The 142,305-nt window shown below is 48.6% G+C and overlaps 1 protein-coding gene and 1 non-coding gene across 4 annotated transcripts; both read left to right on the forward strand.

Moving 5' to 3' along the window:
* Nucleotides 1-28,973: 28,973 nt before the first annotated feature.
* On the forward strand, nt 28,974-103,639 carry ACTR3B (actin related protein 3B). Of its 3 annotated transcripts, XM_059172336.1 has the most exons (12): nt 28,974-29,117; nt 46,570-46,625; nt 61,586-61,710; nt 62,357-62,467; nt 73,846-73,941; nt 75,455-75,562; nt 78,231-78,374; nt 81,436-81,609; nt 83,162-83,254; nt 100,944-101,069; nt 102,132-102,215; nt 102,745-103,639. In XM_059172336.1, the coding sequence occupies exons 1-12, from the start codon at nt 29,074-29,076 to the stop codon at nt 102,838-102,840; spliced, it is 1,257 nt and encodes a 418-aa protein (XP_059028319.1). In that variant the 5' UTR covers nt 28,974-29,073; the 3' UTR covers nt 102,841-103,639. The 3 variants fall into 3 exon arrangements, with proteins under 3 accessions (XP_059028319.1, XP_059028320.1, XP_059028321.1); XM_059172337.1 differs by lacking the exon at nt 78,231-78,374; XM_059172338.1 differs by lacking the exon at nt 46,570-46,625 and having other exon boundaries at nt 28,985-29,117.
* LOC131830957 (U6 spliceosomal RNA) lies at nt 65,809-65,916 on the forward strand. The gene has a single exon (XR_009353486.1). It is a non-coding gene; the product is annotated as a U6 spliceosomal RNA (small nuclear RNA).
* Nucleotides 103,640-142,305: the final 38,666 nt, after the last annotated feature.

Raw genomic sequence — 142,305 nt, forward strand, 5'->3', positions numbered from 1 at the left:
TGGCCTCATCTCTTGCCCCAAAGTAATCATATCATAAGTGAGCAACTGTCCAAATCAGGGGTTTTAGAATTGGCATCTGTAAGACCATCACTCAGTCCCTGTGTATGGTTGGACCATAAACCATAAATTCAGGAGCTAGCGGGTGGCCACAGTTGGCCTTGGTACTGGAAAAGAGAAATCCAGGCTTCACAAGGAGAACTGAATATATGCAGAATGTAGAGAGAAAAGGGGAGAGACAGTACTTCACAGGTTTCTAATAATTGTCTTCATTCTATTTGAATCCTTTCCTGTGGCCCTATTGTCCTTAAGTATCTTGTTATATGCCTGTGTCTTTAGAAAAAATCCCACCTGTTTTTCCTTAATTGACATAAAGTTGGGTTTTCACACTTGTAATCAAATACACAATATTTACTAAGCAGTTACTTAATATTGCAAGCATATATGGTGCCAAATATTTTGCATATACTCACTTAATCTTACAACAACAACACAGGCTATACAGTCTGATTTCACAGATCATGCTCATACTATTCAGCTTCCCAAAGAATATTAAGTCCTAAACTCTGTGCTGTAACTAATGATTTCTCTTGGCTGTCTCTCCCATGGACTATAAACATCTCGACTTCAGGAAATAGGACCTATTTATCTTTATACTCATAGCACAGTGTTCAAAATGATTGGGTAAATTAATTGGTTGTGGCTTTACCATATTACAGTGCAAATGTTTGTACCTTCTCTCCCAGCGCATCTCAAGTCCTTCAGGGGATTAGGGGAGAGGATGCTTTTAAAATGACACATACCTTCGAGTTCTGATCACCCTTGAACCCCACGTTCTTCAAGCAGTTCCGTAATGAACCCACCATTAATGATGGAAGTATGTCATACAGCTCGGGTGTGGAAAGCTGTTGAGTGAAGTGCCGAGGACCATTACTGAGCTTCTTGAGGTAAGGAATGTGCCTTTTCATTGCTATAAGCCCATTGTCCAACAGAGTGCCTGGCATACCATGGATTAACAATATGTACTGGTTAAATGAATTGATAAGGTTGCTTTTTATCAGGTAGTTTCTAATTCTTTTTTTTAACCACTTTAAAGATATTTCATATCTTTTGGATCCCATTGTTTCTTTTGAGAATTTTGCTGCCAGTCTCAGAGTTGTTCTTTGGAAAGCTTTTTTCCCTTGGGCGGCACTTAATTATTTTTTCCTTTGTTTTTGGTTTCCAAGAAGTTCTACTGTGATGTATCTAAGTGGGAGTTTTTCTCTGTATTTATCTTGCTTGGGGCTCAGCAATGATTGTATCTGTAGCTTCATATCTTTCATCAGTTTTGGAAAATTCTCTTCAAATATTGCTTCATCCCCATTCTCTCTATTCTCTCCTTGGTACTTCACTTACGTGCCTTTTAGTTCTTTCTATCTCTACCTCTTTCTTTCTCTTCTATGGTTTCTGTCTTTTTGTCTCTCAATGCTTCATGCTAGGTATTTTTTTTTTCTCTGACATATCTTCTGATTTATTCTCTTGTTAGCTGTGTGTAATATGAGGTTAAACCTGTATACTGAGTATTTAAATTTGGTTATTATTTTTCTAATCCTATAACTTTCATTTAGCTCTATCTTATGGTTTCCAATTCTCTTTTGAGTTGTCTTTATTCTCCTAGAACATATTCAGCAGAGTTATTTTAACACATTTGAGTAGGAAGAACTCCATTATTTTGATCCCTTATGGGTATGTTTTTGTTGTTCATTGTTTCTCTAGGTTCAGTGGATTTGACTCCTCACAAACCTATTTATTTTTTGTTGTGTACAAGACCTTGCATATTCATTATTACAGAAATAATTTGAATCTAATATAATGTTAGCTTTTGCTAGAGAAGATTTGTATTTGCTTTTGGCAGGTGGCTAGGGACACTAACAATTCCAGATCAGATTAATTCAATAGAGGCCTTAAGATAATTGGGAGCTGAGCTTCAGTTCATCCTGATTCCTAGGATCTGGCCCTTGAATTTCCCAACCCAGTGTGTGTGTGTGTGTGTGTGTGTGTGTGTGTGTTTCTCTAGAACTCCCCCTCACTGAGGTATCCCTCACAAGGCTATTAAAATATCTGCTCATCTTTTCAATATTTCAGTTACTTTTTTAGGAATTGGCAGAAGCCCCAGGAGAACAGTAGACCTAACACTGGATGCCACTCCTTAATTCTTCTCTAGATCCCAGCTCTGTAATTATTTACTGTGTTTTAGTTCCCCTAATGTCTTCAAACAAATTATTTTTATATTTTGGGCAGCTTTTCTAATTGTTTTTCTAATAGTTCTCCATTATCTAGTCTGCCATTTGCAGAAGGTATCTGATTCAATCCTTTAAAACTTTATCCTTACCAGATAAGCTAATAGTAAAAACAAAACAAACAAAAAAAGCTTTTATTTTTTTAAATGTCATTTACTGTTTACTCATTGGTGAAGATGCCATTAAGGTACTTTCTAAATAACTGAAAAGCAAGGCAGGCAGCCAAACAAGATAAAGGGAAAGATCTGGTTGATGCCCGAACAATGGAGATAAGAGAAACATTCCCCAAATTCGGTTGAGCAGACAGTCTTCTTTTTAAGAAGCAGTTCCATTCTCAGCTTTTCTGTGTTATGTGTTACCTGAAGCAAACTTCTCTTTATGCAAAGCATAAAGTAATCAGGTATCTCATCAAGTAGGACAGAACTTGTTCTTTCTTCTGTGATGACCTAGGGTTGTACGTACCATATGTCACACTGGGTTAAAGGCTCAAGCAAGGAAGTGATCTCTTAAGAAAGGTTATAGCTACGTTAGGGATCAATGCTAAGTATTCAGCCGAAGCCTGGGCCAGGCTGGGCCAGAGTGAACATTAGCAAAGGAGACAAGATGGCGCTGGCAGTCAGCGGACCACAGTGCCTGGGGGAGGTCAGCAGACGTGGATAGGGGAGTGACAGCTAGAAGGATCCAGTGAGACGTAGTAACTGGGGCAAATCTGCTTTCATTTCCTTCTTGTCCAGAGCCGCCTCAGCTTCATTCTCTATGGGACTGGCCCAGAGGAATGCAAGGGAAGAGAATTTCAGTCTGGTTTCTGTGGCAGAGGGAAGTGGAATTTTATACCTCTCCTGACAGAGGCAATTACAGGCTCTAGGAGCAAAGCCCAGGTGGCATTTCCCCAGAGTTGATCCTGTTTCTCTCCCGGGTTGACAACTACCTCGGGACAGGGATAATGGTTGTTGATACTATCCGCCACTGTGCTGATTTAAAACTAAAAGAGAGATTAAATATACAAGCAGAAAAGCATAAGGAAAGAGAAAAAATCAAGACTGGGTTGCAAGCTTCCCTCTGTGTCTGATAACCACAGTGGATTCTGCATTGGTGTGCACCTGGGAAGCTGGCATCCCTTCTCTCCTGGAACTTGGAAGGGAGGGTAGTGGGTGAGGACCTCTCCCCTTCCCTGGCTCTCCTGCCTCATTTGCGGCCCCCTGACCCCCACCACACTAACCTGCTCATAGATCTCTAAATCAAAAGGGAACTTGGGATTCTGTCATGAACTTGTCCTCACTCAAAGCAGGAATTCTTCTGAAAGCCATCTTAGGAACTGATCGACAAGACTGTGCTCGAGCGCCATCAATATCTGGAAAATCGCTGCGGCATTCATTTTATTTTCATCTTATTATATATGAAAACACATGCAGCACAAAAGAGTATGCTGAATGGGAGGATTCTCTGTCTGTTCAGTGCCCCTTCCTGTGGCAACCACTGTGACGTTTTTATATATATGATATGAAGGGTTTGGTTCACATGTTCATATGACCATAGTTCCCTTCCTTCAGCCAGGGCCATGCACAAACTTTTTATTTAAGATGAATGACAACATAATTTCACATTAAGTTCCATTTTGAGCACTCTAACTGACAGGACGTTGTGCCTAAAATTGAGCTGGATTTGTCTTTTCGAACAGTTTTGTCCTTGTCTTGGCTTCTAGAACTTCACAGAATGAGCAGAACTCTTCCATGCAGTGACGGTTCTGCAAGGGTTTCAAGACAGTGGCCTCCTCTCTCCCACCACCCTGCAAAATACTTTGAGTTTCCATAGTCCTCCTGTGGCATTATAGAATTGAAATAATCATGCATATTTCTTGCCAAAGAAAATCACTCAAAGCAGGAAGCTTGCTTTGAGTTAAATAAAACCAGTTACTCACTTCTGGTGAAAGGTTGGTTGGTTTGTTCTTGTTCTTATAGCATTATCCGGCTGTTACATGGCATGGATTATGGCTATTTAGCGTTTGTTTACATGTGGTTACATCCTGAAGACTTTGTGTATCTCAGTTATCTAAATTTTACTTGCGTAAATAAGATATTTATGTGATTTGGGTTTTTTCTTGCAGCTACAAAAGTGAACTTTAAAAATTAAGATAACAAAAAAATAAAATAAAAATTAAGATAACTTTTACAAAATGTACAAACAAGGGGTGTCTGGGTAGTTCAGTCAGTCAAACAACCGACTCTTGGTTTCAGCTCAGGTCATGATCTCAGGGTCCTAGGTTGGAGCCCCACATTGGGCTCCTGCTCATGGGGAAGTCTGCTTGAGATTCTCTCCGTCTGCCTCTCCCTTTCCCTCTAAAATAAATAAATCAAACTTCAAAAAAATAATAAAAATGTATAGATTAGGGGCGCCTGGTTGGCTCAGTGGGTTAAAGCCTCTGCCTTTGGCTCAGGTCATGATCCCAGGGTCTTGGGATCGAGCCCCGCATCGGACTCTGCTCAGCAGGGAGCCTGCTTCCTCCCCTCTCTCTCTGCCTGCCTCTCTGCCTACTTATGATCTCTGTCTGCCAAATAAATAAATAAATATGTATAGATTATGTCTCCTAAAGTGGAAAAAAATTTAAATACATTTTATTGTATAGCATGTTTGTAGATACTATCAAACTTACTTATTGTAATGAAAACAATGTATTCAGCTGAAAGGCATTGACATTCCCAGCTAAACAAAATCTTTATTGATTAGGAATCAGTTAACTGTGATCATAGAATTAGGCTTTCTTCCTTGGAGTCCTGAAAGTGGAGCTACTACAGAGGCTACCTTATTTATTTATGATTTTATTTATTTATTTGACAGACAGAGATCACAAGTAGGCAGAGAGGCAGGCAGAGAGAGAGGAGGAAGTAGGCTCCCTGCTGAACAGAGAGCCCGATGCGGGGCTCGATCCCAGGACCCTGAGATCATGACCTGAGTTTTAACCTACTAAGCCACCCAGGCACCCCTGAGGCTACTATATTTATGAAAGAATTTGTACCTTTTCTTTTTAAGATTTATTTATTTATTTATTTATCTGAGAGAGAGTAAGAGAGGTTGAGAGCACAAGCAGGGGGAGTGGCCGAGAGGGAGAAGCAGGCTCCCCGCTAAGCAGGCAGCCCGGATGGGGTACTCAATCCCAGGTCCCTGGGATCATGACCTGAGCTGAAGGCAGCTGCTTAACCCACTGAGCCACCCAGGGGCCCCAGAAGTATTTGTGCTTTAACACAAAGGTCAAAATATAAGATTGCAGGAGGTATTTCAGGATGGAAGGACTTTGGATTTTTAAGGTGTATGTGTAAGACAGAAGAGCTCTGGACCCGATTCAGACGACTCCCGTTTGTTCGGATTTGCCTCTGTTTAGTTTTGGATCTGGTTGAGCTCGGATTTCCTCCATCACTGACTCGTGTGCAGCGCTATGCCTGTACAGCGCCTTCTATACGTGATCTGTGCCATCTATATGTGGACCCTATGAGGTTCCTGCTCGCACTAGCCCGGTGTTACACACGACCAACAGGCTCAGGAGGGCTAACCAGCTTGCCCAAGGTCACAGAGCTCCAAGAGGGAGTGGAAATTCTCTGGCAAACAGCCTGGGTATCTTGTCCCCGGACTCAGCTGTATTTTGGGGATACTTTTTTTTTTTTTAAGTGCTGCTTTGCTCCTAGTTCATTCATTCTCTTCCATGGATCCTCCCACAAGACGCTTTTCAGCTCTTTTCTAAAAATCTTGGTGGGTTCTGTAACAGGCACCAGTCAAACTCCCCGTTTGCTAGCCAGTCCATCTCTCTAGACTGTCCTGTAGAGATTGATGGATGACCCGCCGCACCTTGAACCCAGGTTGTGCTTCTCTCCCTCTGCTCCATTTCCTCTGAGAAAGGCCTCTTTCAAGTGCCACCCTTGGGAAGCCAGACTATCCCTGACCCAAGGGATCTCTCCCTGTTCCACCTGGAAATCCTTTGCCGGGAGCCATACTGTTCGCACCACTTCCTTTAATACACCATCACATAGTTATTTGTTCTTATGGACGACTTCCTTTAAGATAGAAAATAACATATCTAAGCCCATCCTAGGAACTCAATGACCATTTCCAGAGGGCTTGGGTTGGGGGCTTTTTCTGGAGGTAGGAGCAGAGGGGTCTGTGGCCCTGGGGAGAGTGGAGTCGCCCACAAGGTCTGCTGTAAACTCCCGTGAAGAGCCTTGAAAGCCAAGACCATTGCTAGCTTCTGTCCCTCTCGCTTCTCCTTCATTTTGCTAACAAAGGAAAGCTGATATGCCTCAGGCCATCGGGATCCAATAGAAAATTCCCTCTGGTCCAAGGCAGTGCGGTGGGCATCATTGCACTGCAAGTTTACCCCCCCCCCCCCCCCACCATCTAAGCTTTTCTTCAGTTCTTACTTAGGAGAGTCTCTTTTGGATTCTGACCCTGCGGTTGTAGGCTGAGTGGTTTATGTAATCCCGTTAACACAGGCACCCTGCACTCAAAAGGACCTCTGCATTTTTCTTTTGTGGCTCCCCCCATAAATCTGATATAGTTCAACTGCTGTGAAGTAGACAATTAAGAGTGTCCCTTCAGTTAAGATACAGCTTCCAAGTCCCTTAGCATGTGGAACTAAGAGGAAAAAACCATTCTTGCCGCGCGGCCTTACCAACAGACGCCTAGACAACAGCACCTCCTAGTGTCGACTTCAGACACTGCGCGACGCGTGGACTCGCGGCCATGGTCAGGAGAGGGAGGTTTCCCAGCGGGAGTGAGCCTGCATCAACTGCCCAACGCGAACATGGTGACATAAAAGCTTAATCTGAAAATGGATCCCCAGCAAGGGATGCAAACCAGGCTCTAGCTCACCAGTGTGCCCCGAAAGGGCTCTAACTGGGAGAGAAGAGAATTTTTTCCTTTTCATTCTAAGACGTTGCCTGAGCTGTGCACTGAGCTGCAGAGTTTGCAAGTTCAGGCCGGCCACGCTGGTGCCCGACATGGCCCACGGGGCTCCACCCTGAGGATGGGCCCACGCTTGGTGCCACGCTGCTGACCCTTGCTTGACATTCTTAATACTTTTTGAACCGGGGCCCTGCGTTTTCGTGTTGCACTGGGGCCTGCAAATTAGGTAGCTGGTTTTGCCCTTCATAGAATTGGCTGCCTTGGTCTGGTTCCCAGTTCGGTGCTCTTGGCACCATGCGGTGCCCCAGCACCGGAGACCAGGAGGATGTATCTTCTTTAGAGGACGGTCTGCTGTGGTTACCAGTGGATAACCCACACCCCCCGGGGGGCAGGGCTCAGGTGTAAACATGCTTTGTTTTATCCATTACTGTATCCTGTCTAGTGACCATGTTCATTCTTGCTCCCCAGCTGTATTTTTAAAAAATATTTTATTGATTGATTTATTTGAGAGACAGAGAACGTGTATGAGAGTGGGGGGGGGAGGAGGGAGGGAGAGAGAAAGACTCTCACATAGACGCCCCGCTGAGCACGGAGCCCGCCTGGGCTTGGTCCCGAGACCCCAAGATCATGACCTGAGCGGACACCAGGAGCGGGACCCTTCACTGAACCCCCCAGGTGCCCCTCCCCAACTGTATCTTCAAACAGTTACCCCACCAGCAAAGCCAGGTACCGGGTACCAAAGCACCCGGGACTGACTGCTCTCCGGGCTAAGGAGCTACCTGCCCTGTCTTCTGTCGACCACAGGTTTCCTCGTGCTCCTTGTCATTTCTTCTCTCCCTTTGCACGTCTGGCAGGTTTCTGTTGGCCTCCGTGACTGTCTGCCTCCCTGCCTGTGGTCCTACCCCCCTACCGTAGGCCCCCACACTGAACGCCGGCTGCATGCCGGCTCCCTTAGGAGGCTCTGTACCCACGCACCCCCTCGTCCTGGAGGTACAGAGTTTATTTCTTCACTTTCCACTTGAGAAAATCGGAGCTTTCAGAGAAGTGAGGTGATGCGCTCACGCTCAGGTAGGAGACCTGCTGCTCCACACCGAGCCGCGCCCCATCCCAGCCTGCCTACCCCCTCTCTCCATCCTGGAACCGGCCACCCGATCTGGGGCCGTCGCAGTGTCCCTTGCTGCATCATGGCCTCTTTACTCCTGTTGCTCCGGGACATGTCCACTGTAGAGGGCGGATTGCCCCGGCCCCAGGTCCCTTCTGGTCTTCTTTCCCCACAGGAATTCACGAGGCTTCAGGGTAACACATTGCAAACCCAAGTCATCTTCCCCGCACCCCCCCCCCCCCAGGCCCTTCCCTCACTCCATCTTTCGGGCACATGTCTCCCTTCTTCCCCGCATAGTCAGACGGAGAGCCAACGCTCTCTTCCAGTCCCTTTGTGGTGCGGGTCTCTTTGGCCGTCCCTGCTCTGCGGGCCCTAACACACGACCTCTCAGATTCCCACCACCTCCAGCCTCCACTCGCGCCCTCTCTCGGCTCTTCTGTCCGCCCCACGAATGGCTGAAGAGTCATCTTTCTACGGAGGAGCTCCAGAGCCCACCAGTTGGATAGAAAAGATGTCATTGCTTTGGTCTTCCCCTCCCCCTTCCTCTGGGCCTTAAGGCTGCTTTCAGGGCCCCTTCTTTGGAATTGTAATAATTTGTATGTTCGTCTGACGTGATGGCACAGTAAGAACATGAGACTGGTCTCCAGAAGCCATCCAATATAATCAGCTTTAGTTTAGGTTTGGTTTTTTTTTTTTTTTTAGCCCCATCAACGGGCTGATTAGACATCTGCCAGTGGAAGAGAACTTGATGGGCATAACCAACATCGTTGCCGACCAATAACGAACATTCCCGGTGACCCAGAACAAACTCTCAGTAACCCAGAAACCACTTTTCAGTGACTTTCAATGAGAAAAGCTCTACGAGTTGAAAGCAGAAAGCTTTTTTTAATGACCATAGAATCACCTTTGGAAAACTTGCCTTAGGGCCAATATAAGAAGTAGACAGATTCTCAGCATTAAGGCCCTAATGACACCATTACCACCACACTCCTTGTTTTGTCTGATTCATTAGGCCCTTGGTTTCCATTAACTAAATCCAGACCTTTTGTTTCTGGTTGAGGTAATAAATGGTGAATGGCACCTCTCTCCAGCCACCCATTTGATTAGCTTAAAATGACCTCATACTAGTTTTACATACTAGCATGACTCAGACTGATGTCATGTAATCCCGCTAAATGACTGTTGATTCCCCACGGCAATCAGCACCTTCCCAAAAGCTTCAACCGAGAACCTTCTTAAAGGCCTGCTGTTCCAACCCTTTTTATTTGGATGTTGTACAATAGGCTTTCGCATTGAGTTCATTGTTTCTGTTGACATATTAAGTCTTTAATTTACAGTGTCTTACATGGAAACAACTTGTTGAGAATGAGCCACCCCCACACTTTGAGTTTTGGTCAAAGCTATGGTCTCCTAAGAGTAAATGGAATAATAATAATAAAAAAAAAATCCAAGAACTAATTTACTGGTTGGGGAGTATAAGTCAGTGTTTCAGTTCATGAATTATTAATAATAACACCTGACATGTGCATCACTCTTCTCCATTCATCAGAGCACCTGCATGTTTATGATCTCACCTCACCTTCCAACGGTCCTTTCAGGCAGCTTGGGAAGCCATTATTAGGCCCTCTTGTCACCACAGAGATGAGGGTGTTCATCGGGGTCAGTTAGCTAGTAAGTGGCCAAAGAATTTCAGTCTCGTGGTCTGCTTAAGAAAGAAGTGGGTATTAAGAAGTCTTTCCAGTTATCAGTAAGTAGCACCTTAACACTTTTATCGGGGGACAGGTGACCTCAGAAATAGAAGAGATAAGAGGACAGATGAGGGGGCGTGTGGGTGGCTCAGTTGGTTGGGCAACTGTCTTCGGCTCAGGTCATGATCCTGGAGTATCAGGATCGAGCCCCACATCGGGCTCCCAGCTCCACGGGGAGTCTGCTTCTCCTCTCTCATGCTCTCTCTCACTGTCTCTCTTTCAAATAAACAAATAAAATCTTAAAAAAAAGAAAAAGAAGACAGATGAGGAAAGAAAAGGAAAGGGAGAGAAAAATGTCTATTCGTGGACACCAAGTCTCAAGAGATACAGTAGTTTTACAAAATTAATGGGCATCAGTCGTTTCAAATTCACACCCTCTTATTACTGCCAACTTCTAGTATTCTCTAGATTTTTTTCTTTTTTCTTTTTTTTTTTTTTAGATTTTTAACTGATCTACACCCAACGTGGGGTTTGAACTCAAGACCCCAAGATCCAGCCTTGCACGCTGTACCGAATGAGCCCGCCCACTATCCCTCAAATCTGGACTTTTAAAAAATATTACCATAGAGAACAGCTAGAATTTAAACAGTGGGGATGTTTTAAAGGTTAAGAACTGTGAACTCATGCATGCACCTGGGGAAAGACTATCTGGGCAGCAGCCAGAGTCCAGCTGCCTTTAAGGGAAAAGACAGCCTCTGCTCTCTTAGACCCCATCAGAGCACTCTGTGGTACCCCCTGCGGCATCCAGCTCCTTCTCCTGGCTATGGAGCTGCTGTCAGGCAGTGAGAACGGCCTTCCACCCACGCACAGCTGCTGGGTCATTTCTCTGACTTCACCCTGCCCATCCTGGCCTGTTACCCCGTTGAATAGATCAATCGTGTGTTTGACCCTCCTGTAAATCCACTTTCTAAGGTTGATTTGGAAACCCAGCGAGATCAACAATTTGGTATTGGTGTGGACCACAAAGTGTTTTAAAATAATTCATACAGGGAGCGCCTGGCTGGCTCAGTTGGTAGAGCACGCCTCTCTTGATCTCGGGGTTGTGAATTCGAGCCCCACATGGGGCATGGAGACTACTTAAAAAATAAAAAAAAGAATTGTTCAGAGTTTTTCCCACAGGGAGAAGATTGAGTTTGTTGGAGAACATCGTAATTTATCTCTTTTTATGTGCTGAAATGGGAGGTGCCCTTGGGATCCCCAAACAGGAGAGGCTCCCCTGTTGGGGAGTGAGACTGTGGCAATTTGGGAAACTCAGAGTCTTGAAACAAGTGACTGATGCGGAGGCAGGAAGGACAAAACTATCACGCTTTGGAAACTTTTCCCGCCCGGAATGGTGTGCTCCTTAAGCTTCGTGCAACCGAGATGCAGACAATCTTCCAAGTAATTTTAAAGTCAGCTTATACAGCAGAGTAATCACTTTCCACCTCAGATCTTTGGGGAGTTGCCCCTGCCAACTTAATATAACCCTCCGCTGTAACTGCAACAATCAGACTACAGTAAGGAGACCAGCCTTTGCTTGTCATCAAGATAAATAATAGAAAAAATAACCTGCAGTACTATTTTTTAGCGGGGAGGGGACTTTTTAAGAGATTATCTGGGGTACCTGGGGGGCTCCGTCGATTGTCTGACTCTTGGTTTCGGGTCAGGTCGTGATCTCAGGGTCCCGAGATCAGCTCTGTGTAGGGCCCGGTGTGGAGCACAGAGGCTGTGAGATTCTCACTCTTGCAGACCCTCTCTCTCTCTCAAACAAATAAATCTTTTAAAAAATAAAAAATTATCCAAAACTTGAAAATAGCATCCAAAGGTGAGCGGCATGTCCTCTCAAAGGCACACAGGGGTGAAAGTTCACCCGGGGCTTATCCAGGGCGATGCTCTCTGGGGTTCTGGCTTCACTACTGTGTGCACTCAAGGACACGGCTCTAGAATAAATGCCCGGCACTTTGCAGGAATAGATGCTCGATAAATTTTTCTTCCGTCCTAAGGTGTTTTTTTTTTTTTTTTTCCCACTCATTAAGTTTTCTAAACTATTTAAGGCATTTTTCCCTCCACAAAAAGCTGTTGTAAATAGAGGGTGTGCCTTGTGATTAAGGAAATATTGTACTATTTAGGTTGAATTTTACTTATATCTTTGTAAGTAATCATATTAACAAATTCAATGTTCTAATTTTCCATTTATCCATCTAAGACATTGACCGACAGTAGAATGATATCAGTGGCTGACAGCGATCAATCAATCAATTATAAAGCACAATTATGAGAACAAGGCTTGTCAGTGGATTTTAATTTTCTTCTCCAATGGAGTGACTGTTTTGATTGCTAGATATCATGAAGCAAAAGATATGCAATATTTGATTTTGATGGAGCATTGAAGTTTCATATTTTGAATAGCACAGTACTAGCTATAAATTTTAAAAATATATATTAAATACCTTTGGGGACATGCTATTGTTCCAAATATAGTACCATAAAGTTAGAAGAGTAAATGGTCCCTTGCTAGTTACGTGTCTTGATTTTGAGGCTAATTCAGGCTTCTTGCTTCTCTTCCTCTCAAGAGGCAGTGGGATGAGATTTAAAACCGTGAGGGAGGTGCCTGGGTGTCTCAGTCAGTTAAGCATCCGCTTTCGGCTCAGGTCATGATGCCAGGGTCCTGGGATGGAGCCGCATGGGGCTCCTTGGTCAGAGGGGAGCCCGCTTCTCCCTCTGCCTGCCGCCCCTGTCTGCTGCTTCCTCCTGCTTGTGCTCACTCTCTTTCTCTCTGACAAAGAGGTAAATCTTAAAAACAAACAAATAAACCATTAGAACTTCCACTTGAAAGTGAGCTAAGAATAGACAATAAAAGTACCCGAAAACTGACCTTGCTGATTTCTAACATTTCTGAGAATAGGCGGTTATAATAAATGGTCAGTTAAAATACACGTTTCTCCCCCATTTCATGTTGATAATGGAAAGCAAACCGTAAGCTTATACACATGAACATATTGAGTAGAAGGGAATGTTTGAGCAAAGACCCACGATTCCTCGTTTACTATTTACAGGCAGTAACAAAACCTCTTTTCCTTTGAGAAAAGAGGCTAGGACACTTCTTGCGTATCTTTGTCCACGTTTTCTCCAGGTTATTTTTCATTTCATCGGAGATGCCCACGCTTGCTGTTGAGTGTCTGGTGACAGCTCTGGATTAACGCATACCAGAGTAGGATGTGAGACCCTGAAGGACATCGGTTATCGGGAATGCAAAGTGGGAAGAGTTGGTGCCGACAGACAAATGCAGCACCTGAGTTTAGGAAACGAGGAGAAAAAGTACAATTACAGGTTTCATCCAGTCCCTTGAATTCCAACTCCAAAAATGTTCAGAGAGCCACTTGCAAAAATCTCAAATGTCGAGAAACAGCAAGTGTTGGCCAGGATGCGGAGAAAGGGGAACCCTCGTGCACTGTTGCTGGGAATGCCAACTGGTGCGGCCACTCTGAAGAACAGTATGGAAGTTCCTCAAAAAGTGGAAAATAGAACTACCCTATGACCCAACAATTGCGCTACTGGTTATTTATCCAAAGGCTACAAAATGCTGATCAGAAGTGGCACGTGCACCCGAATGCTTACAGCAGCATTAGCAACAATAGCCCAATCATGGAGAGAGCCCAAGGCCCACTGGCGGATGAATGGATTAAGAAGATGTGGTGTATATATACAATGGAATACTATGCGGCCATCAAAAGGCATGAGATCTTGCCATTTCCAACAACATGGATGGAACTAGAGGGTGTTATGCCAAGTGAAATGAGTCAGTTGGAGAAAGACAATGCCACATGATTTCACTCATAGGTGGAATTGAAGAAACAAAATAGATGAACATAGGGGAAGGAAGGAAAAAGTTAGATAAAAACAGAGAGAGAGGCAAAACGTAAGAGACTCTTGACTACAGAGAACAAACTGAGGGTTGGTAGAGGGAGGTGGGGGGGAGCTGTGTTAAATGGTGACGGGCATTAAGGATGGTGCTTGTTGGGACGCGCACTGGGTTTTGTATGTATGCAGTGATGAATCATTAAATTCTACTCCGGAAATTAATACCACACTATATGTTAACTAACTTGAATTTAAATTAAAAAAATTTTTTTTTGAACTTGCATCACATATTTTTGTGTGTGTGTGTATGCCCTATATTTATAGGCATACATTGTTGCATATGTATGCTACTATGTTAATGCTATTGTACAACACACACAAAAAACAAAAATATGAAAGAATGAAATAATATTTTTAAATAATTCTCATTTAATTTCATCTATTAATGGAACAAAACGCATTTTACTTTGTGATCGATTATGTCTCACTATTGCACAAGATCTTTATTTAACACTATGATAATTATTCAAAGTCTGGTATCAAATTTGGTTTCCTTCTGTGCTTGTTTTCATTACTGAAACTTGCCTGCTTTGCTGAAAAAGATATTTTTCACAGAAATGGAGAAATGAATGGCTTGTCTTTCAACTCAAAGATTCTTTGAAGTTCTGTGCAAAGAAAATAACCCCTGGGCTTATGTGCCATAGAACGCATTTTCAGGGTCAATCTGCATCCCATTAAAAAACTTCTGGGATGATCACCGACTTTAAGACAGTGTTATCCATGACCCATGCGTGTAAGCGGGGGCTGCACGGGGGCCGTGGTCAGCCCCTGGAGTGCCTACCCTCTTCGCTTTCCGTCAGGGACACAGAGCAGCCAAGGCACTGACCCGTGTCCACCAAGCTCTTAGATATGAGCAAAATTGTATTTTGTCTCTGTTTATATAAAAAAATAGGTATTATAGGAATTTTCCCCGTCGCCTCATGGTTTGACTGATATATACTCCAGTTGGGAGATGGATGCTTCAGGAAACCGAGGTGTCAAACACTCTATGGGTTGTAAAGGGTGCATCACCAAGCCTCAGGCTTGTAACCCAGCATGACAGCGGTAAGGGTCACCCTCAGAGGGGGCCGCTCAGCAGGCTGCTAAGCCCCAAACCGTAACACGGTATGCCGGGTCCCACGAGTGAGGGCGAGTGGACAAATCCTCATGCCCCACCGGGGATGGATGGAATGTCCTTTAACAGCTTCAAAATGTGGGGCCTTACGCAAGGCACATAGCCTCCCTAGGTCTCGGCTTCCTTGTGTGTAAAGTGAAGGGGCTGGAAGAGGTGATCCTTCTCAAAAACAAAAAAAAAACCCCACAACCCTTAATTTTACAAAATAAAAAGATAGCCCATGTTCACTGCCTCGGAAAATTCAGTGCCATCGATAAATGGAACTGTCTTCTTAATTCTTTATTTCAGACAGAGCCAAGAGAAAAGATCTAATACTTTTCTACTGTCCTTTATCCAGACCCGGTGGTTGCAGCCGTGTTTCAGAAGTCTGCACCGTTTGGACATGGAAATGGTGCACGTGTCAAGAAACAGCAGCGGGGTACTCACTCATGCTGGTATTTCTGCAGTGAAACATGCGTGTTTTCACACTAAGTAGGAAAAAGATGAGAAAACAGTCTCACCTCCATTCAGGTCGAGTTTTACAGCCAAAAAGTTTGCCAGGGGCAGAGCAGAGCCTGGAAACCCAGCTTCGTCACGCTGGTGTTGGTGACTGCAGAAATCTCCCTTCTTTGTAAGACCCAACACCAGTTTCTAGAAATTTCATTTTCTTGTAGTTTTGCCCAGTATGTTCTAGCCCGTAGACAAAATAGCAAAGCCACGTAAACGAAGTGGCTGTTTTTCCACCTAGCAACGGATCCCTCGACCCACCCAGTTTGGCTTGGGAACTTGGACCGTGTTTGCCTTTCGCCAACTGTGGGTAATCCCAGGAGAGGCTGTAAATACAGCGACGTACTGTGAAGAAGGCTACTGCTGTCGGCTGGGTCTGCAGGCCTCCTGGGATCTGCCTGCTTGCAGGCTGCTTGTGTGGAAGCACAGGGAACGTCTCATGACCAACCTGTTGAGACCTGAGAGAACCAGAAGGCATTATCTGCCCCTACAGTTCGGCCGGAGTCCTTGGTCTGCATCTCTGACTTTAGCCTTCCGTCTCGGGAGGAGGTGTGGGAGACAGAGGGGTTATTGCGACTTACTGAACACTCACAAAGTGCGGGCATGCCTATCTCCTCCTTAGCTTCCCGCCTTTTTTGTACAGTCGGCATTATTTCCCTGTGCTCTGGGGGAAGGTGTTACGTTTCAGAGACAATGAGAAGCTTGCCCAGGAGGACTGGGAGTATAAGCGGCAGAGCCAGAACTTGAACCCGTGCCCCTCCTCTTGATCACCGCTCGCACCGCCCAGAATCGCTCTGTGGATTGACAATATCTTCTCCATCCCTGGGAGCACGCTGTTTGGACATTGGAACCCGGGACCCACCACTGCTTCTCGGTCTACAAAGTGAGCGTGAACTCCAGTGCGCCAGTCTCAGAGCTGCGGTGGGGATGGAACGCAATAACCCAGGCAAAGCCTTCAGTGCACTGATCTGTGTTTAAAAAAACGGTCGCTATTTTTATTATGAGACAGTTTCCAACTCACACAGGGATCAAGCTCCAAAAAAAGCTCATTTTACATTCAATTGATTGAATCTGAACATACTTGCCCACATGAAGAACATCGGGCATTTGATTCGATTCCCGGTAAATACTTCCTCGTGTTACTGACGGGGCAGGGACCCGGGTGTGCCTCGCAGGGGCGGGGGGCTCTGCGGCGTGGGAAGGGGGCAGGCTCCCACCCACCGCACCCCAGGGCCCTTCTCAGGACGCTGAGGGCAAGAGCCCCGCAAGCTGCCTTCAGCCCCCGTCCTACGACAGGTTTTCCTTCACATCATATGATTCCCTTCCCGCAGCGGTAATGAAATATTCAGGTTTTTTGGCAGTTGTCCAGACCTTAAAAAAAAAATAAACAGCCGTCTCCTCCCCCACCTCTGCCCTCCGCGCCCTGCATCCAATGTTCCCATGTCCTCGGTAGCGGGCTCAGGAAAGCAACCGCTACTTTATGACGATCTGCCGATGCCCTGAGCCCCTCGCTCCTTCTCCCGTTCCTGAAAGCAGTTTCTCCAAGAGCCGCAGCAGTGTTTCAGAGAGTCAGAGAGCCACACGGTGGAGGGACTCAGACGGACCCTGGGACCTCGGATGGGTCACGCGCTTGGTCAGTGTCGCTGTCGGGGACGGGGATTGGCCATGATCTGTGGGACACAAGGAGTAGGTCCAAGCCAGTGACGGAATGTGTGGTTTATGGGTAACTGATGGCTAAGGTACTCGTGTTGTCCAAGACAAAAACTGGGATGCACAGTCTGATACAAATACATTTACGGGGACCCAAATACGTTTATGGGGCCGAATCATTGAACCTGGCATGCAGGCCAGAGATAGGGCAGCTAAAAGAGCAAGCTGGTGGATGGCAAGGGGCGGGCGGCGGAGCAGTGGACAGGACTGACGTGTCTCTATCCCTCGGGCACAGACAGAGACAGGCATGGATGACCCCGCCATGTCCCCGCCCCTTCCAAACATAACAGAGAATCTGTTCTGACCTTTTCGCATACTGGAGCCCTGAACGGTGCCTGTCCTCTCTGTTTAGCTGCTGGCCAATCTTTCCAGCTGCCTCTGGAGCATTTTCCCTGGATACCCCAGAAGTGCCTCAAAATGCTCCTGCTGGTCCTTCTTCTGGCCCATGTCACAGCTTCGCCATGCAGACAGTCAAAAATAGCAATTACTTTTTCTTCCTCCCACCCCCATCCCAACCCGTCCCTGAGACCTTTTGTTTCTACCATGGAAATGTCTTACTTATCCCAAGTCCCACGAAGATCCATCTCTGTGGTCTCCTACATGATTTCCTCCCTTATGCACCTCCTCCAGGCACACACTGACGTATGCACGCACACACACACACACACACACACCCTACAACACGTCTGGATATTTATTGTCTAGAATAAAGTACCCATGTCCTGGATATAACAGAGAGAACACGTGCTACCTTGCACCGAGCCCAGAGCCATTTCCTGAAGTCCTCTGCCTCTGTCAATGCTGCTCTTCTTTTCCCACTTTTCATTATTTTATTTTTAATTGTTTGCCTCTCAATGGAGCTTGTCCTAGTTCTCCTAATCAGAATTAATTGTTCTCTCCTTGGTGCTCCCTAAAATGACCCCACTCTGTCCTAGCCACAGGTGGACTTGGACGCGTCTCCTCGATACAGCCTTGGAGGTCCTCCTCTGTAGACCCCAATCCCTTAGCCGACAGCCAGCATCTAAAAGGGCCTTAAGGGGCGCCTGGGTGGCTCAGTGGGTTAAGCCGCTGCCTTTGGCTCAGGTCATGATCTCAGAGTCCTGGGATCGAGTCCCGCATTGGGCTCTCTGCTCAGTGGAGAGCCTGCTTTCCTCTCTCTCTCTGCCTGCCTCTCCATCTACTTGTGATTTCTCTCTGTCAAATAAATAAATAAAATCTTAAAAAAAAAAATAAAAGGGCCTTAATAATTATGTGTATAAAATGTGCTGAAAATCTTTTATTCTGGCAGAGGGCAATTGCATCTTGGGGGCATCTTGTTTCCTATCTCTGAAGTTTGGACCAGAATATGCCACCCCCAAAGATGCCACTTTGGCATAGGATTATTTTGAACTGAAGGCAATTAAGCAGCAGATGCAGGAGGAACTCTGCCCTCTCCCTTTCTGCCTGAAAGCAGGACGTACAATTCCTTCAGCGCAGGTTCCCCCCACCCCCCACCGCCCTTCTCCTCAACCAGGGGGAAGGGAACATCCTGGTCCCAGGACACAGAAAGTCAGCAGTGAGGCAGGTCTGCCTAAACAAACCTTACTAAATAACCCTTGTTTTCCATTAATTTTTTCCATATATTTACCTTCCCATAATCGACTGCCACTAGAGGCCACACCTCGTTCATTTGTCTTGCCACTTTCTCCCATACATTGTCCTCTATTAATGCGGTATATAGAAGCCCAGGCCTCACTGCTTTTTAGAGTTCTCACTTTTTTTGGGGGGGGGGTGCTCCCTGTGTGTATATGAAATAGACCTTTCTCCTGTGAATCTATCTTCTGTCCCTTTAATTTGCATGTCCCAGTCGCTTACTTAAGAGGTTGGAGGAACTGTTTTTCTCCCCTCCCCTACACTGACAACTTGGCAAACAAATGTTGACATCAAGAGCTCTCGGGCGCCTGGGTGGCTCGGTGGGTTGGGCCGCTGCCTTCGGCTCGGGTCATGATCTCAGGGTTCTGGGATCGAGTCCCGCATCGGGCTCTCTGCCCTGCAGGGAGTCGGCTTCCTCCTCTCTCTCTCTCTTCCTGCTTCTCTGCCTACTTGTGATCTCTCTCTGTCAAATAAATAAATAAAATCTTTAAAAAAAAAAAAAAAAAAAAAAAAGAGCTCTCACCTCCTGCCTCAGGGTACAATCTTCCCTCCTCTCCACGTGGCCCATTTTAATGCCTGGGGGCGGCTCCTTGCCTTCTCCAAACTCCCTAGGATGCGGCCCCTCATTTTCTCACATGCCCGCTGTGTTTTGTCCATTTAGTCCCCAAAGCAATTCACTTTGTGTTAACTCCTACTCAGGATTCAAGAATACCAGGTTGGGAAGCTTCTGCAAGTGAGTCTTGAAGGCGGAAACTGGAGAAAGGCATTTGAAGCAGGAGCTCAGAATGCTGTGTGCAGCGGGTGGGAACACGTTCTGTTCAGTGTATGGTCCGTGGGGGTGACCTGTGTGGGGTGTGTGGTTGCCTTCAGACGGGGAGCTACGGAAGTCCATTACATGGCCGCCATTCCCATTGGCTTGTTAAGGGGACATTCACTCTGTGTATTACCCAAGTTGGAGTCAGGATTGTCAGGTTTGGTTCTGATTCTCAGGCAGAAGACCCATTCTCCTTCCTTGCTTCACACAACAAAAGGGACTCAGGGGAAGAGAAGTTAATTTCTTTGTGGGGACTGTTCAGTGGACATGGGGCTTGAGTGAGGGGCGCCTGGGTGGCTCAGTCGGTGAAGTGTCCAACTCTTGGTTTTGGCTCAGACCATGATGTGGGATGGAGCCCTGGATTCAGGACAGACTTCTTGAGATTCCTCCCCCCCCTTCCCTCCCCGGCTTCACTCTCTCTCTCTCAACTAACTAAACAAATAAAATCTAAAAAAAAAAAAAAAAAAAAAATTGGTGCTTAAGTGAATCCTATAGGCCTTCCCTTCTCTCCACCCCCCGCCCCAGTCTTCCCTCTCCCCTTCCCTCTCCTCCCCTCCCCTCCACAAAGAGCTGTAGATTTGCAGTGTGTGCCAGCCCCCTGCTGGGTGCTGGGGACTGATTCAGAGATGGGCAGGTAGGATCCCCGCGTCCAGCGGCCTGTCCTCGTCTCCTTTGTCAGCTAGGGATGTAAATCAGGGTGACGGTCCTGGAAGGTCACTGCTGTGAGACGGGCATGGGCGGCAGCCAGTGCAGGATGGAAATGCCAGGCCCTTAGTTAAAAAGATTATGAAGACTTTCCAGAAGGCCACTTCAGTGGAGCATTAAACCAGGCACGGGACCCTTCTCAGGCATGGGGCCCTTCTCGTGAGTGTGTGCAGAAGCCAACAAAGGCAGCCCTGCCACGCGCTGTGTTCCTGCCCAGTGATCCAGGCGCAGAAGGGAAGGGGCAGGCAAGAGAGAGGCTGTAAAACGAGAGGGGAGAAGAAGGTCGCTGAAACCATCCGAGGCTGACATTCCTCACAAAAGGCCTCTTGTCTGCTTTCTTGGAGTAAGCATCCTGACCCCACGATTATTTGCAGAATCACATCTCAAAGGGACCTTGGGTCCTCCTTCTAGGTTTTTCTTTTTCTTTTTTTTAAATCATTTTGGAGAGGGAAGGACACTGTCTTCTGATTTCTCTGCACCAAAGCTGGGCCAGGAGAACGGCTGTGAGGAGGAAGCATGTGAGGAAGGGTGTGCAGAAAGGGGAGACAGTTCTGATACTTTACTAACGATGCCATTTTCCGAAACTGGCCAGCAAGAATGCGACTGGCAGCAATTCTTTCAGTCAACTGAGTTCTGAATGGAGCTGTGTTCGGCGGTGAGGCGGCGGTCCACACAGAGCCAGCGGGGTTTACAGTTCCTAAACCACAGGTGACCAGCTCCCGTGGTCGGCAGGTCGGTGGGAACCGGGATCTCAAATACCCAGCCACCTCATAGGTGTGAAACTGTACTTACAGTGACTCCTGAGAGGTAGTGAACCCTGTGTCGTGATGGCATAAATATTCATCTTTATACACAAACTGTGGGGTAGAGAAAACATTAGCAACCTCCTCTTTGCCCAGGAGAGTGTCAGGAAGATCAGTCTAAGCTACTGCTGTCAAGAACTGTTTTCTTCTGGGAGCCAGACCTGCAGATGGGAACATAAAAGACACAACTCTTGTTACAGTCTTTGTTCTAAAGTCTATTTTATCTGGGGTGCCTGGCTGGCTCAGAAGGTAGAGCATGTCCCTCTTGAGCATCGGGTCTTGAGTTCAAGGCTCATGTTGGACGTAGGGTCTACTAATAAGAAGAGTCAATTCTATTTTGTCTGATGTAAGTATGACTACTCTGGTTTTCTTTTGGCATGTTTTTGCACGATTAGTGTTTCTCCATCCCCTTGCTTTCAATCTGCAGGTGTCTTTAGGTCTAAAATGAATCTCTTACAGGCAACATATAGATGGGTCTTATTTTTTTTTTTAATCCGTTCTGTTACCCTATGTCTTTTGATTGGAGGCTTTCATCCAGTTATATACAAAGTAATTATTTTTTAAGATTTTATTTATTTATTTGAGAGAGAGAGAGAGAGAGAGAGAGAGAAAGAATGAGCAAGGGAGAGAGGCAGAGGGAAAGGGAGAATGAGACTCGCTGCTGAGCAGAGAGCCCAATCCATCCCAGGACCCTGGGATCATGACCTGAGCTGAAGGCAGGCGCTTAATGACTGAGCCAGCCAGGCGCCCTAGAATTTGCTTTCTTATTCAAGGCAGATGAGGTACTCAGCTTGCAATCACTGGAAAATTTTCCAGTGGTTGTTTTTCGTTAGCTGGTTGGGTTAAAAACTAAGTAATTACCGGGGCATCTGGGTGGCTCAGTTGGTTAAGTGTCTGCCTCGATTTCAGTTCAGGTCATCATGATCTCAGGGTTGTGAGACTGAGCCCCGTGTCCCTGTCTATGCTGGGCATGGGGCCTGCTTCAGATTCTCTCTCCCACTCCCTGTGCACACATGTGCACATGCTCTCTGTCTCAAAAACCAAAAAAACCCCTAAGTACTAATGAGGTCAACCTTGAACACTTGATTCCCCTGTAGCAACAGTAATTATAACATTATAATGATGATAACTGTCGTTTCTTGAATGCCTGCTGGGTACCCGTCACCACTGTAAGTGTTTCACATAGATTATCTCTTTATTCTTTGCACCAGTCCTCATGAAGCAGGTCCTATTATTTCCTAAATTTTACCAAGATGGAAACTGAGGCACGGAGAGGTTAAAGAACTTGCCCAGGAGCACAAATTCATAAAGTCAGTGCTTCAAACTCAGACCATTTGAGTTCAAAGCTACGACTTTTACCAATATAAACTATTCAACTCTGAATCAGACAAGTTTTAGCGTCGTGAGAATTCAGGGGGCCTGGGCATCGGGAGAGCTGGTGAGAGGGTATGAGTGATTAGATGCAGCTCGTGTCCATGAGTGGAAAAATGTCTCAAATCTTAAGTAACAGTGAGGCTCAGTCTATTTTAACTCTTTCGGATACCTTGGTTATCATCCAAATAGCCAGAACAGAAGTCAGAGATTGTGGCTAAGAAATCCAAGAATATGAGAATTACTAATTAGAGGGAAAAGTAGCTGCTGGGAGCCAAGACAATGAGGACAGTGAACACTCTCTAACCTGGCATTTTTATAAACTCACCATGCAGCTCAGAAGACCCCTTCCTTACCAATAAGGACAGTAAAGCTCAGAGACTGTGAATAACTCACGCAGAAACACATTTAAGTTTCTGAGATGGCGTTTGTACACATCCACAAAGACTTCAAAATTTGGGCTCTTCCCATACTCTAATAAAGAAAATTAATTTTATACATTTTTATCATTATTAATATAACTAAAAATGTCTGGATTAAGAATACAGTATGATTTTTACGTTAACCAATGGCTATTTGTTATCGGCTACATTTATCGGGAACACAGTGACTCTTCTACAAATTGTCCTTGCTTAGAATTCATCTCGCACCTTGGTCAGTCAAACGAACACAAGAATAGTGATCTAAGACATGGTCCAGACATACATTGTTGCAACCAGAGTTTCCGCTGGATGAAAAGACGCAGACTTAGCTGGCCTGGTTATCGCTCCCTGCTCCTCCCCCCGCCACTGTTCAGGTGCTCCCCATCATTCACGCTGCCCTAAGTTTCCCTGCACCACTTCTCCAGCCCCAAAGGACCAAGTCAACATCTGGTGAAGCTATTTGGAAGTGGCACAGTCTTGCTTTGTTCATTCTAACAACCTAAGAGTTCCTGTTGTGTTGCTTTTAAAAGAATGTTCTAGAATGGACATTGGCAAGGAAAGGAGAGGCTCCTGGGCAGCCAATTCCTCCAGAACCTACTGCTTCTGAGACGGCACCCTGGCAAGAGACATTTGGACTTCGCTGTTGGCAGTACGCTCTGTCCAGAGTGCCTGGCGTCCAATTACACTACTCAGCGGTTTCATTCCTATTGGTAAAAGAATTAGATTTTTCTTGGATGCTGCTCAGTCTCTAGAACATATAGTGGTTGCCTAATGGAAGTTCATGGGCAGTTGTTACTGGAAATAGAAAACGTTCAAGGTGAAGAGCTCAAAATTTTCAAAGTGTCTTTGCAATGATCAAAGGACCAGGTTAGTCTGAAGGTCAGGCTGTCAGGATCCCTCCCAGCTCCGTACACACATTACCTCCGTGCTTCCAGATGCTGGGGTGCAACATGTTAGCACCAGATGCTGGGGTACGACATGCTAGCATTTCCCTGTTTTCTCAAGAGGGCCTAAAGAAGGGGCCCTGAATGACAATGAAGTTTTAATATATCCTAATTTGTAAAGTTTGAGTCCCAGTTTTCTTTTTTGATTAAAAAAGTTATTTATGATACCTACCTCATGGGATGTGATGGAGAGTCAATGTGACAATGTACTGAAAATGCTTTGTAAACCAAGACATTATTGTAATTCAGTTCTCCATCAGAGTTGGATAGGACTTCATTACAAATAAAATTATAATACTATTTGGTAGAACAGTTGGCCTCATTAATATGCACATCTATAGATTTGTTTCTAGATTCTGACTGACAGACATAGAACTGGTGATTGATCTGATTAGAGGTATAAAGAAACCTCACCCTATTTTGTTTGAGAAATGAAGGAAGTGGTTTTGAATTGAAATGGAAGGATAAGTGAACCTTGAATGGAATCTTGAAGGATGAAGACGATGGGTAGGTGACGAAGAATGTTCTAGACTGACTGGATAATACAGAATGTTTGGTGTGTGGACTGGGGGGCTGCCCTCATGTGTCAAGAACATAATGTGAGATGAGATTAGGAAAGTAACTCAGGAGAGGATCATGGAGGACCTTGAAGGCCACCATCAGGGTTTGGGTCAAATTCCATAGTAATTCATAGGGAATCATCAAAGACTATGGCGAAAGAGGCTGTTGGCATGATGTACAAAACCCCTGTATTTTGCCATGATGCCTCTTATAACAGTATAACTTCCCCAAAAGATGTCTTGGACAGGCAAAGCACGGAGACAGGGCAGCTAGTGGGAGACCACTGAATAGTTCAGCCAGAGCGACGGTGGGATAGAAAGCCAGGCTGCAGACGCAGGCGAAGTGGGCGGCCTGAATTAGCCGGACTTGGCTGCTGAGCGATTTGGGAGGAGGGCGGCAGACAAGGGCTTCCGGCCTGAGCAAGTGCCATGGGTGGAGGCAGGAACACACGGGAGCTGGAGTTGGTCTGAATATGTTCACGATCTCCGTGATTTCCTTACCCATGCTTTGGTTTGGGTCTGTTATCAACTCTCTGACACACTTAACACACTCTGGCCAATCAGCTCTGGTCTGGATCATTTTCTCCAGCGGTTGCCAAGACCTCCGGGAAGCCCATTGAGTGGCGTGACAGGCCCTTCCTCTTAAAGCAGAATGCCAGCTTCTTTCAAAGCAGTGGGTACTGAGTTTTCGGTGCTCTTCTCTGTTTGCAATCTCATGGCAACGGGGAACACACAGATCGTTCCTGCTTACAAGCTCCACGATTTAAGATTCACAGAGCTGCTGGGTGAGCAGTTTTTGAAGACAGCCTTTGGTTTTTGTGTTCTTTTTCCTTCTTGGCCCAGCACAACTAGGGAAACCCAGGAAACGAAGGTCACTTTGTCTGGGTGCTCACTGATTAAACTGCATGAGACTGGCAGTCTCTAAGCCTTGATTGTTTTGTTTTGAAGTTGTCTTCGTGTGGGTACATATGCATCATTCCCAGCATCAAAAGGTATTTCTTAAAAGTTCCTTTGAAAGTGGTCCTGGGGCGCCTGGGTGGCTCTGTCAGGTTGTGATCTCAGGGTCCTGAGATCGAGCCCTGCTGTGGGCTCTGCGCTCAGGGTGGAGTCCGCTTGGGATTCTTTCTCCCTTTCCCTTTGCCCCGTCTGCTTATGCTCTCTCTCTCTCAAATCAATAAACAAAACTTACAAAGAAAAAAGTCCTCCTGAGTTATTCAGTTGTCAGGAGAGCAGTTGGGGAAGCTTACAACATGGGCCCTGGAAGAGACGTCGACCTTTTGGGAAGTGTTCCGGCTTCCACATTTCTGCCTGTTGGGAGAAGGTGGAGTAGGAATCATGCTGGGGAGAAGCGCAATAAAAAGACGCCTCTTTCCGCTTAGGAAAACCAACTACAAATCGAATGAGTAGAAATCTGCAGAGTATCTTGGAACTAACATCTTTGGCAATATAATTCCTAGAGGTCGTACTTGAAGCGCTCCTTTTAGAACGAGGTTCATTTCTCTGTGGGTGTTTTGTCCTAACACTGTGAAAAGCTATGCCCTCAGTCTCTGATGTATAGTTTATAATCTAAGAAGAATGACACAGAAGCACATGTTGTAATATATAGAAAATGTGGCAAAAACAGGAATGTACAAGTTATGCCTAGTGTTTGCTCTCTTTTACTTTTGATGACAACAAAAAAGTAAATAAAAGCAAATGTCATGTGTAATTGAGAGCTTTACAAATTTCCTGATGGCTTTTATTTATTCAATAATCATTCATTGAGGGCACGTGGGTGGCTCAGTGGGTTAAGCCTCTGCCTTCAACTCAGGCCATGATCTCAGAGTCCTGGGATCGAGTCCTGCATCAGGCTCTCTGCTTGGCAGGGAGCCTGCTTCCTTCTCTCTCTCTGCCTGCCTCTCTGCCTACTTGTGATATCTCTGTCAAATAAATAAATCTTAAAAAAAAAAAATCATTCATTGAAAGTGGCTGCAGGGTGTTAGGTAGTATCCAGTGAACTGAAGACAGAAGTATATAAAAGACATGCTTCTACTATCAGCGAGCTCCTGTGTATGGGAATGACAGAAGTGTCACCATCACAATGCCATCAAATAAGGCAGAGGTGGGAGGGGGCACAAGGCTCTCTGGGACCACAGAGGAGAGAGTGATGAGGGGAAGGGAAAGCTTCACAGAGGTGGTGTATTATTCGGGAGAGAGAGAGAGAAAGAGGGAGCACAAGTTGGGGGGTGGGGGCAGAGGCGAAGGGAGAAGCAGGCTCCCTGCTGAGCAGGGAGCCGGACAGTGGGGCTCGATTCCAGGACCCCGAGATCATGACCTGAGCCGAAGGCAGATGCTTAACAACAGAGCCACCCAGGAGCCCTGCCCATATGCTTCATTACTAGCTAGTCCCAGTTCCACTGAGGCATCTTTGCTGTCAAAGCAAACTGGGCCATATACGAGCCTTGAGGGCCTGCTGGGCTTTGTACATATTTCTCATCCCAGAAATACTCTCTCACCCCAAATTCTCCACCATGCAGCTACTCTCCACCCCACCCTCTGGGTGTCAGCTTAGATACCATTGCTTTGAGAACACTTCATTGACTCCCAGGTTTGGGTTGGGTGCCCTGCTAATGGCGTTCTGGGCACCCTGGACTTCCCCCAACTTAGCATTTACCACCTGGGTTGTGGTTGCCCATTTGCTGTCTCTATCCCTCATTAGACTCTAAGGTGTGGAGGCAAAAACTGTGAGTCCTCTGATTCCTGTTTCATGTCCAATATAATACAAAGCCTACCTCACAGAAGGGACTTGATAAACATGTACTAAGTGAAAGAAAATAAGAGATAAGGCTGAGCCACCGTTTGCAATCCAGCGTATCCAGCGTTGACCTACAGCATTCTGACTAGGATCCTGAAAGAGCAGGAACCGGCAGGCCCTTGGCAACACCCAAAGCAGGCAGGTCACTGTTTGTCCCTGGCCTTGGGTCCTATTCTGGGATTTCTCCACCCTCCTGACCTGTCATTTCCCTCTCATCTTCTACTCCTCTCGCCAGTTCACTTTAGGGGGGAAAAAAGGAGTGAACATGGGTAACTAGAAAGACTCACTCATCTGCTACTTCTTCTAGAAAAAACACATTGCTTTAAATATTAGTCAAACTACATGGAACTAAGTCTCCAGAAAGCTCCTAAAAATTAATGCGAAGAATTTATGATAGGGCAGAGAGCTGGAGGCAAGTAGGGCTTTTGTGCCTTCATAATACAGTGGGTAGGCGCTTGCCTGCTTTGCCTCCCCTCCCCCCACTAACTCCTTCTAAAAGAAGTTTATTTATTTGGTTATTTCTACACCCCATGTGGGCCTTGAACTCAGGGCCCAGAGATCATAAGGCACATGCTCTACTGACTGAGCCAGCCAGGCACCCCTGGTCCCTGGTTTCCCTAAGCACTCTGGGAGAATCATCTCATGTTTGATGCTTGACAACATCTTCCCATGATGGTCTTGCTGTGGTGTTACTCCATCTAAGGTCATGGGCTCCATCACTTCTGATGGTAATTGCTTGTTTGTTTTTTAAAGATTTTATTTCACAGACAGAGATCGCAAGTAGGCAGAGAGGCAGGCAGAGAGAAAGGAAGGGAAGCAGGCTCCTTGCTGAACAGAGAGCGGGACATGGGGCTCGATCCCAGGGCCCTGGGATCATGACCCGAGCCAAAGGTAGAGGTTTTAACCCACTGAGCCACCCAGGCGCCCCTGACGGTAATTGTTTTATCTTTAAGGTGAAGTTTACTCATTCACTCAGCAAACACTTAAGTGCTTCCCTTGCACGCACCAGATACTGTGCTGAGCACCAGGTCGCCCGCGGTGAGACAGACACCAGCTCCATCCTGGTGGAGCACGCAGTCCAGTGGGGCGGCGCCGGGGAAAGCACAGATAAACTAGCATTAAAAATGTGCAGGAGGGCACTTGTGTGGCTCAGTGGGTTAAGCTGCTGCCTTCAGCCCAGGTCATGATCTCAGGGTCTTGGGATCGAGTCCTGCATCTGGCTCTCTGCTCGGCAGGGACCCTGCTTCCCTCTCTCTCTCTCTCTGCCTGCTGCTCTGCCTTCTTGTGATCTCTCTCTCTCTGTGTCAAATAAATAAATAAAATTAAAAAAAAAAAAAAAAAAAAAAAGGTGCTCCAGGCACTGTCGAGGGGAGCAATAGGTCTTGCGATGGAGAGAGGTGCAGGGAGGGGACCTAGTTAGGATGATTCGGGACAACTTCCTGAGAAGGTGACATTCCAGCCGAGATTTAAAGCAGGAGAAGGAGCCAGGCCCCGGAAACGAGGTCAGGTTCACGGTAAGTCAGTTAAAAATAGCCCCCAACCTCTCCAGCGGCGGCACTGAACGTCCACGCGAGGCGGCCTCGCCGCCAGTAGTAAAGATGGCGGGCGGGCGGCTGGGCGGGGCGGGGCGTGCCCGCCGCCTGATTGGCCGGCGGCGCAGCGTCACGTGGGCGGCCGCCGAGCATCCGGGCCCCCGGCGGCGGCGCTGCGGAGGCTCCCGGGAGCGGGCGGCGCGGCGAGCGGACGGCGGCGGCGGCGCCTCCCCGGCCGCCCGCGTGGGCCAAGCGGCACGCGCGCCGAGCATGGCGGGCTCCCTGCCTCCCTGCGTGGTGGACTGCGGCACCGGGTAAGAGCCGCCGGCGCCCGCCCCGCTCCCGCGCGGCCCGCCCCTGCCCCGGCGCCGCGCACCTGCTCCGCGGCCCGCCCCGGCTCACCTGGCGGCCGCACGACGCCCCGCCGCGGGCCCCGGCCCGGCTCGCGGCCGCCACCGGTGCGCCCCGCCCCCGCCTCCGGGCCCCGGGGCCACGCGCGGCGGCCGCTCACCGTGAAGGGCGCCGGTCGCGGCCGCCGCGCGCGCCTCGCCTCCCTCGCACCCCTGCCGACGCTCCGGGCCTCGCACCTGCGGCCGCGCCCCTACCTGGGACCCCCGCTGCACGTCACCGGTTGTCGCGGTCCCGGGCCGCTGGCCGGGACGGGTTCCCGTCGCTCCGCCCGCGCTCACCGGCGCGCGGCCGCTCCGCGCTGGGGGCGCCGGTGGCTCGCGGGGGCCGGGCTCGCCCCGGTGCGCGCCCCTCGCCGTCTCGCTGGAGAACCGACGTGGCAGAGGCTCCATTTTGAGAAACAAAGTCCGGATTTGGGGCGGCCTCTGCGCGGCAGTTTGTTTTCTCCCGTCCCCTCTGCGTTTTGGTCGAGGGTTTCTTCCGAGGTGGCTGGGACGCGCGGAGGGGACCTCGCGGAGCCTCCCGCCCTGGGCGGCGCGGGCCTGGCGGGCGGGGCAGCGCGTCCCCGGCCGCGGGCCGCGAGTTCGGGCGCCGCCGGGGCGCGGAGTCGAGGCGCGTCCGGACGTCCCGACCCGGGCTGTTCGCTGTGTTGGTCCGTGTCCGCGCGCGCCCTGGCCGTGATGCTCGCGGGCGGGAGCGCGCCGGGCTTGGTGGCCCTGGCAGCCGGGCGGGGGCGTCGCCTCCAGCGGGTGACAGCCCCTCTCCCGCGGATCCGCTTTCCTTTCGCTGCTGAAGCCCCTGGCCCCGCTTCCAGGCTGGCGGCAGCGGCCTCTCGGCTTGGGCCGATTCTTTCTGAAATAAGTACCCGAAGTTTCGCGGCCCCTGATGGTGGGAGCGGCTCTGCGACCCCGAACGCGAGCCCGCGTCAGACTGGCCGTGACCCGCCCCCGGTTGCTGGACGCGCACGGGTTCATCGCAGGCCCCCGAGGTCTGGCTGTGTCAGGATGAAGGCAGCGGGTCGGTGGAGCTTTCCCACCTGTGCGCGTGAAATTTCGGCTTTTGTGTTTTTGGTCTTGTCAACCTGCGGAAATGGAGAGCATCTCTTGGTAATGGCCTTAACGTAATGCCCCCGAGCTTGTCCTACCTCCAATATTGGGCAGCGGGGCCTCCCTCCTCATTCTTGCTCTAAATGTCTAAGCCGCGGTGCTGACCGTCTGAGGTAAGCGGTGAACGCAGCTCGGCACGGAACTCCAGTATATCACCGCGTCATGACCCCAGATCAGGGCCGTTGTCTTTTGTCTGTTGCAGGTTGGGCAGTCTGGTGTAGACAGGGGCAGGGGCTCGTCCTTCTAGGTTTCACGCGGACACACTCTGTCCTGGAAGCGACTGTGACTTACCGTGGATTCCCAGGGTCCGGAATACGGGCAGGAGGATCGGCCTCGGAGGGCTTAAATTCACCGGAGCGTATCAGTAGTTCTTATATTCCCCAGACAGCGGAAATTGTTCTGGACTTTTACGTCAAAATAGGACCCAAAAAAGGGTAAAATGCCCGTAAAAATAAGGACAAAGGAAAAAGACCTAGGTAGTCATCCTAAACTGTAGACCAGTGGCCACTGTGCTTGGGCCTCACATTTGACCTTAGTCTGCCTGTCTGACAAAACTATGACTCATTGTCAGTTACTGCAATTCTTGTCATCAAGAAGGAAGAGAAATACCCTTCTAGGGTGAAAAAGCTTTTTTCTAGTACGAAATTCTAAAAGAAAAATTCATGTGGAGCTACACATAATGAACAGTAGTGATTTAGTAGACAGTGTACCAAATACTACTTTTTATGGTAAATAAAATTCATCCTGGTAGCCATGCATTCTCTTCTCATAATTCCTGAGACCAGCTCAGCACCAGTGTGTATGGGGGGGATGGGTAATGCCGACCTAGGTACCTCTTTCATCCAAAGATAAAGCTTATTTTATATAAAGGGATTACAGCATTGCCTTGTTTTCGGAGAATATTCTACAAATTCTAGTCTCACTTCTCCTGCCCTTTTTTTTTTTTTTTTTTTTTTTTAAAGATTTTATATATTTATTTGACAGAGATCACAAGTAGGCAGAGAGGAGGAAGCAGGCTCCATGCTGAGCTGAGAGCTGGATTCGAGGCTTGATCTCAGGACCCGGAGATCATGACCTGAGCTGAAGACAGGGGCCTAACCCACTTAGCCACCCAGGCGTGCCCCCTCTTTTGGTTTAAAGTTATCTTTATACCCAGTACAGGGCTTGAACCCACAATCCCGAGATCAAGAGTTGCACGCTGCACTGACTGAGCCAGCCAGGTGCCCCTTTTCTTGCATTTTAAAACTTACTTCGAAAAAATTTCAGATCAACTGAAAAACTGCAAGCAGAGTACCAAAAAACATTACCCCCCCTTATTTTTTTTTTTTTAAATTTTGTGAGGGAGGGAGGGAGAGAGGAGCAGGTGTGGAGGGAGTGCAGAGTGAGAATCTTAAGCAGACTCCACACCCAACGTGGAGCCCAGCGTGGCACTGATCTCACAAGCCTGAGATCATGAAGTCAGCTGAAATCAAGAGCCGGATGCTTACCTGATGAGCACCCAGTCACCCTTCCCTCTACTGTGTATTTTTCATCCATTTTCACCAACTATTAACATTTGCTTTATCATTCTCTGTATAACCTATACATATTTTTCTGCACTGTTTGAGAGTGAGTTGCAGATATTGTGCCCTTATATACCAAAATAATTCATTGCATACTAAGAGGGACTTCTGTATAATCAGAGACCAATGATCTAAAGTAAAAAGGCCTGACTTTGATGCAGTGGCGTTCTCTAATGTGCTGTCTGGATTCCCACGAGCGGGCCCGTGTGTGCCGTGGACTCTTCTTCCTCTCCCTCGTCCAGCACTGCACCTGTCTTTCAAGTCTCATCCAACGGGACCAGGTCCTTAGCCTTGTTCTGATTTTCAGGACATTGAGATTTTTGGGAGCCAGTTGCTATGTATATTGTCCCCCGTGTTTCCCCATGACAGATTCGGGGTATGCATTTTTGTCAGGAATATTGCAGAAGCAACACCAGTCCTTTTCAGTGTATCGCACCAGAATCTCCCCAGCCCCAGCATTCCTGAGATCTAACCGACATGTGACATTGTATGAATTTAAAGTATATGGCATTCTGATCTGATCTATTTATGTATTGCAAAATGATTACCACCATAGACTTAGCTCACACCTCCCTCCCATCACATAGTTGACATTTCTTTTCCATGGTGAGAATGATTAAATTCTAGTCTCTTAGCAACTTTCAGGTTTATAATACAGTGTTACTGACTATAGTCGCTGCACTGTACATGAGAGCCCTCCAGTCGGATGGCTTCAAGTAGTGATGCCTCCTTAAGTTCGCTGGGCTATTTGGATAGGCAGATGTCCCCTAAATTCCCCCATTGCATCGTTGGTTTTTTCCTGTGTAATTAGTGTCATTTATGGAGAGAGATTTTGAGATTATGTAAATACCTGTTCTTCCTTAAACTTTCACCCATTAGTCTTCATATCTGTTGGTGATTTTTGCCTCATTGATAATTGTACTGATGATGACCTGATTGTGATTACTAATACTCGGTGTTATGTCTACATTTATTAGTGAATGTTTTACTATGAGGGCACACTTTCCCATAGTTTTCATCTACTTATCATTTGTGTGGATTATTTTATTCAAAAGGTCATTCTTATGATATTAAATGGGTTATTATCTGTTGTTGGCATTATTTGTTTTGATGCTTAAATTGTTTGAGATTTGACCAATAAAAGCCCATTCAAACTGTTTTCTGGTGTTCTTTAGACATGTCCCTATCTTTTTTTTTTTTTTTTTTTTTTTTTTTGAGCCTGTTGCTATTACCAATAGAGACTGCAATGATCGTCTTGCCTGTGCATGCCTCTTTTTGTATTTTTTGCTGGGTATCTCTGGGATAGATTTCTAGGAGTGGGATTTCTGGGTTAGAGAGTAACTGTATATGTAGTTTTGCTAGTCGGTGTGAAATCCCACTCAGCAGTGTGTATCCTCACCAGCAATGTATGAAACTGCCTGTGTCTTCTTACAGACTCACTAACAGAATATATTGTCAATTTTTTTTTTTATTTTTACCAACCTAGAGGGTAAGAAATGATAATATAGTTTTAATTTGCATTTCTTATGTGGGAATAAGGGCATCTTTTCATTTGGTTAAGAGACATTTACATTTCTGTATTGTGTCTCATCGTTTCTCTAGCCCATTTTTCTGTGTGTTTTTGGTCTTGTGTTTCTTTGATTTTGGAAATATTAGGGTGTGTTGGAGGTCCACAGACTGCTCCCGGCTTCAGCGATCTGCTAGGAGCAATTCCAGGACTGTAGTGAAAAAGTACAAAGCAGAATCAGCCAAGGTTTGAAAAGGCACATGAAGCAGAGTCGGGAGGAAACCAGGAGCAAGCTTCCAGAGTCCTCTCTCCCTGGAGCTACACAGACGTGCTCCGGCAGCCTCCGGTTCTGACAGCACACCAAAGAGGCTCGTTAAAGACTCGGTGGCCAGCGTTGTTGAGGCTGGCCACGGCACCCCTGCCGTACACATACCAAATTGCAGAGCCCCAGAGGGAAGGCAGATAGGGGTTCAGTGTAAACTACTGTTAGCGTGGTTGAGGTCCAGTGAATGCCGTTGAGGGAATGGCAAGAGCCCTCCTGAGCCCACAGTTCCCAGATGCCAGCTGAGTGGCCAAGCCTACAAGCAGGGCTTCTAGAGAGCAGTCTTGGGCCGATGAACTCTTCTGCACTTTGGGGCGTTAGCTCTTTAGGGTGGAAGTCACAAATACATGTTTCCTGTTAAAGAACTGAGATATTTTGCTGATTTTTTTCTTATTAATTTAATTGACAGAGACACAGCGAGAGAGGGAACACAGCAGGGGGAGTGGGAGAGGGAGAAGCAAGCTTCCTGCTGAGCAGGGAGCCCGATGTAGAACTCGATGCCAGGACCCCCGGGATCATGACCTGAGTCGGGGGCAGATGCTCAATGACTCAGCCACCCAGGTGCCCTCAAAGGTTTCTTAAAGTAATCAAATTTATTTATTTTTTCCTTATTGTTTCTAGATTTTGAGTTAGAGTTAAGAAAGTCCCCCCACCGCCCCATTTCTAGGTTATATGGTGATTTTTTTCTAATGGTTTCATTCCTTCCCTCCCCTCCCCATTTAAATCTTACTCCATTTGGAATGTGTCCTGGGATCTGGTATGAGGAAAGGACCCAGTTGGAACTACTACTGTCCTTCTTCCTTCTGCCTATCCCATTTGTTGCAGCATCATTTACGGAAAAAAAAAACCAAAAACCAAAACCCCGTGCTTGGAGATTCTGTCTTTATCATGTACTAAATCTGTCAGTGCAATTGTGTTTATTTCTAGACCTTGTTTCGAGTTGCCTCAATCTATTTATGCATAAGCCACCGCCACCACAGAGTTTTAATTACTGAGGCTCTAGAATGATTTCATACCTGGTGGGGCTGGCCTCGCCTGCACATCCTTTCTGTTTTTAGGGCTTTCTGCTAAGTTTTTGCTTCTTGTTCCTCCAAATGAACTTGCAGTCAGCTTCTCTAGTTCCACAGGGAGAATGCCTGATGGCATTTTGATTTTGATTCTATTAAATTTATAAGTTAATTTAATGAGGACCATCATCTTTGTGATGGTGAGTCCCCCCATGGAAGAACAGGGCATCTCTTTCCATTCGATCAAGTCTGTTTTGTGCCTTTTAGGAACACTGTGTTTCCCCCAGGTAGATTTCTTGTTAATTTTATACCTCAGTATGTGATTTCTGTTTTGCTCTCATAAATGGTGTCTTCTTGTTCTTTATGTTTTCTGTTTTTCTTCAATACATTAAGGCTCTTAGTTTTTTTTTTTTTTTTAAGATTTATTTTTATTTGTTTGACAGAAAGAGATCACAAGTGGGCAGAGCAGCAGGCAGAGAGAGAGGAAGGGAAGCAGGCTCCCCACCAAGCAGAGAGCCCAATGTGGGGCTCGATCCCAAGACCCTGGGATCCTGACCTGACCTGAAGGCAGAGGCTTAACCCACTGAATCACCCAGCTGCCCCAAGGCTCTTAGTTTTTTTGCGCCAATATTGTAAACTGCTACTTTGCAAAATAGGTTGTATTTATTTAGGTTGTATAAATTTTTTTACTCTTAGGTTGTATAAATTTTTTCCCTTGATCTTAAGGGTTTTCCAGATACAAAATCTTTGGCAATTAGACAGGGTTTACCCCTTCTTTTCTATTGGTAGGGACTCTATTTGCCCTTTTTTTTTGGACACACTGCAGTGACCATTACCTCCAAAATAATGTTAAATAGGAATGGAGTTAGTGGGCATTATTCTTTTGTTCTTACTTTAGTGGGGGAGCTTCTGGTGTTTTTAAAATAAGATGCTGACCTATGGAATGGGAGAAGATATTCACAAATAACAGATTGGATAAAAATCTACGAAGAACTTACCAAATTCAACACCCAAAAAACGAAAATTCAGTCAGGAAATGGTTAGAGGACATGAACAGACATTTCTCCAAAGACGACAAACTTACGGGCTTACAGACATGAAAAAATGCTCTACATCACTCAGCATCAGGGAAATACAGACCAAACCCACAATGAGGTACCAACTCTCACCAGTCAGAACAGCTAAAAATTAACGAGTCAGGAAATAACAGGTGTTGGTGAGGATGTGGAGAAAGAGGAACCCTCCTCCACTGTTGGTGGGAACGCAAGCTGGTGCAGCCACTCTGGAAAACAGCATGGAAGTTCCTCACAAAGTAAAAAATAGAGCTACCCTATGACCCAGCAATTGCACTACTAGATATTTAATACGAAGGATACAAAAATAGTGATCCCAAGGAACACATGCACCCCAATGTTTATAACAGCAGTGTCCACACTGTGGAGAAAGCCGAGATGTCCATCAACAGATGAAAAAGGAGATGTGATGTATATCTACAATGGGACATTCCTCAGCCATCAAAAAAGAACGAACTCTTGCCATTTGTAACTATATGGATAGAAGTAGAGGGTATTATGCTAAGTGAAATAAGTCAGGAAAGACAACCATATGATTTCGCTCATGTGGAATTTAAGAAACAAAACAGATGAGCATAGGCGAAGGGAAGGAAAAATAAAATTAACTCAGAGAGGCAGACAAAACCATGAGAGACTCTTAACTCTAGGAAACAAACTGAGGGCTGCTGGAGGGGAGGGGGGTGGGGGGCGGGGTCACTGGGTGACAGCATGAAGAAGGGCACGTGATGTGATGAGCACGGGGTGTTACATGCTACCGATGCATCACGGACCTCTACCTCTGAAGCTCATGATACACTGTATGTTAACAAAGTTGAATTTTTTTTTTAAGATTTTTATTTGTTTATTAATTATTTATTTGACAGACAGAGATCACAAGTGGGCAGAGAGGCAGGCAGAGAGAGAGGAAGGCAAGCAGGCTGGCTATTGAGCAGAGAGCCCGATGCGGGGCTTGATCCCAGGACCCTGTTATTTTTCTGTTTTTTTGACTCGTTTATGTTGCTTTTATCTTTATTTTTTTTCCTGGCTTTCCTTTGTTCTTGTCTTTTTGTTTTTGAATTAGATGTTAAATTCATTTTTATTTTTTCCTTTAATTGAGGGGAATGAATACTACAGAATTTTGGTTGTCATGTCCTAAGCTGTATGTATCCCTTAGATTTAGATACTTTTTTTTCCTTATAATTTTAAAGAAATTTCTGTATTTTTCTTTTGAGTTCCCCCATAACTAGTATTTCTATACTAGCATGTTTTAAAATTTTCAGGTATACGGGCCTGTTTATTTTTTGGTTTTTGTTTTTAATTTCTAGTGTTGTTGCAGTATTGCTCAGAGAATGCTGTTAGCTTTATTTCTCTTATTTGGGCTTCATGGCGTCTTAGACGTGGTCCGTTTTGTGCAGGTCCTACTTGTATGTGAAGATCTGTTCTCTGTCTTTGGGTTCAGAGTTCGACATGAGCTGCTTTACTCATGACGGTATTTCGGTCTTCCCGTTTTTTATCTCCACTTACTCCACGTTGGACTGAGCGTGCAGTGTTGAGTCTTCTGTCATTATTTCCCGCTGCTTTGTGGAAGGCACTGCTGCCTCATGGAGCGCCTCCCCCAGCTGTTGCTGTCCCATGGTGCCGGCGTCCTGTTTCTAGTCTCCCGAAAGCCGAGATCTGCTTTGTCAGAAAGTAAAAGAATGGTCAAAAATGTACCGAACAAAGGCAGACCAGCAGAATGCAAGAGTATGATTTAAACGTGATGTTACAAGTTTTGATAAAAATTTTGATTTCATAAGAGTAATCTGCACACTAATGAAAAGAGTCAAGTAGTGCTCAGAGGCCAATGTGCAAACATGAGGGGTGCTGTCCTGCCTGCTGTTCTCTGTCTTTGCCCAGAAGTAACTACTTTCAGCTTTAATCTGTGTCTTCCAGCATTTATGGATGTCCATGTTTCTAAGTAATAGGCACATGGATCTATTTTTTGATTACCAATTTTTCACATTATCTGTTAATTTACTGGTGTTAGATGATGGTGTCTCTCATTCTGCCTTTGCCCTGTTTCTCCTTCCCTGTTCTCCCAATAGAGAGATATTATTACATTTTCCACTTAATTTGTGATCAGCATTTATACTGTTAGGCCTATGCAGGTATATGTCCTCATTTATGAAAGTATACTACAAGTATTTTTGTCTCTTACATTTTGTTTTTATGGAAGTTAATGATTGCCTTTTTTGTTTTCTTGGTATCCACTGCTAATTATTTTCCATATTTTTTTTTTAAGATTTTATTTATTTGTCAGAGAGAGAGGGAGAGAGAGCGAGCACAGGCAGACAGAATGGCAGGCAGAGGCAGAGGGAGAAGCAGGCTCCCCGCCGAGCAAGGAGCCCGATGTGGGACTCGACCCCAGGACGCTGGGATCATCACCTGAGCCAAAGGCGGCTGCTTAACCAACTGAGCCACCCAGGCATCCCAGTTATCCATATTTTTAAGTAGCCAGCTTCTCAGTACAGCTTTCCACAAGGCTAATCACATTACAGATCCTACCAGAGTCTGTTTGTTTGTGGGAGGTGAATTTTTAAAATGTCTTGCTTTTCTGAAATGTTTTTTCTCTAATCCCTCACTTGGTTGATTGTTAGGGTGTAGTATTCGGTGTTGGAAATAATTTACCTTCAGAATTTTTAAGACACTGATTCTTTGTTTTCTTGCTTCTGGTTTTGCTGCTGAGAAGTCTGAAGACTTTGTGCCTTGACTCCCCATTCTCCTTTTTGGGAGATTTTAGGATTTCTACTTGGTCACTGGTTTCTGAAATTTCACAATGATGTGCCTTGAAGTAGGTTTGTTTTCCTCTGTGCTGGGCATTTTGTGAGTTCCTGCAGTCTGGAAATAAGCATCTTTGAATTCTGGGTAATACTTTTAGATTCTTTCTTCCTCCACTGTGTGTGCATCTTTCTATCTGTCTGTCCTGTGCTCACGTGCATGCCCTGTCTGAGACTCCTGTGGTTTCTGTGTAGAATTCTTGCGCTGACTCTCTGATTTTCTTGTCTCTCTCGTTTTCCATCATCCAGTCCTGGTTCCTTGCTTCTAGGATACACCTTGCCTTGTCTTCTTACCCTTCTCTTCAGTGTTTTCAATTCTGCTCTTATTTTCAATTTCCAAAATTCTTTGTGTTTTCTAAATGTTCTTTTACTAATAGCCTCTCATTTTGTTTTTTGGATGTGGTGTCTTCTCATAGGGTATTGAGGATCGTGGTTTTCTTGGTGGTTGTGCAGGTTTCTCCCCGAGTAGGTTTTGTTTCTTCTGAGTTGGTTTTTGATTTGCATGCTCTCACTCTATTTGGTGATGGAGGCTTTCCTCAGATGTTGGTAATTCCTGGCTGCCTGCTCATGATGAGAAGTCAAAAAAATAAAATGAGCATTGGACTCTCAATGTGTAGATTTGCTTATTGATTTTGAGCTTCTCAAAGGGTGATACTGGCAGGTTGTTTTTTGGGGAGTCTCCTGGGATTTAGGGTCTATTGATCTTTCTTTTTGAACTGTTCATCTCCCCAGAGATTCTGCTTGGGATCCTCTGTTTGGTGGGCCGGGCCTGGGTGCTGGTGTTCTGCGAGAGGACAGGAAGAGAGAGGAGGGCGTGGGAGAGGGTGCCTGAGCATCCGTGTTTACTGTGGATGCAGGCCAGAGGGCCTTTGGTGTCGGGATGGTGCTGGCTTCACCTGTGCCCAGTGACTCCGGGGCCAGAGACCTTTAGCTTTACCACCTCCAAAGAGTCAGCTTCTGGAGAATGCTGGGGTCAGGGGGGAGCTGTGGCCCCCAGCATGTGGGTGGGGAATCTAACCCGGGCTGCCTGGTTTAGGCCCTTCGGTCTTACTTCCAGAGGCTCCTCTGCAGCTGTCTATTTCTGGAGCCTTTAAGGATGCAGGCGTGTTTGCTGGGCTGGTTCTCAGCTTTGGCCTCTGCCTGTTTTCCTCTCCCAAAGCCGGTTACCCCGATCCTCAGCTCCTCTGAACCAAACCTTTGTTACTGGCGCCTCTTCTTTTCTTCCTGTGGTTGTGGTTTAACACAGCTTTAAAGAAACCATTTTGCTTTGATTTTAGTGGGGCTTTGGGACAGAGTAAAATAATTATATTATATATTTAGTCTACCATTTTAACCTAGAAGTTAGAGTTCACTTTATAGTGATCAAAATTCACAAAAAGACCATACCTCATGGTCTTATATTTACCAAACACAGATCAAAAAATGCTGCTTATAGAAGGACAAATGGAGAAGTATATTCAGTAAAGGCAAATTCACAGATCACATAGACAAAGAAAAAAAGGTATTGGATTTAGAGAAAATAACGAGTAAATGTGAAGTTATATATTAAACTCTTCGTCCTGGAAACAGAGACTACCCTTTTCTATTCAGTAGCCCAAGGAATGTTTGAAGCACTCGATCGTGTTATTAGTTTATAGTATACAATGCAGAGAGGGTGTGTATTATTTAGAAATGGTAACTGAGATCTGGGGATAGTTTTAGTTTTATCAGAACCATAGTCTAAGGCCGTTGCAATCACTTTTTTTTTTTTTTTTTTTTTTTTTTTTTAACTGAAAACCTCAGGAAGGAGTAGAGCTGTTTTGGCTGAAGTTTGGGGTATAAGACTGGACCTCATAAGGGGTCTCAGTGGAAAGAACCTCCCTACAGGGTACAGTTTGAAAAACACTGTTCTAGGATGTGAAATTTCCACTTTTAAACATAGATTAATTGAGCTTAAGTTGTCACCTTCTGCTCTAGACACATGGTTGTAGGAGGAATTTTAACTATATATAAATATGTTGAGTTGACAGTAGTCAGATTAATTCTCTTGACGGCAGAATTGAAAAGTCTGTGTGTTACTGCTGTGGAAAAATAGTGGCGTTTACCAGAAGAGTGAAAGAATCTTTGCACCAGGGCTGTTTAAAATGTTTGGGGCAAATGAGGATATATTGTATTTACAGGAGGAGACTTTGGAAGGACACGTAAGAATAGGAAGCGGTGGAAGGCAGAAGTGGGGTGCACGGGGCAGGATGGGGAGTGAGACTTCTTCATGGATACCTTTTTATGGTGTTTTGAAGTCTGGACAATGAGGACAGACTTGGGTACAAGGCTGAGTGGTAACTATGGGTATTGCCTTATACAGCTCCTCGTTCTATTGCTGTGTGAGAAGGGGTCTCAAGCCAGGGGACGTATGGAAGTAGCCTTGAGTTTGAGAATGTGGCGTAGTTTACATTTTCTTGAGAATGATGCCTACCTTTACTACGCTGGCTATCCTTTTGGAAGAGAATGTTCAAACAAACAAAAAATCAAGGGCTTTTAACATCAGAATTGTTGGTCTTGATTCCTTATGTACACACCTGGGAAAATTTGATTGACATAGCTCTTCCCATTTGGATGAAAAGATATACATAGACCTGGAAGAGAAATAATACGAAATTTTAATACAGCGAGGGACTTTCAAAATTGAAATGAGACAGGAAGTTATTTAGGAAGATAATTGGTAGATATGATTATCTCAACTGTCAACGGTTGTCTGCCAGGAAATGTATAACTGGGAAAAATTGGTGATGTGTATAGGAGCAAGGATTCATATCCTTGGAACGTAAGGATTTGCACAAATTGGTAAAGTACTAAAACTCTAGTAGAACATTTTCTAAGGGTATTATGTGGAAAAATAAAGATAGCTCAAATGCTCAAATAACATTTAAAAAAAGATGATTTATTAGAGATGTGCGTGTGTGTGCAGGAGGGGCAGAGGGAGAGAAATTCAAGCGGACTCTGCCTGGAGTGTGGGCTGTTGCAGGGAATCGATCTTACAACCCTGAAATCATGATCTGAGTTGAAATCAAGAGTCAGGTACTCAACCAACTGGGCTGCCCAGGAGCGCCTCAAAATGTTCAAATAATGGATCCTTTTACTTTTTGAATTAGGAAATATTTCCTGGAAATGGTAATATTTAATATTTCCTGGAAATCAAACTGGTTAACATTAGGTAGGGATTATTGTTATTTATCTTTTACAGATGAAGCAGCTGATGTACGCGGGATTCATTTACTTGCCCGAAGTCCTAGTGCTGTGTTTTGGACCCAGTGTTGCAAGTCCCATTAAACTCCCTCACATCACAAACATGGGCTGTTTCAGAGTGCATATTGCCTATCTGTGTATGGCAGTAACGTCAATCTCCATTTTCGATGGCTGTAGAGCACTTTATGGAATTATTATGATTTATATAGTACATCCTGTGTTGATGCATTTGGGTGTTTCCAGTTTTTTGTTGTTGTTTTGCTATTATAATGCTGCAGTGAACATTTTTTGTTCTTTTCTTTGCCTATGTCTTAAAGTGCTTCTGTGGGGTAGATTCCCAGAAATGTGCTGTGTGGAGAATAGGGGATACGCATTTAAAATTCTGATAGAGAATGTGTATAATGACTCCCCGGCCTTTCACTGCCGCCCATGTGTACTCCCTGCCACCTTCGTCAGTACTGGCTGAGGCTGAATGGTCTTGGGATCAATTTGTAGGTGAATTTAATGCCATTTGACATTTCTTAAAAAACCCAGTACTCTTCCTGTGTAAGAGTAAGGCCTGGCTCAGTTTATTTGCCGGCTTGTGTATGGAGAGTTCCTCACACACGCCTCTCCCCATCTCTGCATCGCTCTGTGTGTCGGTGTAGCGTAGTCTTGAAGGCAGTGTGACCCCGTGTTGTTGCCATTGCGATCGGGATCTTTTCAGCCAGTGCGGATTCTCACTTCTCGTCAGGTTTTTGTCTGTGTATTTAGTAACTGGCCATTTCACTGAATTTCTCATTTCGTTTACTTTTCTACTTGGTTTCCTTAGGAAGTCTGGGTCTGCAATTCTCATTTACAAATACATTTTGTCTCCTCCTTCCCAATGTTACTCGTTTTATTTAGTCATTTGTGATTCGTGTTATCTAATGATTTCTAAGCATACTATCAGAACCCTGGGGTTGGGACGGAAGATGCTAAAGTTACAGGAATCTGGGGATTCCCGCCAGTGATTCTGGGACGGTACTGAGAGTATATATTTTTGATGTTTCCGTGGTGATCTGTTCAGAAGGTTTGGTGCAGATTTTCTGGAAGCCTACCCAGGTGATCTTCAACCTGCCTTTCAGAGAAAGTAGGCCATGTTGCAATTAAAAAAATCAATTTGAAATCCCGTTTCTAATAGGTAAACGGGTGGAGCAGTATTTTGAGGACTGGGGCCGTGCTTTTCTCCTTCCTGTCTTAGGATCCTCGTGGTACGCCTGCTCCATGCTGCTAGCTGGGAAACTGACTGGGAGAGAAAAAAAAATGCCTCTTTGTTTTCATAAATGGTGTCTTGAACACAGTCCTTATTTAATAGTTGTGTTTTATGTGTTGATTTTTTTTTTTTTTTGGTTTTGCTCTTTATATAGTTGTAAAATTGCCTCTAAGGGGGCTTCCAGGCTAGCACTGGATTGTCGTCCTGGGAGAGGCTTATAGGGTGAGTGCTTGTTAGGCCACATTTACGCTGTTACATTTAATATGTTCTCATTGAAGTTTGGTATGAGCCTCAGTTGATGAAGATGTTATTAAAATAAATCTTGTTAAACATTCATTACATTGTGATTATTCAAAGAACAAAACCTCAAGTGTATTTGATGCTCTGTAAGGAGTAGCAAAATCTAAAGATACTGAGTTACCTTAAGTAATCTGAGTAATTTGTACTTTTGCTACTGTTTTTAATGGATTCAGTTTGGGTAGGGGAGCTCATTGTAATTTGTTTATACATAAAAACATTCATATGTCTTTTTTTTTTTTTAAAGATTTTATTTATTTAGTTGACAGAGATCACAAGGAGGCAGAGAGGCAGGCAGAGAGAGAGAGGGAAGCAGGCTCCCCGCTGAGCAGAGAGCCCGATGCGGGGCTCGATCTGAGGACCCTGGGATCATGACCTGAGCCGAAGGCATAGGCTTAACCCACTGAGCCACCCAGGTGCCCCAAAACATTCATGTGTCTTAATATTAGTTTGCCTCAGTGATGAAAATCGTTGTTTGCTTAATGTTATTGATGCTCCATTACCCGTGTGACGGATGACGGAAGGCCACCCTTGAGGGCTGTCTGTCCAAGAGAGTGCTTGCGGGATCCCAGCATTCCAGCAGCTGCTGGCTAGTGGCCCGTGGTGGTGGCATCATCAGTTGAATTTTGGAGCTGTGGATTTAAGCGTGCCCCAGCCCATTTCTGCAGGCACATTTTGCTGCTCTGGGCTGTAGTTCATGACCGCAAGGTATAGGACACAGTTGCGGAAGAGAGCTGATATCTGCAGGGTTTTACCATTTGCATTTTATTTCTCCCACCGCGCAAGGTGTTTTTCTTTGGCCTATAGAGTCACGTACAGCAGAAAGACTGAACACAGCCACAGACCATACTATGTGTGTGTTTTCTGAGATTTTTGAAATTTTAAATTAGGAAATTTTTCAAATGTACAGAAAAATAACAATAGTGAAAAAGTAAAACCTATAGATAGCATGTTCTAGCGCTTTCTCTGTTTCCCTATTTATATATAAAACGCACCCTAGGAAATAGGTTGTATTATTATCTCCATTTTACAGATGGAGAAACTGAGGTACAGATAGGTATGGTAACTTGCCCAAAGCCACACATTTGGCGAATAACGGAGCTGGGACTTGAACCCAAGCAGTCTCGTGCCTGAGTGCGTGGTCATAACCAGCACAACACACGCTTCACTTTCAGAAATAACACAGAATAGTAGATAGAAATGATACTTAGCACCTAATCTTAATAAATGTTAATATTTTACTGTATTTATTTCAGGTTTTTCTTTTTTTGAAAATAATCTCATCACAGAGACAAGTGCTTTCTCACCTATAAATGAAGGATTTTGCTAGATGGCGGGTCTGGCTTTTTGTGGCCCATCACCTTGCATTTCTGACTTTCAGCATCCCCCTTTCCAACACTGCTCCTTTGCCCAGCAGTTGGACAGCAATGACCTTTCCTTACATGGCTAAGAACGCACCGGGCAGATCTTGCTGGAGTGCTTGCTGCCTCCCAGGCAGCGCAGTGCCGGGGCGGGGCTGCAGTCAGGAAGGACTACGTTCCGTCATCGTGTGGCTTGGAATCCATCAGTGTGGACAGGCAGAGATTCTCGAAGCTCGAGATGCCTATTTTTTGGGGTGGGTGGGTGGGTGATGTGGCCTTTTAAATAACACAATCTTAAATTTGAGGATTTTAGTGATTTCTGACCTGCTTGCTAGGCTTCTTGAGCCTTGGGTCAGAAATTCAGTTCGTTTGTATTGATTGTCTGAAGTATACTTCCAGAATGGTGGTTGAATTGGGAATTTTTAGTAGTTCAGGATATGTTGTCTTTCTTCTGGAAAGTCCCTGGCTCGCTCTGGGTTGACTTTGAAACCTTCCTCTGGGTCTAGTGAGCCCTGGCATGGGGTCCACTTTGTTTGTGTGTCTGGTTATTTGTGGAACTTGGGGGGCCCTCAGGTGGGTCTTGGAAACTTCTTTTGGGGCCTGGTGGCTTTCAGAGCCCAGCCTCACCTGGGTCCTTGTGGCACCAAGACGTCAGATCCCTGGAGACAGTAAGCAGTAAGGCGTGATTTAAAGGGAGCTCACTTGCCGTTTTTGGCTCACCAAAGCTTATTCATTCACGGTGTGTTCAGAAATAGTAAAATTAGCATATGGTAAAATACATTGAAAAATCATAAAATTAATTTATTAGAATTTGGAATGTACTACTACATCAAAAAATTTTAGTATCGAGCGTCTTAAAATAATTTATAAAAAGGAATGAATTAATAAAGTCACTTTCAACACTGTTGGGGAGTTTTTTTCTTCATTACGAGCCTTACTGTAGAACGTTGGCTCACTTGTCCAGACTTTACTGTTCATTACCGTAGGCCTAATAAGAAAGGAAGAGCTGATGAGTCTTTTTGGTTTTCAATTTTTTATTTCCAGCAGATGGTTCTCAGTGGTGGTCCCCCCCACCATTTTTTTTTTTTTTTTTTTTAAATTTAAGGGATTAGCAAATGCTTTTGGAACAGATAGTAGTATTTTGGCATTTGTTTTAGTTAAGACTTTTGGAATCCATCACACAGAGGATCTTGACAGAAAATGGGCTCCTTCTGAAATGAGATGATAAAGAGATGCTCCTGTCAGATAGTCTCAGGAGGTGGCAGTAGCTGTTTCTAGACATATGCCATGACATTTTAAGAAAATTATATAATCATTTTTACCCCCCCCCCCCAAAGTTCATGAAGTTTGAGAAGTAAGTACACTTCTTATGAGCGCCAGCTCTGGAATTTAGCCTGTATATTCAGATTGGATTTTACCCACCACTGCCCCCCCACCCCCCACTTCACCAGCTGCTTGGCTTTGGGCAGCGGAATTAGCTCCCCAGCGCCTCAGTGTTCTCATCTGCTAAATAGGGATAATATTTACTTTCTCTACGGGGTTTTTTTAAAAAGCGAAAGAGTGTAAGGGCTCTTATACGTTGGTGGGGATGCAGAAATGTGGTTTACGTGTGATTGCACGTGTGCAAGCTTGTCCCCGGTAGAAATGAGCACAACGTGTTCTGTTCTAATAACAGCTTGCTTATCTGAAACTAGGGTTTGCTTCTCAGTCATCAGAAGCTTTTTATTTATTTATTTATTTATTTATTTAATTCAAGTGGCCGCTCTGAGGCTTGCTATTTTTGGACTTGGAGAGCTTATAATAGAAGACGCTAGTGGGATCCAAGGGAGAGTATTATTGTCTAAACCTGTGTTGATGACTTTGTGCTTTTAGGTACACCAAGCTTGGCTACGCAGGCAACACTGAGCCCCAGTTCATTATTCCTTCATGTAAGTACAGCCCACCCTCGCGTTTCTAAAGGATTGGGGTTCTCAACAGTCTGTTTTTCAAGGCGTATTGTTTGACCTGTCATCTGCTTTCAGAAGGCTGTTCTGGGGACTGGGGAGGGTTGTAATATTGACACACCTAGTGGCTGAACATTGCTGTGGACTGTCACTGCGGCCTGAGAAACCCCAGCCTTCCGACCCTCAGCTTGTCTCCTGATGAGCCCCTCGTCACTGTCACTGGTGTTTCCCCCTGGCTGGTGGGCGGGGGCTTTTCCTTCAATCAAGAATGTCAGAGCTTCTTTGAAGAAGCAGATCTGGTCCTATAAGGTTAATTCGTATCTTAAATGAGTATAGTTTCGTTAACTTGGCAGCTCTGTGGACTAAATATCCATTGTGCTGCACTATTCACTCTACTGAAAGACCTTTTTTAATTTTTTCTTTTTTTCTTTTTTTTAAATGAGAGGCCTGATGACTGTTTCATTGTGTTCAGAGTGTCTGCTTTTGTTTAAATTTTAGTCCATAGAGGATGATCAACTTCAAAGAAGAAATGTTCTCACATTTTGGCAACAGTGTATCCTCCCCACTCTTTGTTCCCCACAGCGTCCCAGGTCGGGTCAGTTGTTTATAGGGAAAAATTCTCCTCTGGAAGTATTCAAATTCTGCGTTGTTACTTGGGGACGGTTTACCAGAGTAATGTCTGTCCTTCCAGAGTAAAGGAAACGCTGCCTCCTAACTGTAGCTCTTGTAAGATGAGTTGTGATCTTAGAAATTCTGAGTGGTCCGAGGCCAGTGACGTTTTTGTAATGACTGGCTCTTGTGAGCAGTATGGAACAGGGAAAGCTTAGGAGAGCTGGGGACAAGGAGCTTAGCATTTATTCAAGGGAAGACGGAAGCCCCTTTGGGTGCATATGTGTGTCCTCAGGTTCCTTGAGCACAGTTCAGTCACCTCATTCTGTTTCCTGGCCGGCAGGATGAAGTTGATCAGGAATTTGACTTCTAGGTTTGAAGTACCATGGTGGGGTGTCTTCAATGAGAGGCGTGATTTGTCTGCTGTATCTTTAGTTAAAATTCATAATCTGGTGTCACAGTTTGCTAGGGCTGCCCTTACAAAATACCACAGACTGAATGTCTTAAACAACAGAATGTATTTGATCCCAGAATGGAGTCCAAGATCAAGGTGCGGTCACTGCTGGATTTTGGAGTGGCCGCCCTCCTTGGTCTGCAGATGGCACCTTCTCACCCTGTTCTCACTTGGCCTTTTCCCTGCGCTCAGTCCCTGTTGTCTCTTCCTCTTCTTAGAAGGCAACAGTTCAATTAGATTAAGACTCCACCGGGGCACCTGGGTGGCTCAGTGGGATAAGCCGCTGCCTTCGGCTCAGGTCATGATCTCGGGGTCCCGGGATCGAGTCCCGCATCGGGCTCTCTGCTCAGCAGGGAGCCTGCTTCCTCCTCTCTCTCTGCCTGCCTCTCTGCCTACTTGTGATCTCTCTCTGTCAAATAAATAAATAAAATCTTTAAAAAAAAAAAAAAAGACTCCACCTTATGACCTCATTTAACTTTTATTACGTCCTCCTAGTCCCCATCTCCGAATGCACTAACACTGGGGGCAGGGGGTCCAGTGTAGGAATTTTGAAGGGACACAGTGAAGTCCGTCACAGTTGGCACTTTGTAGGCCAGATGAGTCTTTTGTGAATTTTATCATCACGAGTGCTCCAGAACTTGATTGTTCCATGCTGGACTGATAAATTGGACTTTCTGACTTCTCAGAGCACATTGGATTTAACCTGTTAAGTGCCACAGCTCTAAAAGGCTGACCTTGCACCTTTTACTTGAACGCGTTGCCATTTAAAACTGCCCGCAGCGTTCAGCGGGCTGGCCCATTTAACCTGTCATCATTAACAGGGTGGGGAACTGAAGTCACTTATTAGCAGGATTTCATTCGCTGTCAGACTGCAAGGCGGCTCTCAGATGGGTGCTGTCAGAACCTTCACAGTAGCAGAAGCTAGAAAGAGCACAGAAATGTTAAAGAGGTGGGAGTAAAAGAACAGGTACATTGTTGGCTGAGTTTGCTGCAAGAGATGGAGAACCCCGCGGGGCGAGGTAGGAAGGTGTTTGGGCAGAAGCAGGGCTGTTGGGGTAGGTAGAGGCCTCGGTTCCCTTGGGCTGTTGGCTTCACTGCTCGTCTTGGTTCTGGGAGTGGAATCATTTTTCTGGCTAGAGAGGCTCCATTCACAAGGTGAAGTTCAAGCCCCGGGCTGAAGTGGCACCTGCCGAGAAAAGGTGGCGTTTGTGTGGACGTGTGGTCAGGCTCGCGGATGCTAGTAGACATGGCGGTGGACACAGGGGCGATGCACACTGGGCCTGTGGAGAACGGACGTGCTCTGATGGTGTAAGAGATCCCAGCCCTGAGCGGAGCGGTGGGGAGCGTGGTTGGAAATGTGCAGGAGGACCGGGCCATGGGAGACTTGGTTCTCTTAAGGAATTTTAGTTTTATTTTGCATCCAGGAATTTTCAGATTGTTCCTTGAGGGGCTCCCTCAGGCCTGCCCCCTGGACTGGCGAGGTGCCCAGCCCTGAGCCCCGTCCCACTCTACCAGAGCAGCTCCCCGGGTATCCAGTTTGTTTGTGCTTGTGTGCGCGGGATTTTCCTGATTGTTTGAGCAAAGGTTTTCCCTACCTTTCTTTTGCTTTAAGTTGTTGGAGTATATGAAAGTCACTGAAAAGTTTCCAGCAGAGGAGTGAGTGTGTGTGTGGAGATCACGTCTCTGGACAGAGGACGTGGGAGGTGCAGGGAGGGGTCAGGACAAAGGAAGTACATTTCAGACATTCTGCGTTTGCAGAGTTGGGGTGTGAAAGTCCTGTGGGCATCGGGTGGTAGGCGTCGTGCTCAGGGGAAGGTCTAGACTGGAGATACAGACTGAGCCCAGAGATTCTTTTTTTAAAGATTATTTATTATTTTTTGACAGACAGATCACAAGTAGGCAGAGAGGCGGGCAGAGAGAGAGGAACAGGCAGGCTCCCTGCTGAGCAGAGAGCCCGATGCGGGGCTTGATCCCAGGACCCTGGGATCATGACCTGAGCTGGCGGCAGAAGCTTTAACCCACTGAGCCACCCAGGTACCCCTGTTTTTGTTTTTCTTTTAAATGAATTTTTATCTCAGCCAGTAATTTTTAGAAGATAATATGGCATAGGCCCATGTGCCCACCACCTGGCATGAACAGATGCTGCCGTGATTGCATCTGGTGCGTGCGTAGTAAACACACGCATCAGAGTGGTGCAGCCCTCTCCCTTTTCCCCCAGCCCGCCCCCTTCCCTAGGACTCCCTCCCCTGCCAGGTACTTCCTGTGGCCAGTGTGTTCTACCCTGACCTTCTAGGCACAGAGCTCTTCAGCTGGATGTCGCATTGGTCTGTCCTTTACATGTTTGCAAATGACACCGTGCTATGAATTACTTCTGCATTGTCCTTAAAAAAAAAAATCCCTCAATAATGTGTTTTTAAGATTTATTGATGTTGATGTAAGAAGTTCTCGGTCAGAGTTCTAGCATTTGAATTTCAACAGTTCTTCTTTTCATTTGGACATTTTCCAGTTTTCTCTAATACGCAGAATGGTGCTGTAAATCTCTCTTCACCCACACATGCTAGCTTCCCAAGAGAAAGTAGCGCACACATCCTGCAGGTGTGCACCTCTTCAGCCTTGTGGCTGTTGCCAGGTGGCTCCTTGGAGTGCTTGTGTTGGTTTAAACTCTCATCACCGGGGCGGAGGGTTTCTGTTTCTGTGCAGCCTTGACAGTAGGTGATGTTGGTAGACTTAAATTTTTGCTGGTCTAATGAATGTGCTTTTTCTCTGATGACTAGTATGGTTGAGCACCTTTCATTGCCTGTTCATCATATCTTTGCCCACTTTTCTTTCTTTCTTTTTTTAAAGATTTTATTTATCTATTTAACAGACAGAGATCACAAGTAGGCAGAGAGGCAGGCAGAGAGAGGAGGAAGCAGGCTCCCTGCTGAGCAGAGAGCCCGATGCGGGGCTCGATCCCAGGACCCTGCGATCATGACCTGAGCCGAAGGCAGAGGCTTAACCCACTGAGTCACCTAGGTGCCCGCATTTTTTAGTCTTTTTTATGGAGTTTTATATACTCTGAATATTAATTTTTTTGCAAATATTGTCTCCTATTTTATGATACCTGTTTAAATGATTTTTTTAAATGGAGAAATTTAAAATTTTGATATGGTTAAAATTTCATTATTTTCCATATAAAATTTGTTTCCATCTTGAAAAATACATTCCTGTTCCAAAGCCATAAAGACTTTCTAAATCTGAATTTTCATCTGAAAAAATTTTGAGTTTGTTTTTTGAATATGCTGTGAGGTAGTTACTTACTTTCCAAAAGGAAGGATGCTTGTCCCAGGGGCATTTATTAAAGAGTGCATTTTAATTTGTCGTGCCTTTTTAATCATATTGAGGTACCATATATGCTTGGGAATATTTTTAGTGTTTTTATTTTGTTTCATTTTCAAGCTGTCTAAATACTATTAATTTAGCAAGTGTCTCGATTTCTGGTAGGTGCGGTTTTTCCTCCTTTGTATTTTTCAGAATAACCTTGGCTATTCTTAGGACCTTACTCTTTTTTTTTTTTTAAAGACTTTATTTATTTAATTGAGAGAGAGTGAGTGAGAAAGAGAAATTGCGCGTGGGCCAGGGGAGAGGCAGAGAAGCAGATCCTCTGCTGAGCTGGGAGCTCAATGTGGGACTCAATCCCAGGACTCCAGGATCATGATCTGAGCTGAAGACAGATGCTCAACCCACTGAGCCACCCAGCACCCTTAGGCCCTTACTCTTTATTATAGATTTTAAAACCAGTTTAAGCTTTATGAAAAATTGTAATGGGATTTGGTTAGAGACACACCTATTTTATAGATTAATTTGGGAAAAATTTGACATCTTTATGAATTGAGTATTTCTGTCAATGAATATGGTATATATTTTTTGTTGTTTATTGATGACTCTCATATTTTCAGTAATGTTTCCTAATAGTCTTCATAAAACTCATACACCTTTTTTGAAAAAAAGATTTATTTATTTTAGAGAGAAAAAATGTGCAAGAGCAGGGGAGGGTCAGAGGGAGAGGGAAAGAGAATCCCAAGCAGACCCCCTGCTGAGCATAGGACTCCCCCCCCCCACCCCCCGCCACAAGGAGGCCTGATGCCAGGTCCCTGAGATCATGACCTGAGCTGAAACCAAGAATTGGCCATTTAACTGAGCCATCTTGGTGCCCCAGGCTCATACACCTTTTGCTAGATTTAACTTTAAATATCTTTATGTGTTTGTTGCTGTTGTGAATTTTCTAAAATTATATTTTCTGATTAGTAATTGCTAGCATATAGGAATGCTATTGAGTTTTTTGTTTTTTAGTCCAACAGTCTTACTTTTCTTATTTCTTCTATTAGCTTGCAGATTCTTGTAAGTTTTCTATGCCGACCGTTAACTGCAAATACTAGTTATTTTGTCTCTTTCAATCCCAATATTTCGTATTTTTTTCTTGGTCTTTTGTACTGGCTAGAACTTCTTCCTTGCCACAGTGACTAGACTGGGTGTTTCTGTCTTTCTGATTTTATTTTTAAAAGGCTTTAAGGCCTTTTAAAAAAGATTTATTCTTTAAAGGGAGAAAGAGAGCACGTGCACATGTGTGAGTGCGGGGTGGGTGGGTGGTGGTGGTAGCAGGGTGGGGGGAAGAGGCAGAGGGAGAGGGAGAGAATCGTAAGCAGACTCCCTGCTGAACTGAATGCAAAGCGCAATATGGGGCTGGATCTCAGGACCCTGAGATCAAGAGTTGGATGTTAAACCAACTGAGCCACCCAGGCGCCCCTGTCTTTCTGACTTTAAACAGTGATATTAGTGCTCCACTAGTGATTACTCTTGGTTTTTGTGGAAATGCTTTTTTCAAGTTAATGCAGTGCCCTTTCTAGCCCTTTCTATTTCTGGTTTACTAAGAGGATTTTTTAAAAAAAATTGTGGATGGATATTAACATTTAAGGCCTTTTGTCTCTCTGTTGAGATGATTATATGGTTTTAGACAGTTGAGCTCCTAATATGATGAATTATATTAATATATTTTCAAATATTGAACTGTCATTTATTTCATTCATGAGATAAGCCCTACTTTTATGAAATACCAACTACCTGCTGAATTGTATTTGGCAATATTTATTTGGATTTTTGCATCAATGTTCAAAAGTGAGATTGGTCTGTAATTTTCCTTTCTTGTACTCTTTTTGTCTGGTTTGAAAATCAAAATTATAGTGGCTTTTAAAAATGAGTTTTTCAGCTTTCTTTTCTGTTCTTTGGAACAGTTTATATAAGATTAGAATTACTATTCCTTGAAGGCTTAGTCAAATATGTGACATTCTTTTGGGAAATGTACTAGATATATTAATTAAAACATTACTATTGTCTGGTAACTACTGTGGCAAGTGTTTCTGAGATACAGAATTTATATCCAAGTAGATGTGCTCGCCTCAGATACACTCTTCTGATAATCTCCTTAGATTACCCTCAGATGGGGCGCCTGGGTGGCTCAGTGGGTTAAGCCGCTGCCTTCGGCTCGGGTCATGATCTCAGGGTCCTGGGATCAAGCCCCGCATCGGGCTCTCTGCTTGGTGGGGAGCCTGCTTCCTCCTCTCTCTCTGCCTTTCTGCCTACGTGTGATCCCCGTCAAATAAATAAATAAAACCTTTAAAAAAAAAAAAAAAGAAGATTACCCTCAGATGACTTTTTGGCATTAGGAAAATAATCTGTCTCTTCTGGATACTCTTATTTATTTTTAAAGATTTTATTTTTTAACAGAGAGAGGCAGTGAGAGAGGGAACACAAGCAGGGGTAAAGGGAGAGGAAGAAGCAGGCTTCCCACCTAGCATGAAGCCCGTTGTGGGGCTTGATCCTAGGACCTTGGGATCACAACCTGAGCTAAAGGCAGAAGCTTAACGACTGAGCCACCCAGGCGCCTCTCTTCTAGTTTCTCTTATTCTGTACCCATGTAATTTTTTTCTTTTTTACCTGCAGAACTTTTATATTTTTCTTTATTAAGTTTAATCTTGTAAGTTTTGTTAACTTACAGGTAACTGAGGGGTTTTATTTTTTAATTTGTTTAAATGATTTGCAAACTATATTTTATTTGTCTTCAAATATGTTATTTTGAATAATTTAAAATAATTATAGATTCACAAGCAGTGTAAACTATAGTGTGGATAGGTCTTGTGTCCCCTTCTCTGTGTTTCATCATAGACTATAGCTTATGTGGTTATAGCACGGCATTAAGTCCAGGAGCTGGACACGGGTGCAATGTGTGTGGATTTCTGTTCATTTACCCCATTTGTAGATTCCTGTAATCATCCCTGCAGTCGGGCTGCACAGCTGTCACCACCGCAGCAGTCTCTCCTGGGCTGTCTCTTTATGATTTTTATGTTTACCTCCCTTCCCGGCATCATTCCTAACCTTTGGCATCTACTACTGTTTCTAGCTCCGTGATTTTGTTTTTTTGATAATTTTTTGAAAAGATTTTATTTATTTATTTAACACACAGAGATCAGGCAAAGGGGCAGGCGGGGCGGGGGGGAAGCAGGCTCCCTGCTCAGCAGAGAGCCTGATGCGGGGCTCGATTCCAGGACACTGGGATCATGGCCTTAGCTGAAGGCAGAGGCTTAACCCATTGAGCCACCTAGGCGCCCCTTTGAGAAGGTTTTATAGCTGGAATCATATGGTATATGTCCTTTTGAGATTGGCTTTTTCACTTGGCATAATGCCTTGAGATCCATGTATCAATAGATTGTGTCTTTTTTTATCTGAGTAGTATTCCGGAGCATGGATATACCACAGTTTGTTTAAACATTCATCTACTGAGGGACATCTTGGTTATTTCTACTTTTTAGCTATTACAAATAAAGCTGCTCTGAAAGTTGTGTGCAAAAAAAAAAAAAAACAAAAAACGTGTACAGGTTTTTATGTGGACATAAATTTTCATTTCTCTAGATAAATACCATGTAGAGCAGTTGGTGCATTGTATGGCAAATTTATGTTTAGTATTATTAAGAAACTGCCAATGTTTTTCCCAGAGTGGCTGTATCATTCTTCATTTCCACCAGCTGTGTGTGAGAGAGCCAGCTTCACTGCATCCTTGCCAGCCTTTGGTTTTGTCACAGTTTTTTATTTCAGCTGTTATCATCAGTATATGGTGAGATCTCATCATGGTCTTAATCTTCATTTCCCTAATGACCAGTGGTGTCGAACATCTTTTCATGTACTTATTTTCTGAGTATCCTGTTCCATTAAATGTCTCTTCATGTCTTTTGCCCATTTTCTAATTGGATTGCTTATAATTTTACTGTGAGGTTTTGAGAGATCTCTGTATGTACCAGATATGAGTCCTTTGTTGGATATATGGTTTGCAAATAATTTCTCCCATTGTGTAGTTTCTCTTTCTGTCTTCTTCCCAAGGTCTTCTGCAAAGCAAAAGGCTTTTCATACACCAGCTTTTGGATTTATTGGGTTTTCTCTGTTTTTCTACTTTAAATTTTATTGATTTTTGCTTTTATCCATGTATCTTTCCTTTTTTTTGGTTTTGGATTTATTTTGCTCTTCTTTTTCTGGGTTCTTAAGGTGCAAACTTACATGATTGATTTGAGACTTTTTCTCTTTTCTGTTGTAAGCATTTAGTGTTTAAATTTTCCCATTTAGCACTGCTTTTGCTGTGGCAATATCAAAATATCAAAAACACATTTTGATATTTTATATTTTCACTTCCATGTCTTTCATGTAGTTTTTGGTTTCCCTGAGATTTTCTCTTTGACTCATTTAAAACTATGTGGTTTAATTTCTAGTTGTTCTGGGGATTTTCTATGTTTTTGTTACTGATTTTTGAGTTTATTCCATTATAGTCAGAAACCATACTCTGTGTGACTTAATTTTTAAAAATTAAAAAAAAGGCTTAATTTATTTATTTGGCAGAGAGAGAGAGAAAACAGGCAGGGGGAATGGTAGGCAGATGGAGAAGTAGAAGCAGACTCTCCACTGAGCAGGGAGCCTGACATGGGGCTTGACTCCAGGGCTCTGGGGTCATGACCTGAACTGAAGGCAGACACTCAAACAACTGAGCCACCCAGGCATCCCTGTATGACTTTAATTCTTGAAAAATTATTAAGGTTTCTTTTTGGTCCAGTATAAGGTTTATTTTGGTTTGATGGGCACTTGTAAACAGTGTATATTCTGTTCTCATTGGGGGAAGTGTTCTTGTGTATGTTGCTTAGTTCCTGTAGGTTGATGGTGTTGTTGAGTTCTTCTGTCCTTGTTCTGTCAGTTGTTCAGAGAGAGGTGTTGAGATCTCTAACTATAATTGTGGGTTCGTCTGTTTATCCTGTCAGGTTTTGTCTCATGTATTTTACATTTCTGTTTCTGTTAAGTGCACATTTAAGATTGCCATGTCTTCTTGATGGACTGACCCTTTATTTTTTTAATGTTCTCTATATTCTCTTTCTTTGCTATAAAATTTACTTTATCTGATCACAGTATAGTCACTCATGCTTTTTTTGATTAACATTTGTGTGGATATCTTTTTCTGTCCTTCTGCTTTTAACCTACATATATCTTTATATTTGAAGAGAGTTTTTTGTAGACAGCATAGAATGAAGTTGGGTTTTTTAAATATACTCAGCCAATATCTGTCTTTTAATTGATGTAGTTAGACCACTTATATTTATTGTAATTATTGATCAGTCTTTTTCTGTTTGTTCTGTTTTTTTGTTTCACCTAGGTTTGGGGATTATTTAAACATTTTTATAATTTTATTTTGATTTATATGTTGTTGTTTTTTTTTGAGTGCATCTCTTTGTGTAACTTTTTAAGTGGTTGGTGTAGCTATTACATCATCTATACCTAACTTTTCTTATTCTATTGATGGCAACACCTTACTAGTCTGAGTGCAAGGTCTCTTTACCTTCCTGCCTCTCTAGTAGAACATACATTGAGAAGGACATCAGTGTTATAATTTTTGCTTCAACTGCCAAACATAATTTAGAAAAACTCAAGAAGGAAAGTAATTATGCTTATTTTTGTTCTTTCCATTTTTCTTCCCTCCTGATGTTTCAAGATTCCTTTTACCATTTCCTCCCTGTGTAGAGAACTTTCTCGAGCCATTCTTTTAGAGTAGGTATGCTGTTAGGTTTTGTTTATCTAAGAAGGTCTTGATTTGCTCTGCTTTTAAAAAAATATACATATATTTTTAAAGAATTTATTTATTTATTTGACACAGAGAGAGAGAGATCACAAGGAGGCAGAGAGCCAGACAGAGACGGGGGGGGGGGGGTGGAGCAGGCTCCCACCTGAGCAGAGAGCCTGATGTGGGGCTCGATCCCAGGACCCTAAGATCATGACCTGAGCTGAAGGCAGAGGCTTTAACCCACTGAGCCACCCAGGGCACCCCTGCTCTGCTTTTTTGAGGGATTTTTTTCTGAAAGAATTCTGAGTGGACAGTTCTCTTAGTACTTGAAAAATACACCATTTCTTTCTGGGTGCCCTGATTTCTGATGAAAATTTGTTGGAGGCTTTCAGAATTTTTTCTTTGGTCTTCATTTTTTAGAATTTTGGCTGGATTATGTCTTGGCATGGATTTCTTTGGGTTTATTCTGTTTGGGGTTTGTTCAGTGTTGAATCTGTAGGCTTATTTCTTTTTTAGTCAAATTTGGCAGATTTTTAGCCATTATTTCTTTGAATACTTTTCTAGCCCCACCTCCTCTCTGCTCTCCTTCTGGGACTTGGAATGCAGGCATGTTAGTGCTTTTATTATATATCCTTTGTGTCCCTGAAGCCCAGTTCATTTGCTTTGTAGTCTGTTTTCTTTGTTGTTCAGATTGGGTAATTGCTATTGTTATATCTTCAAGATCAGTGATTCTTTCCTCTGTCCTTTTCTGCTGAATTCATCCACTGAGGTTTTTATTACAGGTATGGTGTTTCTTAGTTCCAAAATTCCATGTGGTTTTGTCTGTATTCAATCTTTGCTTTCCTTTTGTGTTTCTTTGCTGAGACTTTCTTGTATCTTCCATTGTTTCAGGTGTGTTTGTAATTGCTCACTGAGGTATTGTAAGCTGGCTCCTAAAGTCTTGTTTAATAATTCTGTTATCCATGTCTTCTTGGTGTTGGCATCTGTTGGTTGTCTTTTCTCATTTCGTTTGAGATGTTTCTGGTTTTTGCTATGGTGAGAGATTATTTTTACTGAAACCTGGACATTTTAGATACTATATTCTGAGATTCTGGATCTTGTTTAAATCTGATGTTTTGGCAGGTTACTTCTGATATTGCTCCAGCAAAGAAAGGGAGAATGCCCCCTTGTTAATGCCAGTTTGGGGTTGAAATTTAGTGTCTCCTCTTGGCCTTTGTTGACATTTGGTTGGGTGTTCCTGCTCATGAGGATGGGAGTTCAGCCTTCATACTAGGTCTCAGCAGGTGATATCCTGGCTGAGAGGGACAGGGGCACCTTGTTACTGCTGGTGATGGTGGAAGTCCTGATTTTCTACTAGGCCTCCTCTGATGAAACCCCAGCATTGGAAGCAGATGGATGGATTGATTCTGCTGGGTGGGGTGGAAGGCCAGCTTCCCCACCTTGGGCGTCTGCACTGTGGTGGTGGTGGTGGTGGTGGTTTCCCATGCCTTTTGACTGGAGTCAAACAGGTGTTGTTTAGAAGTTTCTTTTGTTTGTTTTTTGTTTTTGTTTGTTTTGTTTTTTCATTATCTTTTCAGACTGCCCCTTTTATCTTCTTAGGCTGGAGATAGCAGACATTTTTTTGGAGATACCTTTTTTGTTTTGAGCTCATTGGTGTTTCTGGGTTGCCAGCTTCTCTAGCACCCAATCTGGGTTATAGGAGACGAAAAGAAGACTCAGAAAGTCACTGGTGTGTTGTTCCTGGGATCCGGCGGTCCCAGCCAGTCTGCCCGCTCTTTAGCTTTTGGCTCGTTTCTTTGGTCTGGAAGGTCCAGGGGTCCTGGCTGTACTCAGTAAGAGCAACAGGAAATTCCAAGTTTAATTAGTTTTGTAGATAATATATTCATATGCTATGGAAATTAAATGGTATAAGGAGATACATGGTGAAAAGTAACATCTCCCACTAACTTCCCCTCTTAGAGGACAGATGTCATTTCTGGTTTCTTATAAGTCCTTCCTGAGGTATCCTGCACATACCAGCAAACACACGCGGCATCTATTTTCAAACCCCTGGTGGCATTTTGCCATGTCCACTCTTTAACATCTCGTGTTTTTTTTCTTTTTTCAAGATTTTATTTATTTGACAGAGATCATGAGTAGGCAGAGAGGGAAGCAGAGAGAGGGGGAAGCAGGCTCCCTGCTGAGCAGAGAGCCGAATATGGGGCTCCATCCCGGGACCCTGGGATCATGACCTGAGCCGAAGGCAGAGGCTTTAACTCACTGAGCCACCCAGGGTCCCCCCACCTCATGTTTTTTCTCATGACGCTACATCTTAGTGATCCTTTTAGATTCGTATGTGAAGACCTGCTTTATTTTTTTTCATGGCTTCATGATGCTCCATGGTGTAGAGATGCCTCCTCCCTGTAAGCAGTTGGAGTGTGTCAGTGTGGACACCATTACCAGTTATATTTGTTCTTCTTTCCTTGTCTGGGTCTTCTCTGCTTACACCCAAGTCAGGGTCTGAGACTGTGTGTTGCGGGGGCTTGGAGATCACGGTCGGGATGACACGGATCCTTACTCGGGGATATGTCATATGATCTGTGGATACTCATAGACAGTCTTGGATAGCGACTCTCAGACACATTTCTTTGTCATGTTCCTAAGGACTGTGTGGACCACATCTTAAAACTCTTCACAGGCACAAACAAAAGATTTTGACTATAAGCTTTATATACCTTTAATCTGTTTCATGGATTCGGTTGCTTCTTCTTATAATAATGGTTAATAATAGTTAAAAGAAGTATACTTTATGGTTTAAAAATTTTTTTTCTTATTTCTAATGGCCACAAAAACATAGATCTGCTATGATTTGGGGTCTGAGTATTTTGATTACCTTCTTGGGAGGGCTAAGATTTACTTTGTTTTCGTTAAGATTTTTGAGTGTGGAAATGTCACCTCAGTAAGTTTCACATTTTTCTCTGTGCAAGGTGGTGATTTTTCTTTTGCATAATATGTTGCCCCCAAATTCTTGGTAAACTTGAAGGATGTCGCGATGCCGAATCTTTTCGCCCTTGTCTCTTCACAGTGTTTCATTTTAACTTGGCAGTTTAATTCTAAATTCATGCGTGATTAAGTTTGATCTTGCCCAGAGGGTAGACTCTGTCACTGTGGCACGCACTGTGAGGACCCGTGGGGTCTGTGGCGAGCTGTCTTGCCAGGGGCCCTTCCTGTCCATGACGTGCGCGTCAGGTGATCCAGTGGGAGTCTGTCTGTGTGTGGTGTGGTCAGTCTTCAGAGGTGGTTTTATTTGTTTCTACAGATCTTCTCAGCCAGTTAGGGCCCACCAGACCTTTCTGCCCTGTTATCAGACTTAGGGCTCTGGGCGTGCGCAGAGTCCGCCTCGGACTTGGACACCCTCCTTAGGCTCTGTCCCTGGCGTGTCCTCACCACACCTGCTTGTTCAGTCCCGCAGAAATCCTGTTGCTTGGATTTGTGCCACGTTTTGTAACTTGAAAGCTTTGAGTCTAAACGTGGCGGTGAGTTGGAGTGAGGAAAGGAGGTGGGCAGAGTGGCTTCTGTCCTGGACGGTTCCCTTTTCACCTCTTCCCCTGTGATTGCAAAAGACGCCTTTCTGAAAAAAATTCAAATTCACTTGTGTAGTTTTATTGCCGTTCTTCATTTGTAATAAGTTGGGGATTTCAGATAATCTGCTTTAAAAATAATTTTATATGTTTACTAATTTGTTTTGGAGTAAATTCGATGAAGATGAATTAATGGGAGCTCAGAGTGTGACCAAGGCTTAGTTCACCCTAATAATAATAATAGATTATTATAAAAATAATTTATTTATTTATTTAAAGATTGTATTTATTTATTCATGAGAAACAGAGAGAAAGAGAGGCAGTGGGGGCAGAGGGAGAAGCAGCCTCCCCGAGGAGCAGGGAGTGATGCGGGACTCGATCGCAGGACCGCAGAATCATGACGTGAGCTAAAGGTAGACACTTAACCATCTGAGCCACCCAGGCGCCCGAGACTTAGGAGTTTAAATGGGGAATTGAAACTTTGGGAAGCTTCCACATTTCATTAGCTGTTAGATTTTGGAGTGAAGTCCTGTTTGATTATTTACTTCTAAGTATACTCCCAAATACCAAGGTTAACCTCTTTTTAAAATAATAGATCATGAAGCCATTGATATTTTTTTACATAAAATACCTATTTGATTATTGTACTTTTCATGATGGATTTAGCCAGCAATTTCCTTATTTTTCCTTTAAGTGAAGTCAGTTGTTTTTCTATAATAAGATTAAAAATACACGTTTTAAATCTGATGCAGAGTTTTAGTAAGATGACTTGAGAGTGTATAGGTATTATTTTTTAGTTTTCTCTTTTGTATCGTATTAGTAACTTTGTCTACTTCTATATTGTATTTTAAAATTTGGAACCTATTGATATATACTGTACTCCATGGGCATTTCATTTACTCTCTCGAAGGATTTTTTCCAGATGAAACTGAGAGATTTAGTGATGTAGTTTCTGTCTGATGAGCAGCAGATCAGTGAAGTTCCTTTATGCCCTTCTGGAAAGAATGCTGCGACAGAAAACTTGTTTCTGTATTTTAGGTGCTCATCGGTGGTGCCTTTTCGGGAACGTCTCAAAGCCCTAACATTGAAAATGTACTTGTACATATATGGGGATTATTGTAGCCTTTCTTGGTCTTTCAAATAAATGTGAATCATGATGGACATCTTCGTGCTTTTTTTTTCTTTTCTTTTTAAGGTATTGCCATCAGAGAGTCAGCAAAGGTAGTTGACCAAGCCCAAAGGAGGGTGTTGAGGGGAGTCGATGACCTGGACTTTTTCATAGGAGACGAGGCCATAGATAAGCCCACGTATGCCACGAAGGTGAGCTCCCGAGAGGAATTTGCTGCTTTCATTGTGTAGCCAAGAGCGGAGCAGTGGAATGATAACACAAAATGAGATTATCTGGAAATTGTATTTAGGAGTTATGGGTCTATTTTTATTCTTATGTTTAAAAAGAAGGTTTTTTTTTTGTTGTTCTTGCATGGGGTATTTTTGATGTGAGAAATCAAGTGAATTCAGAAAACTCTGGAAGGCAGAACTGCCACAGCCTCGCTGGGTACCCACGGGAGCGGGGTCTGCTGCTGTGCCATTGATTGATTAGCCTGTCCGGGATGGGCAGTTACAGATTGATTACTTAAAAAAAAAGGACGAAAATTAAGTAGACATTTGTTCTAGGAAAAAAAAATGCTCCAGACTGAATGGTACTGGGGCTCGTCTGCACTTTTCTGTCCTTGCCCATTGTTGAGACGGTTCTTCGTGCTTAGCCGTGGGTGGGGGGCGCGTGAACACAGTGGGAGCCTCTCCGGGGGGTGGGAGGGTGCGTGTCGTTTCCAGGCCCAAGTCAGTGCCAGGCCCATGCAGGAGGCCCTACCCCCACTCACCCGGCCCGCCCTGGGCCAGCGTCGTGGGGCTCTTGGTGTCACTGCTGTGAACTGAAGCTGGCGTGTTTCGGTCTCTCTTGCCGCAGTGGCCGATAAGACACGGGATAATCGAAGACTGGGATCTCATGGAAAGGTTCATGGAGCAAGTGATTTTTAAGTATCTTCGAGCCGAGCCTGAAGATCACTACTTTCTGATGGTGAGTACCTGCCGCCAGGAGCACTGCGTCCCTCAAAATTCCCAGTTACGTGGGTTGTGGATTTTTTTCCCCAGATTACTTAGACTTTAAAATCAAGATATTCTCCTCTGGAGAGTTTTTAATTCCTGTTAATCTATTTGTATGAATCGGGGTGCTTTTTGGGCAAGTAACAGGAGGCTCCACAAAAATGTCTCAAATCAAAGGGGTTCATTCTCTCTCAGAACAGGAAGGCCAGAACTGGGCGGTTCCCGGGCCGCTCACCTCAGGCTCTAATGTGGCCTCCTGTGCTGGTTCCCTGCTGGCCCCAGGGTGGCCGCCCATTCCCCCGCGCCCCCCCCCCCACCACGCCCCCGCCACCGGTGCCACCTCAGAGGTAGAAGGGCTTTGTAAGAATGAAGAGTCCCTTTCCCCGGAGCCTTCCCAGCAGACGTGTCCCATCTGTCCCTCTCTCCAGCAAGGGGGATGGAATTACCCTGATGGGTGCAGATTAATCACATTTCTTCCCTGGGGCTGGGCAGGGGACCATCGCTGATCACCCGCCCCAGGAGGGCGAATACCTGAATTACCAAATAGGCCTCGATTTGTAAGGAAGGCAGAGGGAGGAATGCACTGGGATAGGAAACCGACTATGTACATTGATAGCCCCCTGAGGTAACTTGATGACTGATTTTTCTTTTTCTTCTTTTTTCTTTTTTTTATTATATTTATTTATTTGACAGAGAGAGATCACAAGTAGGCAGAGAACAGGCAGAGAAAGGGGAGAAGCCTGATATGGGGCTCGATCCCAGGACCCTGAGATCAAGACCCAAGCCGAAGGCAGAGGCCCAACCCACTGAGCCATTCAGGCGCCTCTGTGATTTTTCTTTATAGCAGAGTCAAAATATTATTTTGCCAGGGTTTAAATTTTTTTCTTTTTTTTTTAGCTTATTGTTTAAGTAATCTCTATACCCAACATGGGGCTTGAACTCATGACCCCTGAGATCAAGCGTCTCCTGCTCTTCCGGCTGAGCCAGCCAGGTGCCCCAGGGCTTGGATCTCGTTATAAAATAAAATTGAGCTGAGTTATGGGCCCTGATTATGGTATTTAATTGATCTTGTTCAGATAAAATAAAACATTACAAAGAAATGAGGAGAAATGTCTCTTGGTTATGGGATCTTTTCTAGTTGTTCTACTCAACGTTATGTGTTTCCTTCCCTGAAATGTTCTTTTTAAGTTAAAATTAATTACATGTTCACAACACTTGCTTTAGAGAGAGCGATTGCATGTAACATAAGATGCATATTAAAACGTACATAATTTAGCTTTGGATTGTTTCCACCCAAGTATATTGTCAAATGGTCCCAGATCCGATTATATAATTCTTCCTAATGTTAAATATGGAGTGTTCTTTAGAATTATCTGACTTAAAGTGTGCTAACTCTAAGGCTAGTATGGTAGTTAGGGGAATCTATATATTTAATGTCTGTTAAAGCAAGTCCTCGAAAGTGCTCTGATCTTCCTTCTGGTCGTATCTTCGCAATTGGGAACAGCCGAGGATGGGTCCTGTGTTTTACAGGCCCCCCAGGACGTGTCTACGCTGCGGATCTGCAGAAGCCAGGAGACTGACCGCGTGTGTCTGCACGGCTTTGTCTTGAGAGCCAAAACAAGCTCCCACCTGCCACACTTGGCATTTTTCCTCCTCTAGCCCACCACGTAACTACCTGTTGGATAGGATTTTAGGAGCAGGCACTGTGGCCAGCTGCTTGCTTCTGTCTGCCGCAGCTTGCTGGGTCAGGACTTCTCCCCTTCACTCCACATGCGGGAGGCCCCCAGGACATCGCCACCCAGGAAGTTTCTCCTGAAAGAAATTTTTTTTCCAGTTTAGCTGGCATATATGGGCCGGTGAGGCAAAACCACTTGCCAGGAAGGAATCAGACATGTTTGAATATGGAAAAGCTTAAGTCCATTGGCCCAAAACGAGTCTTTGTAATGATTGTTGAGAAAAAAAATCAAGTTTATTAAAGATAAGACAATATTATGTTAATGCACATTATGCTTTGAACTCTGCATGTCTGTTCATTGCAGGAGGGGCTTGAGGAAGTGGTGAGAATGGTAAATTTCTTTCAGGTTTATACCCTTAATCATCAGTTAATGGAACAGTTAAAGGGGAATACAGCAAGTATGGAGATTTATGGCCAAGTCATAGAAGTTAATTGAAGACATGTACTGAACTGCTCCATCAGTAAGAGCTCATTGGTGTTCGAGAGTCTCAGAGGCCTAAACCGTAGGCCCTCGGGGGCTCACAGAATTGTTCCTTCTGACTGCTGTGAGCAGTCGCCCAGACATGCAGGCGAGGAGACTCTGCACAGCTCGTATTTTTCGAGAAGTTTCAGAGACTCCCATCGTATTGGTCATGTGGACTGAGCAGACAGCAAACCGGAATTGTACTCTTTCCTTCAATACGGAGTTGCTCGCAGTTCAAAATAGAATCATGTATTTTAAGGAATGGCAGTGCTTTCGAGTAGAAATTGAGTTATAACTTCCGAAGAGATTTGCAGATTTTTTGACTATGAATCAAGCGAGAACAAGTGAGTAGCATGTGCTGTCCTAGAAGGCCTGAGGATGTGGAGCTTGCGTCCAAGAGCAGGGCAGGTGGCCGGCCCCGCTTGAGGGAGGGGGCGAGGGGAGAATCTCCCGTCCTCTGCCTTTTTGTTCTGTTCTGGTCCCACGCACACTGCTGAGAGCAGATCTCTTTACTCAGTCTACTGAATGCTAATCTCCTCCAGAAGCAGCCTCACAACACACCCAGAAATCATGTGTAACCCGCTCTCTGGGCATCCCTTAGACCAGTAAAGTTGACACGTAAAACTAACGATCGCACGTGGTATGCCCCTATTGGCGAATGATGTAGGCTGTCTCTGCATGGTCCTGTAGCCACCAGCCAGGGCAAGGGCAGAGCTGCACGTCCTCAGGTTCCCTCTGTTCCCACTGGCCATGTGCTTCCATACTCTGGTGTATTGTCCTCTCCACCCCCCCTTCCTTGAGGATTTATATTTTTGAAAAGGTTTCTTTATTGCTGTTATAGAGGCATATGGGAGTAGAGCAGTATTAGGTACATGTGTTCATTTTGCTGTCTTTGTCCAGAAATATGGATTGGTTTTTATGGTACAGATTAATTATTCATTTCTGAATCAATACCAGATGATATTTTACCATTGTTATGAACAAAAATGTTTATGCTGCTTGCATTCCTGAGATATTTTAATCATATGCTTCAGTATTTAAAAAAATAAAAACTCGATACTTTACCTTAGGTCTTCTTATACATAATGGTTTGGGAAAGTTTTATTTAAATCGATGTGTGTTCGCTTTGGCAGCACAGACAGTAATTGTGGGAATGACACAGAGAAGATTAGCATGGCCCCTGTAGAAGGATGACATGCAAATTTGTGGAGGGTTCCATATTTAGAAAAAAAAATAAATTTGATCTCCTAAAGGAACAGCTACTGGTAGGAAGCATAGAAGAAATGGAGGATTGAGGAAGAAATGGGTTTTTGATTCTGTTGCTTAGAACCTTTGGAGATATTGCCCTTAATAATGCTGAATTTGATTCAGGAATCAGGAGAACCTAATTATATTATAAATGTTCCCTTAAGTGTAAATATATAGATTTTACTGTAACTTCTTTACAGGTGGTGAATTGTTTGGCAGCAAGTAATAAAAGTGTAGAAAATAGTCAATTAAACAAGTTAGGGGTTTTATTTTTCTTCAATAGAAATAGTAGGGAGGGGCGCCTGAGTGGATCAGTGGGTTAGGCCGCTGCCTTCGGCTCGGGTCATGATCTCAGGGTCCTGGGATCGAGTCCCACATCGGGCTCTCTGCTCAGCAGGGAGCCTGCTTCCTCCTCTCTCTGCCTGCCTCTCTGCCTACTTGTAATCTCTCTCTGTCAAATAAATAAATAAAATCTTAAAAAAAAAAAAAAAAAAAAAAAAAAAAAAAAAAAAGAAATAGTAGGGAGGCCAGTGCTGTTAATGACAGTTCTCTGGCATCATTGGAGATCTCTGGGCTCTAGTATCTTTAGCATATGACTACTACTCTAAGGATGCCTCATGACCACAGTTTGGCTGCTGCAGCTCCAGTCATCACATCTGCATTCCAGGAGAGAAGAGAATTCTCCTCCGCAAATCCTAACCTTATAATGAGCTTTCCTAGGAGCCATAATCTATCAGCTTTTGCTTCTTATTGGCCTGAACTTACTCACTTGGTCATCTCTGTCCACAAGGAAGTGTGGGAAATGCTTTTTCTCAGGGCTCGCTCCCACCTCCTGTGAGTGATGGATGCTCTGTCAATATGGCAGAAGGGAGAGTGCATGCTGCATATGATGTGACCACAGGTGTGAGGACAGTGGCAAAACAAGAACTGAGCTGTTTGCAGAATGCTGGCCGGATCCTAGCTGTGTGGAGACTGCCGTGGGCTCTGGGGAGCCCGCGGGCGAGGGAAGGGCCCAGTTGGGGTGTGCTGCTGCTCCTGTGCTATGGCTCTTCTGCTCCTGGTGAGTCTCTCCGGGTGTGGACTAGGGAGACAGGGCCTTGTCTTTGGCGTTTCTGTGGCCCTTCGCCCACAGGCTGTGACCCAGGGCTTCGCCCCTCTGGGGAAGGTTTTCTTCCCGTTCCAGAACTGTGAGTGTGATAGAACATTTGGAGACTGCCTCTGGGACTCAGCTCAGTCCTGTCACAGTAAGCGGACTGATTAACATCTGCTGTCTTCTCATGTGTTTCGGTGACGCACACTGAGTACCGTGTCCCTGGCCTTCCCCTGGCCCTTCTCTTGTGGTGTCCGTCGCTCCTATCCTAATGGCCCTGCACTCAGCTGTCCAGTGGACGCTTCCTGTCTGTTGAGCTGTTCTGGTCTCTTTAGATGTTAACTGTGTTTCCAATTTCTTGATTTTATTAGAAACAAAACAGTCTTCGCATACAGTTTCTTTCTACATTTAGAACATTTTTCCTCTAAAAAGAACTTACTAGTGTTTGATATCGGGGTCCAGAAGTGTTAATATCAAGTCTTGTGGTACCTGGGTGGCTCAGTTGGTTAGGCGTCTGCCTTCAGCTCAGGTCATGATCCCGGGGTCCTGGGATCAAGCCCTGTGTCGGGCTCCCTGCTCAGCGGGGAGTCTGCTTCTCCCTCTCCCTCTGCGTTCTCTCTCTGTCAGATAAACAAATAAAAACCACCGCAATCATCTTTAGCTTACCATCTCAGGCTCTGTCCATAGCAAACAGAGGCCACTCTGTCTGTACTCCTGTCAGCATTGGTTGATACCTTTTTTGATTATTTGATGAAGTAAAAATTCAGCTTGTTTTTCATTTGCATTTTTCGAGAGCTTGGACCGTGCACATTCTCTCACAGGTATACTGGCTGTATTTCCTCCTGTGAACTGCTGGTTCGTGTGCTCCGCTCTTGTGCATTTCAGTGTTTTGTTGCTTCTCTTATTGCTATGATCTCCCAGATTTTTTGTGATAAAATGTACACACTATAAAATTGATCATCTTAGTTATTTTTGAATGTATGATTTGGGGGCACGATGTACATTCACCCTGTTTTGCAGCCATCAGCACTGTCACGTCCAGAACTTTTCATCTTCCCAAACTGAAACAGTGTCCCCACTAAACACGCATCCCTGTGTCCTCCTGCAGCCCTGGCGCCCACCCTTTTACTCCCTGTGTCTGTGACTCTGACCTCTCCAGGGCCCTCATGCGCGGGGCTCCACACGGGATTTGTCCTTCTGTGACTGGCGTATATCTCTTAGCATGATGTCCGGGGTCATCCACTGTAGCAGGTGGCAGGACGTTCTTCCTTTTTAGGGCGGAGGAAGATCCCGTTGTATGCACGTCCTGTGTTGTGTTTGTTCTGTGAGCTCTCGTGCAGAACAGGAAGCTTTTGTTGGCATCAGAGTGTTTTGTGTTTTTTTTTTTGTTTGTTTGTTTGTTAAAGATTGTATTTATTTATTTGACAGAAAGAGAGAGATCACAAGTAGACAGAGAGGCAGGCAGAGACAGAGAGGAGGAAGCAGGCTCCCCACTGAGCAGAGAGCCCGATGCGGGGCTCGATCCCAGGACCCTGAGATCATGACCTGAGCCGAAGGCAGAGGCTTTAACCCACTGAGCCACCCAGGCGCCCCCAGAGTGTGTTTTTCTCAGTTGATTTTTTTCCTTTTGTAGGCTATGTTTTTTGAGCATCTATAACTTTAAATTTTCATGTAGTAAATCTATTTCCCTTTGATGTTTATACCCTGTCTTTATCCATTTGGGGTTATTTGGAATGTGATTTGACACTGAACTTGAACCCAGGGAAGATCTGGGGAGCCAGGGTTAATCTACTCCCTGCTCCCTGCTGGCAGTGCCTTCCTGGAGGCTCACCTTTTGCTGTAGGTCACGTAGGGAACTCCTTTCGCATGGGCAGGAAACACCCCCTGATCTGTGTGACCTATGCCCGTGCTCTCCAGACCTTCTCAACCTTTCTCTCTTGATGCTGTTCCCCTTCTATGCAGTTTAAGTGCCCCCCCTTTTATTTTTTTTATTTTTTATTTTTTATTTTTTTAAAGATTTTATTTATTTATTTGACAGAGAGAGATCACAAGTAGGCAGAGAGGCAGGCAGAGAGAGAGAGGAGGAAGCAGGTTCCCTGCTGAGCAGAGAGCCCGATGCGGGACTCGATCCCAGGACCCCGAGATCATGACCTGAGCCGAAGGCAGTGGCCCAACACACTGAGCCACCCAGGCACCCCAAGTGCCCCCCCTTTTAAAATTTTTTTTAAATGTATTTTGACAGAGCGAAATCACAAGTAGGCAGAGAGGCAGGCAGAGAGAGAGGGGGAAGCAGGCTCCCCGCTGAGCAGAGAGCCCGATGCGGGGCTTGATCCCAGGACCCTGAGATCATGACCCGAGCGGAAGGCAGAGGCTTTGACCCACTGAGCCGCTCAGGCACCCCTGGCTTCCCGCTTTTTAAAAATAAACTTATTATTGAAGTGCTTGGATTCCTGTTCAAGGTGAGAAGACAGGGTAGCTTTCTTTAGTTTATGTTATTTCTGCTGGTCTGAATAGCATATATGGATAATCACAGCTGCATTTCTTGACTACGTGCCCTATGCCCAGGCTCCCCGCCTCCCAACTATTTATGTGTATTAACTTCTTCATCTCATTCCATGACAACCTTGAAGTGGGTAGGTAGTTCCTAGGCCCATTCTTCAGACTGGTGGGAGGTTCCGGGAGAGAGAGGCCCTGCAGCCGACACGCTGGACTCTGCAGCCGCCGACCCTGTGCGGTCAAGAAGAGAAGTCTGTCGCAGTAGACACTACCGTTTGCAGTGTGAAGTGTGTGTCGGGCACTTCACGGGTCCAACAGTCCGGTGCGGGGGCACGTTAACATAAGTCAGATATTGTTGAGTGATTTTTTTAGGTCCCTAAGTACGACCTGCTTTTGTGGATGACTTCCTTATTTCTCTCCTGTGTTTTAAGATTGCCATCTCCGCCCATCCAGGGAATGTATTGCTTCTAATTATGGCGATAAAACTTTCTGGTGACGCTATGTTTGAGCTTTGTTCTCTTGCGGTGCTGGAGTCGAAACCGAAGGGGGCAGCTGGCGGGTCGCTAGGCTGGTTTGTTTGACGAGGTGACATGCACGCAGCACAGAAGGCGGAAGGTGCTGGAGTCTGTTGCCTTCTCCCCTCTGCTCGGATCCCCAGACCCTCCTCCAAGAGGAAACCGCCCTCCTCAGTTTTTTTAAAAAATTTATTTTTTATTTATTTTCAGCATAACAGTATTCATTATTTTTGCACCACACCCAGTGCTCCATGCAATCCGTGCCCTCCCCAATACCCACCACCTGGTTCCCCGACCTCCTGCCCCCCGCCCCTTCAAACCCCTCAGATTGTCTCTCCGAGTCCACAGTCTCTCATGGGTCACCTCCCCTTCCAGTTTCCCCCAGTTCCCTTCTCTCCATCTCCCCATAGGAGGAGGCGCCTTTTAAACCCTCCTCAGTTCTTGTCGTTCTCTTTCCAGAGGGAACTGTGAGCAGGCAGATGGATTGTGTGTGAACTTCTGTTTTAATACAAACGGTAACCAAGTCTACCTCTTGTACACCTTATTTTCTTTTTATTGAAGAAAATAAAGATGTGGCGACAGACGTGTGATGTGAGATCCGCCCTCCCAGTGGTTTGTGAATGTCTCGGTTCACGTCGCTGCGGGTGGGGCTCCTATCCTGTCCTTGTCGGCGCTTGCCCGTGGAGCAGCTCCCCATCTCTCCCCACGCTCCGCATTCTAGAAGGTTTTCATTACAAATCATGGACCCCGAAGATCCGTTGAGCATGTGTATGACTCGGAGACGCCTCTCTCTTTCCGGGGGCAGCTTCTCCCGGCTTGTGTCCCTGCGGCTCAGAGCCCGCTCGCTCCTCCTGACGCCCGCGGCGTGTTCTGGTCCGTGGACACGGCGTGACTTCGGTCCTCGTGGCCTTCATGACGGCGCGGGGGCTTCTCGTCCCCTCCCGCGAGCGCTGCGGACGCTCGCCCTTCTGGAGCATCTTGGTTGGGTGGCGCTCTTGCCTACGGGGTGTGACTGGATGTTGTCTCCTGGTCCTACAGACAGACTTTACTTTTCAGTAGCGGAGTTTCTCACTTGGGTTTGCGGAAGCTTTTAGCAAAAATAACTCACTTTCATGGAGCCCATTGCGCGTGGCAGGCGCTGCCGTGCCGTTTACTTACAGCCCGTCCATCTCCCGCCTCTGGTTCCCGCAGACAGAGGGGCTCCCTCTGCAGACAGCGAAAGCGAAGGCTGGGGTCTAGCCCCGCGGCGAGGACTCAGAACCCTCGTGCGAACTCCGCGGGTCGCTGCTGCTGCTGCTGCTGCTGCTGCTGCTGCCGCCGCTGCTGCTACGGCAGACCATCCTGCTTGTTCTCTGATGAACTCTTTTACACTATGTTAAGCTTTCTCTGTTTAGTGTATCCTATTTATGTGTTAATTTTTCTTAAAACTCTGGCTCGGTGGGGCACCTGGGTAGCTCAGTTGGTTAGGCGTCTGCCTTCGGCCCAGGTCACAATCCCAGGCCCCGGAATGGACCCGGGCAGGGAGCCTGCTCCTTCCTCTTCTCCCTGCTCGTGCTGTCTCTTGCTATCTCTGTCACTGTCTCTGTCTCTCTCTCTCAACTAAAGAAATAAAATGTTAAAAAAAAAAAGCAACTCGGCTTGGTTTTCTCTTTGCTTTGTAACAAGTGTGTATTCTTCCTAATAATTGGGTATTTTTAAAACATTTTTTAGTGTAACTATACATATATAGTTATTTCCTTACAACTCTAGCTGTATATATTTACCTGGTATTTGTTTAGGGGTGAATTACTGTGGTTAGTGAGCACGTAGGTACACTTCCACGTTTTCTTACCTCCTCTTCTGCTCTTCTACCCCCTGCTCCGGATGGGTGGTTACCGATCACGCTCCACTGTCGACATGCATAACATTGTGTGTGCCAGTGCTTCCCGTGCCTGATCAGTCTAAAACAGTGTGTTTGATTCCATGACAAGAGGATATCACTGTCTTTATATTCTCTCAGCTTGATACTATTTCTGCTGTTTTAATTTACAACATTTGCATGCTGTTCTGTACGTCCCAGGGAAGAGCCATCTTTCCTTCTACCTCCTGCATGGATTAATGGCGCCTGTAAGTCTTCGGCTGTATTTGGTGCGTTCTTCTTGTTTGGCTGAACTTTATCTTCTAGTAGAGTTAATTCCCGAAGGACTTCTCCAAGTTCTTGTACGTTTAAAGATAATTTCATTTTTGTAACAGGCTTGACCAGCAGTGTGACCAGACGTAGAATTCTTAGGTCACACCTTCCTGCGCAGAGGACTGTATGCATGGCCCCCTGTGTCCCAGTGTTAAAAGCTCTGTGTCTGCCCAGGGTGGCTGTACTTTCCCCGCTTGACAGATAGCAGAGTGTGTGCAAACTGCCGTGACAAAGTACCACAGGCTGGGCGTCTTACACAACAGGCATTTGTGCTGTCACAGTGTTTGAGGCTTTAGGTGTGAGATCCCGGCGCTGTCCGGGTCGTGTGTGGTGAGGGCTCTCTTCCTGGCTGGCAGGCGGCCACCTTCTCGCTGTGTGCTCACGTGGCCTTTCCTCTGTTGGCGTGTGGAGAGAGCTCTCGGGTGTCTCCTTTCTCAAAAAGGCATCAGTGCTAGCGGATTAAGGCCCCACTCTTAGGCCCTCATTTAACTGTGACCACCGCCTTAGAGGCGCCATCTCCAGATACAGTCACTGGGGTTGGGCTTCAGCATAAGAACTTCAGGACACAGTTCGGTCTGTAATGAAGGGTAGTGTGGACTTTTTTTTTTTTTTTTTTTTTTTGGCCAAAATGCCCAAAGAATTTTTATTTATTCTTTTTTTTTTCTTTTTGCAGCATTAGATATGGGATGTATGTCCGTATTTATTGACATGGAAAATGTTCACAGCATACTGCTGAGTGACAAAAAGCAGGTCTATTTATTCTTTTTATGTTTCTATAATCTTCCTATTTGATAATGATGATTGTTTTAAAATGGATACTTGAATTTTTCGAGCTGTTCTTGGTCTTGATTTGTGTCTGCTTTGTTTTTGTGTCTCCCTGGGCATGTGTGTTTTGTCTGCTGTTTGTTTTTCCTATTTTCTCTCTTTCCCCTCTTGTTTTCTTTTAGTGTTTCCATATGGCATCTGGCTGGTTTCCGTGCGCTCTTTCCTTACCTCCGACCTCCGAGTAGTTATTCCTCCACTTGCTGTGTGCCTGACCTCAGTCTGGGCTGGGGGGCCGGGCGGAGTCTAGGTGAGGCTGCCTCTCGCCTGTGCTTTCCTGGCAGCAAAGATGTTTCCTGACCTTGGCTCCTGCACTCTGAGGGCAGGTGGGGCTCGGGGCTTGGGAGGCATCTCCAGCTCTTCTGCTCAAATGGACACTCGGGTTCCGAGCCAGGGCTGACGCTTCTGCTCCTCTGGGGAGAGCTCTGCTCTTTGCCTGGGATCAGAGTCCCTGGTGTTCCCTTTTGGTGTCCATCTTCACGTGTCTCGGTTGAGTTTTTACTGCCCTTGGCAGCTTGCAATAGGTCTTTCCAGTTTCAGGGTATTTTAGGTATTACATCCTTCTCTGTAACTTGTTCTTGTTTTGGTGTGGTTAATAAAAGCAGAGATGTTTTGGGAGGTCTTTGCCATCTTCAAGCTTTTAGGACCCACGCCCGATTTCTTTAATTAATCACTGTAAGTGTACTCTATCTGTAAAATTAGGGAATGGTACAGCACCCTAATTAATATGCTTTCAGGTTAATTTTTTTATGGCTGTGATGTAATTACAGGAAATTTTGGCAAAGGCTAAATATAGTCGGTGTTTTCTTACAGACAGAACCTCCACTGAATACGCCAGAAAACAGAGAATATCTTGCAGAAATTATGTTTGAATCATTTAACGTACCAGGACTCTACATTGCGGTTCAGGTAAAAACAAAGTTATTTTTACAGTTCCCAACAGAGCTTAGCTGTCCACTAGTGGACGGAACGGTGATTCCAGAGGCTGTGGGAAGACCGTGCGGTGTGTCCTTGCCTTTCCCGCTCCCTTAGCGCACACCCTGGCCCCACTCGGGTTTGAACTCAAACATTGTAGAGAACGTGCATTAAAATCTGTTGTATTTCTCTTCGGATGACAAGATCAGGAAGTAGGTGTGGGGTTTTTTTTGTTTGTTTGGGTTTTTTTGGTTTTTTTTTTTTGGTTCTTTCACTCTTGATCATAATAGAGGAAAGATGCTGTAGAGTCTGTTAAAAAAGAAAATAAATAGCTTGAGAGGGTCCCCCTTATGGATTTCAGGCTCCTGTGGTTCCCTGAACCGACAACTTCCTCTGAAGCTTCTTGCTCGTAGCGCGGGGGTATTTGTTGGTTTGGGTGGTTTTTTCTCTGCCATCCTATATAAAGGAATTGGTTGAAATTTGGGGGAATAATGGGGCAGGTGTTTCCCAAAATATTTTCTGCATCATACTAGTCCCTTTTAAGGAAAAGGAGGAGGAGTTGTATAGGAAAATAACTTGGGAGATCCCACACGCTGTAGCCTGCTGGTGGTGATTCACAGTGAGTAGCAGAGTAAAGGCCCTGAGAATGCCTGCGTTGAAGAAATCTGTTCATTCCAACACTTCCAAATTTATTTAACCAGAAATCTCCTCTTCCCCAAGTTATTTACATCCCATGGAGTAGGGAGACACTTTAGGAAACACTGAACCCCAGCCAAGTGCTTTGAGGCTGCCTGGAGAGGGTTTTATGTAAGAACAGATTCTCAAGCTTCGTCTCAGACCAAGGTTTTCCAACCTTAGTGGTTCAGAATGCGCAGTTCTCTGTGGTGGGGGCTGACCTGTGTGTTGCAGGGCGGTCGGCATTTCTGGCCTCTCCCCACTGGAAGAAACACCACCACCGGCTTCCTCTTCTCCAAGGGACAACCCAGAATGGTTCTAGACATTGCAGAGATTTCCTGGGGGGCAACCTTGCCCCGTCTGAGCACAGCTGCCCTAGTCCTACCAGATCAGAGTGTCTGGGTGTGAGGCCTAGTAATCTGGATTTTTTTTTTTTTTTTTAACTCCACAAGTGATCTTATCATATCTGTGGACCACACTGAGAACTAGGGGCTTAGAGATTAAAATCTTCTTCCTCCATAGTGAAGTTCCTCTCTCACGGGCTTTCCTTTGTAAACGTCGATTTATTGTATTGAAAACTTGACCCATCCAGCTTAAGTGTACTAAATTTGTGTGTTATACAATTTGGAATTTGAATTTTGGAGCAGTGGGGGCTTTGGTTGCCTGCCAAAGGTGGGGGGGAGGTGGGGGTGGGGGGAGGGGGGAGGATGGGGCAGGTTGAGATTTGCTTGGAGCAGCCAAGGAAGAGCTTATCGATGAGCCTGAGAACATGCAGGCAGAACACTCGAGAAACAGTTCCCGTGTGCTCATGCTCTCTGCGTCTTTTATGCAGGCAGTGCTGGCCTTGGCTGCATCTTGGACATCTCGACAAGTTGGTGAACGTACGTTAACAGGGATCGTCATTGACAGCGGGGACGGGGTCACTCATGCCATCCCAGTGGTAAGCAGGATAGTCAATGCTTCACTCTCTGTAGGCCTCACCTAATTTTGAGGTAAGGGAAGAAATGAAAGAGAAAACCCCTTCTGTAATTAAAATATCACATTAAAAGTCATGGCTGTACTTAGAAAAGGTAACAAGAGGTTTTTAACCCAGGTATATGGGAAGGACAGATGTCCCCTTGCCATGGCATTGGTGGTTTTCACTTTGTAGCGGCAGATGTCCGCAGTTGGGGCATGAGCGGCGGTTCGGACTCCCTGGCCTCCGCGTGCTCCTCCCGGGGTGGCGTCACCCGTGGACTTTCCCCGGCTTGCGTGAGGAGCTGCTGGGTAGATGCCTTCGTGGAGACGGGTTGTTGGCCTGGGGCGCAACCCCGTGGAGGGTTACTGCTGTGTTCTGGGACCGGGTGTGTATGGCTTTGAGCCTCTCATGCTTTAGAGGAATCATTCGAGGAATTGCGTCTTGTTTTTTAAAAAACGGATTCAAGAACGAAGAAGGAGAGATTGCACATTTTGACTTGCGGAGTGCTCTGCAGTGCCGTTTTCTGGTTTTGATTTTTAAAACCTTAGAGAAGTGATTCCTAATTCAGGCTTCAAGAGACATCTGCAGTCAGGAATTAGAAACGCCAGATTTGTCCCGTGCTCCATCAGGGGGTCCCTGCTGGAGAGGGGGAAGGAGGCATCAGCCAGGCCTGCCTGGGCTGGGAGCACCAGGGCCCCCTCAGCATGCTTACTCCTCTTCTGGGTCATCGTGAAGTGTTAGTGCCACTCGATGTGTAACACTGACGGGGAGATTCTGGCATTGGGCTTGTCTCTGAGGTCGTGCCCTCCAAGTTCAGTGCAGCCAAGCCCCGGGGGCAGGGGTACCAGAGGGGCTGCTGCTCAGTCCATCCGGTCTCCAATGAGGAGAAGTAGAGAGAGCAGATTCCACAGAGTGTACAGGTCCACAGAGGAAGTGGTTTTAGACGTTTTATCTATGCTTTTTAATCAGTTTTTTTCCTGATTATAGAAATTACCTTTGTTGTACAAAATTTCTGTAAAACAGAAAGTAACATGACCCACAAACCTGCCCAGAGAACCACATCATACTTTTGTTGGGAGAACCTTCCCAGTTCTTTTTCTTAGGTGCACAAGGATGCATGTTTTAGGCAAAACTGGGATATTCTGTGTCTGGTTATGTATTCTAATTGTATAATTGATCTTGAAGTTATGTTTTGCATATTGGCTTGTTCCTAATATTTTTTCTCATGGTTAAATATTCTGTGAAGAAATATTTAATAGTTGCATTGTAGCCCATCGTGTGGGTACGGGATAAGCCATTCATTTATTTTCCTGTGGTTGGACACGTAGGGTTTTTTTTTTTTTTTTAGCCAATACTTACTTAATGCTGGTCAACTTCATTTTAGAAAATGTTACATGTAATGCATAGAATATGATAATTTAGTTTGTGAGTTGTTTATGTTAGCTAATATTCTTGTGAGCTTGGGTCAATCTTCATTACTTTAATAATTTGTACCATCTTTTATTTCCATCTCAAAATATTTCACAAAGAGCTCGGACACTGTGGAGAGGCCACGTCTTTTACTTCTAGAGTTCAGGCCCATCAGAAAGCACACGAGAGGGATTTGGGCACCTGTCCTTGCAGCTTAACTGCCAGTGTGTCTGGTGCTGGTAACCCTTAGCTCCAACCCACCCATAAGGTGAGGTCGGCTGTCACCGCTGTCCCCCGCCTCCCGTGGGCATGTGGCATAGAAGCCGGTGCTGGAATGTGGAGTCTGGAGCGTCTCCTGTCTTCGGCTGGAACTGTGGTAGGAAGCCGTCCACTCTGGCCACCAGCCATCGGAGAACCATGGCTTCTGGGGCAACTTGTGCCCCCAGGACAGCTGGTGAGGGGCTGGGGCTGCCTGGGTGCGGCCGGCATGTGAACTCCTGGCTTGCTCCCTGTCCGGGCCCCATAGACGTACTTTGCCGACCAGGCACACAGCCTGCCTTGCCAGAGCGGCCCCGCTCCTGACCAGCACTGCTCTCCAGCTGCACAGGGTTAACTGACCAGAATTAGTCCTCTAACACGTGCAGCTCTTGGTACCATAAATGGGACCGTTTATCAAGTACCAAGTACGTGCCCCAAAACAGTGCTATGTGCTTGACTTACTGTGTTTCACCAAGTCTCTGTTGTAAACTACGTGTGGGTTTTGTTTGCCCATATTGTGGAGGAAGGTTTTGGGGCTGACATGCATTGACAGGCTTGTGCGTGGTCACTCAGCGGACTGTCTCGGAGCCGGGATTTGCATCCAGGTTGTCTGAGTCTAATCCCCGTGTACTTAGCCAGATTGTTGACTCCTAAATGTCAGTAGGTTCATAGCTGGTTTCCCACTTTATAGGTAAAAGCTTTTCCCTTGTTCCTGTTCTCACAGGTGGCACAACGTTTTGGAAATGCACTGGTTTTTCTCTTCACTTTTCTGATGTAATCATTTTGGTTGTTTGCAGAGAGTCTCAAGTTCTATTAATGGGCTTGTGCATGCAGTCATTTTCAGAGGCCTCCTGTCCTGAGCTTTGCCTGGACTGGGGGTCCAGGACATGCTGGGCTCCGAGGGGGCAGGACATACAGCGTCCGGGAGCTCTGCCCGCTGGGGTCACTCACTCCAGTCGTTCTGCCTCCTCTTCCTCCCCAGGCAGAGGGTTACGTCATCGGAAGCTGCATCAAACACATCCCGATTGCAGGTAGAGACATTACGTATTTCATTCAGCAGCTGCTAAGGGAGAGGGAGGTGGGAATCCCTCCTGAGCAGTCACTGGAGACCGCAAAAGCCATTAAGGTAAAAACAGACGGGGAATGGGCCGGGGAATGGGCCGGTTTGGGGGGAGAGAGAAACGGTGTTTGGACACTTCCCCTTGCCGCAATCACCCCTGCTCCCTCCCTCCTTCCTCTCCCCTCCAGAGAATGTGGGGAGACTGTGGGTCTTGTTCGTTGACCACCTGAGCTAAGGGACTGAAAGCCTGGAAGCTTGGCCTTCTCCGAGCGCAAATGCTGTGGAGGCTCCGCTGTAAGCGCAAACAGCTTGATCACTGGTACTGAGCACAGGCGCACGTAGTACAGCATCATTTAATTGGAGCCTAATTAGATGGAACCTTCAATTAACTGAATGTGTCTTCTGCATCTGCCTCTGTGCTTCCTTTCTGCAAAGAGGCGCAAGCACCAGCACAGCAGAGCTGGGCATCCCGAGCAGCGGGCCAGTCCTCAGACCGACGGCTGGTGCTCGGCTGAGCTTCTGTGCCCTGGGAACGACGGCTGAGAATGACGCCGTTCTGGGGTCTCAGACCATGAAACAACATCCTCCTGCATCTACTAGGCTCTGGGTACCGTGCGGGAGAAGTCGCAGGAGGTTTGACCGTGTAAATCAGTAGGATTAGAAGAAAAATAGCTCACTGGTCCTTAAACTGTCCACGGGACCTGGCCCATCAGTTTCAGCTTTGTATTACTCTGTGTGTAGCAGCTGACAGACCCTTTCTGAAGGGACTTCACTTTTTAGGTTTCAAAATCAGGGCAGATTATTTTTTTAGCCAAAAGGCAAGAAGATTTTTAGTAGTGCAAGGAGAACTGTCATATAGTTGAAGAGGGAAGGGTTTTGTCTGTTTTTGGAGAGGAGTGTGATTGTGCCATGCGACATGTGACCACGAGCATCTCCTGTTTCATGGAACATGGGCTGGGTAAGGGGAGGGGAGCCTAAGCCCCCGCTCCCATCTGAGCACCCAGCAGTGGGCTGATCGAAGGAGCGTCATCAGAGAGGACCCACATTTTGTGTGCCGCTCTTGGTAAAAACTGGCGTTGTCCGGACAGAGTGCACTGGTGGAGGCCAGGGCTCCTGCTGGGAGGATGGCCAGCTGCCCCAGCGTCCCGGGGACGGGCGTGTCAGGGGTTGGGTACTCCCAGGGCTAGAATAGTTTGCCCTGGGTGAACCTGGGGGCAGAGTTTACGGAAGTAGTCTAAGACTTTCTTTTAGATTACAATATTTCCCAAGATTTTCCTTTTTTCCTTGCCTTTCTTCAATGAAAGAAATTTGGATATTTGATCCATGTTCCCTCGTCACCCCGCATCTGTTACTAATGTGATTCAGGATTGAACTACTTGTCCCTGACACTCAGGGCTCTTTCTGGCGAGTGTGAGAGTTCCATTTGTAGTGAAGGTTTCTGAGTGTGCTGTCTTGGTCCTTGCAGTGGGGTCCACTTTGCTCACAGTCTGTCTGGGGACCGGTTGTCACCCGGCAGCTGGGGCCTGCCATTCAGGCTGTGACCACGTCCTGCTCGGCGGTGAACGCCCCGAGTCCTCCGTGCCCCCCGGATGAGCTGTGCGGGCCCCGTTGTGTGGCGTAGCCTGCTGTTGGTTGTCTCCTCTCTGCTTTCTGTGAAGGAGGAGGTTCTGGAAAGAGTGGTTGAGAGGCACCCCAGTGTCGTGGTGGCCCTGTGGCTGTCCCCCGTGGCCACGAGCAGGCACACAGCATCAGTGCGGCAGGAGTCCAGAGTGTAAGACTCACAGCGCCGCCCTCCAGCCAGGTCTGTGGAGGCGTTTCCGGTATGAGCGAGGCTGCAGGGAGCTGACCAGGCCTCTGACTGCTTACCGCCCCTGTCCGGCCTGGGAGCTTTCAAGTCGCGTGGCCCCACTCACCCCCTCTAGCGTCAGGGCACACGTGGTGGTAACAACCGTGGCTTGTCAGTCTTGTTAATTTGTGAGTGTGTTAAGGATGCTATTAGAATAGGTTTCGGGGATCCTAAAAAACGTAGAACTCGGTATTAGGAAAACACCTGCAGAGGTCCTTCGGGACTGGGTACACCCCCTGTGCACCCGACAGTGCCAGACCAACAGAGCCCACCAGGCCTTCGCCCACGGGAAGCTTACTTTCGGGAGCTGGTACCCCAGTGCCACCTGCCGGCTAGCTGAGGTCAGCTGTGGGGACAGAGGGGCCACCCACAGATTGCCTGTCACACGCTACCAGATGCTGAGGGAATGCCGGGCACATCTCAGGTTGGCTGCTGACGCCAGGGCGAAGAGCGTCCTGGCGGCAGCAGCTGGGGCCCTCAGTGCTCCCGTCTACACTGCCTTTTCTGTTTGTTCACAGCATCTCCCTCCTCGAAGCACACTGTCGTTTACTTGTGTGTTATGGCCATCGGTTACTGTCCAGCTCTCAGCCAGAGCGTATGTTCCAGTGGGCAGGGGTCTCTGTGTGTTTGTTCCTTTGCACAGCCCATGTGCCTAGGCCCTCAGTGCGTACTTGTCACAGAGCCCGTGACCATGCCGTGTCACACTGCACAGCAGGCTCACGGCTGAATTATTGATCATGGTAGGCGTGAGGGTCTGCTGGTCCAGTGCCTGGGCCAGTGCTGTCTGGGGACCTCAGAGAAGTAAGGGAAGATGAGACAGGACACTTAAAGATCTTTATTTATTTGAGAGAGAGCGAGAGAGATCAAGGGAGAGGAAGAAGCAGGCCCCCCACTAAACAGGGAGCCTGACGTGGGGCTGGATCCCAGGACCCCGGGATTATGACCTGAGCTGAAGGCAGACACTTAACCGATTGAGCCACCCAGGCACCCCGAGACAGGACACTTAGTAGACACATTTGGACATTGTTTCAGGTAATAGGGCAACAAAATCTGAGAGAGTAAGGCTGAGATTTACAGCTGAGCTGCAGAGAAAGCTGGCTGCCGTATCCAGAATCCAAGCACAGTGCTGTCTGCTGTGAGGGCGGAGAGCAGGAGGCCCGACGGCACGTCCACATTGGAGTTCTGGCGTGTTTCGTGCAGGGGGTCACTGGGTACTTCTGTTGGAGAGAACAGACTCTGCCTAGTTAATGCCTGGTGCCGTCTTTGTGTTCGCGTCTGCAGGAGAAATACTGTTATATTTGCCCCGACATAGTCAAGGAATTTGCCAAATACGACGTGGATCCCCGGAAGTGGATCAAGCAGTACACGGGTATCAACGCCATCAACCAGAGGAAGTTCGTCATTGATGTGGGCTACGAAAGATTCCTGGGGCCCGAGATTTTCTTTCACCCGGAGGTGAGAGGTCTGCTTTGGACTGTGCCAGAGTGAGGCGTCCGTGGAGCGACGCTGCCACCTAGTGTGCCTGGAGAGCAGTGCGGGAGGACTGGAGTCCCCGGCGGCTCTGCCCGGCACTGGGCCCCTGCCGTCTGTCAGGGTGGCTGTTCAGTGTGTCTCCGCGCACATCCGCTTGTTAGATGGTTAATGACTGATCACGGGGTGGCTGGGGAGAGCAGGGGAAGGTAAGGGGATTAAAGTCAGTCTCACACTGCTAGGAAAGCTAGTTTGCCTCAGGGACCAAATGAAAGTTCCTTCTTTTTAAAAGTGGGGTAACACAGGGTCTCTCCGTCTTTGGAGGCCATCCTTCCTGCTCCCAGTGTTTAACCCAGGACGTTGTTCTGCAGAGCAGTTGAAGCTTCGGTTGGAGGAGGACTAGCCTTTCCATCAGTTACGTAGTCTAAGAATTACAGATGTCACCATTTTAACTATTAGTCACAAAGAATTACTACTTTTGCAGGAGGAGTAATTGTGAGGCAAAATTTTAAGGTTTCAATAAAAGGCATTTCATTTGTATTTTGGTATATATTTCTGCCCAATTCCGTTTATACTCACTAGGTCACAAACTGCGGCCTATCCTGGATGCGTCTATGCCCCTTTCGTCCAGGAAGTGGCGCCGATGTCCGAGTTACTGTCCTCTAACAGCATCGAGCTCATTCACGCAGGCCTTTACTGATACCTAAAACAGACGTGAAACGGGCAGGGTCTGGTGAACAGCTTAGAGAATTGGATGTTACCTTCTTCTTCCTTGAGACTAGTGTACATTAAAGCTTCTCTTGATTTTTAAAATCTGCTTACGATGTAATTGAATTATTTATACTTTAGCGTATTTAACTCAGAGAATGAAGTATAAGATTGGTCACTCGGTAGCTTGATCAACACCGTCTCGGTTTTGTCATTTTAAAGACCCCGTCTTCAGTTTGGGGCACAGGGGGCTCAGTCCGTAAAGCGTCCGACTCTTGATCTCAGCTCAGGTCTTGAGCTCAGGGTGGTGAGTTCTGAGCTCAGGGTCATAGATGTGCTGGGCGTGGAGACTGCTTAAAAAACATAAACCACCATCATCAGATCGCGCAGCCTTCCACCCGTCTTCTAGCCCGCTCCCATGATCTTTCATTGTCCTTGGGGTATTTTTGGTTATGTCTTGCCTAATTTCTTTCATAACGTGAATATTTGTAAGTGTTATGCTTGTTATGTTCTCATGGTGTTTCTGGTTAGGTGTCATAGTCTCTTACCCGCCCGATGCATCGCATATTCCTGACACAGGACTGGTCTCCTTGATCAGTTTGCTCGTTTTCCCTCACTAGACACAGCCCTCTCCTCTCTTGAGGGGACATAGGTCTTCGTCGCTGCCCAAGTCACGTGGGGTTCATTTGGCAAATTACACCGATATGAGTGTGAAGTTTTGAAATGTACGGTAAATCCCGTATCTGTCAAAGCTACTTTTTAAAAAGAGTTTTTTTTGTTGTATTGAGAGAAATGTATAATGTTTCTTTTATATTTCTGTAAAATATAGTTTGCCAACCCAGACTTTATGGAATCCATCTCCGATGTCGTTGACGAAGTGATCCAGAACTGCCCCATCGATGTGCGCCGTCCGCTATATAAGGTATGATTAGGTGCTTCGATTTCGTTTCAGCATTAAAGAATTCACAGACATTCCCGTTCCACTCTTGTTTGATAGGCTTTGTTAAAGGCTGGTGTGAAGGTAAAATATTTTTCTTAGACTGGGGGTGACTTAAATATGGAAATAATGACTCAGTTAGCTGGAAATACTGAATTTAAATACGCTAGGATTTTCTGTTCTTATCTGGCAAGCTATATTTTAAGTTGGACCTCAACCATGTTTATTGGTTGAAAGAAGATACTTCCCCTTTTGCTTTCCATGAGATCCGCTGGTCTTGTTTCATACATGTCTGGGGTTTGGTGCCAAATGTGGTGTAGCCAGAAGAAGTTAGAGCCTGAGATGAAACAGTCAACGAGAAAATGGTCATATAACATTTTCTCCAGAATTCTTTGATTGCGAGGTATTTTGGACCTCGAAATGAGGAAAAGCTAGCCATGTCACTGTAGGATAAAGGAAATACTGCTGACAGCCCCATGTCGAGAGCAGAAGGTAGAGGTCTGCTGGCGTTTACGGTAAAGTGGCTTCTGCCTGAGCACGTCACAGTGTCAGCCATGGCCCGTGGCTCCGGCCTGCCTCTCCTGGACGCAGGTGGCGCGTGTGGCAGAGAATCGGGCTCAGGGAGGACAGCTGCTGAGTCCTGTAGCATCTGTGCGGCGGGATACTATGCAGTTGTGTAAGGAGAGTGAGGTAAATCCACGTGAGTTCAAATGAAAAGATGTGAGAAAGCAAGTCATACCACTTCCACACACTGTCACGGCGTTTCATGTAGAAATAGAGCTCGCGTGGGCGTAGAAGAGGACTTGAAGGTGCGGTGTCCTCGGGGGTGGGGAATGGACAGGTTTTACTTTCTACTTTTTGTGTTTTAAAATTATGGGAGATTCCATAGTTAACAAATGTTATTTTTATTATTGGAAAAAATTCATATGTAGATAACTTCTTATGGGTGGAAACAAATTATAATTCTATTTTTAAAAAAATATTATTTATTTATTTATTTGACAGAGAGAGATCACAAGTAGGCAGAGAGGCAGGCAGAAAGAGAGAGAGGAGGAAGCAGGCTCCCTGCTGAGCAGAGAGCCCGATGTGGGGCTCGATCCCAGGACCCTGAGATCATGACCTGAGCCGAAGGCAGCGGCTTTACCCACTGAACCACCCAGGCGCCCTTAAAATTCTATTTTTATTTGTTGCGTATCTTTCTTCTCAAGTAAAATGTGCAAGAGCGAAACTGACGACCGACGGTTGGGGGGGGGTTTCCTCACTTCTTACTGAGTGAAAGAGTCGCACGTGCCCTTCCCCCTTCCTAACCCTCACTAGCCACGGGCTGTGTCTCCTGGTCCCCGAGGGTGAGAGCAGGTGTGCACAGCTCCCACCAGCGGCGCAGATTGCTCCAGGGGGGGTTCTTTCTGGTGACACTAGTTCACGCTCAGTGGATTTCTAGGATTCTCGAAGAAGAGATGGTCTTGGAGACTGTGTGGACCGAGCCCAGAGATGGGTAGAGGAGGCCAAGCTAGGGGTGCTGGGCCACGTGGAGCCGCTGCCCGTCAGGCTGTCTTTGGTCCTGCTTCACATCTCTCGTCACGGGACGGGTTCCTTAACCCTGGTGACGGGAGCTGGTAAGGCTGGGTGGGGAGGACAGTCTCTGCTGCTTCCAAGAGGAGAGTGTCTTTCCTTCCACCGTGTTCTGCCCCGGGTTCGCTGGAGGAGTGGGGCCTCCTGTCTCTCCCCTTGTGGGGGGGCCTGCTCCTTCCTGTCTGGCCAGTAATCGCACTGGGACGCCATTTCCAGCGCAGTCTGAGTTGCTAACAGCAGTGTGCTCGGAGCACAGTCATCAGAAGGATTGCAGGTGGGAGAGGATATGGCTTGTGACGCGGGGGAGGGAAGATGAGTTCTGGGGGCTGGGGAGGAGAAAGTCTCCTGCAGCAGCCGCTGAGATCGGGTTCTCTGCCCCCTCATCACTTGGGAGGTCCAGCCTCCAATTCTGTCCGCTTTCTAGACGCTCCTAGGTGACTCCGTAGCCACCACAGAAGCGATATGTGCACAGGCGGGGCTGACAGTTTGTCTCCCTGTGGTCGTCACCCGATTGGAAGAGTGGGCCGGGTTCAGCCACAGCCCCAGGCAGGTCACACCGGTGATGCTCCTGCAGTGAGAGTGAAGAGGTACCAGCAGGTCACTTGGCCTCAGAGTCCTCCTCCTGATGGGTGTGGGGTGAAGGCGGGTGAGACAGGTGGGGAGACCTTCCCTCGGTGCTGGTGGCTGTGCACATGCTCCCTGGGCCACAGGCTGGGAGAGGTCAGTGCAGAGCTGGTGTAGAGGGTTGGGTTCTGGGACGGGGAGGTGGGGGTGGGTTAGGACTGAGGATGGGACTAAAGCCCCAATGCAAGGGCTTTAACCCAATTACTTGCATTTCCCAATGTTATTTATTTTTAAAGGTTTAATTAATTGATTTATTCAGAGAGAGTGAGTGGGGGGAGGGGCAGAAGGAGAGAAGGAATCTGAAGCCGGCTCTGCTGAGCGTGGAGCCCGACTCGGGGCTGGCTCCCATGACCCTGAGATCATGACCTGAGCCAGAACAAAGAGGCGGCGTTTAACCAACTGAACCCCTCAGGTACCCCATCCCAGCACATTTTTAAAGTCTCAGATTTCTATCAGTCCTGTGCTCAGGAAGTTGGAGGAAGTGGTTGAGCTTCTAAATGTAATTTTTTAAATGATAGGAAATTTCAGATTTCCTTTTTGTGGTTAATTGCTATCCGGATGCCCCTGACCTTGTTCAGAAACAACCTTAAGTGTCTCCATCTCTGAACAGATTTCTCTTGAACAAATCACGTTATTCACAGACTTTAACAGATCGCTTCGTAAATGGTGACAGCTCATTGACTGGGTGCTGATTTGTGTCAAGAACAGATGAAACACGTCCCGCACAGTGCTGTCGTGAGGGGGCTGCTGGCTCCCGGTGGCCCTGCTGTGTCCGCGGAGGCCTGTCGTGGGCAGGGACATGGTCCTTCAGGCCTCACACCCTTCTGTTGAGGAAACCGGTCCTGTTTGCAGATCGGAGGAGCGAAGTGCGGGGGAGGTCACGTAGCTGCGGAGCCAGGCAGCTGGGTTCCCACGTCTGTCGACACATGACACATGCGGAAGGAAGATGATTCTGCAACGAGGGAAGGCCTGTCCCTGACCACCTCATCCCGAGGGCCGTCGTCTCTCCCGGCGGTGGGGAAGGTGCTGGCTGGGCCGCAGTTGTCGGTGCCAAGGTGGTCTTGGCTCCGTCGCGTCACCGCCGGTGTTCCTGGGGTGGCCTCTGTGTGGCGATGGCAGCCTTGCAGGCGGCTAGACCTTCAGTTGGGTTAATGGGGCAGTTGATGGGGCTTTTCTGCTTTGTTGTGGGGCCAGGCTCTGTGCGCTGTGGGGAGACAGGGACACAGAGGGGACCGCACCCCGTGCCCCCTTTGTGAGCTATCGAGGCTCTGCTGAAAATACCCGAGGCGCTCCCGGCCCTTGAGTAACCCCTGGTCAGGCCTGTGGACAGGTAAGCAGGGATGGTGGGCGGACAAGCACTTAGAATCTTTATAGAAGCAGAACAGCTTTTCATTTTTATTTTTATTTATTTATCTTTAAAAAAAGGTATTTATTCTTAAGTAACCTGCACACCCAGTGTGGGGCTTGAGCTCAAAACCCCGAGATCGAGAGTCGCACGCTCCACATCAGGCGCCCCATAATTTTTTAGATGAAAGTAGTTCTCATCTAATTTTTATTTCTTTCTGGTATGTAGATAGAAGGATAGGTGTTTACATGCCTCCTCCTCTGTTCAGCTGCTACATTGTGGAAGTGGGGCCTGGAGGGGGGGGACTCGAGTGAGACCCCGGTTTTGGTTAGGCCAGTGATTTCCCCAGAAGGCCAAGTTGTTACAAGGAGCAGGTGCTTCCGGAAACGGGAAATTTTTGGCCCTGGGGGCTTAAAAATAGCCACACCTCTGGCAGAGCCCTGGTCTCACCCTGGAGATTCTGATGGAATTAGGCTGGGCCTGGGCATGTGGACATTAAAAGCTTCCCCGGGGGGATTCTAACGCACAGCTGAATGGAGAACCGTGTTACCCTGTCAGCAACTAGTCTGCTCCAGGATTAGTCAGTGTTTAGTAACTTTATGCTCTACTTGAGGGCAAGACCAAGCTTGCATTGCTCTGTGATGTAGCTAGGTGTCTTCTGCTCCTGAGTTCCCTTGGTCACACCAGTGCCCCACTAACTGCAGCCCTCTCTTGCTGCTAAATTAGACGATGTGTGTGTGAGAGGTGGTTCTCATCTTTAAGAGCTCCTACGAAAGCTACAGATAATCAGTAATTCTGGTGGAGCCACCACAAGCTGAGTGTCATGAAAGCGAGTTGTGCAAATCACGGTCATTGAGAGAAGGGGCAGACTGCGCTTCGTGGAGGGGGTCCTGAAAGGCTGCAGAAGGGGGTGGTTGAGCAGAGTCCTGAGGGCTTGGCCGGGTGGGGGGGCTGCGGTGAGCGGGAGGACAGAGTTTCACAGGTGGCGGTGGGGGAGTGGGACAGGCGTCTCAGAGGTCTGTTTGGGGTGGATTCCAAGATGGCACTGAGGGTCATCAGCAGCAAGTCTGGGACGGAGGGCAGGGCCAGAAATAAAATACTGTTAAACGTGCTTTAGCACACAGTGGGTTGGGAGTTGTTAAAAAGTCTTATTCATTATGTTTGTCATATGTGAACACATCTTGATATAGTTCAAGGAATGATTTTTCTGTAACAAATGGCTTGAATTGGGTGTACGTATTTTAATTATGGTAATGTCTTTTATTTATTTTTTAAAAGATTTTATTTATTTATTTGACAGAGAGATCACAAGTAAGCAGAGAGGCAGGCAGAGAGAGAGGGGGAAGCAGAGTCCCGGCTGAGCAGAGAACCCGATGCGGGCTTGATCCCAGGACCCTGAGATCATGACCTGAGCCAAAGGCAGAGGCTTAACCCACTGAGCCACCCAGGTGCCCCAGGATCGCCTTTTAAATCAGAGAAGCATGTTGCAGAGTAAATGAATTATATTTATTATTTTTATTTTTAATATTGAGTAAGTTAAAATATCTTTAGTATTTAAGAGAGAAAAATACACATGTTAAGATATTTTTTTCCACCCCCTTTTTTTTAAAGGTGAGTAGTGATTTTTTTTTTTTTAAGATTTTATTTTTTTATTTGACAGAGAGAGAGATCACAACTAGGCAGAGAGGCAGGCAGAGAGAGAGGAGGAAGCAGGTTCCCCACTGAGCAGAGAGCCCGATGCGGGGCTCGATCCCAGGACCCTGAGATCGTGACCTGAGCTGATGGCAGAAGGCTTAACCCATTGAGCCACCCAGGCGCCCCTCCACCCGTTTTCTAAATAAGCGTTTTATTCAGATGAAATCCTGATTCAGGTCTGACATGTGAACAGTTGGGAGGGAAGCTGCTCTATTTGGGGCAGGGCAGTGGGCAGAGAAGGTTCCAGAACTGTGCTGGTTCAGCCTGACTTTATGCCTGGATCTCCTGTAACTCTCCGTGGCACATCCTGCTGATGTGTCTGGCACTACACGGTTCTCGGGTCAGTTGGGAGAAGCAGAGATGTTTGCCAGGGGAGGCCCAGCACAGGACGTTGACTTGCCGAGCCGAGGGCTTTCAGAAGCTCGTTGTAACCTGAGCGGTGAAGGCGTCAGTGGCGCGTCCTCTGTGTTGACAACGCCGAGCAGATGTGCACGGAGCACCTGCAGGAGGCCAGGCGTCACTGCAGGGCCCCAGGTCACAGATGGGCAGTGAGCTGGGGGGGCACGGAGGGGACGCTCACTCCGACAGGGCTGTGAGGGAGAGCGCCTAGTGAGGGGGGTCTGGCCCGTGTTTTTCATTCTTGATGCACTTTTCTGTCATGGCGAACGCGGTCTGTGTGTGGTTTAATACGGCTGCCACGAGGCAGGTGTGGCCGCAGAGCCCTTGGGGTGTGAATAGTGTAGCCAAGGAATAGCGTTTAGAATTTTGTTGACCTTAATTTGAAACATAAGTGGCCACATGTGGCTCATGGCTGTCACATGGGACTACTGAGACCCGCTCTGTGTCCTGAAGGCTGGGGACTTCCGGTCAGAGCAGGGCGTGCAGCACCAGGAGGGGAAGGTTTGCTGGTTCGCGGAAAGGGCAGGGCTGGGGTGCAGGATGGCATGTGTAGGTCTGGAAGGCACTCAGCGTCTCCAGACCTGACACGGGTGAATGGGAGTCGCGGGCGTGGAGCCTGGGGTGTGCACGGGCCCACGGCAGGGGCGGTGTGAGCTGCCGGGTACTAAACGGGGCTCGGGGGTGGTGTGGTCTGTCCGCCTGGAGGGACCTTGCATGAAATTAGTTTTCCTCCCAAGGATGCTGAGTGTTCTGTGCAGGGAGGTGACACAATCCAATTTAAGTTTGAGAAGCGCAGCACCGGAGGAGGTCATTGGGGCCGGGAAGGCTGCAGGCCGGGTGGGAGGTGCCCGGGCTGGGGAGGTGGCGGGAGACACAGAGCGAGATGAGAGACGGGCTCTGCGGTGTCTGGTGGCATTTTGATGAAGCGGGGAAGAGGTCCGGGTTTCTTACTTGCACGTCGGGGAGGTGGGGATGTCATTGACTAGGATCGGGACTGCAGGGGAAGGAGAGCCCGCTCAGGAGTCAGAGGAGTCCCAGCTTTGGGGATGCTCAGTTGGATACACAGGCTGGAGGGTCAGGAATATCTGAGACTTTCTAGGATCATCGAGGTGACTGTCACCGAGGGAGAGTATACAGGTGACGAGATGATAAGGCTTCGGGTCGAGCGCACAGGAAGGTCCGATTGTAAGGGTTGTGCAGAGAAAGGAGGCCACGGAGGGTCAGGGTCTCCTGAAGAAGACTCAATAGGCTCTTCCCCCGCTAATTCTGTGTCTCTGTATCTACCTGTCTTCTCCGTATCTCTGTATTTTTATCTTCTGTCTTCCTTCCTCTCTACGCGTCTGTCTGATCTTGCTCTCCCTCTCCATGTTTTTAAAGAATTGGCCTGCTTGCAGTCTGGCCAGCCCAGAAGGTTGCGGGCAGGCTGGCAGGCTAGAATCCCAGGCGGGGTGGGCACTGCAGCCTCAGGGCAGGATTCCTTCTACATGGGAGCCTCAGGTTTTCTCTTCAGCCTGGCCTTCTCTTCACTCACAGCCCCGAGGGTCCTCGGTACTTAACCACATCTGCCAGATGCCCTCACAGTGACGTCTAGGTTAACGTTGATCAGATCACTGGGTGTGACGGCCAGGCCAGGCCAGGTAGATGCATAACGTCAGCCATCACAGAAGCTACGGGGGGGTAGTGGAAGAAAGAAGAAAGAAAACCCCGGAGGCCAAGGGGAGACAGCTGTCCTCCGCCCTGACCGGTGATGCAGAGAGGCCCCGCGGGGTGAGGGCGGAGAAGTGGCTGTTGGGAGGAGGCGCTCGAGCGGCCTGGGGGAGTTGGGCGGGGACCGATCACAGCAGCTGCAGGAAGAAGAGGGGTCACGAGGGAAAGGGGGTGTGCAGACATTCTTGTGAGACGTTTGTCATTAGTCGTTTCATCCCCCAAATTGGGCAGCTGTTTACCGTCGGCCCTGGAGGTTCACCTGCATTTTCTGTGCGGCCCGGGGCTGTGCGTCCTGCGGCCCACCTTTCAGAGATCGGCTTGTACAGGCTTGGCTGGGTTTGCTGTCTCTGGGGCCTGCCTGAGAGGCGAGAAGCTCTTGTCCCTAAAAAGGGACAGCCTTTCAGGACTGCAGTGTGGGGGGAGAGGGGTCCCAGGACTTTCTGATGGGGCTGTCAGCCTGGCCTAGGGGGGACATTCTCCCACAAGCACTTTGCACCACAGGGAACCTGGGCAGCGCGTTAAAGTTACACAGCACGGTGGGCAGGGGGCAGTGTATGTCTGTCAAAGGCGATTAAAAGTAAGCAGAGTCTCTCGCCCAGAATCTGCTTGGCGTCCAGGAGTTCCAGGAATGGGAGTTGTTGCCATTTCTCGTGCCGTGTTAGGTGTCCGCTGAATGAACGTACTGGCTGTGACATACTTTATTTCAAGTCTTTCTGACTTGGGCTTCGGGTGGCCAACAGGCTGCGGGTGGTGTCGACAGCGGCATGTGCCGCCCTCGTCTTTCCTGGTATAAAGAAAGGACCTTTCTGTTTGTGAGGGGCTCTGTAACGGAGACTTCTGTTGGCCACCACGAAACAAACATTTGTGCAGCCAGGTGAGGCGTTAGCGGTGGTTGCTGAGGCCAGTGAGAATTCCAGCCAGCCCGGTGGCCCGAGGAAGCAGGTGGAACAGCCTTGCAGAGCGAGCGGAGCACCGCGCCGTTAGCATTCATGGCCATTCAGCAAGTCAGGGCTCCGCATCGTAAGGTGCAGCTTTAGTCTAGAAAACATCGACTCTGTAGGTGAGCAAAGATGATTATCTCCAACTTGAAATGCATTTAGAAAATTTGAGAAATCCCAAAATCTTTTATAAAACCGAGGTCGCTCCTCTGTGATCGTTGCGTATCATCACTGTGACCACCGTTCTTTGTCATGGTTTTGAGACAGGAGTGGTGGCTCCGTCTGCTGCGCGTCTGTTTTGCATCCTGTGTGTTCACTTGGCATTAGGATTGTGAACATTTTCTTGAGTAATCCGCATTCTTCAAAAACCTGATTTTTAATGGGATCTAATGCTCTGTCCTGTGTCTGTTTTAGTATCCAACTCTTTTCTTACAATTAGGGTTTTGGTATTTTGTAGCTGGGGTCAAGCTCTCTTTCTTCCCCGGACCTCATCTGACACTCACGGCAGCATGTCCTCAGTGATGCTGTCTGAGGCGGCCAGTTCTGATGGGAGCATTTGCCGACAGGAGCCCAGCAGCTGCCTCTTGGCCGCATTGCTCGCCTGGGTTTACAGTCTGTGATCCCTCGTGGATGTGTCCCTGCCAGCTGTGGTGCTCAGAAGCCTAGGCTGTGGCTGGGCCCTGCAGACCTTCCCCTGGGGCTGCTGCATCGTGTGTCGGTGTGAAGGAAGCTGCTTGCTTGGGGGGGCGGGTGCCATCAGAGTGGGGGTCCGGGAAGACGGCCTGAGTTCAGAGGCTGAAGAGCAGAGTGAACAGTTCCTGTGGGCGAGCGGGTGGAGGTCAGGGTTGGTCCTCTGTAAGTCTGACGAGATTACCGGGTCACTTTAGCATTTCTCTGCTCTGAGCGAGGCTTGAAATGGGGGTGAGGACTGGAGCTCCCTCTCAGGGAGGGCCCGGGCCGCAGGGCCTGCTCCTCCGTTGTGCGCAGCAGCGGCACCTGGGAGCCCAGCGCTGAATGCTCGTGGATCTGGCCGTGTGCTCGCTTCCTCGCACGGGCGGAGCGCGGCAAGGCAGGGAAGACCCCGACCCCCAGAGTGCGGGTCCCTCGGGCTTCCTCCCGCCGCGCCGCTCGGTGCAGAGCCTGCCCCTTCGGCGGGTCCTCGTTCATCCCAGCCTTCTGTTGCGTCGCCCTGGTCACAAATTTACTTGCAATAAAACAAACCCACTTTAAGGACAGTTGAAGGAGATTGGACGAGTCTACACGGCCGCGGAACCGCTGCCACAGTGCAGGCAGAGAACGGCCACCGCCCGCACACGGTCCCCGTTCTCTGCTGACCGTCCCTGTCCCTCAGCTCAGCTGCTGGAGGGTGCGGACCTCTCTCTGTCGCTACTCGTCAGACCTGACCTTCTGGGCCTGCACGCACGTGGGGTCATACGCGGCGTGCTCTGTCCCCTGTCCTCAGCTCGTGCTTCGGAGCGGCAGGCTGGCACGGGCTGTCCCTGTCTGTGCCAGTCAGCACTGCTGGATGCGACCCCCCAGGGGGCTTCCCCCACCCATACAGAATTCGGCTTGTTTCTAGGTTTTGGCTACGACAAAAACCTGCTGTGAACATCTCGGTGCAAGTCTGTGTGGATACGTGTGTAGTTCCCCTCGGGCAAATAGCCAGGGTGCCATGGTCGTGTGTCTGCGTGTGCTTAACTTGACAGAGACCCGCAGACTTTCCCCAGAGCGGTTGTGCCGTCTGTTCCTCTCGTAACCTGAACTTGCTGTGTGATGGGTTTAATTGGTGCGGCCCGCGTCACAGGCCCTGTCCGCCGTCTGTCCGTGTGCTTGTTGGTCACCTGTGCACCTTCTCTTGTGAAGTGTCTAAACTTTCTGCCTGTTTTTTCATTGGTTTGTTTTACTGAGGTGTAAGGGTTGTTTTCTTTATTCTGGACACAAGTCCTTTGTTAGATACGTATATTCCAAATATTTTTTCCTAGTCTGTGGCTCGTCTTTTCATTTTCTTAGTGGTATATTTTGTTTGTTTGTTTGTTTGTTCTTAAGCAGTCTCTACCGAGCGTGGGCTGGCTCTCATGGCCCGAGATCAGGAGTCCCGCGCTCCACTCCCTGAGCCGCCAGGCACCCCTCTTAGTGGTCTCTTCCGAGGAACAGAAGTTTTTCATTTTATGAAGTCGAGTTTACCCATTTTCATCCTTTATGGTTAATACTTTTCTAGTGTGCCATCAAAGAAATTTTTTTGCCAACATCAAATTCATGAAGATTAAAACAATTTTCTTCTAGAGGTTCTCTAGTTCTAGCTTTGCATTGACGTCGGACCCATGTTGAGTCACACCGTGTGTATGAAGGTTGGTAGTGGGTGCCCACACCCTCCCGTGGCATCCGTTCCTCTAGCTTCATTTGTGTTCCCTCCCCTATTGAAGTACTTGGCCACTATGTCTAACGTCATTTGGCTGCATATATACCGTGGCACTTTTATTGCTCGAATGGATTTTACGTGTTAGTTCTCTGAAGGCGACCCGAGATCTTGCAGTGCTCTGACGTTCACGGTGAACGTTCATGTGCGTACCTGGCTGAATTATTTCTTAATTAAAAAATCCATTATAGGTGCCTGGGTGGTTCAGTGGGTGAAGCGTCTGCTTAGGGCTCAGGCCATGATCTCAGGGTCCTGGGATCGAGCCCCACATCAGGCTCTGCTCAGCAGGGAGCCTGCTTCCCACCCACCCCCGCCTGCCTCTCTGCCTACTTGTGATCTGCCTGTCAAATAAATAAATCTAAAAAAAAAAAAAAATCCATGACAGAGATATGACAAATAATTGTAATAACCCGGACCAGACCCTGGGCTGGAGGGATAAAAATGCCGTAAAGACGATTACTAGGTCAAGTGACAAAACTGGAGCAGGGGTGACAGGTTGGATGAAAGTTTTGTGTTCATGTAAGTTCACGGAGTTGACAGTTGTGCTGTGACAACATAAGAGAATGTCCCTGTTCTTAGTTAGACACACTGAAGTGTTTACGAATGAAGGACCTTGACGCATATGATTTACTCTCAGATGATTAAAGAAGGGTGTGTGTGTGTGTGTGCACGCGCACGTGTGTGTGTGTGTGTGTGTGTGTGTGTGTGTGTAGAAAGTGTGAACCATGGAGCAGGTGTGGTTAGGTGTTCACAGCAGCTAAGTCTGAATAAAGGGGGGTACCGCTTTTGCTACCTTGAAATTACTTATTTCCAAATGGTAACTTCTTTCTTTTCAAATAAAAAGTTTAAAAAAATCCATTACATCAACTTGTTAATATTTGCGTTTTCCAAAAAAGTAGGATTAAATGTATTAAAGGAGCCATTAGTGGTGATTTTTTAAAAACTAGGTTACAGTGCTTATCTCGTTTGAAATGTAAATAGAAATTTACTTGAAAAATAAATGGCCATTTTAGATGTAATCTACTCAATTTTTAAAATATTTTATGATGTTGGCTTATGTTGCAAATTCTCTGTCTCTGAAATCCAGCTATGAGTTCTGTTGGGTAAATGGGCCTATTTGAAATTTTTCTGTTGGTATTTTCTATTTCTTACAATATCTTTAAGTGCCAAGTTTGATGTGAGTAATTTAAGATTATTAAGAGCCCCATGCACAAGATCCCTGTGTATGTCTTAGTCAAGAAGACAGGGTCACTATTAAGTTCTGGCATCCCTCCAGGGACTTAATGTCAACACAGCTGTGTTTCACCAAGTACTGTTTTATATTTGATCCACTTCTGCCACAACAAAATGAATAGAAGAAGCCTTATAATCTGCCAGACACAGATGATCTGTTCTAGGGCAGAAACGGGAAAGGATTTAGAGTGAAATCAGTGCAGCCAGTAGGTTCTTGAAAAGTGATGCTTGCTTGATCTGGTCAATGAGAGCCATCCTGTCCATTTACCATGGTCCGTGAGAGCCATTTTGTCTCCTCACAACGGACAGTAAGAGCCATCTTGTCCACAGGCCATGATCTGTGAGAGTCATCTCGTTTACTTGCCGCGGTCAGTGAGAGCCATTTTGCCCACTTGCCGGGGTCATGAGAGCCATCTTGTCCACTTGCCTTGGTCAGTGAGAGCCTTTTTGTTCACTAGCTGTGGTCAGTGAGAGCCATTTTGTCCACTTGCCATGGTCATGAGAGCCATCTTGTCCACTTGCCTTGGTCAGAACCATCTCGTCCACTTGCCATGGTCAGTGAGAGCCATGTTGTCCACTAGCTGTGGTCATGAGCGGCATCTTGTCCACTTGCCATGGTCAGAGCCGTCTCGTCCACTTGCCGTGGTCAGTGAGGGTCATCTTGTCCACTTGCTGTGCTCAGTGAGGGCCATCTTGTCCACAAGGGGGACCCATTGATGTTTTATCTCACCACTTGTCCCTCTGAGCATCTTGACTTATTCACTGCCATGGTCAGTTCTTCATCTCTACTCACACAGTGAAGTTTGTACATTTGCTCACAGTGTATTCTGTGTAAGTAAATCTTATTACAACCTGGATTCAGACCACATCTAATTTAGTCTTTTCAGTTCTGCTGTTCTATCTGTCCTGTTCCATGTTCCTATCATTTGCTGAGTACGATCTAAGCTTATGACATTGTTTTCTAAGCTTTCTGATCTCTCCAGAATCTTCTTGGTGGGTAGGGCCATCTTGAATCTTGCCAGGATTCATGCTGGTGTTTTCGTCAGGTTTCCCTGTGTTGCATTGTGTCCGAGTTCATTGTCTTTGACCATATTAACTGTGCTGACCTCGACAGAGTGTAGTAACAGTGTGGATGGAGCTCCAGCCTGTGGTTTAAAGCTCACACTCATTTCACAATGAGGACAAAATAGTTCTGGGTAAAAAGCAAAGCAATGGAAAAGAGGGTTATTTGTCTCTTACCTGTCATTGGGTGTGACCTTGCCTAATGGATTCTCCTGAGATGCACCTGCTCCCCAGATGCCTCCTTTCTTTCTCAGGGGCCAGTGGAGTGGGTGCATGTACGTAGCTCTCATTAATGGTGGTAAACAGGCACTTGGGTCGAGTCCTGCCACCTGTGCAGGGACTCTCCTTCCCAAGCCCAGTAATTACCAGTTCAAGGACCCTTGCACTGACCTTCCTGGGCACCTCTCAAGAGAATCAAGATTCAGGCACAGAGCAATTTCTTCTGCAGGAAACAAGCAGTTTCTTTTTAGAGAAAAATCTGAAATGAGCAGCTCTAAAATGCTTTTAGGAGATTTCAAATACTAACATTTTAAAATGTAAATCTTCACAGTGATAGAAAGTTGTGTTTTAAAGTTTCATTTTTCATTTTATATTTTCTAACTTTTTTGAGATCTCTAGGCCCCTTTGGGAATCTCTAGATTCCTGGAATTTGGACATATTCCTCCAGCCTGTGAGTGAACTTGCAGCATCCAGACAGTCTTTGCTCTTAGGGGCTCCAGAGGTTTTTCTGTTGGCACCAGTGACAACAGCGTGGAGGGGACTAGGAGGTTGTCTGGCAATCAGGCCAACTCCAGGCTGTGGAGGTTTGTTGTGCAGGGAAGGAAGGACAGAAAGAAGGAATTCAGAATGAAGATGAAGCATTCTTGCATAAACTCCAGTTCAGCCTTTTGCCCTATTTTGTCAGAAGCCAGTTCTTTTTTTTTTTTTTTTTTTTTAAAGATTTTACTTATTTATTTGACAGATCACAAGTAGGCAGAGAGGCAGGCAGAGAGAGAGAGAGAGGGAAGCAGGCTCCCCGCTGAGCAGAGAGCCCAATGTGGGGCTTGACCCCAGGACCCCGGGATCATGACCTGAGCCAAAGGCAGAGGCCTCAACCCACTGAGCCAGCCAGGTGCCCCAGAAGCCAGTTCTAATGTGTTTCAGCTTTCCTATTTGTCTGCCCCTAGAAACTTGCCCCTGTCTACCTGCCCATCCTTAAGTGTACAGAGTTTGAGGCAGTTGGGAAAATACGTGCCATGTAAGAGCGGTCTGGGCGAGGGAGAACAGGGGTAGCAGAGTGACTCCGGCAAGACGAGGACAGCGGAGCACAGCACGGTTCTATCCAGCCATTCAGGAAGGACCGGGCGCCAGAGAGAGAGGGATGGCGTAATCTGTGATGGGCGTCACAGGGCCTCCGAGATGTGATCGAAGCCAGTGAGTTTGCCTGAGAGGCCCGGCTTTTCCTGACACTGAGACCTAGGACAAGCTGCTGCTTTTGACCTTCACTGAGAGTGAAGGTCACTTCTCCACTTATCTCTGCAAGAGGCAGTGAACTTCTCACTGCTCTGTCTGGAGCCATGCTGAGGGCGGGGAGCCTAGGTTCATGTTCCTTCGGGTGGGTACCGAGAGGCAAAGTGCGCAGGTAGCTCTCCGATGGCCTGTGTTGCTGTAGTAGTGACACTGATGCCTTCACCGCGTCCTTCAGAATAACCGCACGCAGTTTGCGGATGCGGCAGTGGACGACTCTTGGTTCATGGTTTTGGGTATCCAGCTAAAAGCAGCTCCACATCTGTGGACAGTCATTTCAGGGGGGGATGACTCAGTCTTGCTGTGACTTTGAGAGATGACCACTGTGGCCCTCTGCCCCACCCTGTGAGGGGCCATCCGGGGGCTTCCTCAGGAACCCACGGGGCGCTGCCCGACAGGTGGCTGCTTTGAGTTCAGGCCACGGAGCAAGGTCATGGTCATCTTAGCCTGGAAAGGTTTCAGAGGAGTTGTCTGTGGTGGGGTTTGAGAAATCAAAGTGAGTGAAAAACAGCAGCAAAAAACTGAAAATAAAAGCACACTTAGGGATGTGAGATGGCAGCCGGGTGCTGTCTTTCCCCCCGCCAGCCCCCCGGCTCCTGCTGGATTCTTTCCTTCCAGAAGGTAGTTGGCTGGTCTGACCAGCATTTAGAAAACAGGACCAGTTGCCAGTGGGGCTTGTTCAAGGGTATGATGACCAACACATCAAGAATGCCTTTAAGTTGTGATTCTTACCAGCAAACAGATGCACAGTTTGTGTCCGCAGGTGACAGCACCTCTCTGGGCGGAGGTGGGTTTGACTTCATCTGGTCCGTCTGGCACTCGGTCCTGCAGCTCTCGCCTCTTGGTGGTGTCCTGCTCGAGTGTCAGCTCCCAGGGTGACCCCCAGTTCCGTGTGTTGCCCCCTTGACTCCGACGGGAACCGGACCCTCTCCTCTTGTTCCCCAGAGAGTTCTCCCCAAGGAGACCGAGCGCGGGAGTGATTATTCACGACGTTGATCCGGGGATAGGATGCGGCTTGAAAGATCTGGGTTCGCAGTTTGTCAGGGACAGACAGACGACGGGTGTCTGATGGTCTCTGTGTTGGGGGCGGCTGTCAGTAGAAGTTTGCCCCCAGGAAATGGAAGTGGCCGCTGGCTGGGCTTCCCGGGGACTGAGCCTACACTGTTCCGAGAGCAGTCAGGCCTGCGCCCAATCAAGTACGCCGGTGAGGACTGGCCGAGTGTGAGGTCTGCTGGTGGAGAGACTTCAGGGATGCTCTGTCTGCTGTGGTCATTCCTGGATGCCCTCCGAGGGGGGCCTCCCTGCTCAGGTCTGCGGTGCGCAGTGCTGCTTCCTTTCAGTAGGAGAGTGGAAGGCGGGGGGCGAGGACAGCCCTGTGGCATAGGTCAGGGCTCTGGGTTCTCGCAGTGCTGCTCCCGCCATAAATCAGAATCCTCCCCATCCTGGCCTTGAAGGCCAAGTTCAGATTCTCTCTCTCTCTTTAAGATTTTATTTATTTATTCGACAGAGAAAGGTCACAAGTAGGCGGAGAGGCAGAGAGAGAGAGAGAGGAGGAAGCAGGCTCCCCGCTGAGCAGAGAGCCCGATGCAGGCCTCGATCTACCTGAGCCGAAGGCAGAGACTTAACCCACTGAGGCACCCAGGCGGCCTCTCTCTCTCTTTTTAAAGATTGACCTATTTATTTGAGAGAGAGAGAGAGAGCACATGCGCAAGTGGCTGAGGGAGACAGTGGACAGTGGCAGAGGGGGAGGGGAGAGAAAATCTCAAGCAGACTCATGGCTGAGCATGGAGCCTGGTGTGGGGCTTGATCTCACGACCCTGAGATCATAACCTGAGCTGAAATCAGGAGTCGGATGCTCCACCCACTGGGCCACCAGGGCGCCCACAGATCCTCTCTTAGAAGTGGGTTGTACACGAGACTTCTGAAGGTGATAGAAAATGTCGGTTCAGTTTGGTGGCCGCTTGTAGCCAGGTGCTGTCCTGGCCCGTCCCCAGCTAAGGTCCGGCGAAAGCCTCCATCTCTGGCGTTTCTCTTCAGCCAGCCACTGGAGGGTGCGTCTGGTTGACGGGCAGTCTGCTGGTAGGTCATGAGGGTGGCATTTCTCCGGGCAGACACTCAGGGGTGGAACTGGCGTGGATCCCAGGTAGGAGGGAGGGTCACCAGCGGCCTCGCCCAGCCCCTGCTCCTTTTCCTCCCGGCTCTGAGCTCGCCTGCCTCGCCCCAAGTCTGCGTGGGTGCTGGGGCGCCTATTCTGGGAGTTAACAAGAAAGAACAGTCGGTTGTTGCTCCGTGCTGGCCGCCTGGAAAGGAGTATTGTAATATCCTGTCAGGTCGCCGGTGCCCTGGGTGAGCCGGGACAGGGAGGTGCACTTCCCCTTCTGTGCCGTGTGGGGAGGGTTGGCTGTTGGGGCTTACCGGTCCTGCTCCGCCACTCCCGGGGTTGGGAAGAGCAGGGGCCGGCCCCGCACGTGTCATGTCGCTACAGGGCCTTGAAGTAGGGCTTCCTGGCTCTGGGGTGGGTACTTTATTTTCCTTGTCTACAGTTTTCTCAGGTGATGTTTTCTGTAAAAAAAAAAATTGTCAGGATATACCTACTTTTGCTTTCATTGTCCTAATTAATGTCCTGTAGCCTGAAAGAATGACATCTGCCTCCTCGGAATCCGATAAGAGATTTAGTAAAGCTCCCTCCTCCCCCTTCTCTTGGCCGCTGAGCAGGACGTGCGTGGTGGAGGCCCGTGGGCAGCGCGGTGGCTCTCCCCGGAACCCCCAAAGCCATGCTTCCTCCCTGGCCTCACCCTTTGAAAAAGGTTCAAGTATTAATTGAAAGGACGCCCCCCCCCCCCCGTGATTATTAAGGCAAAACAGCTGCAGACCTCCTGTTGCTTTGGCCTTGGGTCATTCTAGCAAGTCAGTTTGTCGGTTCAGAGTGTGTTTGGGCTCCTGGACCCTGCGGAGCTGTCCCATTGTCAGAGGAGCACGTAGGGCAGAATTTCTGTGCCCGCTCGGTTATCGCTGAGGAGAACTCCCGGGAGGCAGAATTTTGATAGCATGGACTTCGCCTCGACGCGTCTGCCCACGCGGTGGAATGTGTCGTCACGGGAGCAGTGGGGCGGGTGCCCAGGCCAGGGCGGGTGGGTGATTTCATCAAAGCAAACCCCTCTGCTTTGTGTCTTGTAGAATGTCGTTCTTTCAGGAGGCTCCACGATGTTCAGGGATTTCGGACGTCGACTGCAGCGAGACCTGAAGCGCGTGGTGGACGCGCGGCTGAGACTCAGTGAGGAGCTCAGCGGAGGCCGGATCAAGGTAGGGGCGGGTGGGACGGGCGCGTCAGCCTGGCTGCTTCCGGTCCTTCCCGCCGCCGCTCCCCTTCCCTCCCGGGATGCTCCCCCCCCCCCCCCAAGCACAGCTGGTCTCCCCCATGCACGGCTGGTCCCTCTCCATGCACGGCCAGTCCCCACCCCCCATGCATGGCCGGTCCCCCCCTCCCTGTGCACAGCCAGTCCCGCTCCCACGCACGGCCAGTCCCCTCCTGTGGACCAGTGGCCGGGGCCTGAAAGAGGAACAGGTTGGTTTCTCAGCTGCTCGGTGAGACTACATTTGGGGATTCGCTGCCTGAACTCCTTCCAAGAGTGTAGCTTAGGCTGACGGCCCCTGGGCTGGCCACAGCCCCTTGGTGCCCACGCTGACCCATGGCTGCCGGCAGTTTCTCTGTCTTACAAGAGATGAGGCCTGTTGTGTGACGACCAGCTTCCAGGGAGAGGGGTCCGTTTGCAGTGAGGGTCTTCCACGTCCTTTGCAAACGTTCTCATTAAACGAAAATAACTAGCTGTAGCAGCGAGTTTCTGTGTGTGCCCCTCTGAGGTCATGTTCCGGATGCGCTGGTGTGTTCCCTGAGCTTCCAGGCGGGACCGGGCTCTGGCGTGGGGAAAATGGGAGCGAACACGCACGCTTCAGCCCAGCAGATCGTACTCTTGGTGAAGGGTCACTTCTCACAGTGGTTTGGGACACGATCTAGCTCTGTGGTGCTAAAACAGCTAATTTGTGTTGTAAAAAAATACAAGTTGGGTTAATTGCTTGGATTGTTTACTGTTTAAAAGGCCTTTAGCCTCATGAGCGCTGCGCCTCCTTGACCGGGGACCTCCTCGGCACCACTGCGCCGGGGTGGGGGGCGGCTCAGACGCTTCCTCCCAGAGGCCACATGCGGCTGATCCCCACGGAGGAACTCGGACACAGGGGACGGGCCTCGTGCCAGTGGTGGGAGGACGCTCCACTGCCGGCTCTCGGAGCGGGTGTCTAGTCAGCCGGGAGCTGAGCGGTGACCCATCGTGGGCCCTGGCGGGTGACCGTGCGCCGTCTGCTTTCCAGCCCAAGCCCGTGGAGGTCCAGGTGATAACGCACCACATGCAGCGGTACGCCGTGTGGTTCGGGGGCTCCATGCTCGCCTCAACGGTAAGTCCTCCCCAGGCCGTTCCGTGTCTCCTGCCTGTGCCCTCTGTGGGGCGGGAGCACATCCGTCCGGTCCCGGGTGGGTGGAGCACGCCCGCACTGTGCCTGGCACTCGGTCCCGGAGAGCTGAGATCCGTCTCGGGTGTTTCCCTTGCGCAGCGAGCCCCTGCCGGTCAGGTTACAGGCGATACGGCAGGCGAAGTCCAGACGTCACCCAGACGCCTTGCTTTAGTCATTAATTCCTGTAACCATTTCACGTGACAACTCCTTTTTCTCCTCAAATTTGCCAGTAGCTAGTGAAATGCTAATTCCGGGGAGCGTGTCGCTGGTGTAAGGGGGGCCGAGTCCATTTTAAAGAAATGAAATAAGGTCCCAGTCTGTAGCTCGGGCCTTGGAGGGGCGCGGAGCTTCCCGCTGGGGCCTGGCTGAGGGGTGGGGTGTTGGGGCAGGACTCTCCGGCCGGTGTCCTGGGGTAGGACTCCGACCTCCTTTCGGAAGGGTCTCGAGATCCCCTCGAACCGCCGCCCCGCAGCCCGAGTTCTTCCAGGTCTGCCACACCAAGAAGGACTACGAGGAGTACGGCCCTAGCATCTGCCGCCACAACCCCGTCTTCGGAGTCATGTCCTAGCGGCCGCCTTGCCACGGTCCCCCGGTCACGTCGCGCTGGTGAGCAGGTGCCGTCGGGGCTCGGACGAGACCGCAGCTCCTGTAAATAGTGGCGTTTGGTGTCGATGTCGAGAAGCGTGCTTGCGTCGCCGAGTGCATGAGCCAGTCCAGTGCACGTCACCCGTGTGCCCGCTGTCCGACGGCCCTTCCCCCGCCGCCCCTCCCCAGCCCGCCCCTCGCCTCCGTGCCTCCCCAGCTTCTAGTGGGCGAATCCAAGTCTGGAGGAATTCACCTGCGACTTGAAAAATCGCTAGGAAAAAAAACCCAGAAGATGACGCAAAATAGTCCCCCCAGGAAAGAATATGGGGCTGCAAATCCTTTTCCTCCCGGCCTATTTTTGTAAATAAAATGTTATAAACTTGAAATACAAATTGATGTTTATATTTCCTATCATTTTGTATTTTCTGGTATTTGGTACAACTGGCTGAATCTGAGCGCGGGTAGATGCTGGTGTCACGGAGTGCCGTGAGAACATGTTTTTCATCGTGGGCATGTTCTGATACGTGTGTAGGCAAACAAAATCCAACAGCAGACTTTTTTTGGCCATGTTTGCTAGAAAATGATTACACTTTGTTGGAGTGACATGAAGTTTCAACCTTAAACACTGTCGTATGAGAATCATTACTGATAATGTACCTTCCATTTTCCTGTTTGAACTTTCTGGAACTGTTTTATAGAAGACGCTGGTTTGCTCTTGGTTGTGTTGGGTGAAATGCTGCCTTGCACCCTTGTAATAAAAGCAGTTAGACTCTTTATAAAGATTTCCTGTTGTGCTGTGCTGGTCTTTCGGGTGTCCGCTCTGTGCCCAACTGGCAACTGGTGCCAAGCTTGCGGAAGGAAATTTCCCAGATTGAAGAGGACTTCCTGTCTTCAGTGACCGCTGCATCCCGTCCGGGAGTCCAGGAAGTGCCGTGGGATGGGTTTTGGGGTCAGGGTGGGGCCGGAGTCTCTTACGGATTCCCAGCAGCCCTTCCTGGGAGTTCAGAATCCTTGCCAGCGGCTTCTAGTAACTGCTCCGACGTTTGCTGAGTAGATCGCTGGCTTGAAAGGTACTTGGCTGAACTGAGACATTCAGTGTTCTCCATTTTTCGTGTGATACTGACATTACTTTCTAAACTGGTGCTTATGGTATTTGTTCTAAGTCACGAAGTAGGTTTTATTCTCTGAAAATTTGCCTTAAGAAACATTTAGTTTTGTTATTTAAGTTTAGAAGCGGGTATGAGAATAATAATGTCAGTTCTCCACTCAGAGAATAGTGGGGGAAATGTGAGTTTTCCATGCTGTAGGCAGTCCCTGCTTGTTCTTGAGGAATCGTCAGTGACCCCAGACCCTTGGTCTCCCAACGGGAGAGTCTCAGACCACTTGGTTCTTGGGATCACTGGACTGTTTCAGTTTCTCCTGGTTTCTCCAGCCACATTCCTGCCCGGTGTTCCAGGCTTGTGTGTCTGCCTTCATCGACATGTGGAAGCAGGAGCACTGCGTGTGGTGGGACTTGGCTAAGTGCAGCTGCACGTGACCTGATCTCAACAACACGCTAAGTCGGAAGGACTGTGATCCCTGATTTCCAGGTGGGAAACTATGGCTGAAAGGGATTCAGCGCATGCCCACGAGCACGGCTAGGAGGCAGAGCGTGACTCCGTCTGTTCTAACGTGTGCTTCCTCCGTCCTCGTAAGAGGAGGAGGAAGACAGCAACCGGGGGGGATGGTGGGGGGTCCCGCCCGACGGCAGGAGTCTGCGGAATGAATTCCATTAGATACCCGAGTAAGAAGAGTCTGGAAATGGCCGTGGGTAGGTGGGAGTATTTCCCCTCGAATCCAAATCCCTTGGTAAGGAATGTGTCTAGGAAGCTACCCATCTAGGACTTGGATGTGGAAGTTTTCATTTTCTTTCATAATGCTTTGCCAATGAATGTTTTGTCACACGGATCGATGTTGTTGTATTTCACAAGTAAGATACAAGAGTTGTTCGACGGAGCGCCTAGAGCTATCGTGGGCCCATCGTATGTGTTCTGTAAATTCCGGCCGTTGTCCATCTGTTCCCGGGCCCCGGGAGCCGTGCTCATCACAACTGCGTTAAAAAATACTTTCGGTGGGAGAGGAGAATTTTAGGTTCATGAACTAAATGGCCTTCAGAACTTTCATTAAGAAAACATATTTTAAAAAGCTCTCTGTATAGAATGGTAGCATCTAAACTTCACCCGGGTTTTTCTCGGTATTAAATTGCAGATACAATTGAGTCACTTTTATTCACGTAAAAGCCACCCTTTGCTGGGGGTGCGGCTGCCGCCTTCCCGCCGAGCTCCGAGCTGTGAGCCCTCCTCCACCACCAGCACGCGATGGCTTCGGTTCCGGTGACACGGGTTCCGCGGGCAAACGCAGTCGAACACACTGAGATTTGGTATCACCGCTGATCTCGGTGCAGGACGGTGCCAGCATCCTGGAGTGAGCAGCCCCAGCAGGGTTCCCTTTCCCGGGAGTGCTCCGGCTGTGGATGAAATCCACATTGAGCCATCTTCTCACCCGGGCCCCGCTGATGCCCTGTGCCCTGCCCCAGACTAAGGTCCTTGGAACTGGGGGACTGATGTTTGCACCCCGAGGACCTCCTGACACCTGGCACAGGGTGAGCGCCCAGTAAATACTGAACCGAATTCCTGTTCACATGGAGACTCCCTGCCTGGGGTTTCCAGGCTGCCTGAGCTCCGTACTGAGAAGTGTTCCATGTTCAGGGAAGCTTGTACAAGAGCTGGTTGTAATGTAATGTCCCAATTAACTATCATTACCTTAAGACTTGCAATGATATTAAAATCTAGCTCTACATAGTGACCCCGATAGACATCCCATGTACCCGGAAGGTGGACGAGGGATGCCATGGCACATCTCAGAGCATCCGCACGGTGACCCACGAGAGTCCAGTGGAAGAAACTGCCCCGCAGACCCCTTGAAGACCGAGAGTATTTTATGGTGGTAATAGCGGGTTCATTCTTCGACTTAACTAATAGGAATTAAGAGCTCTCATGTTACTGAAGCACCGACCGTTGTGTGATTAATTCCTTCTTTACGATCTCTCCATCCTATCTCATTTGTAAAAATTACGGTTGTGCCAAACAGGCTTGGGAGGTTAATCAAGTGCACAGCTTATTGAAAACCACACGAGAGACCCATTAAGAATATTTATCTGTTAAATAATTCTTTACTTAATTGAAGAATATTTCATAATGTTTCCTTTAAAAGTTGCTGTCAGGCTTGTTAAGTAGAAATATAAATTGATTGGCAAAATAATTGTATGGGCCCCTAATTGGCAATTATGTCAATTTCACATGGTCAGATGGAAAGAAATCTTTTTTTTTTAATAAAGATTTTTATTTATTTATTTGACAGAGAGAGATCACAAGTAGGCAGAGAGGCAGGCAGAGAGAGAGGAAGGGAAGCAGGCTCCCTGCTGAGCAGGGAGCCCGATGCGGGGCTCCATCCCAGAACCCTGGGATCATGACCTGAGCTGAATGCAGAGGCTTAACCCACTGAGCCACCCAGGTGCCCCGGAAAGAAATCTTTTTGAAAAGGAGAAAAGAAACTATAGCTTGATATTGGTATTGTGAAAGGATTTTCTAATGTTGGGATGTTCGTTCTTACTGCCCTGTGTTAAGTCTCAGAAGGAAGCGGTTTATTCCCTGGTTGACTTCTCAGGTTTTACCCTTTTGTCTTTAGGCCGGGCTGCTGTGGATGATTTCTAACTATGTGTGTGCACACCTTAATAAGTGTTATTAGTTTAGTAGGATTTGCTACTAAAAATTTGAGAACTTTTTAATTGATAAAAAGACTGTAACTTTATTAAAAAATTAATCATTACAAACCTAAGGGTTTATAATGTCAAAATATAAACGATATGCTGTGGCCATATTTTCAATATTCAGGGATCAGATCAGCTGTAATAATTGATCAGAGCTCCATTTAATTCACCCTTGGCCACAGATACATTCTGAGTAGTTTCCCACTAGACCTTCCTTGACCTTGAGTAATCTTTCTTCCTGCTTCTGGGTCGTATTTGGCAGTGGTGCCCGAATGCTGGAGGGTGTCAGTGAGGGTGCTGTGTTGTTGGCTTACGGTAGTACAGCGGAGCCGGGGGCCCGGGGCACAGAACAGGTCGTCTGAGATCCCGAGGACACAGCCCGGTGGTGCACCCGCTGACCATTGGTCCCCTGAGTCCCAGGTTACTTCTCGAAGTGCCTGTGAGCCATGGTGTGCCAGCCAGGGCTGCGGTGCAGACGGACTGGAACGTCCCCTCCTGGGGGACAGATAGACGTTAATTACAGAGTCAGATTGTGACCGACCACGGCGGGGCCCTGGGGGCCAGGTGCCGGTCTGCGGGCACATAGGGCTGGAGCCAGCACGGGAGCCAGGGGGTGGGTTGGAGGCTCTGAAGGAGCGGTGGGCAGCCGAGTTCCCAGGGGTGCGTGGAAGCAGGTTAGTGAAGGATGCCTGGGGAGAAGGTATCCAGGAGGCGGTTACTGTGGCAGTTTTCAAGGCAGCGCTAATAGCCTGGCGTGGAGGGCAGCAAGGAGATGAGGGTGTCCGAGGCAGGGCTGGGGGAGAATTGTGGCCTTTCTCTCAAGAATAAAGCACTTAAGCAAGTACAGGGGGGTTCTCAGATTTGTGCAGACATGCCTGGGAGTCTCTACCAAGAGCTGTAGCTTTTCCCGAGTCATGGGGTGGACCTGGAACGGTGGGGTGTCAGGGGGGTGGTGATGTGAGCTGGACGGGAAGGAATGCTTCTCTGGAGCTTGGGCTCGCGAATGGGCAGCTCCGGAGAAGTCCCTGTGAGACCAGACGGCCTGGGAGGCTCTGCCAGGGAGGAGAAGCTGGAAGCTTTATGTCTGAGTCTGTACAACAATGGGCAGAGTCGATTAGGAGTGTCCAAAGGGAGTCAGAAAACAGAATGGCCAGATCCTGTGATCTCTAGATGAAGGTAGGGAGCAAACGTTTTGAAGTTTAGGGATAATAAAATACATAGCTGGTGGATGTGGTTTTCAGTCTTGAAACAGAACGCTAATTTCTCCGGCTGTATTTAGAACTAGCAAGGTCTTTTTGAAGCCTCAGTGTGGTGCTCTTTTTCTTTTGCAGAGAAATCTACTGTGATATTTAAGAGTGATCAAAGCATTTTGGATAACATCACAGTGCAGAGAACAGACTCCTCATAATAATTAGAAATAAGCTAGCTAGGGGCACCTTGGCGGCTCAGTCAGTTGAGTATCTGCCTTTGGCTCCTGTCATGATCCTGGGATCGAGCCCCCCATCCAGCTCCTTGCTCAGTGGGGAGCCTGCTTCTCCCTCTCCCACTCCCCCTGCTTGTGTTCCCTCTCTTGCTGTCTCTCTCTCTTCCTCTCTCTGTGTCAAATAGATAAATTTAAAAAAAAAAAAAAACAGCTATCTAGAGAAATAAATTCTGAGCTGTACCAGTGCCAATGACTAACAGATGCTGTTCCACCAATGGGTCCCTCTCAGCTGGGCTTGCATATGAACTTGGGGTCTGACTATTCAGCCGTTTCCTTGAACTAAATTAGTATGTTTTAACATTCATTCATTAGGTCTTACGTTCACAGTAAATTAAATTTTATAGGTAATCGAAACACTATGGCATAGAAATGCCGCTCTCAAGCTGGTGCAGCCACTCTAGAAAACAGCAGGAGGTTCCTCAAAACGTCGAAAATAGAGCTACCCTACGACCCAGCAATTGCACTACTGGGTATTTACCCTAAAGATACAAATGTAGTGATCTGAAGGGGCACGTGCACCCAAATGTTTATAGCAGCAATGTCCACAATAGCCAGACTATGGAAAGAACCTAGATGTCCATCAACAGATGAATGGGTAAAGAAGATGTGGCACATATATACACAATGGAATATTACGCAGCCATCAAAAGAAATGAAATCTTGCCATTTGTGACGACGTGGATGGAACTAGAGGGTATTGTGCTGAGTGAAGTAAGTCAAGCGGTGAAAGACAATTATATGATCTCCCTGATATGAGGAATTTGAGAGCCAGGGCAGGGGGGTTGTGAGGCGTAGGGGAGGGAAAAATGAACCAAGATGGGATCGGGAGGGACACAAAACAAACTGAGGGTTGCTGGGGCTGGGGGGTAGGGACAGGTGCGTGATGGACCCTGGGGAGGGCGTGTGCGATGGTGAGTGCGGGGAAGTGCGTAAGCCTGATTCACGGACCTGAACCGGGGGCTCCTTATCCGTTACACGTCACTAAAGACAATAACACAAATGCCGCTTTCTGAATGAGGGTCCGAATGTTCGCATCATACGGCACTCAGCCTAAATGTCCCTCATGCCGAAGGTCAGCGGCATTATAGGTTTCCTAGAAATATGGAGCTTATGTCCTGGTTGATTGACTGTTGGATAACTTTTTTTAAATAATAAGTTTTTAAAAATTTTTATTTTTATTTTTTTACATAATTTTTACATAGTTTCTGCACCCAGCGAGGGGCTTGAGCTCATGACCACGAGATCAACCACGCTCTTCCGACTGAGCCCGCCAGGAGCTCCTTTTTCATTAGATTTTACTGTTAATTGCGGTGTAGGTCACGCGCACGGCCCCTCCGGTTCCGGGCGTCCCGCGCAGGGCTCGCCGCGCCGTGGGCCGGACTCCGCCGCCGTGACGCACCCGCGCCGCCGCCGTGACGCACAGGCTCCGCCGCCGTGACGCACCCGTGCCGCCGCAGTGACGCACAGACGCCGCCGCCGTGACGCACAGACGCCCCCGCGGAGACGCACAGACGCCGCCGGGGAGGCGCCCGGAGATGCCGGCGGTTCCCACAGCCCCGGCCGCGCGCGGCGCGGCTCCGGGCCCCGTTTCTCCGCGGCGACAGCCCTTTCCCGAGTAGGGGTCGAGTAAGGACACGGTGCTGCCGGCCGAGCCTTCGCCCCCGGTTCCCTCCGCACGAGGCCTGCGCTCGGGGCGCTCCGAGAGGACGACGGTGTCGCGGGCCTGGTCGCTCCCGCGGGCGCGTGTCTGTGGGACGGCGGGGAGCGGGGACGGCGTTCGTGCGCCTTGTTTTTGTTTTTAAAGATTGTATTTATTTGACAGACAGAGATCACAAGCAGGCAGAAGGGTAGGGAGAGAGAGGGGGAAGCAGGCTCCCTGCCGAGCAGAGAGCCCGATGCGGGGCTCGATCCCGGGACCCCGAGATCACGACCTGAGCCGAAGGCAGCGGCTTCACCCACGGAGCCACCCAGGCGCCCCGTGATGTGTTCTCGTCGGGTGACTTCAGAGGCTGGGTCAGCGCTCCGTTAGCTCCCCGGTTAGCTCGGGTCAGCGCTCCGGGTAGCGCTCCGGGCAGCCGCTGGAGCTCAGATTCGTAGCCCCTGCCCTCCGGCCTGTTTATGTCACGACAGCATCTCTTCTGGAGAATGCAGAGGAGGATTTAAAATGAAAACTGCTCTCCTTCTAGACCGGGAGAAATAATTTGCCAATTATCGGGACACTGTAAGGCGTGCGCTCGGCGGGGACGGCGGGGCCGCAACCGCAGGCGCGGGCGGGGCAGCCTCTCGGCGGGAGGTGGGGGGGGGTCAGCCGGGCCCCGCGGGGGGCCGTGGGCGCGGGGATGCCCAGGGCGGCTGACCGGAAGCAGGAGCCTCCGGACCGGTCGGGGCGTGGATTTGGCTCTCGCCCTTGGCCCCAAGTCGGAGGTCGGGGACGCCGGGGCAGCCGGCCATCGGGGGCTGATGGCTGCGGGTCGTGGGCTGGAGCGCTGTGGCCACGCGCCTGCCCCCCACCTCCGACTGAGGCCCGACAGGGAGAGGCAGGCCCAGTCCCCCGAGCCGTCCTGGGGGCTCCTGCTTCCAGCCCGGACTATGTCCCCGAGTTACCTGTCGCTGCGGCCCGGAGAGGGGCCCCGCCTCTGCCCTGATCCCTGGGCCGCGGCAGCGTCCTGCCCGGCGGACCGGCTTTGTTCGCCTGGGGCCTGGGCCACACGGTGTCAGGTGACCTCGAGAGTGGCTGAGCACGGAAGGTCGGTGCCTGGTGGAGGCTCGTGGCCACGTCCCTGAGCCGAGGACTTGGGGCCCCGTGAGCTTCCCTGGTCGGCAGAACTCTGTGCGCGTCACCACACCGGGAGGCCGCGAGGGGGTAGCGCGTCCACAGCCCTGGGCCGGGGACAGCTTGGAACGCCCTCGCCCGCCTGGAGCCTGTCCCTTGGCTGACGCTGAGTGTGTCTGTTCACTGTCCTGAACCGTAGCCATGAAGGGGCGGGGGTTCAGTGCGCTCTGGGAGCCCTTCCAGGGAATTGCCAGAACGGAGGGTGGTCCTGGGGATCCCCCGCCCTCCGAAGCCCTGCAGACCTATTGACTAGACTGTGGTCCAAAGCCCACGAATTTCCAGGAAGCTATTTGCCCTGTCTCAGAATCACCGCTGGGCCGGGAAGGATGAAGCGTTTATGCATTGCTCCTGCCCCCCACCTCCCCCACTTCCCCCCCACCCTGCTGCACCCCTTCCCTGCTGGTACAGTTTGTCCCTCAGGGTGTCTGATTTCATGCATTTCTGGAATGAGGTGGGTGAGTCCCTGAGCACCAGCCGGTGAGCCTGGGGCCAGGGCAGTGCAGGGTGTGGGGGGCAGGTGGGCACGCTGGTCCCTGGGGTGTGTGTGGATTGGGTGCGCTGGTCCCCTGGTCTGCTGGGCCACGCAGGAGGGGGCCGGTGGGGGAGCCCCGAGGGAGGAGCCCGTAGCACAGGCGTGTGGACACTGGCACCCTCTGCTGGGATGGGCAAGGGGCCAGTCGTGCTCTGGACGTTGGTCACGGTGGAGACTGGGGGCTTAGTTTGATTTTTAAACTAAATAAAGCTGCTGCCTCCGTGAGCAGCCCCTGCAGGTAAACACGACTGGTAAGTAGGGCCTCCTGACTTCCACACACCTCCCGCCTTGCATTTTGTCCCCGGCTGGGCTCAGACCTGGGCACACACACGTGAGGCTTAAGGTCAGTGCAAAGCCGTGATCTGGCTTCTGTCACAGTTCGCCCGGCGGCACGTTACAACTTTCTTCATTGTCCAGTAAAAATGATAATCCCTGCAGGGTTCTTCTTTCTGAATCACTCATTTATTAAAACATGTTTAGTGTTTGTTCACGATGGACAAATTCCCGTGGCCTCTGGAGAGTGTGTTGTACGTAGTCCTGCGCTCTAGAATCATAATCTTCATTTATTTTTTAAACACTTATTTATTTATCTGAGAGAGAGACAGAGAGAGAGCGCACGTGCACACAAGCACACAGAGGGAGACGGGGAAGGAGAGGCAGAGGGAGAAACAAGCTTCTCGCTGAGCAGGGAGCCCGATGCGGGACTCGATCCCAGGATTCTGGGATCATGACAAGAGCTGAAGGCAGAGGCTTTAACCCACTGAGCCACCCAAGTGCCCCTAGAATCACAAACTTTTTTTTTTTAAATTTATCAGGCAGTGTTCTTGGAATCAGGCCTACAATACAGTGAGTCAGCACGTCCACACAACACCCAGTGCTCTCACAGCACGTGCCCTCTTAGACCCCATCCCGTGTCCCCCCCACCCCCGCCCCGTCCCCCTGCCCACCTCCTCTCTGGTCACCACCAATGTGTTCTCTAGTTCAGAGTCTGTTAGAATCACAATTCTTAGCCAGGGTAGAGATTGATGGGGACAGAAGACCGTGCAGCTTGTGGACCAGCTGATGGCTTGGGGCCCTGGGACAGAGACCGCATTGGGCACAAAGCCCCGCCCAGCAATGGACCCACTTAGTTTCTCCACTCAATTTCATTTTCCTTTTGGTCAGGTACAAGTTGATTATCCAGGCTCCGGGGTCACCCTGGGTTATGAAGTGTGTCGGGAAGAAGCTTCTTCCCCCTGCCTGCTGGGTCGGGGGTGCCCTGTTGGGTAGGTGATATCCGGTGGGTGGTGTCTCCAGGTAAGTGGCTCGTTCTCCGGCCTTGGAGGAAGGCAATTGGAATGCCCAGCTTGCTTCGGGCTTCCTCAGACCCTTACTCTTTTTCTTCTTCTTCTTTTAATCTTCATTTGTCCCCAGTCTAATGCTGAGTATGTTGCCTAATGTCCTGGGTGGGTGCGTCTGACTTCTGTGTCTGCAGTGGCGAAAAGCACATGGGGACGGGCTGAACACGGACCATCGGGATCCTTTGTGCAGGGACAAGAGAGCTGGAAGAGAGAGATTGTCGGGGAGGAAGTAGCCGGCCCGGCCGTGCCCGCCATCAGGAGGGACACACAGATAAACGCTCGTGCCAGTATCAAGCTGTAGGTTCTGTAGGATCCAATTCTTTGAACAATTTTAGAAATCAGAATGTTACTATGAACCAGGACTAGAGAGAACCCAGGGCAGCTGAAGATCGAGGCCCATGTTTACTGTTCGACTGAAGCATAAGACGAATCCAAGGGTAAGAGCAAAAAAAAAAAAAACCAACAAGAAGTAATTTAAGTGATTCTTATTCTAGAAGTTCTGTAACCTCTCCTCGAGGGTAAGTAATGATTCCTATCAGGCAAGTCAGAAACTATGCCCATTTCATGAATCTAATTATTTATAAACAAGCTTTCCAGGGATAGGGAAGGTTAGTTAATCGACCTAAATTTTTTTCCCTCCACATATTTATTGGGCTGATATAAGGGTGGAATTTTTATTTGCAAATAAAAGAATCTACCTATTTTTGACCGCATGTGACGGAAAACTGCATTGTTGGTAGTTTTAATACCTTTTTTTTTTTGGTTTTTTGGTTTTGTTTTTCTCCTGTAGCTAACCATGGCTACCATCAAGCTTTCCCTGAAGACCTCAGGGACCCATGCTCCCTGCAGTGTTCCGACCTTCCAGCCCTAGATTGAAGCTCCTGTTTTCCTAGCCCAAAGTGGTAGCTGGAGCTCCAGCCGACACCTCTGCGTTCCCGCCAGCTGGTGAAGGAAGTGATAGAAAGAGCATGGCTTCTCCTTTTTCAGGATACCTCAAGGAAACGCCATCCCACACCTTCTAGAACTTGATCACATGGCAACAGCCGACTGCAGGGGGTGGTAAACAGTTATTTAGCTGGAGGGCCATGGGCCTCACTAAGAATCAGTGGTTTATTATAAAGGAATAGGGAAGTGTTGGGCAGTAATGAGTGGTCTCTGGCCACAGCTGAGTTGAAGGATCAATTTTTATAGATTTCTTTGTAAAAATAGTGGGCTGAGGACTCTAGGGACAACGGTGCTGAGCCTTCTTCCTGGCCTGTGGGCTTCCAGGTGGCCTTGCCCTGTGGTCTCAGGGGCGCTGACATCCACTCCGTTCCCCAGGAGTCCGTCTGGCCAGCCTCCAGGTGCACTGAAGGTTTCCGGGGCTCTTTTCTTTGATCTTAAGGAAACCTGGCCCTTACCTGGATGGTGCGCAGGGCTGGCGCTGAACTCCTGTGAGCACAGCCCCCTGGGAATAGGAATGAGACCATGGAAATACCGAGAGGAATCCTTCATTTTAACCTCAGAGTTTCTTTTCTTGTTCTCCCCCCCCGAACATTTATTGAAGATTTTTATCCCTTCTGCAGTAGGCACAATTGTAGAATGGTCCCCAAGATATCTTTTTCCCCCTTAATTTAAAATCAATTAATTAACATACAGTACATCATTAGTTTCAGAGGTAGAGGTCAGTGATTCGTCAGTTGTGTGTAACACCCACGCTGGGGGCGGGGGGCTTTGATCAGCAGGAGTGGGCTTTCTCCCAGCTCTGGAGGCTGGAGGTCTGAAATCAGGTGTTGGCGGGGTCATGTGCCCTCTGCCAGCTTCTGGTGCAGGCTCGTGCTCCTTGGGGTCCCTGGGCTGGTGGCTGCATCCCTGCAGTCCTGCCGTCTTCCCTCTGTGTGTCTGTCCGCACGTGTCTCTGCTCTTACAAAGACACCTGTCCGGGGCGCCCGGGTGGCTCAGTGGGTTAAAGCCTCTGCCTTCAGCTCGGGTCATGATCCCAGGGTCCTGGAATCGAGCCCCGCATCGGGCTCTCTGCTCAGTGGGGAGCCTGCTTCCTCCTCTCTCTCTGCCTGCCTCTCTGCCTAGTTGTGATTTCTCTCTGTCTAATAAAAAAATAAAATAAAGACACCTGTCATTCTGAGCGAGGGGCTTACCCTACTGCAGGGTGACCTCGCCTTAACTTCCATCTGAATTTCATCAGCAAAGACCCTGTTTCCAAATGACGTCCCATTCTTAGGGACCAGCAGTTGGGACTTCAACCTAGCTTCTTGGAGGACACGGGTCAGCCCGTTACTGCACACATCTACGCTGGGGGCTGGTGCCTCCCACCGCCCCGCTCTGCCAGCCTCTGTGGTGCCGGCGGACGGCACCTGTTCAGACTAACCCAGCTGTGCACTAAGTAGGGGAATATCATTCCTATACACGCTCCAGCTTTTAAATTCTCTGCTGGTTCCAGCAGCACCGGGAGGGATCTTGAAAAATGAGAAGGAAAAGAAATTGAAAGATCCAATTTTCCAAAAACTCTTGGATGTGAGGCCTGGACTAAAAGACTTGGCTCTCCACATGATTGTCCAGAGAAGACTGGGTCCTTGCCGCACACAGGGTGCTCCTTGGACTGGAGGCATCAACGTCTCCCAGGAATTGGTGAGCCTTGTGGCCTCCCAGGTGCTGCCCCAGACCCACCAAATCAGACTCTGTGCGTAACAGGGTCCTGGGTGCTTTGCGTGCACAACCACGTTTGGGAAACAGGTCTAGAAGAGTAGAGCGGGGGAAGAAGGGAGAGAGGCCAAACCTCACATGCTTTGATAATTCCAGCAAAGCAGGATCCCTGGCTAAACTTGGAGAGGCTGCTGATTTAATGGTTGAGAAGTTCTCATGGGAGCTGAAGGGAAGAGAGCTGAACTGGGGCAGAGTGGGGAGGGACGGGGCGGGGTGACGAGGGACAGGACAGGTGGGGAGGGACGGGGCGGGGTGACGAGGGACAGGACAGGTGGGGAGGGAGGGGGCGGGGTGACGAGGGACAGGACAGGTGGGGAGGGAGGGGGCGGGGTGACGAGGGACAGGACAGGTGGGGAGGGAGGGGGCGGGGTGACGAGGGACAGGACAGGTGGGGAGGGACGGGGCGGGGTGACGAGGGACAGGACAGGTGGGGAGGGAGGGGGCGGGGTGACGAGGGACAGGACAGGTGGGGAGGGAGGGGGCGGGGTGACGAGGGACAGGACAGGTGGGGAGGGACGGGGCGGGGTGCTTCCTTGGGCCGGACTCCAAGGTGGTTGACCAGAGGAGCAGAGGGGCTGAGGGGGCTGGTGGTGTCTTTGGGGCGGAGTTCTCTCTGGCCTGGGGAAGAGTGATGGAGGAATGTGTGGGGCCCTGGACACTAGGAGAGGGCTGGGCGGCAAGGAGGCGCCCCACCATTCTGACCCCTCACACCGTGGAACCCACCAAGGTGACTAGTTATTTTTTGTTTATTTTCCCCCCCAGCTTCATTGAGTCTAATTGCCATGCAATCGTGGGTACGTTTAAGGTGTCCACAGTACCTCCTTCTGAATGAATGTTGAACAGATCAAAGTTGTAAATTTTACAATTAGAAACTCACCCAAAATGCAAATGAGCTGTTGAAGCGATTAGCTTGAGACTGAAGACTGAAGTGAGAAATGACAAATGTCCTTCCTCCAGGAGGGTTGGGGAGGGGGGCTGTGGAACTGGGGCGGAGGAAGCCAGGGGCAGGCATGGCCCCCTTCTGGTCCCTTGGGGTTCTGCCGCATGGGGAGTTTCATGCTGACCCTCCCCTGCCCACTCGGACCTGGACGGGAGTCAGACCCTCACGGCGTCATGTGGAAGAGAGTTTGGATTCTGTAGGTTGAAGCCAAAGGATGAGCCTCGTGTGGACATTTGCGATCGGTGTAACCGAAGGCCTGGCACTCGGTCTCCTCCCTGACCACACGAGGACCTGGTGGCTTACCTTGCAGGGATGCTGGAGAATCAGTGAGGATACTGTGTGCCTTCTGCAGAGTCACTGTTGGTGTGATGGTGCTCACATTTGGCTGATGTCTGCGTACGGGAGTGTCACAAGAATGGGACCTATGGCCCCCATTCTAAACATTTGCAGGTCTAAGGCAAGACATTCAAGCCACGACCCAAAGGATGCCAGGGGCTCCAGGGGTCAGCACAGCATGTGGTTATGTGGGCTCTGTGGCTGGGGAGGCTTCTGTGGAGGAAGAGACATCATTTATTTGAGAGAGAGCGCACTAGCGGGGGGGCAGCTGAGGGAGAAGCAGACTCCATGCTGAGCAGAGAGCCTGATGTGGGGCTCAATCCCAGGTCCCTGGGATCATGACCTGAGCCAAAGGCACACACTTACCCACTGAGCCACGCAGGTGCCCCTGGAGTTAGAGACTTAAGGCAGATGCTCAGGGACCAGCTGCCCCATGTCCATCAGCCAGGGCTGAGAGCCTTTGGCTACCTGCCGGGGTGACCTTGATGGGTGGGCCTGGAGGGGGAGTTGCTCTGGGGAGGATCTGGGCAGGCCGGGAGCATCCATTGGATCAAGAAGATTGGAAAATGACCGAGGAAGTGGGGCATCTGTTTCCGCAATGGCACTTTCTGCAATTCTCATTAGTGGTAGCAACTGGGCTCCGTGATTTTTTTTTCCATGCAGTCCCAACAAAACCCATTAAGTCTTACTGCAGCCATACATTACCACGAGTCCAGGCCGTAAGCAAGAGAAGACCTATTTAGTCTGACTCCTGGCTTTTGGCTTTTAATGGAAAATCAATGTATTTCAGCTTATTAAACTATTAGCACATATTGGATATTAACTCCATTTCTTTAAACCTCTCCCCTCCTTCCCTCTCTCGGGTGCCGGGAAGGAGCCTCTAGGTCTTCAGAGATGGCGCGGGAACCCTGTGGGAAGCAGGGGAGCAAGCCAGACGCTCACTATATGGTTCTTGGGCACCCAGGGAGGTTTATGGTCACATCACAAAGTTCCTCAAGGCTCCTAAATTCCATGGTCAAGCATGAGCTTTAAAATGTCACGTTGGGGAGTGGTCCTGTGTGGAGAGCACGTTCAACGCATGGCCGGTGCCTGGTTTCAGGGGTGCAGATGGTGTCAGGGGGGTATAGGCTAGGGGAGGGGCACTTTCTAAAGCCTGGAGAAGTCAGGGTGATTTTATGTACCTCGTTTGGTCAAGCACGAGTCTTGATGTTATCGGGAAAGTACTTGGGTGTGATTTGGATGAACAGTAGCAGTTGGCTTTGGTTTTTATAGTTATTTGTCTTTAAAATCTTAGCATTTGAGTATAGTTGGCACAATGTAACATCAGTTTCAGGCGTACAATATGGTGATTCGACGTCTCTGAACGTCAGGCTGTGCTCCTCACATGCGTAGCTCCCGTCTGTCCCCGTACGACACCATCATGATCCCACTGACTCGATTCCCTATGCTGAGCCTTTGTTCCCGTGACTCCTTTGTTCTGTAACTGAGAGCCTGTACCTCCCCCTCCCCCATCTCCCCTTCCCTCCGGCCAGTTCTCTGTAGAGATCCATACGATCTAAGCGAAGGATATTACCCTCCATAATGTGGGTGGGCTACATCTAATCAGCTGGTGGCTTTAATTAAGGGCAAAGACTGAGGGTTCCTCGAGAAGAAATCTGCTTCAAGACTGCTGTAGCAGCTCCTGCCTCAGCTTCCAGCCTGCGTCCTGCGATTCAGGACTCCCAACACCGACGTTTACCTGGGTTTCCAAACTGCTGGCCAGCCCTCCCCGTTTCACACTTTCCAGGTCCTACAACTGTGCGAGCCAAGTTCTTAAAATAACATCACATCCATGTCTGTGTCCTATTCGATCTGCTCTCTGTGATGCCCAGACACACCTGAACCACCAGCCCCCTCTCTCCAGCCAGGGGTTCTGGTAACTGCTGGCGTGCTCTTTCCTTCCCATCCCAAATGCAACCTCAGGATCTTCTGGAAGAGTCCATGATGAACACAGTCGTTCAGAATTGGCAATACAGAGGAAATCTGTTTGCTGTTCTGGCATTAGGGGATTCTCTTTGAGGCTGTGGGGTAATAAAACCAGATTGTTCTCATATTAAGTACCTTCTAATTGATTTTTCAGTAACATCGGTGGGTCTCTGATGCTGAAGTACGGAGCATTTCTTGGCACACGCCTGGCTGGGAGCTCGCTGTGGGCAGGGCTGGAAAAGGGGCCGAGGCGGCGATGGCTTCACTAGTTCCCGGGACCTCCGCTGCTTACCGCAGTCGGGGAGCCGCAATGAGGGGGGCTGGGTGGCATCGCTGAAGGGGCGGTGGGAGTGGGTCATGGGCGCCGTGAACTTGGGACCACCCACTCCATCGGTTTTGGAAGCTGATGTTCATCGAGCAGCCCCGTCCAGTCCCCTACATACAACAGACACAGCAGTCACTGGGCAGACGGAAAGTCGAGTCTTTAACCAGAAAGGGGAGACGGCAGGGGAAGGACTTTGTATCAGTGGGACGTGGGTGCATGTGGGGTCTGTGGCGGTTGTGGGGGACGATTGAAATGACAAATGACGCCATTCATAAATGAGGAGGAGCTTTTAAATTAACAGCAGCCCAAAATTGGAGATTAATTTTTTAAATGTTTCCTAACAAGAAAAATGAAGCAAACGAATCCCGACAATTAGGAAGTAATGAAGACCTTGCAAGAAAAGCTTACTGACAGAGGCCAATAAGGGAACTCACGCTCCGTCCCAGGCAAACGTAGATCAGCGGGCTCGCGTCCACACAGCTCTGGCACTAGCGGAATTAGCCAGCTTGCTGTTTGAACCCAAGTAGTCATCTTTCGCTGACTAGAGAAAGGCAATCAGAGCGAGAGGGACCCTGTCCCCTGCGGCCCTCCCCCTGCCCCCCTTCCCACCCTGTGGCTGGTGTTGACGGGGCACCAGGGCCAGGGATTCTGCACCGACCAGATGCTCCCGGACGCACCCGCCTTTCAGGTGGTGGCTGGTGATCGTCGGGGCTGCCACCAGCTTGTACAAGCGGCAAAGGATGCAGGAGCCTGGAGACAGCAGTTCTGGGAGCTGGACAACGTGAGCAGTGGTCCCTGGATGCATCGTCCTTCATCGATCAGGACTGTTTGGGATTGTGGGCTGTTAGCCACTGCGGTTTTTTGTCCCTAAAGTCCAAGCTTATAAAAATTTCCTTCTTCATCTCTGTTCAAGCACGCCATTTAAACCTTGGTAACTGACCGTGGCCTCTAGCTTCCTAAAGTCCTTCGACGCCTTCCCCTTCTGTGCAAATCTACCTCAGCTGCAGGATGTCTCCTCCTGACCATGATGTCTCTCTGTGCCCAGGCGTCTCCCAGCGGAGGATTTAGCCTGACCGACCCCTCTGTGAGTTTGTGCCTGACTCCCTGCTGCTTTAAATGGCTTGAGGTTTGCCATGGTCCGTGCTCTACTTTGTAAAAGCTGGTGACAGCGGTTGTCGTAATTAGTAGATAGCTAGTTAAGGGGAGGTCATGGAGCAAGGTGGACCCGGTTCCAGCATGGCTGTGTCCTTATAAGAAGGGAGCTGGTGCAGGACACGCACTACAGGGGGACCCCCCACCCCGAGGATGGAGGTGGGTGACACTCCCCCCCCCCCCCGCCACCAGGGAATGCTGCAGATTAGCCACCTCTTCCCCCTACATCCCTCCCCCCCAGCAGCCCTCAGAAGCCCCGTCCACACCTGGATCTCGGACTTCCATTCTGTCTTTAAGAATTTCTGTCTTTAAGCGGCTCAGTTTGAGTTCGTTAACAGCCCTAGCCAACGAGTACAGAGCTCGCGTTTGAAATCTTCACGAAGGTGAGCACCTGCCGGGCCAAACCCAAACGGCGGGACACTGACTTTGGCCACAACAGCCCGAGGTCTGCGCCATTTCAAAGACTCAGCCACATTGTGAAAATGTCCCATGATGTTTCTCCCTGAACTGACCGGCGATCTTGGAGGTGGAGGGTTCTTGGCTTTTGCCTCGTCAGCTTGCACGAGAGGGGGAGACCAAAACTGTGCTAACCCTTCCGACAGAGATCCTCCCTCGGACCCCCTCTGGCAGGTGTGAACTGTTGGTAATGACCCTGGGCAGCTTACGTGAGTACAACGCCAGGCATGGTTTTAAATGCTTTCCGTGAGTCAGTTCCTCTGATTCTCCCCCAAAACTCTGTGAATTACTGTTGTCATGCCCTGTGTTTAGACTTGGAAACTGAGGTGTGAACTAGGTAGTTGCTGGCTGGTACTTAATAAACAATGTCGCTTTTATTCTTTGTGCCTGAAAAGCTCTAAGGATAAATATATTTTTTTCTTGTTTCTGTTGTGTTATTTTCCCCTAGTCCAATAAATAATTCTGGCCCTCATCTCCAAGATTGGTGGGAAGGCCAGCATCTCGTCGGTGTTTGGATGATTTTGTGGGTGAGTGGGGGAGAGGCTCATAATTCTTCCATGCGTGAAAGTTGGAAACTCGCTTACTTTTAAGTCAGGGGTGGTGATGGAAAGGAAACGGGGCGGAGCCAAGTCAGTGAACATTCTGGAAACCGCGCCCGCCGTCCGCCGTGTTTGTGTTCTTCCATGTCTTGCCCAACAAAGACACAGTGGTCTTCCGGGGAGCGAGAGACCGCTCACATCTGGATTAAGGGAGGGGTTTGCCGGGAAGCTGCCCGAGGCACTGATCCGTATGTAATACATATTAGACAATATTTGAATGACCCAGAAACACAGTACCAACTTCCCCATGTCCAACATAACGGACAAAGGGTACGTTTTTAGCCCCATGTATGCAGAAGTAGATCCATTAAAGGTTCATTACCACCAATTCCACATAGGGTGAAGTATTATCTTACATTCGGGGCACTTAATGAATGTCTTATTTTGAATACAAAGAGGTATGAAATATTTATTAATAGAAAAGTCATTTTTTCCTGCTTCCACTGAATATACAGTAGATATGAAGACTTGCTGAGAAGGGACACCGTAGTACTAATTTTCTGGGCATAACACATGACCTCCTTTGTCTGTGTAACCGTCTCACTTGCGAGCTGGGCTGGCCCCGAGGCTCGTGTTCCTTGATGTTTCCTCTTACCTCTCTTTCTGCACCGCTCCACCTTCTGGGAGCCCCATCTCTCTCCCTCACACACCTGCACACACACCTGCTCTTGTGGGCCCTGAAGACGGCCCCTACCGGCTTTCCAGTAGGGCTACTAGATAAAATACAGGACGTCCAGCTAAGTGGACATTTCTGATAAATAATACAGAATTTTTTTTTAGCACAAGTGTGTCCCATGCAATACCGATGATACTTTCCAAACATGACATGGCACATACTTATGCTAAAAAAGAGATGCCTTGTTTATCTGAAATTCAATTACCTGGATGCTCTGTGTTTTTATTTGCTAAATCTGGCTAATATAGCAAATAATATTTGCTAGTGGTTTGGGTCATTTCTTGGAGGAGATGTGTATGGTGTGTCTAAGGGGTTGTGGAATTGTGTGACTTACTGATTGATTGGGTAGGTTAATCTGTGACTTACAATTTCACAATAAAACCATCTATTTCACAAGTGAAAACAGGACATTTTAAAAATTGTGTTATGTTAGTCACCATAAAATACATCATTGGTTTTTGATGCAGTGTTCCAAGATTCACTGTTTATGTACCACACCCAGGGCTCCATGCAATCCGTGCCCTCCTGAATACCCACCACCAGCCTCACCCAACCCCCCACTCCGCTCCCCTTCAAAAGCCTCTGTTTGTTTCTCAGAGTCCACAGTCTCTCATGCTTTGTCTCACCCTCCGATTCCCCCAACTCCCTTCTCCTCTCCATCTCCCCATGTCCTCCGTGTTATTCCTTATGCTCCACAAGTAAGTGAAACCATATGATGATTGACTCTCTCTGCTTGACTTATTTCACTCAGCATAATCTCTTCCAGTCCCGTCCATATTGATACAAAAGTTGGGTATTTGTCCTTTCTGATGGGGGCATCATACTCCATAGTGTATATGGACCACATCTTCTTTATCCATTCGTCTGTTGAAGGGCATCTTGGTTCTTTCCACAGTTTGGCGACTGTGGCCATTGCTGCTATGAACGTTGGGGTACAGATGGCCCTTCTGTTCACTACATCTGTGTATTGGGGGTAAATACCCAGAAGTGCAATGGCAGGGTCATAGGGAAGCTCTATTTTTAATTTCTTGAGAAATCTCCACACTGTTCTCCAAAGAGGCTGCACCAACTTGCATTCCCACCAACAGTGGAAGAGGGTTCCCCTTTCTCCACATCCCCTCCAACACACACTGTTTCCCGCCTTGTTAATTTTGGCCATTCTAACTGGTGTAAAGTGGTATCTCAATGTGGTTTTGATTTGAATCTCCCTGATAGCTAGTGATGATGGGCATTTTTCCACGGGTCTGCTAGCCATTTGTGTGGAAGACAGACATTTGAACAGTCACTCCACTGAACGGAATGCCTTCCTTATACACGACATCCTCTAATCCTTGTGTGGTGCTTACGAGGTGGCGTGTTCCTTTCCTTTTACTAGTGAGCATCCTGCCAGGGCCAGCGCATGGACTGTTCTCCAAACCACTGACTCTCCTCTTGGTTCAACCCTGAACCCTGCCCTGGGCTCGCCTCCATCTCCATAATTCATAATCATGTTTATAAGCCTGGACCTGAGGATCTGGAGGCGAGTGTTAATCTTGGGTCCCAGTTATTAACTGTATGAATCTCACTGTGTTTTTCCACCTCTTGGACCCTCAGTGTCTTGGTCTCCCAATCAGGAGAGATGGGGTTGGAGCTGTCAGGGTTTCAAGGAGAGGGAAAGGCCGCAGGGGTGCGAAGGGCTGGGATGGGCCAGTGCGGGTCCGTGGGTGGTCAGCGATCAGGGTGGGTCTGGCTCTGGAAGCAATTTGCAGCTGCTCATCCCAGAGGAGGACGCCAGAGGGCGCCCCACACCGCCGCCCGCCTGCTTGGCCAGCGCGGAGGAGCCCAGCAGGTGCCTCTGAACGGCAGGGCTCGCGCTGCCCGCCAGGGTCTGCTCTGAGTCGCAGTCTGAAGTGACCTTTAAAGTCACTGCGTGCAGCCGTAAGGAACCAGCGGGATGCAAGGAGGCAGAGAAAACTGTCCCTTCAGAGTGAATGTGCCCGTAAGACGCTCTCCGGGGCGTCCAGGGCCCTTGCTCCTGTCCGCTGCTCCTGGGCCTGGGGCCTCAGCCGGTGGGGTATGCCTAGGCGGTGGGTCCTGAACCCAGGAGGCCTGGAGGCCCCGGAGCTCCCTCTGAGACCCCAGCTTCTCACACACACCTGACAGACAACCCAGCCCACCAGCCTCCTAGCTGATCGGGGCGAAGCCAGGGCTGCCCTCCAGCTGTGGCCATGACCCTCCCTCGACAGCTGAGAAGGAAGAAACCAGCTCAGTTCGTGTGCACAGGGATGGTGCCCAGTGATGAGGCGCAAGTGTGATCGGGGCTCACGGCCGACTCTGCTGTGAAGACTCGGTGCCAATGAAGAAAGCGCTGAGGTAAGCGCGGCTCCCACAAGGTGTTGGTGCGTGAGCAAGCCGACCGAGTCACCTGGAAACATCCCCTACGGTGCTGTCTGCTTTATTGACAACACCTTGAACCCTGAGAATTTGCTGTGTTGGTTTGCTGTCACAAGGGTTCCATGAAAGTCTCCTGTGCTTTGTAGGGTTTAGTGGGTGGTAATGGTTTTAAAAATATTTTCCCCAACGCTTTCTGGTTGTTGGAGAGTGTTGGGGTGGGGATGGAGAGGTGATGCCCCGGGAAGTCTGGTGTGTGTGCGTGTGGGGGCAGGGGGTCGCAACAGTGACCGTTCACACTTCTGGGCGTGTGGGGGTGGAGGTCCCTGCTGGGCCACCAGAACCTCCCCTCGCCGAGGTTCCCCAGGGGAGAGGCGGCAGGTGTGGGGGGCGGCAGATGGGGACACCTGGGAGCCTCTTGGGGCAGCCTGGCTGTTCCGAGCCCTGGAGAAGAGTCTGCAGGGCGTAGGGTTGCCTGGCAAGGCCAGGACTGTGGCCCCTTGCGGTTGTGCGCCCTCTTGGCTGCGTCTCTCTTCTCTCCGTGTGGCCCTGGGCTCACCTGTGCACACGCTCTCCCCTGTGTCCCACGAGAACGGAGCTGGAGAGGCCGGGCTGGGGGCTCCGAGGAGGCGGCTCTTGGGCCCCGTGACAGGCACACGGTGCTGGACACCAAGTGTGGCAGGCGGAACAGCGGGTAGATGGAGCGTCAACTATTGACAGTGGCCAGGGTCCCCTCCGTCCGTCAGCAGCCCCGTCCATCCGCTGCTCACCCCGCGGAGCCCTTTACAGCTTTGCAAGCTCAGCATCTGCGTGTTTATGCTCAGCAGGGACTGACGCCTGAGTATGTCCTCCTGTCTCACGTCTCCATCGTGTCACCTTCGCAGGAGGCCGAGCCTGGCCAGCAGATCGCAGTGAGCTTAGCCTGCATCCGGTTTGCAACAGGAAACCAGCAAAGTTGGCGGGGTGGGTTCTTGGCTCTTGTCCGTCATGCACACGTCCTAGGCACACAGATGTGGCTTTGGAAATAGATGCAGAACGGCTTGATTTTTGCCGCGGCTGGCGCCGTCTTACCCTTGGTGATCTGGAGAAATTGGAATGTTCTTCCCTGCCCAGCAGGCTCCAGAGCCGGGGACGGCGGGCGGCCGAGGAAACCCTGTTGTTCCTTGCACTGGGCATTTGGAGATAAGAGGTCTGCAGAGCTGGTCGCCAGCCGCAGGGCCCCCAGCACGGCAGAGGAACGTGCTGTTTTCCAAAAGATACTGAGAGATGAGGAGATCCCTTACTTGCAGGGTATTTAATGCAAGGAAAGGAGCTTGTCTGTGTGAGAGGCCATTTTTAATGCTCTTGTGGCTGGTAACAGGCGGACATCGGAAGTGCACTCGGGGGCGCTCAGGGATGTGCCACCTACACCCCCCAGTAGTGAAGGACTCACTGTGACAGGCAGCTCTTGGTTGAAGGCCCCGCAGGAATGCGTCCGCCGCGGAGAAACCCCCAAGGCCACGCCACGCTCACTTCCTGGTCCCCGTTTCTCCCCCTGACTTGACTTGTCTCTGCCCAGGGTCGGCTAAGGTCTCTGTTCAGGCTGCACCCCCCCCCCCCCCCCGCCCCGCAACGTCCCCCCTGGCTTACTGCCCCCTTCCCTCCGTGCCTTCCCCACGAGTGCATCCCAAGAAAGCTGTGTGTGCGAATCCCCTCGGAGTTGGCTCCCCAGGAGCCATCCTGACAAAGCACCTGCAGATTTTACGAGGGAGACAGACCTGTGATCAGGATGGCCACCTGGCCTCTGGGGCAAGGGGGGGTCTGAAGAGAGGGGAGCGGGAGGAAAACCTCAGGCATGGAAGCATCTCTTGGGGGGCGGGTCACATTGACTTGAAACTTTAGGGATTTTTAAGGTTGTAGGACTCTCTCAGATGGCCTGTGTGAAGAGTCAAGGTCACAGAGATTGTGCCAGGGGAGGTGACAGTGGGAGCAGCTCAGACAAGGGGGCGTGGGGAGACCAGACTGGACATGTGGAGTCTCAGGTGTTGGCGTTCTACTCTGTCGCCAGTGGAGGCCACGGGAACATTTGCAGCACTGCAGGAACCTGAGTGTATCTTTATTCAAGAAAGACGGTTATTGCAAGGACAGTGCATGAACGGGGCTGGGCTGGGGGTTCTGTGGACGGCTGGGTCTCCCAGAGCTTCCCCTCTGCCGACTTGGAGATACAGCTGGGATCCCATCTCCTTTGAACAGACATTTATATCTTCCTCAATGTCGCCAGACCCCTTGGTGTGTGTCACAGGACGCCGCCCTGTGTCTGCAGACTCCCGCGATGTAAAGTCACGGATTACAGGGTGGACCTTGGCTGTACCTAGGATGTACTGAATCATGCCTTGGCTTCCTTTCATCACAATGAGAACAAGATCGTAGAAACTGGTGGAGGGGTTTGGAACGCCCTTCATGCTCTGTCAAGGGCAAGGCTCACACAGTTTCTGGCTCCCTCTACTTCTCAGGCCTGCCTCCAGGCAGGGACTCCCAGTTATCCAAGCAGTGCTGTGCTCTGGGGGCAGGACACACAGAGACCCAGGGGGCAAGCACAGAGGGCTTTCTCGCAGGCTGTGGGCAGACAGAAGTCCAGCCACCTCCCAGCAGTAGCAGATTGGGGTTTTGTCTATTTCTGTGATGTTGTGATGACCTTGTGCCCCACCTGCTACTTCTCTCTGGGCAGAAGTTGTGCATGCCAGAGAGATCTAGTTACGGGGTTCTCTTCTCTCTAATCTGTGCCGATCAGAAAGAACACATGGGGCTTCCCTCCAAAGGAATGGTCATCAGTAGATAAGCTGGCATTTGGGGGCCTGCCTACCAGCAAGATTCTTGGCCTTTGGGTGCACCTTGCTTAAGAACACGGGTCAGCTCTGACTTCTTCTGGAGGAAGGAGAAAGGATGACATAAGAAGTCTGCAAGCTTCTGTTCATTTGGGGGTTTTCCAAGTGTCTACTCTTATTTATTTAATCTTCAAATCTTATTGAGAAGCTACTATGTGCCAGTGTGTAGTTTGGTAGGGTTGCCATAAAAGTCTGTCGTGGACTAGATGGTTTTCATCTCGAGGCTCTGCAGACTCAAGTCCAAGATCAAGGCGTGGGCCAGGCTGGTTCCTGGGGGCCTCTCTCCGTGGTGTGTGGATGACCGTTTCACCTTCATATGAATGTCTGTCTTCCTGCCTCGTGTGCATGTCTGTGGACCTATTTTTATAAATGTTGGGGGGGGTTCTTTGTGCCTCCAGGATTTTGATGGTTGTTCCCTTTGCCAAATTAGGGAAATTCTCCACTATAATTTGCTCCAATATACCTTCTGCCCCCCTTTCTTTTCTTCTTCTGGGATCCCAATTATTCTAATATTGTTTCATCTTACGGTATCACTTACCTCTCGAATTCTCCCCTCGTGGTCCAGTAGTTGTTGTCTCTCTTCTGCTCAGCTTCTTTATTCTCCATCATTTGGTCTTCTATATCACTAATTCTCTCTTCTGCCTCATTTATCCTAGCAGTGAGAGCCTCCATTCTTGATTGCACCTCACTAATAGCTTCTTTGATTTCAACTTGGTTAGATTTTAGTTCTTTTATTTATTTATAAATAAAAGTTCATTTATTTCTTTTATTTCTCCAGACAGGGTCTCTCTAATATCTTCTCCCGCCAGCACCTTGAGAATCATCATTCTGAACTCTGGATCTGACATATTACCAATGTCTGTATTGATTAGGTCCTTAGCCTTGGGTACTGCCTCTTGTTCTTTTTTTTGTGGTGAGTTTTCCCGCCTTGTCGTTTTGTCCAGGTAAGAGTAGATGCATGAGAGAACACAATACTAAAAGAGCAACAATGACCCAGAAGAATATACACTAACCAAATGAGAAGAGACCTGAAACTGGGGGGAGGAGAAAGGGGGGAAAAAAGAAATAGGAAAAAAATATATCAGAGGGGTGAATAGAATAGTGCCACATACTTGATTTTGGGTGTATTTTGGTCTGTTAGAAGAAACTATCTCCCCAAATTTTAAAGAAAGAAAAAGTTGTGTATATATATGTATATATATATATACACAAAAGTAAGAGTAAACACGATGAAGGGTTGGGATATGACTGTAAAGATGGAAATTAAAAAAGATTTTAAAAAAGGAACTGATAAGAAGTTGGTTGAAAAAAGAAAAGAAAAAAAAGGAAAGAATGTGATCAGGCTGGAGACTAGAACAAACCCATGCGCTAGATTTAGGGTATATTTTGATGAGAAGAAATTGTATCCCAAATTTGTTTTTTTTTTTTTTTTTAAAGATTTTATTTATTTATTTGACAGAGATCACAAGTAGGCAGAGAGGCAGGCAGAGAGAGAGGAGGAAGCAGGCTTCCTGCTGAGCAGAGAGCCCGATGCGGGGCTTGATCCCAGGACCCTGGGATCATGACCTGAGCCGAAAGCAGAGGCTTTAACCCACTGAGCTACCCAGGCACCCCTGTATCCCAAAATTTTAAAGAAAAAAAAAACCTGTATGTGTACAAAAAATAAGATTAAATACAATGAAAAGATAAAAAATGACTATAACAATAAAAATGTAAAAAGATTTAAAAAAGGTATTGATAAGACAAAATAGTTAAAAACATTAAAATAGGAAAGAAAAAAAACTTTAAAAAATAGAATAAGAAAAAAATAAAATTAAAAACATTTAATTAATTTTGCAAGACTAGAGAATGCTGGGGAGAAAGCCATGAATTCCCTGCTTCGCTTTCCCCTTCCCCGGAATTCCCCTGTCCTTGCTCGGAGACCTGGGTCTAGGCTGGATGTTCTTGTTCGTCTTCTTGAGGAGGGGACTGTCGCCGGGATTCTCGGGTGTCTGTGCCCGAGGCGGGACCGCACCGCCCTTGCCAGGGGCCGGGCGAAGAAATCCACGGGGGGGGGGGGGGGGGGGGGGCTTCGCTCCGGGGAGGTTTGTTCCCTGACGCTCTCCGTAGAGCGGAGGCGGGGAGCCAAGATGGCGGGGAGCCAAGATGGCGGCCGCCTGGTCCGCGGCTGGGAGGAGCCAAGAGCGCCGGCCCCGCCCCTCAGTGCGCCCTCGGAGCACAGCGCTCAGTCCCTCCGGTCTCCCTGGTCTGTGGCCGCTCCGAGCTCCCCCGGCCGGTGACCCAGCGTCCCGGTCTCTGGCGCCCAGTCCCCCGTTTGGCGTCCGCGAGCCCAGCCGGTTCCTGCCGCGGGCTCCGCGCCGCTCCTCCCAGAGCAGGAAGGGGAGTCCCCGGCGGCCCGACCGAGCCTTGGGTCAGTGCAGGGGACCCCGAGCTGGGCGCGCACTCCTGCGCTCCGTCCGTCGCGGCCGCCGGCTTCCCCGCGCCAGGCCCGGGCGCCCCGCCCGCTCAGCACCCCCGGCCTTCCCGGGACCCCGCGCGCCCTGAGGCCGCCCCGTCCCGGGAGCGCTGCAGCCGCTCAGCCTCCGGCGGGGCGGCCCTCAGGGGAGCCGCTTCTGCGTGTTCCGTCGGGGGCTCCGGGAGCCGGCGCCGCCCCGCACGGTCTCGTCCCGGCGGTCGTCCCGGGGCCGCGTCTCCGCGCGTCCGCCCTTCGGGAAAGTGGTTCGTGTCCTGTCGCTCGAGTTGCTGCTCTGCTTCCGGCCCCCTCCGGCTGGGTCTGCGGCTGTCCGGGGCGGTTGGGTCACTGGGTAGCGGACCCCTGGGACCCGACGGTACCTCGGTCCCCCGCTCCTCCCCCACCTGGCTCCCCACCCCCGCCGCCGCCCGCGGTCGTTTCTGATGGTTCTGGGAACTCGCGCCGGCGCATTGCGGGGTCCCGGGGCCAGAGCGCCAGCAGGTGGGTTGCGCGACGGGTAACAGCCGGCCGGGGGCGCGGTCCGTGTGCCTCTCGCCCTGGGTGCATGTGGGTCTGTATTCGTGACAGGGGAGCCCCTGCGACCACGTCGGTGGGCGGTGGTGTTTCGTTAGTGTAGTTGCGCTGGTATTATGAAGCCGGATGCCTAGAAACAGAGCAGGAGGCGGCCCTGCTGCGGGCCCTCCACGCCGACGCACACTCCCTCCACCCTGCTTTCTCCCCGACCCCGAGGCTCCCTGCCCAGCGCACTGCTCACACGTCCCATTGTGCGATTCAGGTCACTCTGTGCTTTCCTAAGTGAAGACACCTGCTCGCTCAAGCCCAGTTCATGGCGTCCGGTCTGGGGGCAGAAAGGAGATTGCAGGGGACGTTTGCCATCGTAACAGGTGCTCCCTCCTGCGGGGCGGACTGTGTGGGGACTTCGAGGGCTGCTTCTCCTGGACGACTCTGCCACGGGGATGCAGGCGGCTGGTTCATGAGGGCGGAGGCTGCCTGGCTTTAGGGAGAGGTTTGCAGATTGGGTTTCTTCCTTCTGGAAACCATCTGGCAGTGTTCTCTGGACTGTTTTTAGAAATTATATGACCCACCCAGAGTTTCTAGTGTGGGGCCACAGTTTGAAGGTGTTTTTCACGAGGAGTCATTTAGGACTGGGTCTGTAGAAACCAGCCTGGGTGCCCCTGGAGAGCCCTGAGCCAGGCATGAGAGCAAATCAACCGGGGACTTGGCTCTTGCCTCCACTGCCCTGGGACTCTGGGGGCCCCATGCATCATCAGAGAAGCTCCTGGTGCCTGAGTTTTGGACCAGAGCACGGGTCTACTTGACCAGCTCCCAAAAAAGACAACTAGGTAGCTCCCTTGTAGAATATATGCTTCTAGAGTTTTCTGTTGGGAGATCTCTGAAGAGGTGCTGAGAACTGAGTTTACAGGGCAAAGAGTCTCATCAGGCTGTAGTTACCCTCTCTGACCACTAAGTATGTTGAAATGAAATGAGAGAGAATCCTGTGTCTGGCTATAGCAGCTGGTGGAGGGTTGGGAGTAGAGGGGAGAGCAGGTGCTGGTGGGGGTGGGGGTGGGGGTGGAGGAGAGCGAGCAGGCACCGACTAGGAGACCAGGTGCTCAGAGGAGGTCTGGGCAAGGCCCAGGTGTACTCCTGCAGGATGGCTGGGGGGAGCCCGGGGAGAGCCATGCCCACCCTGTTGGGGGGTGAAGTGGGCCTCGGAGAACCTGGGCCAGCTGGTCAAGGGGATGGAAGAACAGCCGAGGGGCTTGTGGGGGCATGGTAAGGAAGGGTGGGGGTTTCCCGAGTCCCTGGACCAGTGCTGGGAGGCCGGGTGCTGCCCATGCTGCCCACACCTTGGCGTCGGCTGTGGGGCACCCCAGTGTGTCTGTGGGTGGGGTGTGGGGCCCACCTTCAGGTGCCACAGTATTCTAGAAGGTTCTGCTCAAGTGAGGTTTGCAGCTCCAATCTGATAAGATGGCCTCACTTTGGGGAGGCCATCATGCCTCTGAAGGTGAGTTTGTGGCCCATTATGAATGCCCTATAATGTGCAGAGGAGACTTTTAGCAGCTCTGACTTCCCCGCCTTAGCCCCCATGCTGCCTCACCACCCCCAGGGCTGCCTAACCTCTGTTCCCTTCCTCGCCACTGGTCCCACCTGTCCCCTGTTCACTTCAGGATGTGGGGAGGTGGGCAGTGAGCCAGTGTGACAAGCTGGGAGTGGCACCGAACTTAGGAGGTTGGTGTCATGACAAGCAGGGCGGGTGACCTTTGTAAGTCAGCGTGACTCTGAGTTACTCTTTCTTTCGATTGCTGTGTGCTACAGCAGCCAACGTTGGCTCTTCTGATAGTCTGTGTTGCTATGACCTGTCGCTGTAACAAGAAATCCGAGGTTGCTGAGACCTCTGGCTGGTCCTGTCCTGCAGGTGGCAGTAGGACTGAGACCCCTGTTGCCTTATTTGTGTAAATACCCGGTAGTGGGATCGCTAGATTGTAAGGTGGCTCTATTTTTAATTCTTTTGAGGAAACTCCATACCATTTTCCACAGTGGCTGCTTTAGTTTGCAATAGCAGCATCGGGGCACAAGGGTTCCTTTTTCTCTATGTCCTCGCCAGCACCTGTTGTTTCTTGTGTTGCTGATTTTAGTGATTCTGACTCATGTGAGGTGGTATCTTACTGTGGTTTTGATTTGCATTTCCCTGATGATGAGAGATGTTGAGCATCTTTTCCTGTGTCTGTTGGCCGTCTGGATGTTGTCTTTGGAGAAATGTCTGTTCATGTCTTCTGCCCATTTTTAATTGGATCATTTTAATTTTGGGTGTTGAATTGTGTGGAGTTCTTTATATATTTTGGATACTAACCCCTTATCAGATACATCATGTGCAAATATCTTCTCTCATTTCATAGATTGTCTTTTAGTTTTGCTGGCTATTTCCTGCCCTGTGCAGAAGCTTTTTATTCCGGTGAAGTCCCAAGAGCTTATTTCACTTTGTTCCCCTTGCTCAGGAGACAGGTCTAGAAAAACGTTGCTACAGTCGATGTTAGAGAAATTACTGCCTGTGCTCTCTTCTAGGATTTTTTATGGTTTCAGTTCTCACATTTAGGTCTTTAATGCATTTTGAATTTATTTTTGTGGTGTTAAAAGAAAATGATCTTCAATATAATATTTTCAACGATTATACATAATTATAACATATGCTAAGTAACTGAAAATAAATAGTCCACAGTGTAGGGTCCAAGTACAGATTCTGGAGCGGGCTGGGACCTGACTCCGGCTCTTTTCGTCCTAGTCAAGAGATCTTTAGTAAGTTACTGCACCTCCTCTATACCTCTCTTCTTTCGCCTATCAGATCGGGTAGTAGTAGTATCCACTTCCTAATGCTGTTTGAGAATTAAGTGTGTTTACATGTCGAACAGTGCCTGGCTCATTATAAATTCCCAATGATTTTCAGTTTAAGATGTTCCCTAGGAGCTGAAAGACGTAAGGAAATACATGTGCAGCTTCTCTTAGACTTATAGGTGGGTCAGCTTTTCTGGAAAGATGGGGATGATCCTGGAGGTAAAGGTGGGGTGGTGACTGGTGGTGGGTGGAGGCCAAAGGCCCAGGGGAGGGGAGGAGGAGAAGGACATCACGAACACATCCGGATGACGTCGTTGAGACAGTGGTGTTGGAGGAAGAGACACTGTGCCTTCTCAAAGCTCACACGTGCCCACAAGCAAAGACAAGGGCAAGTCTTCCCCTCCCGAGACTCCCTTGCCCTCTGGGGGCTTGCAAAACCTGCCTGACTTCCTCTGCTCATAAGTCTTGATAACGTTAAATTTAATGGCAAAGAGGAAACCCTATGTAGATTCTTGGCACTAGAGCTTCTTCTTATTCTTTTATAAAGATTTATTTATTGGTGTGCCTGGGTGGTTCAGTTGGTAAAGCGTCTGTCTTCAGGTGCAGTCATGATCCCAGGGTCCTGGGATCGAGCCCTGTGTTGGGCTCCCTGCTCATCAGGGAGCCTGCTTCTCCCTTTCTCTCTCCCTCTTCCTCTTCCCCTGCTTGTGCTCACTCTCTTTCTCTCAAATAAATAAATAAAAGCTTAAAAAGGTATTTATTTATTTGAGAGCGAGAGTGAGAACAAGTGAAAGAGAGCTAGAGTGGTGGGGAAGGACAGAGGGAGAGGGAGAGAGAATCTCAAGCAGGCTCCCTGCTGAGCACAGAGCCCATTGCAGGGCTTGATCCCATAATCCTGAGATCATGATGGGGGCCAAAGCCGAGAGTCGGACCCTCAACTGACTGAGCCACCCAAGCGCCCCCTCAAACTTCCATTTTAACTTTAGTTCGATTTGGTTGGCAAGAAGAAAGGTCAAGATCTGTAACCTGAGGTATTTTGTAAGCTAGTAAGAGCATTTATTCAGTTTATATAGAGGTAGTTTTGCTCGTAAGAGATTGGTCAAATCAAAGTTACTGGGTTAATTATAACAAGTTGGTAAGTGAATTCAATTATCCATGGCAAACATTGTTCTTAACTTTAAGAGAATAGTCAGGGTTTTCTGTAGCAAGGAGTCTTGAGTTTAGACCCTGAGCTGGGGTCCATACTGGGCATGGAGCCTACTTAAAAGAAGACATACAAACTGGGGCTCAGTTGGTTAAGCGCCCAACTCTTGGTTTTTGCTCAGGTCATGATCTGATGAGTTGCGGGATTGAGCCCTGTGTCGGGCTCTGCGTTCAGCAGGGAGTCTGCTTAAAGATGCTATCCCTCTGCCCGTCCCCCCCCCCCCACTCTCTCTCTCTCAAATAAATAAATCTTTAAAAAATATGTACATATATGTATATATATACAAAATATATACATACATAAGTATGTAACACATACTTATGTGTGTGTGTGTATAATGCATCATGGCCAAGAGGGATTTATCCCAGGAACGCGAGGTGATGTGACATTCGAACTTCGGCATCATCTGCCGTATTAACGCATTACGAAAGAGAAACCATACAATGATCTCGACAGATGCAGAAAGAGCATCTGACGAAGTCCAGGGTCTGTTTCTGACCAGAACTTCTGGTGAGTATTAATACAAGCGCTTTTGCAACCTGATCAAGAGAATGCCCGAATGACCTACAGCTGATGTCCTGCTTAACCATGAGAGCAACTTCGTGCCAACCCGCTGGAGTGTGCTCACACGGAACAGAACGACTTCCTGAAGGAACGACAACTCAGCCAAATGACAAAAGGACACCCAGAACACAGTGCAGTGAACATTAACGTTAGAGCTTTCAAGCGAAGACAGCCCCAGACCCAGACGGCGCCACTACTGAATTCTTTGAAATGTTTCGTGAAGAAATAGCTCCAGTGTATGCTCTCAGTTTTTGTGAATTCATGGTCTTTTCATTAAGCTCTTTGGTCATGCCCTTTGAGTGTACCTTTCATTTCCTTCTGGGACCCTGATGGACATACTCTATCTTGAGACAACTCATAAAACCAGAAATAGATGGTCTTTGGGAAGGTACTGAGTGCACTATATTTTATAAATCAAAACAGCATCACATTTCCCCCCAACCTGGGTGCACAATCAGTACTATTTATTCAGTGTTCAACCAGGGTTTGCTGAGCACAGAGTTGTGGGTTCCATGTCATTACTCCCCATGCTCTCAGCAAGGACCCACAGCCCTGAGCTTGGAACCCTGTCACGGATCACTGGAAATCAGGGCCATCAGTCACCATCCCCTTGAAAATTACCTGTGACTTAAGTCTCGGACCCCAAACCTGGCTGGTTAACAGAATCAAACCTTCAAAAATGTGGATTCCTAGGTTCTGCCCAAGACTACCTGAGTGTCACCCCCAGTGGCTCTGATGATCATCTGTGATTGAGATCAATGATTTCAGTAACTGAGAACCCCTATGGGGACTGGGGAGTTTGATTCACAGAAGTCTGGCTCTTGGAAATAAAGGTCAGCAATGAGAGTGAACAATTCACTTTCGGTAAATTCAGCGTAGCTCACCTACCGTCCGGGCTCATGGTACTTCCTGTGCTTCCTCCCTTCTTGGACATGTGGGAAATGTTTATTGGCCCCATGGTGACAACCAACTTCTGCCACTGGTCTGCAAGAGGAAGGGGCATCTGTCACTCCGGGGAGCAGGTAAAAACCACCATGTGGTTATCCACATGCTCTTCCCGCTCGGCAGCGACCCTGACATCCCACTCTGGGGGCCGCGCTGGGCATGAGCGAGCCGTCCGCCAAGGACAGCTCCCTGTAGACTCCAGACCCACAGTGGAGTTCGAGTGAGCACCAAGTCAACCTCACCGAGAGAGTTTGAAACTGATTGTAATTCCAGCAAAATCTAGCTCATCTGATTGACCGTGGTTGAGATGTTGCTCAGCCGTGATAGATTATGACTCTAAAATTGCATTGCGTCCTGGGATGCTATGGAAAAATGCTCAGGAAGGGGAATCGGAGTGCTTAAACCTGCCTCACCCACCAGGAGTTGGCTTGACCTTGACCTAAATCCCAGCAGAATATTCTCTGTAAACCATGAAGGTCAAGGAAGTGGGATTGCTGGAGGACTTCCTGGAGGGAGTCTTCCGAGAGGCACTGATGGTGTGGGTTCTGTGTGCCTTGTGGGGGGCGGGAGATGGTCACCCCATCTCCCTTCAGGGAGGGGACCTGGACTGGGTCCTGGTGACCGAGTGGCCTCAGCGGCAAAGGCTCACCCTGGCTTCCGTGGAGCTGGGCTGTGACTGGGGAGTGGCGTGTGCTGGAAGTCTGGCTCTGAGCTCTCAAGGGCTTCCAGAGTGGTTGGGATGAAAGACTTCCTGACGGAGAGAACCACTTAGGGATGAAAGCGTCAAAGCCATTTGACACAAAAGCCCCAGGAAACTGCTGGGATGGCGTTCGGGTCGGGCTTCTCCCACGGCGATCGCTCACGTCGGGCTGTAGATTCTCCCGGCCGTGCTGTCCCTGACAAGATGGAGTACGTTCCCGACACCCAGAATTCTCCAATAAAGATTTCATTGTCTCGTTCCCCAGTGAGAAGTGATAAGTGAACTTGATATCTCTCTGTTCAACCTTCATCAATAAAAAATTTTTCTGGTTGGGTTATTCCTGTTGATTCTTAATGAAGTGGTGTTTTATGAGGTGCCGCTGAGTCCCGCACTTCAGAAAGAGCCGGGGATATACGGCCGGAGCGGACGCATTAAACATTGAAATGTGTATTAATGGCTGTGTGCATACATAACATGGCGAAATAAATACACAGTTATCGGGGATTTAATACACCTCATCCAGAAAGGGATAGATCATGCATTAAAGCATAATTACCGGCTGGAAGTAGAAGTCGATCACCTGCTAAACCCGATTTGTCAAGCTGACTCCCATCTGTCACCCGCCGAGCCTGACATATCACTGCCTTGCCCAGACGCATGGCCGCTGATTTAGACCCCTGGCGCTAATATACTAAATCGGTGACCACCCCTTGACTGAAATATATTGTCACTTAGTGAAGGATATCTCTGTGATGGAGCACATTGGCTGAAAATCACATCCACCGTACGGTCTGGTAAACTCAGCCGCGGCTGCCGGAGACGGGCCATAGCTGCGTGTGGGGCTGGCTCCCCGGGGCCCTGGGCGCAGGGGGAGGCCCGCCATGCTCGTGGGGGGCAGCTCCCTGTCTGGGAGTCGGTCAGCGATGGAGAGGGGTACAAGCCGAGGAGCCGTCCCTGCGCGGGGGACTCTGGGGCCGATGGAGGAGGCAGGTGCGGGGGCTTCCTGTGTGGGCTGCAGAGCCTTGGGGTGGAGGCTGGCTGCTCTGGGGGCACAAGTCGGACTGTATTTTTGCTATAAATTTAGCTTCTCCAAACACCATTTAGTGTGGGGGTGTTTGGGGGCTGGAGTGGAAAACCCTTTCTAGGCGCTTTAAAGGTTTTGCTTCTCCCAGAGCACTTGGTGTCCACCTTCAGCAGGTCTGACTCCCAGAGGGATGTGTATGTGTGTGCTTCTGTGTGTGAGTTTGTGTAAGAGTTGATGTCTGAGTGTGCTTGTGCACGCTTCTGTGCATGAGCTTGGTGTACGACATGGTGTGCAAGTGTTCAGGTATGCACAAGGGTTGATGTGTGAGTGTGCACGTGGGTGAGTCATGTGAGTGTGCACGTGGGTGAGTCGTGTGAGTGTGCACATGTGCAAGAGTTGGTGTATGAGTGTGCCCATGGGTAAGAGTCGGCATGTGAGTGTGCACATGGGTGAGAGTCGTGTGAGTGTGCACATGTGTGAGAGCTGGTGTGTGAATGTGCATGTGTGTGCATGTGAGTGTGCCTGTGTGTGCACACCACGTGGGGTCTGGTCCAGGACGGAGGTCTGTGCGCGCTGCTAAACCTGGCCAGGGGCTGAGGATGGTGGAGGCCAGAGGTGGCAGGAGCTGCAGATAGCCGCTGGCCCGGTGTCTCTGTGTTTCAGGTGCGAACGCTGTTCTGGAAAGGGCAGGGACATCGGCTCTGTCCCATTCATTTCTGGAAGGCCAGGCTCTCCTGACTCCCAGGCCACCAGAGGGGCCCCATCTCCCCAGGGCACTGGCTGAGCCTGCGGGCACCCCAGCAGTACGGTGGCGCGGCAGCCGCGGGGGACAAAATGCCATGCGGAGCGCGATTCCTGGACCGTGTGATGAGTGTCTTCAGTCTGTAGGAAACTGCACCCCGGTCACGTTCTGTGTCGCCACCAGCCAAGAAGGGCAGCCCCCGTCGCCCTGCATCCCGCCCTGCAGCACTGGGTGCCGTCTGTGCTTGGGGTTTTGCCATCCTGGTCGGTGTGTGGTGGGATCTTGTGGTTGCCAAGGGCAGCGATCCAGAAACACAGATGAGGTTCTCTTCCGGGTCCGTCCTGCCCTCATTCCCTGCACCCGTCCCACCCCCTGGCCCACCTGCCTTCTACCCCCCGGTGACTGCCCCGCCGTCGTCAAGAGAAGCAGCCTGTGCGCCCGGCAGCTGCCCCCTCACGCCCCCCGCCGACCCGCCACCCGGGCTGTCGCTTCGGGGCTGTGAGACCAGAAGGTGCTCTGTTCACGCAATTCACAAAATGTGTCATTGATGAATAACCTTGGCGTGCCCTCCATGTTTCCGCTCTGGAAATACCGCTCTCATTCGTTCCATCTGCATTTTGCTGCTAGAGACCCAAACTGATTTTAAGCCAGAATTCCTGGATCTCGTACTCTGTTTCCTCACCTGCACAAAGGACCTACTGGCATCTGAGGGTGAATTCCTAAATGATTGGATGATTCCTAAATGACCAAAATGATTCAAAGGTAGAAAAAAACCGAGTAAGTGTGGCAGAGTCTTGGCGGTCACAGGGTGATGGGTGTCTGCCCGAGGCAAGCTGCTGTCGGTTTCTTCCCATATTTCTCCTCTGAATCTCAAGGGTCTCTGAAGCTCCCCGTGGCAGCAGCCCGGGGAGGCCCAGGTTGGAAGAGAGAGCAGAGCAGGTGACCATCACACACATGCTGGGTGCATTGGGGTCTTACAAGGGCCCCTTTGGTAATTCAGGGCTCACCAAGGGCTTGAGTGGACATTATGAAGGGGACAGGGCAGTCCAGGCCTGCCTGCAACATGCAGAAGGGGGCTCAGGCAGCGGAAGCTTCTTAAGAATTCACCTTCCTGGGTCCCATCTCTAGAGGCTTCGGTTCAGCAGGCCCGGGGTGGGGCCCGGACATCTGTGTTTTTCATATGCCCTTGCTGTGTACCGATATGTGTTCTTCCCGAATTCGTACGTTGAAGCCCTTAATGCCGAACGTTCTGACGACCTGGAGATGGGGCATTTACAGAAGCAATTAAGGATTAATGAGGTGAAAACTGTGGTGCCCTGATCTGGTAGGATTAGTGGCTTATGAGAAGAGACAGGAGCTCGCTGGCTCTCCGGCCCCCGCATAAGGACACAGCAAGGGGATGGCTGTCTGCAAACCAGGACAGCTCCATCCAGAAACCAAACTGGCTGCACCTTGATCTTGGACCTCCAGCCTCCAGAACTGCGGGAAAGCCAATATCTGACTTTTTTTGAAAACTGGCTTGAATTCACTTTATTTGTCTTGTGTAACACTAAGTGGTGGCCCCAACTGGAGACTGGGTCCTCTGCATGGAGATTCCGTTGTAGGTCTTTCAAAGTTGTTGGCAAATTCCTAATAGGGAGATGTGAACAGGGTCTCTTTCTGGGGATATCTCCAGGGGAGAGACAGCTGTGGGTCTTGGGGATGGTGTCAGGGTGGCTTTGATGAAGTCGCCCAGAGGGACAGTAGAGTCCCTGGCCGAGGGGCAGCTGTCTTCAGATGGGCCGTCATCTGTAGCCTCTCGGGCACAGGGGCTGAGACAATGCCAGGGCCTCAGGGGGCGGGGAGGAGATGCTCTCGCATGGAGAGCCACAGCAGCCTGTCATCTTGCACGGGACACTGTGGGGCTGTCGGTCTTGTTCCCCCAGTAGCCTCGCCGCACAAGATGCTGGAAAGATGTGGCCAGGATCATGGCCCTACCTGTGGCAGTGACGACTTCCTTGGAGCACCCACCACCCGGACCAACGTGTCCAATGGTCGTCTCCAAGGGCAACAAATGCCTTGAACCTGGTCTGCTAGCCAGCATGGGTCTGCTTTTGCAGTGGCAGAGGCTTCAAAACCCCATTCCTGAAGGATGCCCCAGGAAAGAATCAATAATCTCAGATTCTCTGATGGGCAGGGAGGAGAGGCTGATCCCCTCCAGGGACGTGATCTTCATGTCCTTGACTAGGCAACCCAGTTTGGTGTTGGGGATCCCCTTCTTGTCCTCTGTCTTTTTTTTTTTTTAATAAGAATTTCTTTTTTTTCTGTTTAGATTTTATTTATTTATTTGACAGAGATCATGAGTAAGCAGAGATGTAGGCGGGGGGTGGGGGAAGCAGGCAGAGAGCCCAATGTGGGACTCGATCTCAGGACCCTGGGATCATGACCTGAGCCGAAGGCAGAGGCTTTAACCCACTGAGCCACCCAAGTACCCCGCTTGTTCTCAGTCTTGCCTCTGTGAGCTCTGTGGCCTCATTCATGACCATGACCACAACCACGGCTATGGCCACGGCCATGACTGTGGGTGCTGCTGCAAAGACTCCCATTCCAGGACCCTGGACCTTCCAGGCCCTCCTGCAGCACCAATGTCATTGGCCATTTGCCGTTTTCTTGGAGAAGAAGCCATTTCTGACATTGAAGCCACCTTGTGCGCTGTTCCTTATGGCAGCCAGACAGGCGACTAGACAACTCCAAGTGGTTCTGAGGCAGGGTCCTTTCATAGACAAGGAAACAAAGACATCACAGAGGGTTGTGTTGTTGGAATCAATCTTCGAACGTGCGTCTGTTGGCTTCTGTAGCCCCTGAGTCATTCCACCCTTTGTTGATCCAGCGCTGGGTTTGCCTTTGGAACTAGAGGTCACTGCAAGCGAGGGGTGTACCTTGGGCCCCCAGGTGTGGAGGGCCATGTGGGTGCTCAGCTCACGCTCTGCTCTGCTCACGCCAGCCTCACGCCCTTCTTCATGGTGGTCTCATGTGGCTGGTCCTGTTACCGCTGTTCAATAGATAAGCACCTTGAGGGGCAGAGAATGGAGAGTCGCCCCAGCTGGAGAATGGCGGAGTCAGGACGATTTGGACCCAAGACAGTCTTACCCTTTTCATCACTCTAGAAGTCTCCATGAGGGCTCTGAGGCTGATCCCGAGGTGACATTCCTGAACTTACTGGATCCCTTTCATGTGTCTCCCTCCTCATTTCCTTCCGCACTGGAGACCACAGAGCAGCGTCTTCCCAGGGTCTTGGGCTTGGTCATACTTCACTGAGGCCGCTCCCTGGATCTCCCTCTGCGCTTGTTAGATTGTCCTTCTACCTGAAGATGGAAAGCCCATTCCGGGAAGGTACATATATTTTTTTCCAATTGATTTCTTGTCAAGACTAACAAGATCAATCAAATCATATGGCCAATAAAAGTGATTTAGCACTCATAAAGCCCCATGACATCTCCTACGCACCGAGAATGAATGACGTGGAGACAGAGCTGCTTGCCACCTCTTCCCTCCTGCTCACAGGAGGATGTCCTATCCACATGCTCAGCTTCTGGGGCTTCCTTCCCACCCAGATGACAGGTTCCAGGGAGGGCCCAGTGCGGGGAGCTCCTTGTGATGCTGGTAGGAAGCAAAGATACTAAGAAGGTGACAGGAGAGATTTTGTCCATGAACTAGCAGGAGGATGGAGCCATTAGGGAATATCTGAAATGTTTAGGAGAAAACACGATTGGGAAAATCAATGCTTTCCATTTTGACCATGTACTGGGACATTCTGTTGCTTACGCCCACCCATGGTCTCGTGAAGAGCAGTGCTCGCTGAGCTGTGATTGAACCATGTGACCTAACTTCTTTGGCCATGGCTGCTTGGCCAAGGCCAGGCATCAGGTCTTGGAGAGGTGCGAAGACTCCTCCCCTTGGAATCTGAAAGTGGGCACTTATAGACTGAGCGGAGAGCGGAGGGATGGCTAAGAAGCCAAGCGTTGTAGGGTAGCTCGTCCCATCCCTCGTGAGGCACGAAACTGAAGGTTCACGGAATCCTTCCCCTGGGGTCTCTGGAGGTGAC

Source organism: Mustela lutreola, chromosome 4 (assembly GCF_030435805.1).
Source record: "Mustela lutreola isolate mMusLut2 chromosome 4, mMusLut2.pri, whole genome shotgun sequence".
In the NCBI taxonomy this organism is placed as follows: domain Eukaryota; kingdom Metazoa; phylum Chordata; class Mammalia; order Carnivora; family Mustelidae; genus Mustela; species Mustela lutreola.

What these genes read in the sequence shown, in the direction of transcription:
- ACTR3B (XM_059172336.1), top strand. Translation starts at nt 29,074, where the DNA reads ATGGCGGGCTCCCTGCCTCCCTGCGTGGTGGACTGCGGCACCGG. An exon ending in GACTCTACATTGCGGTTCAG is followed by an intron (nt 73,942 to 75,454) that starts GTAAAAACAAAG and finishes TCTTTTATGCAG; the next exon opens with GCAGTGCTGGCCTTGGCTGC. An exon ending in TGCGCCGTCCGCTATATAAG is followed by an intron (nt 83,255 to 100,943) that starts GTATGATTAGGT and finishes TGTGTCTTGTAG; the next exon opens with AATGTCGTTCTTTCAGGAGG.